Genomic DNA, 144179 nt, shown 5'->3' with positions numbered 1-144179 from the left:
CTTGGATCAAGCATCTCGGAGTAGGAGTGCTGATGTAGGATCAGGTCCACCATGTCCATACAATGTTATTCATTATGATTGATTGATTGATTGATTGATTCATTATGATGAGTATTTCACAGGGGTCTCATAATACTGAATACATGGAAGAAAAAACATTTGAAACTATGCTGGGCCAAAAAAAAGGCATTTCGTGAGATCGTTGAAAGAAAATGGTTAATGAGCTCACTAAATGCCTTTTTTAGCCCGCCATATTTTTTTGAAAAGTTTTAAGCGACTTCATAAAAACAGTTTAAATGCATACAATGCTGAAAATGCATCATAGGCAAGTCTACTGTAATTCCAAAGTAGATGCTGTTGGAATTTGAATCACACAAAGGATTATGTTCCGTTGTATGAAGTACATATTTTAGCTCATTCATGCAAACGTATTTAATAATTTTGGGAAAATTGGTCCTTGGTCCGGGCCATGTATGTTTTTACGTGAACATGAAGATCTACTTTAAGATGCTCACGTCAATGACGAGAACAACAATGATTGTTCCGCTATTGTAAAGTGGGCGTTATGTTAGTCAGCCTGCGGCCTTGGTCATGAAGGGTCAACAACACATCTATATTTGCCAGCCCAGTTATAATACAATAGATTTAGGTACAGGTAAAATATCCTGCTGCTTTGCTTCCTGTGCCAAATCTAATTTTGATCCCGTTCCAACTCTGGGACAGAAAAAGAGCCCGTGTCGAGGGTTATAAAACAACTAAATGCTTTTAAGCAGCTCCCAGGAAGTCAAAAAACCACGCTGGGTTCGGAGCCACAAAGAGGAAACGTGGGAAGTCAAGCAGGTGACTCCATGATGCATCATTTATCATTAGTCTCCCGAACAACGGCGTCCGCTGTTATCTTCTTCAAATATACATATAGCAGGCCAAGCCCGAGGACTGGATACCAAACAGAAGGGGGGTTTAGAGTGGATCCAAGCAAGCACTTCCCCATGGTTTGAAAAACAACGTCATTAATATTACCATTCATACGGTGCCTTCAGAAAGTATTCATACCCCTTGCTTTATTCCAAAATTGATTACAAAAAAAAATCCTCACCCATCTACACGCAATACCCCATAATGACAAAGTGGAAACATGTTTTTAGAAATGTTAGCAAATTTCTTGAAAATTAAATACAGAAATATCTAATTTACATATGTATTCAGACCTCTGAGTCAATACTTTGTAGAAGCACCTTTGGCAGTAATTACAGCTGTGAGCCTCTCTGGTTAATTCTCTAAGAGCTTTCTATTCCTTGATTGTGCAATATTTGCCCATTATTATTTTCAAAAGTATTCAAGCTCTGTCAAATTGGTTGTTGATCATTGCTAGACAACCATTTTCAGGTCTGACCATAGATTTTTAAGTAGATTTAAGTCAAAACTGCAACTTGGCCACTCTGGAACAGTCACTGTCTTCATGGTAAGCAACTACAGTGTAGATTTGGCCTTGTGTTTAGGTTATTGTCCTGCTGAAAGGAGAATTATTCTCCCAGTGACTGGTGGAAAGCAGACTAAACCCGATTAATGATTACAAGCATACACATAACATGATGCAGACACCGCTATGCTTAAAAGTATGGAGAGTGGTCCTTAGTAATGTGTTGCATTGGATTTGCCTCAAACATAACACTTTGTAATCAGGATAATACTTTAGTGCTTTGTTGCAAACAAGATGAATGTTTTGGAATATTTTAATTATAGACAGGCTTCCTTCTTTTCACTCTGTTAATTAGGTTAGTCATTTCTTTTTGATATTGTTGTAAAGCTAACTAAAAAAGCAGCATTCCCCAAGAGAGGATGGCTTTCACTTCAGCAGTAATAAATTCATGAACTTCTTTGAGGAAAAGATCATGATCATTAGAAAGCAAATTATGGACTCCTCTTTAAATCTGCGTATTCCTCCAAAGCTCAGCTGTCCTGAGTCTGCACAACTCTGCCAGGACCTAGGATCAAGGGAGACACTCAGGTTTTTTAGTACCTTGTCTCTTGACACAATGATGAAAATAATCATGGCCTCTAAACCTTCAAGGTGCATACTGGACCCTATTCTAACTAAACTACTGAAAGAGCTGCTTCCAGTGCTTGGCCCTCCTATGTTGAACATAATAAACGGCTCTCTATGCCCTGGATGTGTACCAAACTCACTAAAAGTGGCAGTAACAAAGCCTCTCTTGAAAAAGCCAAACCTTGACCCAGAAAATATAAAAACATTATCAGCCTATATCGAATCTTCCATTCCTCTCAATTCTTTTAGAAAAAGCTGTTGCGCAGCAACTCACTGCCTTCCTGAAGACAAACAATGTATACGAAATGCTTCAGTCTAGTTTTAGACCCCATCATAGCACTGAGACTGCACTTGTGAAGGTGGTAAATTACCTTTTAATGGCGTCAGACCGAGCCTCTGCATCTGTGCTCGTGCTCCTAGACCTTAGTGCTGCTTTTGATACCATCGATCGCCACATTCTTTTGGAGAGATTGGAAACCCAAATTGGTCTACACGGACAAGTTCTGGCCTGGTTTAGATCTTATCTGTAGGAAATATATCAATTTGTCTCTGTGAATGGTTTGTCCTCTGACAAATCAACTGTACATTTCGGTGTTCCTCAAGGTTCCGTTTTAGGACCACTATTGTTTTCACTATATATTTGACCTCTCGGGGATGTCATTCGAAAACATAATGTTAACTTTCACTGCTATGCGGATGACACACAGCTGTACATTTCAATGAAACATGGTGAAGCCCCCAAATTGCAATCACTAGAAGCCTGTGTTTCAGACATAAGGAAGTGGATGGATGCAAACTTTCTAGTTTTAAACTCGGACAAAACAGAGATGCTTGTTCTAGGTCCCAAGAAACAAAGAGATCTTCTGTTGAATCTGACAATTAATCTTGATGGCTGTACAGTCATCTCTATAACTGTGAAGGACCTCGGCGTTACTCTGGACCCTGATCTCTCTTTTGACGAACATATCAAGACTGTTTCAAGGACAGTTTTTTTCCATCTACGTAACATTGCAAAAATCAGAATCGTTCTGTCCAAAAATGATGCAGAAAAATTAATCCATGCTTTTGTTACTTCTAGGTTTGTCACAGGATTCTTCTGTTGAAGGAAAGGCGGACCAAAACGCGGCGTGGTTTGTGTTCATCTTGATATTTAATTAAAGAATGTACTGAACACTGAATACAAAAACAATAAACAAATAACGACCGTGAAGCTAAATGAGAACTGTGATGACACAAGCAATCAACATAGACAATCACCCACAAACAAACAGTGCAACCCAGGCTACCTAAGTATGATTCTCAATCAGAGACAACTAATGACACCTGCCTCTGATTGAGAACCATACTAGGCCAAAACATACAAATCCCCAAATCATAGAAAAACAAACATAGACTGCCCACCCAACTCACGCCCTGACCATACTAAATAAATACAAAACAAAGGAAATAAAGCTCAGAACGTGACAAGGTTAGACTACTGCAATGCTCTACTTTCCGGCTACCCAGATAAAGCATGAAATAAACGTCAATTAGTGCTAAATACGGCTGCTATAATCCTGACTAGAACCAAAAAATGTGATCATATTACTCCAGTGCTAGCCTAAACTGGCTTCCTGTTAAGGCAAGGGCTGATTTCAAGGTTTCACTGCTAACCTACAAAGCATTACATTGGCTTGCATTACGTACCTACACGTACGCTACGGTCACAAGACGCAGGCCTCCTAATTGTCCGTAGAATTTCTAAGCAAACAGCTGGAGGCCCTTTGGGTTGTGCTGTGGTGGAGCTCTTTGTGGGCTATACTCGGCCTTGTCGCAGGATGGTAAGTTGGTAGTTGAAGATATCCCTCTAGTGGTGTGGGGGCTGTGCTTTGGAAAAGTGGGTGGGGTTATATCCTGCCTGTTTGGCCCTGTCTGGGGGTATCATCGGATGGGTCCACAGTGTCTCCTGACCCCTCCTGTCTCAGCCTCCAGTAGTTTATGTGTTGGGGGCTAGGGTCAGTCTGTTATATCTGGAGTATTTCTCCTGTCTTATCCAGTGTCCTGTGTGAACTTAAGTATGCTCTCTCTAATTCTCTCTTTCTTTCTTTCTCTTTCTCGGAGGACCTGAGCCCTAGGACCATGCCTCAGGACTACCTGGCATGATGACACCTTGCTATCCCCAGTCCACCTGGCCGTGCTGCTGCTCTCAACTGTTCTGCCTGCTGCTATGGAACCCTGACCTGTTCACCGGACGTGCTACCTGTCCCAGACCTGCTGTTTTCAACTCTCTAGAGACAGCAGGAGCGGTAGAGATACACTCAATGATCGGCTATGAAAAGCCAACTGACATTTACTTCTGAGGTGCTGACTTGTTGCACCCTCGACAACTACTGTGATTATTATTTGACCATGCTGATCGTTTATGAACATCTGAACATCTCGGCCATGTTCTGTTATAATCTTCACCCTGCACAGCCAGAAGAGGACTGGCCACCCCTCATAGCCTGGTTCCTTTCTAGGTTTCTTCCTAGGTTTTGGCTTTTCTAGGGAGTTTTTCCTAGCCACCATGCTTCTACACCTGCATTGCTTGCTGTTTGGGGTTTTAGGCTGGGTTTCTGTACAGCACTTTGATATATCAGCTGATATAAGAAGGGCTATATAAATACATTTGATTTGATTAGATTCGTATTCTGGAGTAACTACAACATTGCTGTTGATCCATTCTCAGTTTTCTCATGTCACAGCCATACAACTCTTTAGCTGTTTTAAAGTCACCATTGGCCTCATGGGGAAATCTCTGAGCGATTTTCTTCTTCTCCGTAAGGAGAGTTAGGAAGGATGTTTGTATCTTTGTAGTGACTGTGTATTGATATACCATCCAAAGTATAATTACCATGCTCAAAGGAATATTCAATGTCTGCTTTTTTTTTACCCATCTACCAATAGGTGCCCTTTTTTGCGAGGCATTGGAAGACCTCCCTGGTCATTGTGGTTGAATCTGTGTTTGAAATGCACTGCTTGACTGAGAGACCATACAGATAATTGTGCTGTATGCGTGGGTACAGAGATGAGGTAGAAATTCCAAAATCATGTTAAACACTATTTTTGCAACTTATGTGACTCATTAAGCACATTTATAAACTGCGTGGTTCGAGCCCTGAATGCTGATTGGCTGACAGCCGTGGTATATCAGACCATATACCACAGGTATGACAAAACATGTATTTTTACTGCTCTAATTACATTGGTAACCAGTTTTTGATAGCAATAAGGCACCTCAGGGGTTTGTGACATATGGCCAATATATGACGGCTAAGGGGTGTGTCCATGCACTTCTGTTGTGCATAAGAACTGCCATAGCCGTGGTATATATGCCATATACTGCCTATATATGCCATATACCACACCCCCTCGTGCCTTATTGCTTAATTATACCCGTGAACTAACCATAACAAAGGGGTTGAATAGAGAGAGACTCAAAACCTTTCCACTTTTCATTAATTTGTCAAAATTTTTAAATACATAATTCTACTGAGACATTATGGGGTATTGTGTGTAGGCCAGTGACATAAAACTCTCAACGTAATCTATTTCAATTTTAACACAACAAAATGTGGAAAACGTTAAGGGGTGTGATAACTTTCTGAAGGCACTGTGTACAGTATATACTGCTCACAGTTGAAGTTGGAAGTTTACATACACTTATGTTGGAGTCATTAAAACTCTTTTTCAACCACTCCACAAATTTCTTGTTAACAAACTATAGTTTTGGCAAGTCGGTTAGGACATCTACTTTGTGCATGACACAAGTCATTTTTCCAACAATTGTTGACAGACAGATAATTTTACTTATAATTCACTGTATCACAATTCCAGTGGGTCAGAAGTTAACATACACTAAGTTGACTGTGCCTTTAAACCGCTTGGAAAATAAGTTGGGTAAATGTTGTCCCATTCCTCCTGACATAGCTGGTGTAACTGAGTTAGGTTTGTAGGCCTCCTTGCTCGCACACGCTTTTTCAGTTCTGCCCAAAACATTTCTATAGGATTGAGGTCAGGGCTTTGTGATGGCCACTCCAATACCTTGACTGTGTTGTCCTTAAGCCATTTTGCCACAACTTTGGAAGTATGCTTGGGGTCATTGTTCATTTGGAAGACCCATTTGCGACAAATTTTTTACTTCCTGACTGATGTCTTGAGATGTTGCTTCAATATATCCACATAATTTTCCTGCCTCATGATGCCATCTATTTTGTGAAGTGCACCAGTCCCTCCTCTAGCAAAGCACCCCCACAACATGATGCTGCCACCCCCGTGCTTCACGGTTGGGATGGTGTTCTTTGGCTTGCAAGCATCCCCCTTTTTCCTCCAAACATAACGATGGTCATTATGGCCAAACAGTTCTATTTTTGTTTCATCAGACCAGAGGACATTTCTCCAAAAAGTACGATCATTGTCCCCATGTGCAGTTGCAAACCATAATCTGGCTTTTTTTATAGCGGTTTTGGAGCAGTGGCTTCTTCCTTGCTGATCTGCTTTTCAAGTTATGTCGATATAGGACTAATTTTACTGTGGATATAGATACTCTTGTACCGGTTTCCTCCAGCCTCTTGGGATTGATTTGTACTTTTCATACCAAAGTACGTTCATCTCTAGAAGACAGAACGTGTCTCCTTCCTGAGTGTTATGACGGCTGCGTGGTCCCATGGTGTTTATACTTGCATATTATTGTTTCTACAGATGGACGTGGTACCTTCAGGCGTTTGGAAATTGCTCCCAAGGATGAACCAGACTTGTGGAGGTCTACAAGATGTCTTGGCTGATTTCTTTTGATTATCCCATGATGTCAAGCAAAGAGGCACTGAGTTTGCAGGGAGGCCTTGAAATACATCCACAGGTACACCTCCAATTGACTCAAATGATGTCAATTAGCCTATCAGAAGCTTCAGCCATGACAACATTTTCTGGAATTTTCCAAGCTGTTTAAAGGCACAGTCAACTTAGTGTTGGTAAACTTCTGACCCACTGGAATTGTGATACAGTGAATTATAAGTGAAATAATCTGTCTGTAAACAATTGTTGGAAAAATGACTTGTGTCATGCAGAAAGTAGATGTCCTAACCGACTTGCCAAAACTATAGTTTGTTAACAAGAAATTTGTGGAGTGGTTGAACAACGAGTTTTAATGACTCCAACCTAAGTGTATGTAAACTTCCGACTTCAACTGCATATTAATCCGACTGTTGAGCTTGAACTCTACAGTACAGTACATCAGCCTCTAACTACTTACACTACCATAAACAATTGGGAACTTTGTATTTTCTTGTAGTCACTTCTTTTCTTTTTTTAATGGCTAACCTGGCATCCAAACAATTCAAGAAAATACCTATTGCTAGGTCGATTTGAAAACAACTTGGCTTACATGATGAATAGTTCAAGGTCTGGCATTGCGCTTGTCTCTATGAATGTTAAATTGTTTCGTTAAATTGTTTTGTGACCGTGTACATGTTTGCGGATGTGTACATGAGTGTGCACCATCAATCGGTGTGTCTCTTGCGTCTGTAATGTCATCCATGAGCACACGTGTTTGAAAAGTTTTCAAAAAATATGTATTTGTTTATTTATATTTTGTTTAACCAGAGAAGTCAAATTGAGATTTATATATTTTTCAATTGAGCCCTAGCAAAGAAAGCAGCACGCATATAGTAACACATGCGTGATGAGTCACAATGCCTGTTTGCCTGTATTGTGTGTGTAGAGGTGTATACAGACCGCATCTGTGTGTTTGTGTGTGTGCGTGTTTGTGCGTGCGTGAACAAGTGGTTGACATTCACAAGGGAAATGTACACAGCAGTAAAATGACCTTGGTCTCCAAAGATGTGGGAAAAGAAATATGACCGCGCTTGGTAACCAAGGATATGTGTGCTCCACTCATCTTTAGAACAGTGATATCAGAATGTGCTTGAGCTGTGTTCTGTCCTATTCTCTCGTCTTTCGTGGCCGTCATGAAATCCTATCAAATAATTCACTCAAAAGGGATGGTTTCGTTACCCATTACAGCAAAAATGTTGACAGACAACATATTTCTGTTTGCTGCAGATGAAGCAACTTCTCAACTGCCTTACGTCAATAATATTAAATGATGTTGATATGGAAGGTTGCATATAAAAGGCAAAAGTGGGTGTGTTCGTTTTCAAGAGTCAACACCATACGCTTGTCTTTCCAATTTCCAGTATTCCCGTATGCTCGTCTTCCCACATGCTCGTCTTCCCACAGTCTTCCCACATGCTCGTCTTCCCACATGCTCGTCTTCCCACATGCTCGTCTTCCCACATGCTCATCTTCCCACATGCTCGTCTTCCCACATGCTCGTCTTCCCACTTGTCCAAACAATTTCCGGGAAATCCCATCAGCGGGTTGGAAATAAAATAAAAAATGGGGAGGGGTTTCAATTTACTGTTGAGAGTTAGAATAGTAAGGTGGTGGAATATCAACGTGGTTGTGCATCAGCAGTTTTCTTCTTCTTATATGTCACTCACTAGCTAGGTTTCCATGAACTTGTCCAGTGATTTTTTTGTAAACATTTTGAAAGTTCCAATAGAAAATAGATGTGGCATATGGTTTTGATATGGTTCGTTTCCATTTAACATTCTTGAGTCGATAAAAACAGCTGGACGCAAAGACGTCACACCTATAAAAAAAAAATGTTCTCGCAAAAACCTAAAGTGTTGAATAAAAATGTAGTGGTTGAAGTTTTTCCATTACCCATTTAGGCAAATTGCGCGTTAATAAATTGGTGACAGCCGTATGCCCTCCCCAGGCAGGTCACCCGTGATACAAGAGCGTATTTGACGTCACCCTTCCACCTATCTGTTTTATGTCTCAGGTAGCCCACAAAAGCCAGCATGAACAGAATGCAATAATTGACTCACAGTATTTGCCATATTCTAATAATTATCATGTGCCAACGTATCGCCAACATTCATGCCATGGTGAAAATTGCACTCCTGTAGAGCTGAAATAATTGGATGGTGAATCTTTGTCCTGCAAAAAAACATAATTTTTGTAGTTTAACTTTTTTGTTGTTGCAAGCAGTAGGCATTTAGCATTAAATGTGGAGTGGAGCTTTATAGTTATGTGGTGACATAACGGATAAAAATGTTGTGGATTTTTAGAAAATGTATCCTTTGTCTTTAGTTTCCATTACACGTCACAACGATTATTTTTGCGGCATTTGCATTTGACGAATAAACCTTGGTCAACAGAAACATGCCTACTGACAGTCACTCAATTAGCCCATGTCACTGACCGGTCATGTGTGACACGTGCCCAGGGGCCCTGACCTCCAGGTGGCCTCAATTGATTTTGTTAATCACTCTCCCTCAGATATCGTATCATCGTGACATAAGTAATGGCAAAATGTGTAGAATTGCAAGAAATTAGCTTTCAAACGACAAACACTTCTCCCCACTCCATGGCAAAATGTGCATAATTGGAGGAAATTAGCTATAAAACTGCAAAAAAAGATCTGCTAACATATCCCTCTGTATGTATTAAAATATTGTTTTTAATCCCGGTGCTGAGGTAATGTGAGTTAGTGTGTAGCGCCTAATTGTATATCTAATAGGCTATCCGTTTTTTGATCGACTGAAGTGAATGAAACTACAGCAATCAATGTGTGATAATGGCTGGGGCGATTTTTGCTAGTTTTTGCTCTTCTCAATAACAGCATTTTAAAGTTTTTAAATTGCATAGAAATGCCTTGGTAACCCACTGGCTCTGCAAACCATAGCCAAAGTGTTACGGGTGTGTACTGGAGGCGAAGTCAGGTGCATGAGAGCAGAGTGTAGTTAACAGGTGCACTTTTTATTCCGGTCCAAATGAAAGCACATAAGTACATAAATGTGCCCAAAACACGGAACATAAACAAAAGTCTGCCACATGACAAAACTCACATAACATAAAACAATTTCACACAAAGACATGGAGGGGAACAGAGGACTAAATACATGCAGTGTGATTAGGGAATGAAAACTAGGTGCGTATGGAACAAGACAAAACAAATGGAAATATGAAAAATGGAGCGGCGATGGCTAGAAAGCCAGTGACGTCGAACACCGAACGCCGCCTGAACAAGGAGAGGAGCCGACTTCGGCGGAAGTCGTGACACAAAGAACTGCAATGAAAAGGCTTTGTAAAAAAAACGAACAAAAAAGGTATATTTGATCACTGCTTCTCTGTTTGAGACATAGGCTATTCATTCTCAACAGTATTGTTTTGAATCTATATGGCAATCCCAAGGAAGCCTCCAAAGTGCCATATTGTATGTTACACCCAACCCAATGTCAGTAGCACACGCCTGAGGAAGACACATGATGATTGCAATCATAACACATTTAACTGAGAATTCCCCCATGACAACCTAACAGCAGACTAAAAACAAGTCACCCTCTCCCCCCAGTTGAAAAAGGACAGAGGAAAAAGAAGAACATCCCCCTCAATATTATTTATGGTAATGGTGGAAGTTCATTCTTAACTGCTGCTATGGTTACCTTCACACATGAATAAAGTTGTTGCTAATGCTTTGCTCTACTTTAAAACGCACAAGTTTCTCCCAACAGACTTAGTTCATTGCTGGAGGTGCTAAATGAGGAGGAGTCAAGGAGGGGGCGGGAGAAAGTATGACGTCAAAGAAATCACCATGTAACATAGCACGTCTTGGATGACGCCGTAGTGCTGTGCTGTAACTATTTACTCATGTCAATATCATGGTGTGTTAAAATCTAATGTATGCTACCTTGTTGTTTGCCTTTTCATTACTTCTACAGTAGGATATACTGTGGACCGTGGTCACCCACGCCTCTTTAGAAATACTTGTATACTTAATAATTAGTGAAAAATGCACTTATCAAACTAGCAATTCAGTACATCAACAATATACAGGTAACTGCAAATATAAAGGAAACACTTGAGTAAATGAGGAATATAAAGCATATTGACCAAATTGGATGCATGTGTTCAGACAGCAGTCATTTACTGACATGGCTATGCTAGTTGCCATAGTAACAACAGGTGTGTGCACTGTGGTGTTAGCTGATTGGTGGTGGTGCTCTTGCTTCCTATCACTCCTTGCCTGCCAATGATGTTTCCCAGTTGCTTTGGATGTTCAAAATCATAGTTAAGGAACCTTTTCAAAGCCTCAAAGGATAAGATGATCCAACTTTTTGGCTAGCCACAGCAGTGGTGTGGTCACTTAGCGAGCTAGCTAGGTAGCTGTTTAGCTTTCGGGCACATTCACTAATTTGTTTGTAAATGTAACAGTATAACTTTAAACCGTCCCCTCGCCCATACCCGGGCGCGAACCAGGGACCCTCTGCACACATCAACAACAGTCACCCACGAAGCAGAGCAAGGGGAACTACTACTTCAACCGATTGAAACGCTATTTCGCGCGCACCGCTAACTAAGCTAGCCGTTTCACATCCGTTACATAAACAATTAACAAGCTAGTTAGCTACCACATGTGCTTGTCAAACTGTAAACAGAGTAGCTAGCAAGCAGCAAGATATGCCAAATAACAGTCTAAAAACCACTTGAGGGAAAATACATCAGATTTGGCCATTCAGACAAGTTGCATGGCCAGGAATCAGATTTGTATCTGACTTCAAACCACCTACAAAGGTGGTTTGAAATGTGGCTTGACATATCTGATTCCATGTGCTTTTTGGCAGTTCAGACTTGGAGGTGTCAGTTCATTGTTCGCCGATAGGGGATCCTGCGTGTTCTGGGCGTTACCGACACTTATGGGAGATTCTGGAGCGCCACCTGAGACAGCGTTTTCCAGTACCATCAACAAAACACCAAATTATGGAATTTCTCTTGAAAGAATGGTGTCACATCCCTCCAATAGAGAGTTCCAGACACTTGTAGAATCTTGCAAAAAAAAATATCTGTAGGAAACAGTACGCGTGTAATGACAGAGATATGTCTAGCTTGTGGGAAGAGCGAAGTTTCATTTCAAATGCAAGTGTTTCCAAGATACTGGAGAATGTAAATGTAGATCTCAGCCAAAGACACAACCATTCACACACACACACAGAGAGAGAGAGAGAGAGAGAGAGAGAGAGAGAGAGAGAGAGAGAGAGAGAGAGAGAGAGAGAGAGAGAGATAAGGCAGTATAATAACGTGAGCCAGAGGCACATATATCATCCAGTATCTTGTTTGGAAAGGCCTGAGGAGTGGATTAATAATTTATTTAAAAAGCAGCGTTGACAAACAGAGCCAACCCTACTGGAGAAATAAAATGGTTGTTTGGATACCTAAGCCGGAAGCTAATGTTTCCAGCGGCATGCGTCAAGAATGTTAGTCTATGTGGCAGGGGCACAACTTTGGTTTAAGAAGTGGGGGGGGGAAATAACATTTTATTTTATTTCCAAACTGCCTACCCGACCGCTCGGAGGCGTCCACATGTTCCTAAAGCCCACCGTTGCCTTGTTTTGTATCACATTCCAATGATAAAACTGGGGGGGACCAAAATACAATTTCTGAATGTGGGGGGACATGAAAGTTGTGCCACTGCTATGTGGTGTCCATGACGTTAGAGAACCCCACTCTTCTCAATAATTTTGTGGGATCCACTCAACCATCACTCATTGCGTCAGAGGTTTTCACCCCCCAAGTGGAATATGGTAATTATTACATGACATGAGCCTATGAATTTGAAAAACGTGTTGTTTCATGAAGAGTACTTTGAAAGAGATGGGATTAATCGAGGAGTCTGGCGTCGGACAATAGTGAAGCGGTGCGCACACACTTATCAGTCGGCTCTCGCTCAGACTCTCCCCTGATAACGTCAGTTTGGGAAGTAGAGGCGCGCCGAGGCTCAGTGAAAGAAATGGTGCAAATCAAACAGCAGATCAAGACATCAGAGAAAACACGAGAATGCCCACTCAAGGTTGCCTAGGGAACGCTTTGCCAATTTGATTGGAGCTAATTAAAAATGGGACGACGCATCACATTATCTTCATCCAACATTATTGCTCCAATTTATGTTACGGTCATTCTGTAGAAGGGTATCATTTGATGTGTCATAAGCAAAAACACTCAAATGATGTTTGGGTTAAAGCTGCTTAGAGTTCATTCTCATACGTCATACACGAAAAATCAAAGAAGATACAAAGGTTCTGTCTACTAAAAAGCCAATATGGAACAGCGTTAATCGGTGCAAAATAACATTTCTCACAAATCATTTCTCAGGAATAACTGGGGATTCCATTCACTCACACCTGCCAGATACTCATTCCCACTTTGCATCCTTCTCTGGCAGTCCTTTCTGACAAGACAGAATGTTTCACTAATTTCAAGCATATGTTACTTCTCTGCTTATGACCTACTTTGATCATCAGATATCGAAGTTATCACATTAACTTATTGCTTGGATTTACACTATTAATTTCGAATTAAATGTAATTAAATTATTATTATTGTTGTTCAATACATGTGTTTTGGATTCATGTATTTAAGCATTTTTAGTAGGGCCAAGATGCGTAGGCCAATGTAAGACCAAGCATGTTCGTTAACTTTTTACAAAATATATATTCGGGCATTTTATTTTATCATGTAAATATTTCAAAAACAAAAAACTATGTTAAATGTGTTCTTGAAATCCTACTACTGAATTTGTCATATTTATTCTGGTATTGGTACAAAAAAAAATATATAATGAAAAGATAGGCCTATATCAAAACATAACAGTCCAATTCAGTTGATGGTCTTCAGGAGTGGTCAGCTGTGCTCCTGAATGTTTGTTACAACTCCAAGGTTTCTCCCCGATTCAAATAAATAATGTGAGGGGAGACCATTCTGCATCCTTGCTCTTTCAATGAGCTCCAATTACCAGGATGTAATCTTTAAATAAAGCTCATTGTGATTTCTCTATATTGAAGACTTCCTGTTTACACTACTTGACACAAAGAAAACATATGCGGTTATGACCATTCAAGAACCCTATTGAAAGTGCAACTCCTCGCAATTACCTATTGTAACCCAATAACCTCTATGAATGTGCTAGAACGTGTGTGATTATTGAGTTGCCAAGTTTCTGAAGCGAATGTTGAGTGGGCGTCAGAAAATAGAGAGGGGGAGGGAGAGAGGCGGTGACGGGCACGAGTGGGCTTATTTGCGCAATATTTATCTCCCATTGGTCACTTAATACAAGCTATTCTGATGTTCTTCAGTGACACGACGAAGATTCCGTCAATAAAAAGAAAGACGACAAGCCAGTCAAAAGAAAAATAACTGTTGGGGAAGAACATACACTGACTTGCATCATATGCGCTCCTGTTCCACCTGCACCTCTCCACGCCTGGGTTGAAACAATTATCCAACATTACTGCGGTATTTATATTTTATTTATTATTCTATTTTTGTCAGTCTGGTTATTATCGTGTTGTACTGGCGTTATAATATTTACAAATAATAACATTTGTTAGTTGTGGGATTGCAGCTGTACCTCGCAATTACTGTATTTTATAATCAGTAATGGACTTGCAAATGTCCTGTTTATTAATCGAAATGCTCCCGTGAAGAATTATACTAGCCTATTACAATTTGGTAAACTGTTGGCAGTTAACATCGTAGACTAATTGAATAGCGTGGTGGCCACACCATTACGCATGGTGCTTGATCAATGAAAAGAGAGAAAAGTTGTGCCACTAACATGGAATTGAAACAAAGACTAATCAAAGTTCAAAACAAATACATGCTTATTGTCGAGGGATATTTAAAAACAAATCTGTGAGTCTAAATCTCATAGGCAAGTGTTACATTTTCCCTGGCAAGTTGAACATGACATTTTCTTCGCGTTTTCTCCTTCATTTCAGGGATTTGGCAAAATGGAGTGGTATGTCCTGGTGTTGATACTTAGCTTGCCATCTTCGACCCAAGCAGACTGCTCTTCCCATTGTCTGCAATGCGCGCAACAAATCCTCAATACAGACATCCCAGTCAACAGTCTGGTAAGATTTGCTTTACATCATGACAAGATAACTTTGCTTTTATCCAATGGAAACAAACAGAAAGTGTTGTTTTACGTTGATGTGTGTTTATGTATCTATGATGGTGTAATTTTTGTTAATCAAAAATCGTAGAGCGTTGAGCTTGTTGTGGCAGTGCGCAAAGGCTCGTGGCCCATTTCAGCACCATGGAGAGCACCCGTGGATTGTGGAAGCGAGTGAGAATTGTCTTCAGACAAACTTGCCATTTTTCCCAAATGTGTTCTACAGAAGCCTGTGGGCAGAAATTAATGACAAACTCAGATTAAATGTTTTCTGTAGTAAATAAACAAAGACATAGAACTGAGTGTAGGTAAATATATTATTCTCGTTCTGCCTACTCTTTTTCTTTTCCAGCCTTCTCATAATGTGGTTAGTAAATTGGCCGATTTTTACTCACTGCTCTTTGCATTTTCCTTTCAGACTTGTACCTTGGAATGTGAGGGAACTCTACTGACCACGGCCGAGTTAGACAAATGCGGGAAGACTCAACAATCGCGCGCAGTGGGCTCGGAGTTCAGCGATGAAGATGCAGGTCCGCGGTCCACGCCAGAGAGGGAGGACGACCAAGACGCTTCAATTGCAAACGTGGTCAAGCGTTACGGTGGATTCATTAAACGAATTGACAAAAACAAAAACAAATTGTTAACCTCTCCGTGGCGCGAAAATGGCGTTTATAAAGGAGCATACGCGTTCCCTAAGAAATACCAGGACTTGCTTAGAAAATTTGGAGAGAGAGACCTCTCGGAGTTTTCGGAGGACTATCAGGGCGGAGATGTTGATTCTGAAAACGAGATGGGAATGTTCAATGATGATGAAGCTGCAGCAATAAACAAGGTCAAACGTTACGGAGGGTTCTTACGCAAATTTGGTCCAAAGACAAAGTCAAAGAGAAGTGACTCCAGGGAGCAAGGTAGTCGAGAGGAGTTACAAAAGCGATATGGAGGTTTCATGCGAAGGATTCGGCCAAAGTTGAACAACTTGAACACCTTGAAGTGGGACAATCAGAAGAGGTACGGTGGCTTTCTACGTCGCCACTACAAATTGTCCGTTCGTTCAGATGAGGAGCCTAGTTCATATGATGACTTTGGTCTATAGAAAAAACGAACTTCTTTCGCTAATTCACTTGAATTCTCACGATTATCCGTATGTGTGCTACCTAATAGCCTACTGCTTACCTGGTTGCACATTGTTGCGGCAGATTTCATATCTGTAAAGCAAAGGCCAATAGGCCTACCTGCTTGTGTCAGTCATGTTTAAACGCTTTCTGTGTTACGGACTTACCCGTGACGAACCAATTAATTTCTGTGTTATTAGTAAAATATTATTTATTACAATATATGATGCTTGTTTAATAAATCATTGAATAAATACTTTATTTGTCAAAGTCGTAAGTAAAACTTGTTTGTGTCGCTTGAATGAGAAAAAAAAATGTCTAGGCGAATTGATTATCAAACTCCAAAATGACTCATTGAACGCGAGCACACAACCATCCAGCCACCCACACGCACGCCTGATTTATGTACGTAGGCTACCATACAACCTACAAAATTGAAATCGACATCTTGCCATTCACCTTGTAGCGCCAAAGGTGACCAAACGCGTAAAGACGCAGACACATCCTTGGCCACCACCTGTTACCATTCGGAGAGAAAACAAATACATATACTAATGAGATAACTGTAATATTTCAACAAACATAAAGAATAACAACAGCAAAAACTAGGCCTACAGCATAGCGTACATAGAGGATGATATGGACCTTACATCAGTGGTCTCATTTTTAACATGAAAATACATTTCTTAATTAAAATCAATCACCCTAAATTGAGTCGTGAGGATGAGTGGAAGTGTACTAGCACCATCTTGTGGACGAGTAGCCGAAAAGTAGGCCTTCGTTGCCAAGAGGACAGCGCGGAACGTTGAGCATTGGGAGCGCCAATGCTGCAATGGAGTCCGCTCGAATGATTTACATTGAATAAAACATTGAATAAAATGTTGTAGCCTTTGAAGTTCACTGATTGCAATGGCTATTCTAAGAATCCATCAAACATTTTAAGTTGAAGCATAATATTTCCATCAACTTAAATCAATGACATGGATACAAGGACATATCAAACTCACCGTTGAGCGGTCAGCATTGAGTCCAGCAACTGTTATACAGGTTTGATGTCATCTGACTTCATATGCCGTAGTGCACCCAAAGCCAACGCACCTGCCGGCAGTCGCTGGCCAAACATGAATATACGGAGAAACAAAGTTAAGACTTTAGTGCCCCCTATCGGTAAATTCTGATATCAAGGTAAGGGGCTAGTGGAATAGCGACACGTCTGAAAACTTGTTTAGAAAACGTATAGGCAGGCTATTGTAACATCCCGGTGAAACAATATAACAGACTTCCAAGCAGGTAACGAAGTTAAAAAATAAATAATATTGACTGTGCTCAAACACGCCATATTTCAACATCAAAACGTAAAGCTTACCTATTTCATTGCACCACGACTAGCCGACGACATTTACGAGTCAAGTATACTAGCTTGCTTGAATGCTTGCCAATCAAGCTGGGGCATGATCGTTTGGTGAATTAGAGAAGACAAGTGATGAATTCTCGCACAAAACAGCTCTAAACCCTGTTTCTGGTCAGAAGAAAAATACAGTACCAGTCAAAAGTTTGAAAACGTTTGAAAACGCCTACTCATTCAAGGGTTTTTCTTTATTTGTACTATTTTCTACATTGAGGGAGACAATGCCATCCTGTCTGATGTTTAGACTCTGCTTGCAAATGTAAGATAATAAATCCATACTGCTCTGCCCACTTCACTGTTGCTCCAAGCAGAGGAAACTGCAGTTCTGAAATACATCAAAAAGCGTGAAGACTTCTGCCCGAAGCTCATACACGCTGCACAGTACATGTTGGACCCCAAGTATACTGGCAAGAGCATCCTGTCTGGTGCAGAGATCAACAAGGCCTATGGTGTCATCACTACCGTGTCTCGCCATCTTGGCCTGGATGAGGGCAAGGTTCTTGGGAGTCTGGTGAAGTACACTTCCAAGCAAGTCCTTTGGGATGGAGATGCAATATGGCAGTCGTGCCAACATATCTCATCAGCCACCTGGTGGAAGGGACTTTGTGGATCTGAGGCTCTTTCCCCTGTTGCCTCCATCATCCTCCAAATCCCACCAACATCAGCCGCCTCAGAGTGCAACTGGTCCTTGTTTGTGAACACACACACACCAAAGCACGCAACAGGCAGAGCAATACAAGGGTGGAAAAATTGGTGGCCATCGGGGCCAAATTTGAGGCTTTTTGAGCCTGACAATGAACCATCCTCAACAAGGTTGGAAAGTGACAGTGAAGATGAGGACTCTGAGTCTGATGTTCAAGAGGTGGACATTGAGGAGGTCCAGGGAGAAGACATGGAAGCCTGAGAGGAAGACAACCAACGCTTTGTTTTCTAGACTATCATTTTACATATAAATCATTAAAATCCAGAAGGAAAATATTTACACAAGAAGCAACCTAATATCACACAGTCAAACTCTGTAATTTAGTAAATTCACCATTCTGTGATTCTCACTGTTAAACATTGTGTTCAACACAATGCTCTTTATATCACCATTTGATCTGATCAGTCAATGCCATTTTTTTCTAAAGTAATCTGGTATCATTTCATTTCAACCCAATAAGCAAAAAAAAAACTGCACCAATCTTCATGTTAAACTACTTTTACAAATAAAAAACAGGAAGAAAAAACACTATATTTACATGAAACTCCCATATGACTTTGTCGAGTAATCTTCTGAATCGCCACAACAGAATGAATGAACTGTTTATGTTGAATGTTTATGTTTATGTATGTTGAAAATGTTTTTGGGAGATGCGATGGATCATTGGGGATCATTCAATATTCCCTTTCTTTTGTTGTTCAATGAAATTATCCCATGTGAAGAGTCAACTCATTTAATTAAAGTTCAATTTGTAACTAAATCGTTTTTTTTCTATTGGAAGGATTTAATAATGTGCAATTATGTCTACTTATGATAAGGTAAAAGGTTTATGTTTGTTCCATATGATATGGTAAATATATCCAATGCAAAAAACATCTACAGTGGGGCAAAAGACTATTTAGTCAGCCACCAATTGTGCAAGTTTTCCCACTTAAAAAGATGAGCGAGGCCTGTAATTTTCATCATAGGTACACTTCAACTATGACAGACAAAATGAGAAAAAAAAATCCAGAAAATCACATTGTAGGATTTTTAATGAATTTATTTGCAAATTATGGTGGAAAATAAGTATTTGGTCACCTACAAACAAGCAAGATTTCTGGCTCTCACAGACCTGTAACTTCTTCTTTAAGAGGCTCCTCTGTCCTCCACTCGTTACCTGTATTAATGGCACCTGTTTGAACTTGTTATCAGTATAAAAGACACCTGTCCACAACCTCAAACAGTCACACTCCAAACTCCACTATGGCCAAGACCAAGGAGCTGTCAAAGGACACCAGAAACAACATTGTAGACCTGCACCAGGCTGGGAAGACTGAATCTGCAATAGGTAAGCAGCTTGGTTTGAAGAAATCAACTGTGGGAGCAATTATTAGGAAATGGAAGACATTCAAGACCACTGATAATCTCCCTCGATCTGGGGCTCCACGCAAGACCCCGTGGGGTCAAAATGATCACAAGAACGGTGAGCAAAAATCCCAGAACCACACGGGGGGACCTAGTGAATGATCTGCAGAGAGCTGGGACCAAAGTAACAAAGCCTACCATCAGTAACACACTACGCCGCCAGGGACTCAAATCCTGCAGTGCCAGACGTGTCCCCCTGCTTAAGCCAGTACATGTCCAGGCCCGTCTGAAGTTTGCTAGAGAGCATTTGGATGATCCAGAAGAAGTTTGGGAGAATATCATATGGTCAGATGAAAAATAAAAGTAAAAACTCAACTCGTTGTGTTTGGAGGACAAAGAATGCTGAGTTGCATCCAAAGAACACCATACAATAATTTTGCACGCCCAATTTTTCAGTTTTTGATTTGTTAAAAAAAGTTTGAAATATCCAATAAATGTCGTTCCACTTCATGATTGTGTCCCACTTGTTGTTGATTCTTCACAAAAAAATACAGTTTTATATCTTTATGTTTGAAGCCTGAAATGTGGCAAAAGGTCGCAAAGTTCAAGGGGGCCGAATACTTTCGCAAGGCACTGTACCTACTGTGAAGCATGGGGGTGGAAACATCATGCTTTGGGGCTGTTTTTCTGCAAAGGGATCAGGACGACTGATCCGTGTAAAGGAAAGAATGAATGGGGCCATGTATCGTGAGATTTTGAGTGAAAACCTCCTTCCATCAACAAGAGCATTGAAGATGAAACGTGGCTGGGTCTTTCAGCATGACAATGGTCCCAAACACACCGCTCAGGCAACGAAGGGGTGGCTTCGTAAGAAGCATTTCAAGGTCCTGGCCTAGCCAGTCTCCAGATCTCAACCCCATAGAAAATCTTTGGAGGGAGTTGAAAGTCCGTGTTGCCCAGCAACAGCCCCAAAACATCACTGCTCTAGAGGAGATCTGCATGGAGGAATGGGCCAAAATACCAGCAACAGTGTGTGAAAACCTTGTGAAGACTTACAGAAAATGTTTGACCTCTGTCATTGCCAACAACGGGTATATAACAAAGTAATGAGATAAACTTTTGTTATTGACCAAATACTTATTTTCCACCATAATTTGCAAATAAATTCATAAAAAATCCTACAATGTGATTTTCTGGATTTTTTTTCTCATTTTGTCTGTCATAGTTGAAGTGTACCTATGATGAAAATTACAGGCCTCTCTCATCTTTTTAAGTGGGAGAACTTGCACAATTGGTGGCTGACTAAATACTTTTTTGCCCCACTGTACATTTAAATGTTATTAATTTGCATGTTAATTCCCACGGAAAGTTTCCACCTCTGAATATTCATATTCCCCGAAATGTGCAACCCTAGCCCTGAGTGAACCCGATCGAACATCTCTGGAGAGACCTGAAAATAGCTGTGCAGCAGACACTCCCTATCCAACCTGATAGAGCTTGAGAGGATCTGCAGAGAGGAATGAGAGAAACTCCCCAAATACAGGTGTGCCAAGCTTTCAGTGTAGCATTACATCCAAGAAGACTCGAGGATGTAATCACTGCCAAAGTTGCTTCAACAAAGTAAAGGGTCTGAATACTTATGCTGATGTTGAGTTCAGTTTTTTTATTTGGAATAAATTAGCAAATATTACTAAACCTGTTATTCTTTGTCATTATTGGGTATTGTGTGTAGATTGAGTAAAAAAAACGATTGAATCCATTTTGGAATAAGGCTGTAACGTAACAAAATGTGAAATAAGTGAAGAGGTCTGAATACTTTCCGAATGCACTGTAGACTTCAGTCATTTCAGAGCACACTACAGTGGAAAGACAACTAACATTGAACTGTTCTAATCGACAAAAACTCATAGCCCTAACAAATTACAAAGATTGAAGAATTTAGCAAATTTATTTACAAAGTGTACACTCTTACAAGTCCAACAAAACAACCAGTTTGTTCACTTTCAATTTGTTCAAAGCTTTAAAAAGTAGACTCAGCGATATGACATAGATGCATTAAGTAAACAGCATTGTGGGTCAATTTCCGCAACCACTAAGAGCGTTGAAGCACGAGGCTCAACTTCTCCTCTGTTTTGGTTCCCTGGCTGCTACGCTCTAACAGCCTGAGGCGAACCTGCGCACATGCGCTGATACTGTGTGTGAGCAAAGTCTTGCATCTCATTTTCAGAACCCAACATAATTAATATTGTAATATTCAACAAAAAGATATATACAGTTAATTCATCGCTGAAATGAAAAATAATTATGACATTGAAAGATGAGCATTTGTAGAATCTACATGTTTAGCATAATGTAAAGAAATAATGTGAACATGGCACGTACACCCCTGTGAAAATTGACACCTGAGAAGAGCTAAGATCATGACTTTTGAGCAGGGATGGCATCTACTTGCATGTTGGGAAAAAACATACACACACGTCCTGGTTCTTACGACTAAAACGGGCAGTGCATGTATACGTTGTTATACATTTTTTAAGTCATCTTTATAAAGTTTTACTGAGATGGGTGCTTCATAGTTCAACACCACTAGACCTACACTGGTTCCAGCACTTAAACCAGTGAGGACAAACAGGGCCTCAGTTCCTGCTGTGTGTGTAATAATATAGGAGTAGTACATCTCTCTAACTCTCCACCTCCACCGTCTCCTTGGCTTCCTGCACCTGAACGTCCACCTGTGTATCCAATGCCGTTACTGCTGCCATACCCTGCAGCGCGTTGTTACCCATGGGCATTGCCACCATGGTGGGGGTGCCCTGGAGCGTGCCCCCTGCAAAGCCCTGTAGCTGGGTTCCCAGCGCGGCAGGCAGCGTGATTAGCTGGTAGCCCGGGCTGACCATCTTGATGAAGGCCGTGGTGGCAGCGGCGCCCTCCTGAACGGCGGCGGCTGAAGAGAGTACCGTCAGATTGGAGGCATCTGGGCCCAACTCGCCCACGGGGGATGTCAGCACCGTGTAGGTCTGCTGGCCGGCACCAACCGCGCCACCCATCGAGAGAACTTTGCACCCAGCAGGCAGGCCCGTGAGCTGAGTGAGGGGCAGGGTGATCTGGGTGGGGGCGCTGGACATAACGGCGGGGCCTGAGACGGCGCGGGTGAGGCGGGGGCGTTTCGGCGTGGGTGGCGTGGCCACGGGGGTCAGGGTCATGAGGACATTGTTGAGGTGTTGGGATTTGCTTTTCAGCTCCTTGGCACGTTTCCTGTGCTCGTCACACTGCTGCTCCAGAGCTACGGCAAGAGAAAGCGGTCAAACTTAATACACACCTAGGCCAAACAGTAACATTTCCCATTATTTTCTCAAGGAGCTGCTTCTAAGCCAGTTGCAACAAAAATAATGATGTCTACAAAAAATAATGTAAAGACTGTCTAGAAAACACCATAAAAATACAAAACAAGGACTCAAAGACACAATAATGAAGAATGTTATTGTGAGCATTTAACTCACCGACAAGACTGCGTGAATACTGCTCCCTATATCGGTCCATCTGGCTCTTGTGACTGGCCAGCACCTTCTTAACCAGGTCGAGCATGCCAAAGTTCTGCACTATGTTGTTCAGCAGCACAGCGTCTGAGAAGTCAAGGTCCAACACAGAGAGTAGGGAGATGAAAAGACAGGATTGAAGTTAGAATGGCATTAGGATCAGCTCCCACTCCCATTAGCATCAGCTCCCCCATCAGCTCCCACATGACTATGTTCAATAAATGGGGGAAACATACAAGCTAGCATAGCAATATTACAGAGTGAAATACCGTAATTAATACATTTTATAAAAATATTTGAGTAAAATATCCCTAATGATCATCCAACAATATGAAACTGACCATTAACTTGCAGGGGAGGCTCAGTGATGCGCTCCTGCATGCCCTTTAGCACCTCCTGGATCTCCTTCTGGAAGTCCTCTACCACCTCCTCCAGCAGCCCTGCCTCCTTCAGACCCCTCCAGAACGTCACAGAGTCCTCTGGAAAAATGCAAACACACACCATGGAGTTGCTTCTATACAATCAACTATATAGTCTCAAATAGATATTCAAAGAGTTGGATAAAGCACTGTTTAAACCGGATTGCTAAATTTGTGAATTGCCAGTATATAGAGATTCAGTGTACAACATGGTCACAATTATTAACAGTCAATGGATCTAAGTGGATCACAGTGTCTCCTGACCCCTCCTGTCTCAGCCTCCAGTATTTATGCTGCAGTAGTTTATGTGTCGGGGGGCTAGGGTCAGTTTGTTATATCTGGAGTACTTCTCCTGTCCTATTCGGTGTCCTGTGTGAATCTAAGTGTGCGTTCTCTAATTCTCTCCTTCTCTCTTTCTTTCTCTCTCTCGGAGGACCTGAGCCCTAGGACCATGCCCCAGGACTACCTGACATGATGACTCCTTGCTGTCCCCAGTCCACCTGGCCGTGCTGCTGCTCCAGTTTCAACTGTTCTGCCTTATTATTATTCGACCATGCTGGTCATTTATGAACATTTGAACATCTTGGCCATGTTCTGTTATAATCTCCACCCGGCACAGCCAGAAGAGGACTGGCCACCCCACATAGCCTGGTTCCTCTCTAGGTTTCTTCCTAGGTTTTGGCCTTTCTAGGGAGTTTTTCCTAGCCACCGTGCTTCTACACCTACATTGCTTGCTGTTTGGGGTTTTAGGCTGGGTTTCTGTACAGCACTTTGAGATATCAGCTGATGTACGAAGGGCTATATAAATAAATTTGATTTGACTTTAGCACCATATCAGGTGATTAGACAAATAGTTGGTCCATTACCTGATTGCTTGTCTGATTATTGAACTTTGAGCAGTCACCTAGCCTCATTTCTAAGCATAGTGGTCAGTTGGAAGAAGAAGGCAGGCTAAAAACTTTTGAAATGATAACTCAGAGTTCAAACTCACCTCCTATGGCCGTGACCCATTCTGTGGTCTCGTCTGATGATACTTCTGTTGGAAACGTGGCCTGTGATCCGTTCACTAGAACAACAAAATCGTAAGCTTTGAATAACTTACAATTTTACACAAAAAATGCCACACATAAGAGGGTTTGAGGGAATCGAGGCGTGTGTGTGTGCTTACTGTCGGCTGAGGAGGGGGTGACAGGGACGTAGTCGGTGGACTGCTGGCTTCTGAGTGACACTCTGGTCCCCACTAGGTCAATCTTGGTACTGCGGCATGTGTTGGAGCACACTTTGGAGTGCTGGTAGAAATCCAGCTCGCCAGAGTCCATGATTTTCCTATGGGGAATTGTATTATACACCATTATTTAGCTGCAAGACAGCATCAGAGAAAGTATTTTTTCTCCAACAAAGTGCAGTGTCATGTTCATTAGGGAAGGGTTTTCCAAAGTCGGTCATGAGGCACCCCTCGGGTACACTTTTTGTTTTTTGCCCCAACACTACGACGCTGATGAAAAATAAAATAAAACTTGAAGATGAGTTGGTTATTCAATCAGCTGTGAAGTGCTAGGACAAAAACCAACACATGCAGCCAGGGGGGGGCCCAGGACAGATTTTTGAAACCCCTGCATTAGGGCACACAACGTTAAATGTTTTAAAAGGTTTTGCAATGGAAAGCGAAAATAAGCGTTTCATATTGGATAAGTCCAGGAAGCCCCTCCTCGTTTTAGTCCAATTTAAATGTTTTTCTTCAGTTTGGTGCCTAATGAACACTACCCAGGCCAGCCATACTGAACTAGTGCCCTAAAAATCACCTGATATCATATGTTATGTCATAGTGCCATCTTGTGGCACATTTGAGAATTGCACAATGATTACATGCGTAAAGGATCATGTTTTGGATAACTTGGGCATGAGTACTTGGAATGCTTCAACTTTTTGATCAACATTTCTACTTTGCTTAGCAGTGAGAACTACAAGATTTCTAAATTACTTGCATGGAGGACCATGTGATTCACATTATAAATGTATTGTGCAAACCCAAATATGCATCCTTTCGAAGCCACAGACCTGATCATTGTGCCGTTCACTCGGATGGCTCTCTTCCAGTCTTTCAGTGTAGATTTCCCAGCCATATAGACAAACTCCTTGGGACTGATGAGATGCTCATTGAACTGGAACACAGATAAACAGACAGATGTCATCAGAGTTGTTTTCATTAGTGCACATCGTAGCAAAAACGGTGTGCACTAAAAAAAATTAAAACAAGCATTTCTTATTGGATAAGTTCAGGTAGTGTCCTCCGTTTTGTCCCAAATGAACAGGAATAAGTACCTCCACAGGTTCCTTCCTTGGTGTGCATATCAAAGGAATAAGTAACCTCAAAATCATGATCCAATAGGACTGAGTTAAGTTTTAAAAAATTGCTAGAGTTAATCAGACTTACTTGGACACATTTGATGTTGATGCCTGGACAAACAAACTTCTTCCAGACCAGAGTGGCCTTCACGTCCCCACAGGTGACCGGGTAGACCACGTCAGCCTCCACATCCATCTCACCTGACAGCTTCACTGATAAGACAGACACATAACACTTCAATCCTTTTATTTGATTGTTTCAAAACACAAATACAGTACTGATGTGCGGGTCAGCTGTTTGTTCACACGCACCCACCAGCAATTGCTAATAACCCGTCCACAACTGCCCAAATGTGATAAATTGAAAATCTGAGACCTGCACCTGACCCTTACCTGCGATTTAAAAAAATGCACTGTACAGTTCCCATTTTTTTCTCTCTTGAACATTTATTGAACAATTAAGTTTTACTTCAACATTTCTTCCCTTATTTTGTTGAAGATTTAGGCGTATTTAACCGTAGCCTAATGTTTTTCTGAAACATAACAATTCTAACAATGACACCTTGTGCATGCTTTTGTCTTATTGAACTATACTCCGACATTGTCCTTTTTGCCTCAGTGGATCGACGTTAACTTCCCAAAAGCATTTGGTGTGTATTTGGAGTGACTACAGTTAGGCCTTAAAGCTTAGGCTTACGGTCTAATGCCAGATAAAGAATAATTCAAGAAAAACTCTACAATGTCATTGAAAGCTTTCCACAGGGCTGCTGGCCCATGTTGACTCCACTGCTTCCCACAGTTGTGTCATGTTGGGTGGTCGACCATTCTTGATACACACGGTAAACTGTTGAGCATGAAAAACCCAGCAGCATTGCAGTTCTTGACACAAACCGGTGCACCTGGTACCTACAAAAGGGATTGAGGGATTTAAGTGCTTTGAACAGGGTATGGTAGGCGCAACGGTTTGTGTCAAGAACTGCAACGATGCTGGGTTTTTCACACTCAAGAGTTTCCTGTGTATATCAAGAATGATCCATTATTTACAGTACATTCGTAAAGTATTCAGACCCTTACACTTTTTCCTCATTTTGTCACGTTACAAACTTTATTCTAAAAATGATTAAATAAATGTTTTCCTCAATCTACACACAATACCCTGTAATGACAAAGCGAAAACAGGTTTTTAGAAACGCTAGAAAATGTTTAAAAAAATAAAAAATCCTTATTTACATAAGCATTCAGACCCTTTGCTATGAGACTCAAAATTAAGCTCAGGTGCATCCTGTTTCCATTGATTATCCTTGAAATGTGTCCACAACTTGGAGTCCACCTGTGGTAAATTCAATTGATTAGACATGATTTGGAAAGGCACACGTCTATATAAGGTCCCACAGTTGACAGTGCATGTCAGGGCAAAATCCAAGCAATGAGGTCGAAGGAAATGGTCTTAGAGCTCAGAGACAGGATTGTGTCAAGGCACAGATCTGGGCAGGGGTACCAAAACATTTCTGCAGCATTGAAGGTCCCCAAGAACACAGTGGCCTCTATCATTCTTAAATGGAAATTTGGAACCACCAAGACTGGCCGCCCGGCCAAACTGAGCAATCGGGAGTGAAGGGCCTTGGTCAGAGAGGTGACCAAGAACCCGATTGTCACTCTAACAGAGCTCCAGAGTTCCTCTGTGGAAATTGGATAATCTTCCAGAAGGACAACCATCTCTGCAGCACTCAACCAATCAGGCCTTTATGGTAGCGTGGCCAGATGGAAGCCACTACTCAGTAAAAGGCAAATGACAACCAACTTGGAGTTTGCCAAAAGGCTCTTAAAGGAGAAACAAGATTCTCTGGTCTGTTGAAACCAAGATTGAACTCTTTGGCCTGAATGCCAAGTGTCACGTCTGGAGGAAACCTGGCACCATCCCTACGGTGAAGCATGGTGGCAGCATCATGCTGTGGGGATCTTTTTCAGCGGCAGAGACAGGCAGACTAGTCATGATCGAGGGAAAGATGAAGGGAGCAATGTACAGAGAGATCTTTGATGAAAAACTGCTCCAGAGCACTCAGGACCTCAGACTGGCGCAATGGTTAACCTTCCAACAGGCCAACGAGCCTAAGCACACAGCCAAGACAACGCAGAGTGGCTTTGGGACAAGTCTCTGAATGTCCTTGAGTGGCCCAGCCAGAGCGCGGATTTGAACCCGATCGAACATCTCTGGAGAGACCTGAAAATAGCTGTGCAGTGACACTCCCCATCCAACCTGACAGAGCTTGAGAGTATCTGTAGAAAAGAAATGAGAGAAACTCCCCAAATACAGGTGTGACAAGCTTGTAGGGTCATACCCAAGAAGACTTGAGTCTGTAATTGCTTCCAAAGGTGCTTCAACAAAGTACTGAGTAAAGGGTCTGAATATTTATGTAAATTTGGTATTTCAGTTTTTTTATTATACATTTTCAAAAATGTCTAAAAACCTGTTTTTGCTTTGTCATTATGGGGTATTGTGTGTAGATTAATGAGAGAAAAAAAACGAATACATTTTAGAATAAAGCTGTAACGTAACAGAATGTGGAAAAAGTCAGACTTTTTATTTTATTTTATTTTTTTACCTAAGATTGCCTCCTTTGTCAAAGTGGTGGTGGCATCGGTTTCAGACTCAATGCTTCCATCTGCAAGTTCCTCCCTGAATGGCATAGATAGAGAAACTCCAATGAGTCTACAAACCATAGACAAACTTCCGTGAGTGCTAAACCAACAACAATATGCAGCACCCCAGATGAGAGGGTACAATCAAGCGTACCACTACCAAAGACTAGTCTATAACCGTCTTTGGTAGTGGTACACTTGATTACAAACCTACTACCACTAGTAGGGTTGACCTTTTGAATATATGTAACCTGACTAGGAAGAACTCATCACTAAATAGTGTTATGTAACATAAGGTATCACTGACTCAAATGACTGAGGTGTGTGTATGGTAAACACACAATGAACTAATTCATTGTGTATCAGGCTCTAACACTTCCCTGGCTGGGCTGGAGAAGCGGTCATGGGAATTCACTGATCCTCATACATAGCTCTAGTGTGTCCACCACTCACCCCGGTTGGGTCAGCTCTGTAGCCACCAGCACAGTCTTCACTTCGGCAGCTGAGCCCTCCCCTGCTCCATCCGGCGTTGTCACGACTACCACCTCCTCCACATGAACATTGACCTCAGATGATGCCATGAGGGAGGTTGAGGTCTCACTAAGTGATACGAAGACACAGTTGTGTGCTAATGATAACATTTGTAATTCAAGAGCACATCTCCCTTCAATGTCTTCAAGGCTGGTTTAGCTTGCATGAGGTGGGCTATTGGCAATTAACAGAAGCTATTGGGCACTTCATTGTGGCTACCACCAACTGGCCTTACAGGGGTGATTATGGCGGTAGGGATCATAAGCTTGGCTTTAATAGGCCCGTTTCAATTGGCTACGTAGCTAAACTAGCGCAGTTAGTGATAAATGTTGTGGAGAGGGCCTGGCTAACTAATCAATATCACATCAATGCTATTATTGAGCGAGTTAGTTGTTACCTACACAGTTCTCATTGCAGCTTGTTCTGTGCTGTAGCTAGCAATAGCAATATTTATGGCGTAAGAAGTTTGCTAAGTAGCTAGCTAGCTAAGTGTTTAGCAAGCAAACTAGGCCCAAACAGGGCATGCCGATACAGATAGGGAGACGTATTCAGCTGGATATTTTACAACGTTAGATAAACCATACATTAGAAATTCCATTTCACAGGCTGTAGCTACGTTTTAGCTTGGCAGTTCACGTACAGACAGCGAACGCTACGTCGTGGTGATAAAATAACGTAATCTTTACCGAGCACGGCACGCACGTTACGACGACGGACATATTGAAGCATCCAGTGTTTACGGTCTGCTACTAGCTAGCTTGCATAGTGAGAAGCAGTGGGTTGCTTGTTAACTAGTCACAGAGGCACCTATCTGTCTGTTTTTATAGTAGCTAGCGAACGTGACACTTTTTGAATAGATTCTCGCCTTACCTTTTGTTTTCAGATTTCAGAAATGGCTGCTACTGTTGCAGTGCTCAAGAGTAAGGCTAGTTAGCTGCTTTCGCTAACGTTGACCTAACGAGATGTTTACGGGCGTCGGTTTTGCGCAGTCACGGACGGTGTTATCGCAGAGTTCCATAGTCGTGATAGAGAATTTGGCAATCGATTTGGAGTAATATAATTAATTCGATATTGACATTTCATATTTATTACATTATAATATCACAAGAAACACAATAAATTAAGCAAATATATTTGTCTTTGCCAGTATTGAATATTAACTGGTCTGTAAAATACCATTCAAGGAAATGCCCGTATTTAAGTAATTCATTCATAACAAACACCGTGTGTTAGTTACCACTTTCATGTTTAACTACATCTTTGACAATATCAATAACTATCTGACAAAGATGGACAGATGTGTCAGTTAGGACAATAGTCAATCATGATTGTTCCTGGTTACAGATTATTGAGCTATTGGCCTAGTTGGTTTATGGGTGCTGCTGGCCTGTCGAGTAACCTAGTCCATACAATGCATAATGTGTAGACACATTACTCCTCTGTATTGTTGGCTTACAGTGCATTCTGAAAGTATTCAGACCCCTTGACTTTTTCCACATTTTGTTATGTTACAGTCAGTGGTGTAAAGTGTTTCATTAAAAATACTTTAAAGTACTACTGTTGAAATTATTATGGATAATGAATAAACAATATCCCCATTTTAAATAGAATTGTAACTAAGTAAACGTATACACTGTTTTATAAGTGATTAACAATATGAGTTCATAAGAAGGGATTGTGTGACACGGACAAGGAGTAATAAAAAGTTAATGAACACCATTCCAACTAGGCAGAAACAAATGGGTTGTGGACTGTGTAAACACAGAAGGTCGTTAGCCTATGGTTGACCCTACTGAAACTTAGCTCTGGGGTTTTTAGATAAGGCAGTGAGTGCATTCCTAGGTTGTCTGTTAATTAAAACTGTCAGTTCAGTGGTGATCGATAATGTTGAGGGGTCAAAAGTTATCTGGGAGTGTGTTAGTAAGTTAGAATGAACTTTTCACCTTACTTTGTCCTGGTCGAGAGGAGGGGATTCTGTTAAAGCAGTGAAATGACGTCATGATCTGTATATAAACTGCTGCACGTGTTTAAGTGGTAGCGCTCCGAGAATAAATTCTATTACCTATTATTTAAAGACTGGTCTGCGTCTATTTTATGCAAACAAGAAATCTTACAAATTCTCATAAAATAGATTAAGGGCTTTCAATTGATGAAAGCACATTGGCATAATTAAAGTACAGTAACAACTACTTAATTTGTTTTTTGGGATATTTTTACTTCACTATTTATATTTGACAACTTTTACTTCACTATATTCCTAAAGAAAAAAATGTACTTTTTACTCCATACATTTTCCCTGACACCCAAAATTACTGATTGTATTTTGAATTGCTAGCAGGACAGGAAATTGTTAAATTCATGCACTTATCAAGAGAACATTCCTGGTCACCTCTATTGCCTCTAATCTGGTGGATTCACTAAACACAAATGCTTAGTTTATAAATTATGTCTGAGTGTTGGAGTGTGCCCCTGGCTATACTAAATAAAAACAAGAACATTGTGCTGTCTGGTTTGCTTAATATAGGCTATTTTAAATTATTTATACTTGTACTTTTGATACTTAAGTATATTTAAAACCAAAAACTTTTAGACTTTTACACAAGTAGTATTTTACTGGGTGACTTACACTTTTACTTGAGTAATTTTCTATTAAGGTATCTTTACTTTTACTCAAGTATGACATTTGGGTGCTTTTTCCACCACTGGTTACAGCCGTATTCTAAAATGTATTAAATAACTTTTTTTCCCTCATCAATCTACACACAATACCCCATAATGACAATGCAAAAAAAGTGTTTTAGAAATATAGACAGGCACGCACCTTTCTATATAAGGTCCCACAGTTGACAGTGCATTTCAGAGTAAAAACCAAGCCATGAGGTTGAAGGAATTGTCCGTAGAGCTCCGAGACAGGATTGTGTCAAGGCACAGATCTGGGGAAGGGTACCTACCAAAAAATGTCTGCAGCATTGAAGGTCCGCAAGAACACAGTGGCCTCCGTCGTTCTTAAATGGAAGAAGCTTGAAACCACCAAGACTCTCCCTAGAGCTGGACGCCCGGCCAAACTGAGCAATCAGGGGAAGGGTCTTGGTCAGGGAGGTGACCAAGAACCCGATGGTCACTCTGACAGAGTTCCTCTGTGGAGATGGGAGAACCTTCCAGAAGGACAACCATCTCTGCAGCCCTCCACCAATCAGTTCTTTATGGTAGAGTGGCTAGACGGAAACCACTTCTCAGTAAAAGGCACATGACAGCCCATTTGGAGTTTGCCAACAGACACCTAAAGGACTCTCAGACCATGAGAAACAAGATTCTCTGGTCTGATGAAACCAAGATTGAACTCTTTGGCCTGAATGCCAAGCGTCACGTCTGGAGGAAACCTGGCACCATCCCTACGGTGAAGCATGGTGGTGGCAGCATCATGCTGTGGGGATGTTTTTCAGCGGCAGGGACTGGTAGACTAGTCAGGATCGAGCAAAAGATGAACGGAGCAAAGCACAGAGAGATCCTTGATGAAAGCCTTCTTCAGAGCACTCAGGACCTCAGACTGGGGCAAAGATTCACCATCCAACAGGACAACAACCCTAAGCAGACAGCCAAGACAATGAAGATGTGGCTTTGGGACAAGTCTCTGAATGTCCTTGAGGGGCTCGGACTTGAACCCGATCAAACATCTCTGGAGAGACCTGAAAATAGCTGTGCAGCGACGCTCCATATCCATCCTGACGGAGTTTGATAGGATCTGCAGAGAAGAATGGGAGAAACTCCCAAAATACAGGTGATCCAAGCTTGTAGTGTCATACCCAAGAAGACTCAAGGCTGTAATCGCTGCCAGAGGTGCTTCAACAAAGTACAGAGTAAAGGGTCTGAAAACTTGTGATAATTAACTTTTATAATAAATTACCAAAAATGTTTAAAAATCTGTTTTTGCTTTGTCATTATGGGGTGTGTGTAGATTGATTAGGGGGGAAAAACGATTTAATACATTTTAGAATTAGGCTGTAAGATCAAAGGGTCTGTTAGGCTGTAAGATCAAATAATCAAGGGGTCAGACCACTTTCCGAATGCACTGCATGTGAAAGGAACATGAACAATGTATCATTATGGATAGGCTACATAGTTCTCTAAGGAAATTATGGATCCCATGAAATCATCATGGAATTGTTATTCAGTGTGTATTTATTCCTTGTGTCACTATTTCTATTTTAGGTAGGCCTATATCTATCTTTAATTCTGCATTGTTGGAAAAGGACCCGTAAGTAAGCGTTTTACTGTTAGTCAATTCCTGTTGTTATTCCTCTATGGGATCGGTGTCCCTAAACCGGGACAGTTGTTGCTAACGTGCGCTAATGTGACTAGAATGACGTAAGTAACAGCCAACTTTCCAGGACGTAGACATGTCTTATATGAAGATAAAGCTTAAATTTGTGTTAATCAGTGAAAAAATACCATGCTATTGTTTGAGGAGAGTGCACAGCAACAAAACACATCACGGCAACTGGTTTGATACATTCACCTCTAAAGGTAAATAATGTACTTACATTCAGTAATCTTGCTCTGATTTGTCATCCTGATGGCCCCAGAGATAAAATATAGAGTAGTTTTGTTTGATAAAATCAAATGTTATATTCAAATGTAGGAACTTGGTTCTACAGTTTGAACCCCTGCTGTCTCTGGAAAGAAAGAAAACACATGTTTTTTGGTTTGTATTATCATTTACCAGATCTAATGTGTCATGTTATCCGATGTTAATTTCACATTTCCACAAACTTCAATTAGTTTCCTTTCAAATAGTATCAAGAATATGCATATCCTTGCTTCAGGTCCTGAGCTACAGGCAGTTAGATTTGGTTATGTAATTTTACATGGAAATTGAAAGAAATGGTCCGATCCTTATTAAGAAGCATGTGACAAATAACATTTGATTTGATCTGTTTTTCCTCCCTCCATTATGGCATGTATTGTGTCATGCCTGACTGCATGTTTATGCCAAATTTAGCACCAAATTGAAAACAAAGACTAAATGTTGAGAATGTGACAGCAAAGATATTGATAACTAACCACAAATTATAACTATAAATAGGTTTCTCCTATTCATCTGGGGGTGACAGAAAAGTGCTCGCCGTCACTAACTAGGTTTACACAGGGTGGTGAAAGTGCAAGGGGATGAGCTTGATTCTCCTTTCCCACAGGGTGGTGAAAGTGCAAGGGGATGAGCTTGATTCTCCTTTCCCACAGGATGTTGAAAGTGCAAGGTGATGAGCTTGGTGCTCCTTTCCATTAAATATCTAGGGTCTTATTCTGGTGACATGATAATCAATGCTAAATTGCCGTTTGAAAAATGTCAGGGACAGATTATAATGTTTATGCATTATAATATGCATAAACATGCATATTATAATCTCATTATAGACTATAGGCTATGTGTGTTCTAGCGGTTGGCCAACAGTGCACAGATAACGCTGTTGTCTAGAGCGTACTTGCCGGTACCAGAGTGGGGACACACCAGAGTGTGGACACTTGCTATATAACGCAATATTGGATGGAAACCTAGCTTCTTTTTTTTGTGTGGCTATATTAGACTTTCAGCTGCATTAAAGTTATTCTATTAGCGGGTCATGTGGATAGAATAGGGTAATAGGGGGAAACTAGCTCCCTAGGGTAACTGCCATCCCCTGTAAATTCACAAAAACATACATTTAAAAAAAGTTGTAGATATATTCCAGTGAAGGTAGATCTATATATATATATTTGAATATACAAGTAGGAAAGCCTTAAGATAAATAATCCACTTGTTTAAAGAGAAACATTTAGATAACTGGTTATATGTTGGATGAGTGTGTTGGGGGTAACCTGCCCCAAGGGGCTAGTTACCCCTTTATGGTTATGAATGTTTTTCTACCTATCATTTAGACAATGACTATCTCAGTTAGCACTCGTTTATGCTAATTTACTAACTAGCAACTTCACAAGCAGTAAATGCTAGCCAGTTAGCTAGTTAGCATAAGCTGCTAGGAATACTAGCTAGCAAACTTAACGTAACTTAATTTCAGTTGTAAATGTTTCAACTAGTGACTGATAACTTTACAGTTAATTTAACTTTATAGCCTTTTAGCTATTTTACACAGCATTTTATGTCAAATAGCTAGATAGCTATCTACATTTTTAAGAGAGAGCTTTTCAATTGGCATCTCTCCCCATTCTCAGTCACAGGTGGGGGCTGGATTAGGTGTGAGCAGTGCAGAAGGTGGGCTCATGAGTTGTGCTCCAATTTTCCTGGGGATAGTTTCATTTGTGACCTACAGGCACAAATTAGAAGCATAAGAGAGTTGCCACATCAATGTTACACTGAGTTAATTAAGGTATTGTTATTACATTTTATATTCTAATGTTATTATTTCCATTCCATTCCAATATTATATTCCAATGAATTATTGTTTTTATTAATTAAAAACAACTATTGAAAACCTTTTGCTCCTTAATGTAATTTTAAAGACTGCTGTGATTTAAAATATTGCATTATTCCAAACATATTTAGTGCAATTGTACATAATGGATTGTATGGAAAAGTAACAAAGAAAATTAATGTGCAGGTGAGTTAAAAAGAGGGACTTTACATCAAATCTCCTCATAGTGCAGATATTAATAGTGACATGTGCAACACCATTTCCCTGCATATTATTTGACAACTAGACTTCGCTTTTAAGTATTACTTTCTAAAGAATTTGTAAATAAAACTGATTAAATTGATTTTAACACACTTGTGTGAAACCCCATGCCATAATCTTCTACCGGGGTAACTTCTAAAAACAACATTTCATGAAATAACTAAAAAAAGTGTAAACTGTAGCCATTTATTTCCCTTTATAGTTTATTTGCCTAAGCATGTCCTTCATCCACATAACAATTTCTTTCCAAACGTAGCTTTTTTTGTGTCAGCAATAAGACATTGTTCTTAGGGGAGAGGACTAGTTACCTTTCAGTACCTTATGTCTTACACCCAAAAGAACATTGACAACATCCAGTACACTCACATTTTATTAGTCTAATACACAGTTAGATCAAGACAGACTCCCCTTCAACAATCCATGCCATTTATGTAAAAAGCGATGCATGTCAGTGTTTGAGTTTATATGTGTGTGAATTGTATGTATGTTTGTGTCTGTGCATGTGTGTGTGGGCGTGCGCAGCACATTTGAAATTCCAGCCATTAGAATGTATTCCAACCATTTAGAAATGTTAATATCTACTGTTTGAAATGCTGGTGGTGTTGATGTTTTAGTGAGAAAAAAATGTCATACTGTAGGGATGTGTAGAGAGATGAAGAGCTATGATAGTTGTGATATCTTGCAGGTAAACTTGTTCCCTATTGAATGACAGATGAGATTGCAGGATGTAGAGCAGAATTATGATTTTTGACACAAAAATTCCTCGCTAAAAACACACTTCACATAAGCTGAGAAATGGGAATTCCTTTTAGTAAAGCCTCCTTATCCAGAAAGGTCTGCTTGCAGCTCCTTGTTCCGGCGCACTTCGGCTGCATGCATCTCCTAGGAAAAACCATTAACACCACAAAGAGTAAACTGTCAAGACACAGGTGACAGGTTATGTAGTCTACAGTCTAGAAATATGTCAGAGTACTTAGCTAGTTCTGTTCTGAGCATAGATCTTTATTTCTCTGACCAAGTAAAGGTGGGGCGTCAGACTTCGAAATAGAGAAAGAGAGAGGAGAGAAAACAAAACAGGCCCTCACCTTCTCACGGAGCCGCTGCTTCAGTGAGTTCAGGTATGCCTCCCGGTTCGCTTTCTTCGCCTCCATTTTGGAGTTGAGCTTCTCTTCCGCCATCTTGCTGAAGTTGTTGTTCTCTTCCATGGCCTTGTGCAGCACCTCCTTCTCATGCTCCCTCCGCTCAGCCAAATGCCTCAGCACCTGAGCCTCCTGGGACTAGGGAGCAGAGAGAAAAAGTGCACTCTTTTCATGCACAGATTTTGTTAGCAGTGTATATTTACTGAAAATGAATGTCAGTGTACGGCAGTAGTATGCTAACCCAATGCTAACTTTTATGATTTTCCGTAACCCTAACCCTAACCTCACTTAAATTAACCTAACCCTTGTCCCTTAACATAACCTTGACCCTAACCATAACCAATTGCTATCCCTATGCTAAAGTGTTTGTTTGCTGGTAAAATATCCAGTTCCTATTATGTTGTAGGAAAGACTGATGATAAAATAATTTCCCCAATATCAGGGAATTGAATCAAAATGTTACTGAGTAGCCTGATCATTTCTTGTCAAAGCATTCAACCAGATTTTTCAACTCCAATTTGGATTTCTGTTTTAACTGCTTGTCTCGCCCCCAGACTTCCACATACACATTTCCCTCCTCCCTACGGTATATTCCAGCAGCGATGACAGGCTCTCCCCATTCATTACTTTTCTTTCCCTCAGGGAACCTAGTGACAGGTCTGGCTGGGTCTGGCTGATACGCAGCGATTAAGCATTGAAGCAGTTCTCACCCAACAACGATAATTAGTCATCAGTTTTTCTATTTAAGTGGAAATGCAAGGTAGAAAAAGGCTCCCAGAAAACCCAGGAAATCCCCCTAACTGAACTAGGATAATGAAGCGATGGGTTGCTAGTTATTTATGTTTTCATGAAATGTCAGATATCTGTCTCTTTTTCAAGGTTGTGTTCATTAGGGCATGCGACAGAAAACGTTTTGAAAAGTTTAGCAATGGAAAAAGACAATAGGTATTTCTTATTGGACAAGTCCAGGTAATTTTTCTTCCATTTGTTGCCTAATGAACACAACCATGCTCATTCATGTGTGACAGCTCTGGCATTTCAGTAGAGAGCCTGGATGTCTAGAGAGAGACTGGTATTTGTTTCCCCATCTCATTTATCTTTCCTTCTTCACCTCCTTCTCCCCATTGAGTGATGATCTTTTCCTCATTTCACTTAATCTCCTGTTTACGTCTCTTCTTCCGTCTCTCCTCAGCAAAGTCAATAGCCCTTTACCTCACCAGCTTTTTGTCTCTCTCCTCCTCCTTTTCGTCCCTCCTTTCTCTCCCTCTGTCTTCCTTGCCTTGCCTTCCCTTATCTTACCTTAAAAATGTATATAGTTCTGCCTTGAGCTGTTCTTGTCTATTGATCTTCTGTATTATGTTTCATATTTTGTGTGGACCACAGGAAGAGTAGCTGCTGCTTTTGCAACAGCTAATGGGGATCCTAATAAAATACTCAAAACATACCTCTCAGCAAACTAAATTAACATACTTCACATGTTTCTCTCCCCTCCTCCCTGCCTTCCTTCATACGCTTGCATCTGTCATCCTCTCTTACCATCCTACTCTCCTCAACAACATCCATGAACTCTATGAACCTGAAATGCTTTTTCCCTCCTCACCCCCCCATCCTCACTTCCTTCTCTTGCACTCACCTTCCCCTCTGTTCCCATCTCTTACCTTCCGCCTGTCCTCAGCAACCTCCATGAACTTCTTACTCTCTCCCTATCCTCCCTTTTCTTACTCCCTCCCTCATTCCCCTCCATCCCCTTGTCTTACCTTCCTCCTCTCCTCAGCGGCCTCCAGCCTCCCCTGCAGCTCATCCAGGGAGATGTCCCTCTTGGGGGGCGAGGTCAGGGCGGGGGGAGAGGCAAGGGGACTGGGCCTGTCCGGGGACAGGTCGGTGGGGGACTTCAGGATCACCTCAAAGGACTGGCCCGACAGTCGCTTGTTGATGGGCTTCACCTCCAGGTCTATTGAGAGAGACAAGACAAATAAGACACAAAATGGCTGTTGTGCATTACCCTAGATGGGTGGATGCTACACATTGGTGGTAGATAGGATGAATTACCGGCCATACAATGTAAAGTGTTTTGAGACTAAGAACGAATTTAAAGCCAAAATACATTACATTAATACAATACACATTAAAAAACAAAGTACACTTTGGGCTGACCTCCAAATTGGTAGTTGGTGGTGGGGTATGATGTCTGGGGGTATAGGCAGGAGCAGATGAGAGACATCATGGACATTTCCTTGATCTTCTCTGTGTAGGCTTTAAGGAACAAAGAAACAACGAGACGTGGTAAGACAGGGTAAAAGAATCGTCCTATTTTTATATATTTATTTGCCATATTCCTTTGTGACCATGGCAACCATGGCCCCAGGTTTTTAGGAGGAAATGTTGTTAAGAAGGCTAGTATTTATTACAAGGCTGTATACAGTGCAGCTGGGATGACATTGAAGGTGTGTCTGCTATAAAAACGTGAGAGTGCAGTAATGGCACTTTCACATCAGATTGAGTTAGAGACTATTGCATTACCTGCCAACTGGACTAGTTTTTAAATTTCAGCACTTTGGCAGAGTCATGTGGGTGGGTGTGTGTGTGCGAGAGAGAGAGAGAGAGAGAGAGAGAATGAGTGTGCCTGGTGCTACCCATACTGTAATTACAATGCTAGAGATACTTCTAATCTACTTTTACCACTATGCATGGTTATGCAAATCCAATAACTAGGGTTGGATTACCGAACGGACACGCAGGGATACGTGTGTCGTCTCCCGGTAGCATATGATAGCAAAATGTGTAGAATAGCAGGAAATTTGCTTTAAAAGGGCAAAATTCTGTCTCAGCCTCAATGCAAAATTGTGCATTCGGAGAGTATTCAGACCCGTTGACTTTTTCCACATTTTGTTACATTACAGGCTTTTGATAAAATGTATAAAATTGTTTGTTTTCCTCATCAATCTACACGCAATACTCCATAAGGTTTTTAGAAATGTTTTTGCAAATGTATTACAAATAAAAAACTGAAATATCACTTATACATAAGTTCAGACAATTTACTCAGTACTTTGTTGAAGCACCTTTGGCAGCGATTACAGCTTTGAGTCTTGGGTATGACGCTACAAGCTTGGCACACCAGTATATCTGGAGTTTCTGCCATACTTCTCTGCAGATCCTTTCAAGCTCTGTCAGGTTGGATGGGGCACGTTGCTGCACAGCTATTTTCAGGTCTCTCCAGAGATGTTCGATCGGGTTCAAATCAAATCCAGGCTCTGGCTGGGCCACTCAAGGACATTCAGAGACTTGTCCCGAAGCCACTCCTGCATTGTCTTGGCTGTGTGCTTAGTGTCGTTGTCCTGTTGCAAGGTGAACCTTCGCCCCCAGTCGGAGGTCCTGAGTGCTCTGGAGCAGGTTTTCATCAAGGATGAAAACATCACCACAGTATGATGCTGCCACCACCATGCTTCACCGTAGGGATGGTGCCAGGTTTCCTCCAGACGTGACGCTTGGTAATAAGGATAAAGAGTTAAATTATGTTTACCAAAAGAAGGCAGTATTGACTCAATACAGGGTTTGCTTTCTGCTCTCCGTAGCCGTTTAAATGTCTGTCCACATAACCATGCTCGGAAAAAGTCTCAGGTAGCTTACGCCAAGTGCATTCCTGTAATGTTATTCTAGGTTCAAATGAAATACTAAAACGTACTTACGTGTCCGGTGTCATGAATCAAAGAAGCATTCTAAGATACTACAGTATCCTTCCCCAGATCTGTGCCTCGACACAGTTCTGTCTTGGAGCTCTACAGACAATTCCTTCAACTTCATGGCTTGGTTCATGGCTTGGTTTTTGCTCTAACATGCACTGTCAACTGTGGGACCTTATAGACAGGTGTGTGCCTTTCCAAATCATGTCCAATAAATTGAATTTACCACAGGTGGACTCCAAACAAGTTGTAGAAACATCTCAAGGTGATCAATGGAAACAGGATGCTCCTGAGCTCAATTTCAAGTATCATAGCAAAGGGTCTGAATATTTAGGTAAATAAGGTATTTCATTTTTAGTAAACATTTCTACAAACCTGTTTTCACTGTTTTCACTGTTTTCATTATGGGGTACTGTTTGTAGATAGATGAGGGAAAAGTGTATCCACTTTAGAATAAGGCTGTAACATAACAAAATATAGAAAAAGTCAAGGGGTCTGAATACATTCCGAATGCACTGTATAGAATAGCAGGAAATTAGCTTTAAACTGAAACATTTTCTCTCAGCCTCATGACAAAATGTGAACAATAGCATGAGATGAGCTATAAAACAGCAAATGTTTCTCTCTGACCCATGGCAAAAAGTATAGAATTGCAGAAAATTGGCTTTTAAACTGCAACCTTTTCTCTTTGCCTCAAGACAAAATGTGTACAAGAGCATTATAAAACTGCAAAAAAAAATTGCGGTGCTGAAGGTCAGTTCCCCAGGACCCCAAATGCGGTAGTCCAGCCCTGTCAATAACTCTGGTAAGACCAAGCCCAAAGTTAACCCACCAAAGCTTAAGATGGCTAGCTATGATAATAGACAGTATTTGTGTTCATGAGGCACCAAACAGAGAAAGAAAAACAGACCGAAACAGCGAGGGACTTTTGTTCTAGATTACTGAATGTTTTACAGTCTTTTCCCTTGCCCCCTGTGTGACACAAAGCAACTGTTTAGCATTCTGTCCCTCTGGGTAATGAAGCTCTGTCTAAGGTTCACACCCAGATCAGTCAGCAGAGGCGAGGGAGAAGACGCAGCCTACAGATCACAGTTACACTTAATCAATACAGGTCTAATTACTATTGTGTTTGTTAAAGGTCAGTGTTCTCATTATCTATGGTCTAAGATATGATCAGCAATGTGGGGGACATGTAGCTTTTAGGCTTGTTTGTCAGGGGAATTTAATTTACGATTTCTAGGCTGAAGGCAGGGTTTGTCTGGAGGTCGCTGATAGGACACATGAAGGGATTAGCCAAGTGCCAGGATGTACTGTAGTCAGGGTTTGCGGAGTGAACTGGGGCTGAATGGTTTTAATACCATTGAGGTAGAAGGTTTGGTAACACTTTACTTAATGTAGCTTCTTATGAAGTGTTATTTTGCCATATGGACATTCACAACACCTTATAGATGCAGTCAAGATTATGAAACTGTATAACAAAGCAAACAGGTATGAGAGGCCGTGATATGTTGTGAATATATCACAGCTAAGAGGCCCCTCCTGTAGTTTTATTATCCCGTTCATCTTTAAGGTGTTATATGAATGTTTATAAGGCAATGTATAGTAACACCTCATCAGAAGCCACTTCAAGGAAAGTATGACAGTTTTTACTTTCACATATTAAAAGGAAAAGATCACCTGCACTCTCCGTAGCACACCAAACACAGGGAAAGACCCACTAATATGGGAGTGCAACCTAGTATGGAAATATCCACTAACTATCAATCAAATCAACTAATAGAAGACTGGTGACCTTTCACCATTTGAATTGCCTTATTGTGTGACTACGCCACCTTCTCTTCTGATGATGAAGATACTGTACTTTACAGCTGAGTATGTTCCCCTTCCTGTCACTGCTCCACAGCAGCACAGAGACTTAACATGTAATATTAATCTCATCCAAAGCAGTACCCCCGCCCCCTCAACCCCTAAGTTTTCACATGGTTCCTCCCTAGCTCCTGTAGGAACCATGCCACTGAATGCAACCACTGAACAAGTATGGGTTACGTAAGTAGCGTGTGCTCCGCAGTCTGTGTTCAGTGGTGTGCATTCTGCAGTGTGACTTGTTTTATGCTTGGCAGCGTGTGTGAGCCATTGTGATTTCACCAGCACCTGTCTCAAAGTACTGCTCAGTTGTGGTGCTTTAAGAAACTCATGCCAACCTACATATTGTATATGAAAGACACCATCTGCTGTAGTATGTCACACCAGTGGTTCAAAACCTGGGGTACGTTTACCCCTAAGAGCAAGGAGAGATAATTGGGACGCGCCCCATGACTGCCTGTGTGTTGGTCCTGTCTGAAGTCAGTCTTCCTTTAATGCTAATGAGGCAGGAGCCTGAGCATGTCTAGACGATTAGCCCCCAGAAATACTACTTCCTCTTAAAGATCAATGCCTTTTAAGGTGGCTTGCTGCTGCTGAATAGATAAGCAGGCTGTGGCCCTCATTGTTGGAGCAGATATACCAACCTGCTCTAACTCTCATGGGTACATGAGGAAAGTGGGCACAGCACGCACCCTGGAGTTTAAAAAAAAGGATCCTTTATTTAAACATTTTTCAAAGTGCCGTTAATGTTTCAGCTATGTTAGCCTTGCAAACCCATGTAAGGCCCCTGTCCATCGCAGTCGTGTAACACAGTGTCGCAGATGATCAGATCCATAAATCATACTGATGGGCTTCCTGCCATGTTAAACACTGCTTCCACATTTGCAGAGATCTGCTACGAATCTGATTTGTCTCAGATCTCTACTAATTACAACTGGGTGTGATGGATTTCAATGCAAGAGATAATTAAGCATGTGTCTCTAATGTATGTGTGTAGGTGGACAGCACCGTGATGCTGAAAGGGCTTAAGCCCGAATATAGAATCTGTGCAGGATAGAAATATTATCCAAATGTGAGAGTCAGCAACTGCGCAACTTTTTCCAATGCTCATTAAATTGTGTAACATTTACAGTGTAAATGGCAAAGCAAGAGGGGTCAGAGCATTGTCAAATCTGAAAAGGGAAAGATTCTGTGTTATATCTTTGCTGTCATCCCGGCTCTCTCGCATAAATTGCTATGTTCTGTGAATATTTTGTAAACATTCTTCCAATGTCATCTCAAAGACAGTGTGCAGTACCTTAGAGCAACTGCACATTTGATGTATTTTGTATCTATTGTATTGTGTTTACCCCCATTGTGAAACTGACTGTATAAATAAAAAAAATGGAGAGAGAGAATGAGAGAAGGAAAAGGGTCTGCAGGTGCAAGTGCCCCCAGACATATTTTACTTGGCAGTTCTATTCAGGAAGAAAACTGCATCCTGCATTGAGCAGCAGACATCTTATTATCAGCAGGAAGCCTCCATCCTCCCTTTAAAGTTTAAAGTTGCACTGTAAAAGTATAGGATCAGTTTGCCCTCCCCAAATGCTAGCCTTGTGCATTAGTAGAGGAAATGCAAAAAGAACCCCAGACCAGTGTCTAGGGGAAACTTCATCCTACTCCTTATAGAACGCAGGGGCTTAGCTGCTTCTTGAATCATGCCAGGAAACAGCAGAGGATTGTGGCTGCTACTCACACCTTTACGATGCACTCTTAAAGGGGCAGAGCACTCAAAAATGTGATTTTTCCGTGTTTTATATATATTTCTACACTATAAAGTTCGAATGATACTGTGAAATTGTGAAAATTATGATAATGCACTTTTAGTGTAAGTGCTGTTTGAAAAGACCACATGACATTTTTGCTTGTTTGGCTGGGTGGGATTTTTAGAATGCCTGGTTAATAGACCAATAAGAAAGATAGTTTGCCCTCCTGTCTCCCAATAACAGCTCGTTTTCAGGTTACATATACCTCCCATTAGGCTTCTCCAATTAGGCCCCTCTCTCAGACAACTCCCGGACGGACAGTTCCAGCAAAATTCTTGCTTGAGAAATTGCATTTTGCTAAGAATATTTTTTTATATATTTTTTTTACCATTTTAATTTTAAACAATCACAGTAAGGTAATTAATTGTTACCTAAAAATGATTTGATATTGAGAAGAAAATGACTGCATTGGACCTTTAAAGAGAAGGCACATTTTCGACAACGAGGCTGGGTCGCTAGGGTAATCTCAGTGGCTGTTTTTTGCCTGGTCATGTGCTGAATTATTGAGGAGTGATGTCAACTTCCATCCTCCTCTTCCTCCATCCATTTGCGTGTGCGCGCACATCACACAGATATACACACACACAGCTAAAGCCTCACACAGATACATGCACACCACACAGACACACAAAGCTAAAACTACATATACACACACATCAGTATACGCACACCTAACACACACCTTTAACGCACGCACATATAGTATGCACACACACACACACACGCAAGCCTCCCTCCTGCTGTGCACACACACGGTCTTCCATGCTGGTGGGCATGCATTGTAAATTATTCAAATGCTCTTTTTTTAGAAAGGTATCCTTGCTTGGTTTTCTTCTGAATAATAATCCCTGTGGACCCCCCAAAAACCATCAGTCTACTCCTGCAGTGGAGAGCCAACAAACCCTTAGACCCCCATAACATGGCTGACGTTGCAGAGGCTGAGAGTTCATCTCTACAGCAGTGCCAGAGCCCTAAGTGCCTCAGTAGGAAAGGTAGGTTCATCAGAGAAAGTAAGGAACTCCTGATATTTACCAAGGTGCTGAATATGTCTATGGAGTGTGGCGCTTATTCCAACAGCTCCATGAAGGGGTTCAATGGAAGCAAAAAAGTCAGTGCTCTATGATCTACTACATGAGCCCCCCCAATCACACACACGCGCGCACACACACACACACACACACACGATCACACAAAATAAGTCTATGATGCATAAACGATTGGATTAATCAACCATTTTCACTGTAACCTAGGAGAAAACTAAATCAGACTTTTAGTGGCACAATTTCAGGAAATCCTATTAAATCCTATTTATTTCACTATATGCCCAATCCACAAAAAAACAAACCACAAAATATTCCCAATCCACAAAATACTGTGCCAAAAGCCCCCCTTCTACAGTAATAGAATAGTATCTCCTCCAATAACACTGCCTGACTAACTCGGTGTCGCTTGGGAAATTAAGTAGTTTGAGGCCCTCACATATTTCATGTGCATGCTTCCAGTTGAAACCTTAATATGATTTCTCCTTTGGCTCAGCAGCACCCCTCCTCCCTCTCTCTCTCTCTCTCTCTCTCCTTACCTTAAGCTCTTGTTACCCTGGCAGCCTCTGCAGATTTGTTTATCACTCTATTTCCAGATCTCTCCATCCTACTATATTTTCTCTCTCTTCTTTGTAAACACTTGCCTTTCTTGTCTTGATCTATTCACGGCTACAAAATATTTATTTTCAGTCTCTCTTTTCAGTCTCTCCTCACAGGAGACTAGGTACAACTTCAAAAGAACAGACTTTGATCAAAAAAGAGCTAGCATGTAACGACATACCACTGGTGGGAACCCAGCAGACACAGAACACTCAGAAGCAAAGAACACCATAGGGGGTTCACCTACTTTCGAGACCACTTAAGAAACAGATACAGATACACAAGCTGTGATACCTCCCCAAAACATTCCAAGGGAAGGTTCCAATAAAATACCTTGTTCCCTTCCCATCAACATTATGTATCCCTTTGTTATAGATCTCAAACTTTCTGGATAGGCAGATTATGTTGGGTGTAAGCAAACATATGATTATAGCTCCACATAGGCCAGCTAGTTGGCTATATTGCTTAACCCTATTTGATACTTTTAGATCCCCGAAGGAGAATCAACCAGGACAGAAGGGAAGGGGGTGAATAATCAGAATGGAATTGGGCCATTGATTGGAACAGAGCGCAACGGTCAAAGCAGTTACATTTTGACAGGAACTGCGAGCTTGTTCTTTAACCTCCCTCTTTTGATTCGCTCAATTCTCTTACAGCCGGACAGAGACAATGGCAGGGACAACAAATAAGGACTGACTCTAGCTAGTCTTGGGTTAGGTTTGAATGTGCATTATCTCTATCTGTCCACCAAAAGTGCAACAGTAAAACCATTGTACAAATGTATATACATTAAGTACTACATTTGAGAGTATCATCTTTATAGTAGGCTTTCAGTGAAAAATGGGCATAAAGCATATGTTTAGCTGAGGAGTTAGCTAATTCTTTATTATTATAAGATAATACACTGTACAGAACAAATAACCTGTATTCCTGTATTACAACTGAACACATGGACTGCTGTCGTATACCCCCCTGATTCTCTGTCGCTAAGGGTGTGGCCGCTACTGCTCAGCACTGAGCTATTGATCCACAGCAAGACACACACACACACACACACACACACACACACACACACACACACACACACACACACACACACACACATACATGATATAGGCCAGCTCTACCAGGAAGAGTGGTGACAAAGTGTTTAAGCTGCAGAATTTAGATATCACACTGGTGTCCAGGTGTCTTTCCTTGAGGCTTTTTATATTAGCTCCAGTTCTCTCTCTGTCTCTCCCCACTGACTAGGGTGGAGGCCTTAGAGGCTTCTCACTCTCCAATCTTTCTCTCTCTCTGTTTACCAGCTGAGGTCTAGTGAGCAGGGTGCTACTGCTGGCCCTAGTGGCTAATGTCTGGTGTCGGTCTGCAGTCAATACACATGTGACATTGGCTAATTAGGACTAGGCCAGGCACAACACGCCTGACAACCTTTTACATGACATAGACATAAACCATCCAGATTTCAAACCATTTAAGAATGTAAGAAAGGTTTTCTTTGTTTATCTAGTGTGTGTGTGTGTGTGTGTGGTTAACCAATATTACTGCTGAAGACTAAAGATGTAGTGGTTTGGTTCCTGTTTTGTTCTATGAAAACCAGACTACTCCTGTGTGTCCTTTAGAGGACAGTTTGTTTGGGTTACTACAATAACGTTGGTATATGTATAATAGCAATACCAGCTAATCTACAAATTTGATGAATTACTTGCCATTTGTTGCATAGCTGTCTCCTAGTGACTTATCCTTCTGAAGAAGATAATCCTTTATATAATTAAATCTCTCTCACACACACACACACACACACACACACACACACACACACACACACACACACACACACACACACACACACACACACACACACACACACACACACACACAATACAATCATAATAAGACATGTTCAAACTTTGGATGAACATTTACACTCGTTTTTGAGTAAGTTGCAAACAAGAAAACCGATGACCAAAATGTTACCTCCCCACATCAGTAGCCTATTCAGCAATTGTATTGCCACAATTGGCCAAATCTATATCATTGCACGTTTTTATTATCTATGACTCCTTTGCTTACTTTTTTTATTTAACTGGATAAACATTTCAGTTCTGAGCTTTGATTGGTGCCCATGGGATGCATGCATCATAGTCTATTCATTTCCTCAAATTAATATTGATCAGAAATTGCTTACTGTATGTCATATTGGGGATCTTACATTATTTGAAATGACGCAAGTTGTGCTGTAAAACATAACTCGCGCTAAGCGACAATGTGACAAAAGGAGTGGTCTCATCTGCATCAGGACCAGTAACCTTTCGTCAATATCACAAAGACTGTCGTTTATACAACGTTTGAAATATTCCATCAAAGGCTTTACTGTTTGAGTGTATATTTAGCGTAATCTAGCCTAATGTTTAGTCGATAGGTAGGCTAGGTGACTCTATATGGTAGCCTCGTCTGTAACATGAAGTGAGTGCATCCACACGGGTTGCTACTAGTCACCCAGACAGGTCGCACGTCGAGACATCACCAAATCTACAGTAACGCAGCCGACTTTGCTTGAAATAACAAAGCTTTTCCCCGACTCTTACCTGATACTGTGCTCGCCATGGTAACTGACGGGAAAGGCGATGAGGGAGAAGAAATGGTTGTGTATCCGTGTGAGGGTGGAAGCTGTCCGCTGCTGCGTTAATGGACAATGCACAACGCACTTTAGTCAGATCTAACGGGCTGCGGTCTGTCAAGAGGAGGGGTTGAGGAAAAGAGGCGGAGGAGTGAGCGCTTGAAGACACACACACATGCACGCACACACAGGATAAGGGTGGCTTTTAGGATGGACAGAGGCAGATGGATGGGTGTATAGGATTATTATCTAAAACTAACAGAAAATGGTAGCCTTCACTTTTGGCACCTTAAGAGGCATGGGCATAGGTGTGGATTAAGGACACCCCTTTCAGCACCACTGGCAGTGCACGACCACCAACCGATTTGTAGTCTATTTTCGTGTATTCAAATGGCGAGTTGTTTGCAACTGCTTGTACATCTATAGCCAATAGTAAAGTCAGTAAAATGTCTTTGTCTCTAAGTTCACACTCCTAAAAGCTGTCTTTCTCTTCCCACAAACCAAGTTGCATAACCCAAACAATCTATGCCATACTGTATCTATCTACTCTATATGGGCAAAAGAATGTGGACACCTGCTCGTCGAATGTCTCATTCCAAATTCATGGGCATTAATATGGAGTTGGCCAACCCTTTGCTACTATAACAGCCTCCGCTCTTCTGGGAAGGCTTTCCACTAGATGTTGGAACATTGCTGCAGGGACTTGCTTCCATTCAGCCGCAAGAGCATTAATGAGGTCGTGCACTGATGTTGAGCAATCAGGCCCGCAGTCGGCATTCTAATTCATCCCAAACTTTGGGGCTGAGGTCAGGGCTCTGTGCAGGCCAGTCAAGATATTCTACACCGATCTTCACAAACCGTTTCTGTATGGACCTCACTTTGTGCACGGGGGCATTATCAGGCTGAAACAGGAAAGGGCTTTCCCCAAACTGTTGCCACAAAGTTGGAAGAACAGAATCATCTAGAATGTCATTGTATGCTGTAGCGTTAAGATTTCCCTTCACTGGAACTAAGGGGCCTAGCCCGAACCATGAAAAACAGCACCAGACCATTATTCCTTCTCCACCAAACTTTACAGTAGGCACTATGCATTCGGGCAGGTACCTTTCGCCTGGCATTTGCCAAACCCAGATTCGTCCGTTGGAATGCCAGATGGTGAAGCGTGATTCATCACTCCAGAGAACATGTTTCCACTGATCCAGAGTCCAATGGTGGCAAGCTTAACACCAGTCCAGCCAACGCTTGGCATTGCGTATGGTAATCTTAGGCTGGTGTTCGGTTACTCGGCCATGAAAACCCATTTTCATGAATCTCATGACGAACTGGTTGTGTGCTGACATTGCTTCCAGAGGCCGTTTGGAACTCGGTAGTGAGTGTTGCAACCGAGGACCAACCATTTTTAAGCACTACATGCTACAGCACTCAGGTGTCCCGTACTGTGAGCTTGTCTGGCCTACCACTTTGTGGCTGAGCCGTTGTTGCTCCTAGACCTTTTCACTTCACAATAACAACACTTACAGTTGACAGGAGCAGCTCCAACTGAAAGGTGGCATCCTATGATGGTGCCACGTTGAAAGTCACTGACCTCTTCAATACGGCCCATTCTACTACCAATGTTCATCTTCGGAGATTGCATGGCTTTGTGCTCGATTTTATACACCTGTCAGCAACGGGTGTGGCTGAAATAGAAGAATGCACTTGAAGGGGTGACCACATACTTTTGTAGTGTATCTATCTTTCTATCTACAGACAAATTACCTGTGTCATGCGCAAAGTAGATGTCCTAACCGACTTGCCAAAATATAGTTTGTTAACAAGAAATTTGTGGAGTGGTTGAAACATGAGTTTTAATGACCCCAACCTAAGTGTATGTAAACTTTTGACTTCAACTGTATCTACAGTGAATTCGGAAAGTATTCAGACCCCTTGACATTGGTCAGATGACCACAATCACCCGACTTCAACCCAATTGAGATGGTTTGGGATGAGTTGGACCGCAGAGTGAAGGAAAAGCATCCAACAAGTGCTCAGCATATGTGGGAACTCCTTCTGTTGGAAAAGGATGTTGGACAATCATTACAGGTGAAGCTGGTTTAGAGAATGCCAAGAGTATGCAAAACTGTCATCAAGGCAAAGGGTGGCTACTTTAAAGAATTAAAAATATAAAATATATACAGTGAGGGAAAAAAGTATTGGATCCCACTGACAAAGAATGCCCACTGACAAAGAAATGATCAATCTATAATTTTAATGGTAGGTTTATTTGAACAGTGAGAGACAGAATAACAATTATTATCTACTTCTGTCTGGCTTTTTGAGATCAACTTCTACAACGAATACATTATGTCTAATTAAGCAATAAGGACCAAGGACTTGTGGTACTGTCTATGGCCAATATACCATTGCGTACACATGACACAATGCAGAGTAAGTACCTGGATGCAGCCATTAGCCTTGGTATGTTGGCCATATACCACAAATCCCGGAGGTGCCTTATTGCTATTATAAACTGTTTACCAAAGTAATTAGAACAATAAAAGTATTGTTTTGTCATACCCGTGCTATAACACTGTTTCAGACAATCAGCATTCAGGGCTCGAACCACCCGGTTTATAAAGCGCTTTTGTTCTTTTCTGAGTGCTCTGCTAATTTACCAGAGAGAAAGTGAGCATACCTCCTAGCATGTTTGTCTGTCTATGAGTGTGGTTGTGTAGTCTGCACGTGTGTGTGTGCGCAAAATGTCTTTGATTTCATATCAATGACACTGCCGGGACAATATCACAGACATTATGTTGTGAATAAAGACTATAAACATTTGCCACTATACAAATTCAATTCAAGCAAACACATCAACAGTCAGAGCACATAATAATCTAATGTCCATCGAGTTAGTAGATGAGCCTATCAAGAGGCAGCAAAGAGCCATGCCTTTGCTTGTAATCTTTGCGCATGTGTGAAAGCAGTGAGTTCGCGCCAAGCATGAAAGTTGAACCGCATTGACTGTCTTTAATTCCGGTAATTTGAATTCGGGGAGATACATCTTTCATACAGCTTTAGTTATGTTTCAGGTGCTGACCAGTTCTGTCTGTGGCTTGACAGCCGGTACTTGTTAGGTTGCTTTAGCTAAAGAGCTCGTTTACTAATCTGCTAATGTAGCCAGCTAGCAAGCTGCGCGAGCCTGCTGAAAAACAATGCCTCCCCTGACTTTGAAAGGGATAAATGTGGATTTCCCTTTCACCCCATACGAATGTCAGAAGGATTATATGAGCAAGGTGATTGAGTGTCTACAAAACGTAAGTGTGCTTTATGGACCCTCAAACATGCCCATCTTGCTATCAAAGTTAGCAAGCTATCCAGGAAGTGCATTTTTTGTGAAATGTCATTGGCAGTCGGGTCAGATTGAGGTGGGTCAACATGTTCAGATAAATTAGCTAGCTATCAACCTGAATTAATACATGTAGGAATTAATACAAATTAATAATTTTTAAAAGTCTAATGTAAACAACCTAGCGACAGTGGACATGTAAACTCTTAATCCCCATGTATGGACAGTGGCCGCTACACAAACCAACAGATTTTCAGCAGTGCAAGGGGAACGCTATTGAAACTTTTTGGTTAAAACACATTTTAATAAGTGTATTTCAGAAGGTAAATGGGGTTCTGGAGAGTCCGACAGGCACGGGCAAAACCCTATGCCTTCTGTGTGCCACCCTTGCCTGGAAGGACTACTTCAAAGACACAATTTCTGCCAGGAAGATAGCAGAAAAAATGGGAGGAGCAGAGCTTTTCCCCAACACACCATTGGCATCGTGGGGGACCGCTGCAACAGATGGAGACACAACAAGTATGGGCACCACACACATGGCATCTGTTCTGCATGAAAAACGGCTAATCTATCATATAACTGCCATCCCGATGTTGCTGATTGCAAAACTAGGCTAATTCAGCAAAATATGCAGTCCAGTTCACATAGTTTGTATCAGTATTGATCAGAATATGTTGTTTCTCTTAACACGGTTTATACATACTACATTTCGTTTTCTTTAGTAGATCACCATGCTTTTATATTTACACCTGTATGTTAATACATTTTTTAATCCCTTTTATGATGTCTTTGTCCCTTGTAGCTTATTATACTGATATTCCAAAGATCATTTATGCATCCAGGACACATTCTCAGCTGACCCAGGTCATTAATGAGTTAAAGAACACTTCCTACAGGTAAGGGCCTTCTTGTTAATCCTAGAAGACTCACACCCTTGTGTACGTTGCAATTATCGTCAGTGTTAAAATGGTGTTGTTTTCTGACTTTCAGGCCCAAAGTGTGCGTGTTAGGATCCAGGGAGCAGCTTTGTATTAACCCGGAGGTGATGCGTCAGGAGAGCAACCACCTTAAGGTACAGAAAGGATAGGAATAAAGTTGGAGAGGTCAACACAGCTTGTGATGAATCAACCATATTAGGGTGGACAGTAGAGGTGCAGTGAGCTTCTGTCAATGTGCAATTAGTAGATGTCAAGTCAGAATGTGTGAGGCATCAAATTAGTTTGTGTTCTGTCTTTACCAAATCAGTCTATACCCTGTTCTAATCACTTTACCAAATCCATATGTTTTGCTTCTACAATACATGATTTACAGTTTTCAATCTTTATGGTATAAATAACACATTCTGTCCTTTACAACTTGTTTTTATCCAGAAATATACATGTTAGACATTATTTTTGGGATTTCAGAGCCTCAGTTGATATATCCTGAATCTGACTGACATGGTATCCTCTTCCTAGGTTCACATGTGTAGGCAAAAGATATCCACCAGGTCTTGCGTCTTCTACAACAATGTTGAAGGTATGTGTGTAAAGAGATTGAGAGAGGATGGCTCATACCACAGAATTAAATAGAACACTACTATAATATATTAAACTAGTAATATGTGTATCTTTATGCCTGGTACTGTCTTTAAGCACTGACTTTTATTATCCTCTATGATTGACGGCATCGACAAAATCTAGTAAAAACAGAAGTTCATAAGCTGTTGTGTACAGCTGTCTCACCCCCCCCCAACATAGTAATTGTCATTGACCAATAGTTTAATTAATTAAAATCCCTGCAATTAATTGTGAAATCGGATCTTTGATTTTCTCCCATCTCCAGAGAAGAGCATGGATAAAGACCTGGTGAACTCCATTTTGGATGTTGAAGATCTGGTGAAAGCTGGCAACAAGCAAAGGTATGCAGTCTCCCATTCCACCTCTTCTTGTACTATTCCACCCCTTCTTCCAAACCCCTAGCCTCACCAGCTAGGTTACAAACCGGTATCATTAGTCTTGTTTGTGGAGGGCATATTGGAATATTAATGTCTCTGGCGCATTTAAGCTACGAAGGCTGTTTCAGGGGATGCCGGTTGCCAGATATGAAGGCTTTCAGTTATAGCTGGAGCCATCAGTTAGAGTATGGCAGCCTACTGGATTCCCTCTGATGTGCCACCCCCACTGGCAACTAATAGAAACCTGGGAAACAGGAGGATGTATTTTGAGGCATTATGTTTTGTAATTAATTTGTCTTGCAATTCAGATAGGCAGGGGGTGTAAGGACTAGAGGCAAACTTTTGGATGTAGCTATATGGGATTTGTAATTATTCACTCAACTACAGTTTTGCCAGGGAGGTTTAGTTTGAGACTTGTGTTTTTACAAGGTCAATTCTTTTCATACTTATTAATGAAGATTCATTGAATTCAGTCTTTAACCTGTGCCTATCATCTTCATTCCAAATCACACTGAACTCATCTGTTTTTTTCTCTCTGCCATACTCTTTCTTCATGCAATCATTGACTTATTTCTGGAGATGACTTTTTAATATCCCTATTTTTAAGATGTATTGGTTTCCTGGAGCATCCCTTTTTCTTTGTCTCACAGTTGCCTTGTTTCCATAGGGTCTGCCCATACTACCTCTCACGTTCCTTGAAACAGCAGGCAGAAATCATATTCATGCCTTACAACTATCTCCTGGATCCAAAGGTGAGCCAAGTGTTCCTCTGTGATTCTGAGAATGCGAGGCCATATGGGTTGTATTTATTAGTGCACACTGTAGCAAATTGTTTTGCACAAAAACAAAGGTTTCTTATTGGATAAGTTAGTCCCTCTCTTTCCAAGTCTGTTGTCCTCTGTTTGGTGCCAAGTGAATACGACCCTGATGTATGAGAAGGCACAATCATTTCTCCCTGTAAATGGTCTTGACCGTTCTTTAGCTTTATAGTACTAGCAAGTCATTTACTTAATCAAACAAGAATTCACAGAGGATCAAACAGTATATCCAATGCTACCAAGTAAGATTTGTTGACCTGTCAGTTGACTGGCTTTGTTGAATCAAATGTAACTGCTCGTTATGATGTACAGTGCCTTGCGAAAGTATTCGGCCCCCTTGAACTTTGATCTTTTGCCACATTTCAGGCTTCAAACATAAAGATATAAAACTGTATTTTTTTGTGAAGAATCAACAACAAGTGGGACACAGTCATGAAGTGGAACGACATTTATTGGATATTTCAAACTTTTTTAACAAATCAAAAACTGAAAAATTGGGCGTGCAAAATTATTCAGCCCCCTTAAGTTAATACTTTGTAGCGCCACCTTTTGCTGCGATTACAGCTGTAAGTCGCTTGGGGTATGTCTATCAGTTTTGCACATCGAGAGACTGAAATTTTTTCCCATTCCTCCTTGCAAAACAGCTCGAGCTCAGTGAGGTTGGATGGAGAGCATTTGTGAACAGCAGTTTTCAGTTCTTTCCACAGATTCTCGATTGGATTCAGGTCTGGACTTTGACTTGGCCATTCTAACACCTGGATATGTTTATTTTTGAACCATTCCATTGTAGATTTTGCTTTATGTTTTGGATCATTGTCTTGTTGGAAGACAAATGTCTTGTTGGAAGACAAATCAATTTTAACCATCTTCCCTGTCCCAGTCTCAGGTCTTTTGCAGACTCCATCAGGTTTTCTTCCAGAATGGTCCTGTATTTGGCTCCATCCATCTTCCCATCAATTTTAACCATCTTCCCACCAAGTGTCCCTGCTGAAGAAAAAAATACTGCAGGCCCAAACCATGATGCTGCCACCACCATGTTTGACAGTGGGGATGGTATGTTCAGGGACTGATGAGCTGTGTTGCTTTTACGCCAAACATAACGTTTTGCATTGTTGCCAAAAAGTTCAATTTTGGTTTCATCTGACCAGAGCACCTTCTTCCACATGTTTGGTGTGTCTCCCAGGTGGCTTGTGGCAAACTTTAAACAACACTTTTTATGGTTATCTTTAAGAAATGGCTTTCTTCTTGCCACTCTTCCATAAAGGCCAGATTTGTGCAATATACGACTGATTGTTGTCCTATGGACAGAGTCTCCCACCTCAGCTGTAGATCTCTGCAGTTCATCCAGAGTGATCATGGGCCTCTTGGCTGCATCTCTGATCAGTCTTCTCCTTGTATGAGCTGAAAGTTTAGAGGGACGGCCAGGTCTTGGTAGATTTGCAGTGGTCTGATACTCCTTCCATTTCAATATTATCGCTTGCACAGTGCTCCTTGGGATGTTTAAAGCTTGGGAAATCTTTTTGTATCCAAATCCGGCTTTAAACTTCTTCACAACAGTATCTCGGACCTGCCTGGTGTGTTCCTTGTTCTTCATGATGCTCTCTGCGCTTTTAACGGACCTCTGAGACTATCACAGTGCAGGTGCATTTATACGGAGACTTGATTACACACAGGTGGATTGTATTTATCATCATTAGTCATTTAGTTCAACATTGGATCATTCAGAGATCCTCACTGAACTTCTGGAGAGAGTTTGCTGCACTGAAAGTAAAGGGGCTGAATAATTTTGCACGCCCAATTTTTCAGTTTTTAATTTGTTAAAAAAGTTTGAAATATCCAATAAATGTCGTTCCACTTCATGATTGTGTCCCACTTGTTGTTGATTCTTCACAAAAAAATACAGTTTTATATCTTTATGTTTGAAGCCTGAAATGTGGCAAAAGGTCGCAAAGTTCAAAGGGGCCGAATACTTTCGCAAGGCACTGTATCATTGTCTCTTTTCTCTCTCTGCAAAGTTATAATGCAATATTTTAGATTTCAGTTAGTTGCTTAATAGTAATACAAATGTAGGCTTTGTTAGAAACTGCTGTGTCATGCTTGCCTTGAAAGGGTCTGTAAGTGCTGCTTTTAGGTACTTGGTCAATCTTACTTACAGCACAGGTTTCTCATGTGCTAGCCATTAAACCCCTGTCAGGCTTATTTTAGTCTGCTATATTAGCATGTTTTAGTCATGACATGGATGCATACAGACTACATATGGGCTTTTAAAATCTTGTAAAGTAGATTTTCACAAAATTGTGCTCTTCACAATTAATTTTACATTTCTTCCTCATTGCTTGACAGAGTCGCAGAGCGCACAACATCGAGTTGAAAGGGGCAGTGGTCATTTTCGACGAAGCGCATAACGTGGTAAGTTGGACTGCAGGTCTCCTTGGTTTATTCATGAGCAATGGAGGTCATTGATAATTGATGATCCCCTTCTTCACCCAACACCATTTTGAAACATCTAAGTTCCATGAAGATATAAAGCATTCTGCCTCTCTTAATAAAGGAAAATGTTAATACAATTTTAAGGTAGTCGATTATCCAAAGCACTTTTTTGGGGCTAAATGCCTTCATTGGGGCACAATAGGAAGATACACTTTTTTACAAGAGGATGTTGATGGGGCACATTGCCACTTGTGCACACAGTTCTGCAAAAAATATATGTAAAACTGCAAGTTGCAAAAAATACCACCAACACATTTCATCAATATACACTCCCCTATGCATTTATTTGGAAAGTAAAGCTAAATATTTTAATTTGTCTCTTTACTTCAGCATATTGGATTTGAGATCAAATGCTTCGTGAATCAACTATACAGAATGTCACCTTTTTTATTTGAGGGTATTTTAATACTTCTCTGTTTTATCCCAGTTATTTTCTATCCTCTACCTTCAGGGTTGTGTTCACTAAAGCACACTGTAAAACATGAAAATCAAAAAAGTATTACTGGACAAATTCAGGTAGTACCTTGCCTTTTTACAACCTTTTCTTCCTACTGAACAACACTATCCTGGTGTGTCCTATTAAACCGCCTCCAGCCAGAGCCAGTGTGGCAGCCTTCCGTGAGAGAGCCTGAGAACAACCTGCTCTCCTCTGGGTGTTATGCAATCTGGCCACTGCCTGATCACACACACCGCACTGCAGTCAGTGTACAGCCTCCCTGCCTGCCTTTTTAGACCTCAACCAGATCGGAGTGGGGTACGGAATAGAACATAGGGAGGCGATGTGCAAGTCACGCAAGGCTGTTGTTGCCCAGCCTCCCAGCACTAATAGGAGCCTCTGACTTTGCAATAATAACCCGGCAGTCATATGCTCCAAAACCAACTCCTCATGGCTACCAAGAACAAACATCGCACAGCACTATAACATTGTGGAACATGGTCATGAATAGAGTCAGAGAGGCATATTTGTTATAAATAGTACATTTCTATCCACAATGTTTGCCTACTGAACGTGGCCCTGATTGGCTTCACCCCTGTGAGAAAAATGTCCATTATCATCATTATAGCCCTCGTCACACTGTTGGCTTTCCTTTACAACTATTGTTTTTCACTGTGTGGATAGAGAGTTGAGCTATATTTATTTCAGTAAGGCATCAGCAGCAGTAGCTGTAGTCTGCTTTTGTGAAACTAAAGAGCAGCCATAAAATGACTGCCAGACAAACAGAAACTGCCGAGCACGAGCATGACTAAGCCAAATAATCGAGATCTGCATCCATAGTGTGTCGACACTGCCACCCCTAGTCCCCCCAAGCCCCAACTTCAATCCATTTTATAGGTTGGAAGAAAAAACGAGAACCAGCCACATTGATTTATTTATTATGTCTCCATTTTAATTTCAGGCAAAACCGGTTTGCTTTCAGTGGCAGCCTCCTGTCTCTCTGTGTCTTCCTCCAACCCCCTGCCCCGTCCAGGAGTTTGGAGTTATTACAACTTTGAGAACAATCTGGAAGGCTGCCAAGTGGTTGGCTGCTGGCTGTTGTCTCTACATTCTCCCAACTCTGATTGCCTACTGCAGTACTATACAGTGCATTTGGAAAGTATTCAGACCCCTTCACTTTTTCCACATTTTGTTACGTTACAGCCTTATTCTAAAATGGATTAAATAAAACATTTTCCTCATCAATCAACACACACAAACCCATAATGATTAAGCGAAAACAGTTTAAAAAAAATATTGTTGCCAATTTATTTAAAAAATATATATATTTTTTTTACATAAGTATTCAGACCTTTTTGCTATGAGACTTTCATTGATCATCATTGAGATGTTTGTACAACTTGATTGGAGTCCACCTATGGTAAATTCAAGTTGACAGTGCATGTCCGAGCAATAACCAAGCCATGAGGTCAAAAGAATTGTCTGTAGAGCTCCGAGACAGGATTGTGTATAAAAACATGTCTGCAGCATTGAAGGTCCCCAGTAACATGGTGGCCTCTACCATTCTTAAATGGAAGAAGTTTGGAACCACCAAGACTCTTCCTAGAGCTGGCAATCGGGGAGAAGGGCCTTGGTCAGGGAGGTGACCAAGAACCCGATGGTCAACCTGACAGAGCTCCAGAGTTCCTCTGTGAAGATGGTTGTCCTTCTGGAAGGTTCTCCCATCTCCACAGCTCTCCACCAATAAGGCCTTTATTGTGGAGTGGCCAGACGGAAGCCACTCCTCAGTCAAAGACACATGACAGCCTGCTTGGAGTTTGCCAAAAGGAAGGTTCGCCTTCCAACAGGACAACAACCGTTAGCACACAGCCAAGATGTGGCTTCGGCTGCAGGAGTGGCTTTGGGACCAATCTCTGAATGTCCTTGAGTGGCCCAGCCAGAGCCCGGACTTGAACATGATCTAACATCTTTGGAGAGACCTGAAAATAGCTGTAAAGCGATGCTCCCCATCCAACCTGACAGAGCTTGAGAGTATCTGCAGAAATTATTCACCAACATCCTAATATATTCCTCCATTAAAGGTTTAAGCATGGCGGATTACGGTTCAACCATTACCAGGTATAACGAGACAATTTTTCAGGTATTTAGCACTTTGTGCAAAACTCATGAACAGGAAAATATCCATTAGGCACTAAACGGAAGAAAACTGACAAACAGGGATGGACTACCTGGATGTTTTGAAAACAAAGTAGTCCTTTTCATTTGCAAAACAAAGGAAACTGTTTCTGTTGTTTACCCTTATGAACATGAACCACTGTAAATTTTTCCTCTGACTGCTCTGACCACTTAAAAATGCCCACAGGAAAAGATGTGTGAGGAGTCCACATCCTTTGACCTCACGCCCTACGACCTGGCATCAGCTATCGATGCTGTGGACAAGCTGCTAGCGGAGCAGGCCAAAGAGGCCGGGCGAGGAGACGTCTCAGAGGACTTCAATATGGAATCCATAAATGGGGGTCAGAATAATTATTGTCCACACAATTTGCAAACTCATTGTAGGACAAGCATTCATGATTTCTCCCCCCCTATATTCATATGCAGAGATCAATGAAGTAATGTCCTCCTGGTTCCATTGATTGAGTAACGTGTGAATTGTATTATGACAATAATTTTACTACATTGTTCAATTTGAAACGGAAACAGTTTTTTTTAAATTTGAAAGTGCCACCTTTAATAATTCTTTCATTCCAGGTTTGAAATTGGACATAACCACCGTTGCTAAAATAAAACGTAAGTTATTTTATCCTGTTTGTCATGCAACCATCATACACTCTTCTCTTAAAAGAAGCATTCAGCAGTTGCTACATCCATTTTTGGACTTATAAATGAATTATATGTACCCAATGATTCATGAAGAATTGAACTTATAAATGCCTTATGAGCTTAGTCGTACCCTATCAGAACCCAAAATATAAGCTTGTTTTATGCCAATGGTTGTAAACAAATAACATTTTAAACAAAAACTATAATTTTTTTAAAACGTTAACCTTTATTTATCTAGGCAAGTCAGTTAAGAACAAATTCTTATTTACAATGACGGCCTACCAGGGAATCATGCCTTTGTTCAGGGGGCATAATGACAGATTTTTACCTTGTCTGCATGGGGATGCGATCCAGCAACCTTTCGGTTACTGGCCCAACTCTCTAACCACTAGGCTACCTGCCGCCCCCTATATAGCTTCAACACATGGTTAAAACTATCATTTTGATATGGATGGTCAGTTCTTGCATCTCTAGCCCTATGCATTTGAGAGTGGTTACATTTCTCCAGCCCCATCCCTCAGGTTTTTACCAAACCAGGGCAAGGGAGACTGCTTTGTTATTGTTTCTACTGCTGATTGCTGCTTTAAGAAGAATGGGATTTCACCAATGAATGTGTCTAATGGTTTAAATGTGTAATATCGTAGAGATTGTACTGCACAACTCCCTTCTTACATAAATGTTTTTTGCAGAGATACTTCTGGATCTGGAGGCGGCCATTGATTCTTACGACGTGCCGGACAAGGGGATCACCAAACCTGGAAGGTGTGTGCTTCTGGGTTTTGCAGAGGGTATACGTGATATTAATATTGAGATGTTTTTGATTATGGCTGTCATCACCGCCCAAAAGAGAATTAAAGATAAAGTCGGTGCATTTATTTTGGAACTCACCTCATAGCACCATTGCAAAAGCACTTGACAGGCTATGCATTTGGTTACTGCTGTCATCTCCAAAGATAATGAAGGGTAAAGCACATTTTACACTTCATGCACATTAGTGTATTTTTTTTGTAATGCCCTTCAAAGCATCATGCTTGCATTTACAGTGCCTTCAGAAAATATTCACACCCCTTCACTTTTTCCATATTTTGTTGTATTAGAGGCTGAATTTAATATGGATTAAATTGAGAGATTATGTAACTGGCCTACACGCCATAATATCAAAGTGGAATTATGTTAAAAATGAAAAGGTGAAATGTCTTGAGTCAATAAGTATTCAACCCTTTTCTTTATTTTTTTTCTGTAGCAAGCCTAAATACAGTGCATTGGGAAAGTATTCCAACCCCTTGACTTTTTCCACATTTTGATACGTTAGTCTTATTCTAAAACTGATGAGAGAATGTTTTTATTTAATCCATTTACACACACTACCACATAATGGCAAAACGAAAACAAGTTTTTAGAAATGTTTGCGACTATAATTTAAAAACAGAAATAACTTACATAACTATTCAAACACTGCCAAGTCTGTGCAGAGCTGTCATCAAGATAAAGGGTGGCTACATTGAAGAATCTCAAATATAGAATATATTTTGATTTAACACTTTTGGTTACTACACGATTCCATATGTGTTATTTCATAGTTTTAATGTCTTCAATATTATTCTACAATGTAGAAAATAGTTTTAAAAAAGAATGAAAACCCTTGCATGAGTAGGTGTGTCAACTTTTGACTGGCACTGTATACACAGTGCCTTTGGAAAGTATTCAGACCCATTGACTTTTTTCACATTTTGTTACATTACAGGCTTATTCTATAATGGATTAAACAAATATAAATTTTTGCAAATATATTAACATTAAAAAACAAATGCCTTATTTACATATGTATTCAGACCCTTTGCTATGAGACTCGAAATTGCATCTTGTTTTCATTGATCATCCTTGAGATGTTTCTACAACTTGATTGCAGTTCACCTGTGGTAAATTAAATTGATTGGACATGATTTGGAAAGGCACACACCTTTTTAGAATAAGGCTGTAACAATGTGGAAAACTTTCCGAATGCACTGAACAATTATCTGTGAGTTCCCTCAGTCGAGCAGTGAATGTCAAACACAGATTCAACCACAAATGCCTTGCAAAGAAGGGCACCTATTGGTGGGGGGGGGGGGGCAGACATTGAATAACCCTTTGAGCATGGTGAGGTTATTAACCACACTGGATGGTGTATCAATACACCGTCACTACAAAGATACAGGCGTCCTTCATAACTCATTTGCCGGAATGAAGGAAACTACCCAGTGATTTCACCATGAGCCAATGGTGACTTTAAAACAATTAGAGTTTAATGGCTGTGATAGAAAACTGAGGATGGATCAACATTGTAGTTACTCCACAAGCTAGCTAAATAACAGAGTGAAAATAACTACAGAATATGAACAGAATATTCTAAAACATACATCCTGTTTGCAATAAGGCACTAAAGTAAAACTTCAAAAAATGTGGCAAAGAAATGAACATTATGTCTTGAATACTAAGCTCAGGCAAAATCCTAGAGGAAAACCTGGTTCAGTGTGCTTTCCAATAGACTCTGGGAGACAAAATCAGCTTTCAGCAGGACAAAAACCTAAAACACAAAGCCAAATATACACTGGAGTTGCTTACCAAGATGACATTGAATGTTCCTGAGTGGCCTAGTTACAGTTTTGACTTGAAAATGGGTGTCTAGTAATTGCCAACAACCAACTTGGCAGAGCTTGATGAATGTGCAAATGTTGTACATTCCAGTTGTGCAAAGCTCTTAGAGACTTACCCAGAAAGACTCACAGCTGAAATCTCTGCCAAAGGGGATTCTATCATCTATTGACTCAGGGGTGTGAATACTTAATGTAAATGAAATATTTCTCTTTCTTTTTCAATACATTTGCAAACATTTCAAAAAGCATGTTTTCACTTTGTCATGATGGGTTATTGGGTGAGGATTAATTAATTAATCTGTTTAGAATTCAGGCTGTAACACAACAAAATGTTGAATAAGTCAAGGGGTATGAATCGTAGAAAGCGCTCATCCACATTCTGTACACTTTAAACCATCCCTCTCAGCTTCATCTACGAGTTGTTCCAGACGGCTCACCTCACATTTGACACAAGGACGCCCATCTTTGAAGCCCTGGAGCAGATCACTGGATATCTGGCTGGAAGTGAGTCTCTGTTCATATGGCTTCCCCTTTATTCAGCCATTCTGATGTGATATCAAGTTCAAATCTAAAATAACATTTTGAAAGCTAATTCAATAAATTCTAAAACGTTATTATTGAGCTATTGTATGTCCACTTGTCTGAAGTCCTGAGTCATTGTAGTTTTAGGATTTAAGTTACGCCTTCCATTATTTGCTTTCACTTTTCACTGCCTTTTCTAGTGCTGTACCTTACATTGTCATTTGAATGCGGAGTGTCTGAACATAGTTAGTGATGGAGGTGATACTATAAGTGTTTATTTCTTTTAACAGAACCAGGCATATTCATGAACACAACTGGATTACAGAAATTGGCGGACATAATTCAGGTTTGGTGCACTTTTAAAGCGTTGTTTTTTTTTCTTTCATGTATTTGTTTTTTATAAAAATTTTACACTAAATATGCAGATGTAAAAACTGCATTGGAATTGAAAGATGTTGAGCACTTCTCAGACCTAATGATTTTCAGAGCGTTTCCTGTCCTACAGATGGGACAGAGGGAAGTAAAGAAACTGGATCAGGGATAGAAAGAAGAGGGGGATGATATAGTGATATAGAGGGATTAGAGAAGGGAGATGTGGTTGAAATAAAGCAAAATACAAAGCATTGGAACAGGACCAATGTCCTTGTTTTAAGTCTATCAATGTATGTCCAATGTGAATACTGAATCATGTTCTTTCTCTTCTTTTATCTCACTAGCTGGTGTTCTGCGTTGATACACAAGAGGGCAACAAAGGTGCAAACATGCCGCTCAACATGCAATCCAGCACCACTAAATTTAAGGTGTGTAATAGTCACTATTTCATCTGTATCTGGAAATACAAATGCCAATCAGAATTGTAAATTTGAACCATGGTTTTAATACTGTTTTGGCACATATCCTCTGTCACAGGTCCATATCCATAAAGACACCAGCCATCATAAGAAAAAACAAAATACTGATGTGTGGTCTTCATCTTCCTCCAAAAAACAAGGTAACAGTCTGTGTCAGTATTTGTTGAACAAATACATTTCTTCAAAAATAGAGAAGAGAGATTTCATTTTTCACTTTCGCTTACTTGGCGAATGCAGCTAGCTAGTTTAGCCTACACAAACACCCGGCTCAGAGAGAGATGCTATGTTCGCTACCTGGCTATGGCTATCCAAAACTGAAACTCTTCTAAGTCAAGCTGAGCTTTTGGTTTTCTTAATTTATTGCCACAGGCCCGCCGGTGTAAATGCTAAACTGTTTGCCGACTGTACACTCTACTGCATGATTGTAAGGGTTTACTAATGCGTCAGTTCTATCAGCTATGCTAACTATGACGTTAGCTAGCTAATATGTTGACAACGATGTAGGCTGTGTAGCAGTTATGATATGAATGTTCGACTTGGAACGTTTTTTTGTTGTTGCCTGGTCACAGACCACTAATGTGTTGTGCACTGAAGTCCACAAGCGAAGGGAAAATGTGAGAGAGGAGGATAGCGCATAGATGTGAGAAGGAATTGCAATGAGCAAAGTGATCATGCTGTTTGTATGTGGCTGCAATGAAAGTGAACTGTTTGCATGTGATCAGGGGTGTATTCATTCCGACCGATTCTGTAGAAAAACATTTCTTAAACGGAAGAAACCCGAACGAAACAGCCATAAACATACCAGAATTTGTCCAAATGAAACTCCAATGATTAGACTAATGATTACAACTTAGATCAGCAAAAGTGTGCAAGGCAATATAATGTGTCGCTGTCTGTCACCTTGATTACTAAAATGTTTATCTCAACCTGTGCACCTACATTGTAAACTTTCATTCATAGGCTAGGTTGTAGCAACCTCATGATGGCTATAGGGAATATTTGAGTCTCATGTAGTAGCCCAAACATATCGATGTTACATTGAGCTGGGTGAATGGAATATGAATGATATGCTAGAAATAAGGTCATGCTCATAAAAAAAATACGAATAATTGTCCTCATCTTAAATGGTACCGACCACCACAAGTAGATATTTCCTTCATTATAACAAAATATTCTTCAAACATAAAGGTAAGTATTTTTATATACATACTTTTTTATTTTTCAAAATAATTAACAGGCCTTTTCATAAACTGCTCTAACAGTAGCACTTTGAACACTGATCTCAAGTTGCCTAGACAAATGGGTTAATACTCCGTAGAACTACAGTATATAGCACTACGCAGTGGTGAATTAGAGATACATCAATGTGAGGTGGCCTCTTGAGGACTCCATTGTAACTTTTGATTGGTAGCCTCCAATCATGATTTACAGTGCATTCAGAAAGTATTCATACCCCTTCACTTATTCCACATTTTGTTGTTACAGCCTGAATTCAAAATGGATAAAGTATAAAAACCCATCTACACATAATGACGCAGTGAAAACATGTTAATTAGCTAATTTATTGAAAATGAAATGGAGAAATACTACATAGGTATTCACACCTCTTTGCAAATTGAGCTCAGGTGCATCCAATTTCCTTTGATCATCCTTGATGTCACTATAACTTGGGAGTCACTCTGTGGCAAATTCAATTATTTGGACATGATTTTGAAAGAAACACACATGTCTTTATAAGGTCCCACAGTTGACAGTGTGTGTCAGAGCAAAATCTATACCATACCAAGGAACTGTTCATAGGTCTCCGAGAGATAATTGTTCTGAGTCATATATCTGGGGAAGGGAATAAATCATTTCTAGTGTTGAAAGTTTCCAAGCGTACCATTCCATTGGGAAATGAAAAAAATATGGATCTACCCAGACTCTGCCTAGAGCTGGTCAGGGAGGTGACCAAGAATCCAATGACAGAACTACAAAAGTTCTTTGGCTGAGATGGGAGAACCTGCCAAAAGGACAACTGTCTCTGATTAGAGAAATGTTACACTTTGGCCAGAATACAAAGCACTTTGTCTAGAGAAAACCAGGCACAGCTCCATGCTATGGATGCTTTTTAGAGGCAGGGACTGGGAGACTGAAAAGGATAGAGGGAACAATGAATGTAATCAAATGCAGGCAAATCCTTGATGAGAACCTGCTTCAGAGTGCAAACAACCTTAGACTGGAGTGAAGATTCAGAACAAGAATTTGAATGTCCTTGAGTGGCCCAGCCAAAGCCCAGACTTGAGTCCTATTGAAAATCTGTGGGAAGACTTGAAGATTGCTGTTCACCACCACTCCCTATCTAATTTAACCGAGCTTGAGAAAATCTGCTAGGAAGATTGGGAGAAAGTCCCCCAATCCAGTTGTGCAAAGCTGATACAGACGTACACATACAAGATGACTCAAAGCTGTAATCGCCGCCAAAGGTGCTTCTACAAAGTATTTCATTTAAAATAAATGTTTCTAACATTTCTAAAAACATGTTTTCCCTTTGTCATTATGGGGTATTGTGTGTAGATGGGTGAGAATGTAATCCATTTTGAAAGCAGGCTGTAACAATAGAACAAAATGTGGAATAAGTCAACGGGTATGAATACTTTTTGAAAGCACTGGCATTGGGCGATGTTACGATACAATATCGCCCAACCCTTTGAGACACACCGTCGATGGTAACGACATTGTGATGTATATATTAGATTTTTTTTTACAGAAGATATTTTAACCTATTTGTACATGACTGGCACTGCTGGAGTCGGGCAGTGCACAATTCTGACCCAGCCGGGTGACACGCCAATTCACCTTCCTATTCCCATTTGCCATTGCATTTTTCAATAAATATATATATATATATATATAGGTAGACTTAGCCTACTATTAACATAATGCAAGAGTAGGCCTACAATGTATGTAGATGGAGCGGAGAGTGCCAAAAGCTGTGCAAAATGTCAGATGACATTTCTCGCTCACCTCCAATGTCGGATGATCATGGGCCTTTTGCAGCAGACACTCCTTTTTAATCTGGCTTGTTTTAAAACACTTCATTTCCCATTTTTGTACCAATCGCCATTCTGTTTGAATGTGACATGTTGGTCTATGCATATTTTTCATGATTAACTTTAAAATGGACATAGGAGGCCAATACAGAGTTAGAAAGTTATGTTTGTGAATAAACACATGATATGGTAATGAGAGCGAGCGAGACAACCAACAATTGCAATATAGAATAATTAAATGGGAAGTTTAGACAAACCTTATAAGTTTCTGGCTTCCACCTGACAAGTTGTGTGCCGCAGGAAAATCCTTGCAAAACAACAGCCAATAATATAGGCCTGCACTAAATATAAATTGTATTTAATAAAGTTTGCAGTTAACGTTACATGTACAAGTTAAACTTCTAAACAGATATTTATATTATTGTGGAAGTGTTTATTCATATCCCTGAATTGCGCAACAGGTGTTATGTAAGTTCTCACAGCAGCACTTTTAATAACCAGGAACAAAAAATGTATGTCGCCTATAAAAAGAATAACCCACATTTGGATAGGCTACAAATTAAGCTAATTAGCTCTCCCAAGAAGACTGCCCAGTGATTGTCTTCTATGGTGAACATGTGCTCTCAGTTGAAATCGTCCGAAATCACCATTTGAAAGGGTCTCGTGTCACATCGTAGGCCTACAATGTTGGGTTCCAAATCACCATTCAAAGTTATCGGTTCCACATATCACAATATGATTTGGTTTATATTTATTCATTTGCACACAAGAAAATACAATATTGGTAAGATGATTTCCACATTGTAGTCTAATGATTAGACTTTCATCGGTGGTTTGTGCCTGACACAGGCTGCATTACAGATCGTTTCCTGCATTGCTAGGCAACGCAACGACGCGCCCCAGGTCAAAAATAAATAGATACAATCACATACAGTGATGTCTGGACAGGTTGATGGGACAATGTGTCATGCCAGACAGCGCCCAACCCTAGGAGGCACTGTATCTAATGGAAATGGGATGTTTCATGTATGTATTTTGAACACTGAGATCTCAGTCTGTATTCACAAAGCGTGTCAGTGTAGGAGTGCTGATTTTAGGATCAGTTTGGCCTTTTCGATCATAATGAATAAAATTTATATTGACGGGGGACCTGGGGCTTTATGTACCAAGCGTCTCAGTGATCAGCACTCCTACTCTGAGGCGATTTGAGAATAAAGGCCCTTGTACTACAGGTTGACATTGAGATCCCTGTACATTATAGAAGAGAAGTCCACTGCTCTCCTCGAAGAAAATCTGAATCAACCGGTCACTTTAGATCTAGCTACAGGCAGTGTTGCTTGGCCATTCTCCATCCAAATTCTGTCTGCAGTTAACTGAGCTAGACAGAGTGTATTATGGACATCTGCGCTCATGTTTGGACCGAGTTCCCCGGTTGAATGATGTACCATGGTGTTTTACGATTTTAAGAAACCAGTGGGGATGTGGTTTATTCCAGGAAATGTTCTGAGTTACTGGTGCTTCTCGCCTGGGTTCAGCATGCAGGAGCTGGTGAGGCAGGGCGTGCGCAGCATCATCCTCACCAGTGGGACCCTCTCCCCTCTGTCCTCGTTCACTTCCGAAATGCAAATGTGAGTGTGTCATTTGTCAACCACACACACACACACATGGGAAAAAAGCTATAGCAGGATATTAGCCATCAACTTTGTTACTTACCCACTTGTCTTGTCATTCACATGTTGGTCATTTAGCAGATGCTCTTGTCCATGACATAAGAGACAGTTCCGGTTTTTGTGTTTTTTCTACTGACCTTGGGTTTCCTTTTTTGGGTTTCACTTCTCTTGACCCCTTGCCTCCCCCCACAGTCCCTTTCCAGTATGCCTGGAGAACCCCCATGTGATTCAACATGATCAGATCTTTGTCAGCATAATTGACCGCGGTCCAGACAGCGTGCAGCTCAGCTCAGCATTTGACCGCAGGTGGGCACCTCCACCGCTGTGACTACCCTCTCTGGGGGGGATATACAGTGCCTTTGGAAAGTATTCATACGCCCTTGACCTTTTCCACATTTTGTTACATTACATCCTTTTTCTAAAATGTATAAAGAAAAATCACTCATCAATCTACACACAATACCCGATAATGACAAAGCAAAAACAGGTTTTTAGAAATGTAAGAATTTATCAAAAATAAAAACGTAAATTTCACAAACGTATTCAGACCCTTTACTCAGTACTTTGTTGAAGCACTTTTGGTGGCGATTACAGCATCAAGTCTTCTTGGGTATGAAGCTACAAGCTTGGCACACCTGTATTTGGGAAGTTTCTCCCATTCTTCTCTGCAGATCCTCTCAAGCTCTGTCAGGTTGGATGGGGAGCATTGTTGCACTGCTATTTTCAGGTCTCTCCAGAGATGTTCGATCAGGTTCAAGTCCTGGCTCTGGCTGGGCCACTCAAGGACATTCAGAGACTTGTCCTGAAGCCACTCCTGCGCTGTCTTGGCTGTGTGCTTAGGGTCGTTGTCCTGTTAGCAGGTGAACCTTCGCCCCAGTCTGAGGTCCTAACCTGCTCCACAGTGCTTTTCATCAAGGATCTTTGCTCATCTTTGCCTCAATCCTGACTCGTCTCCCAGTCCCCGCCGCTGGAAAAACCCAAGCGGGCTGTCATGTGCCTTTTACTGAGGAGTGACTTCCATCTGGCCTGAGTGCTGCAGAGATGTTTGTCCTTCTGGAAGGTTCTCCCATCTCCACAGAGGAACTCTAGAGCTCTGTCAGTGAGCATCGGGTTCTTGGTCACCTCCCTGACCAAGGCCTGTTCTACCGATTTCTGAGTTTGGCCAGACGGCCAGCTCTGGGAAGAGTCGTGGTGGTTCCAAACTTTTTCCATTTAAGAATGATCTAGATCACTGTGTTCTTGGGGACCTTCAATGCTACAGAAATATTTTGATACCCTTCCCCAGACAATTCCTTCGAACTCATGGTTTTTGATCGAACATGCACTTTCAAATGTGGGACCTTCTATTGACCGGTATGTGCCTTTCCAAATCATGTCCAATCAATTGAATTTACTGCAGGTGGACTCCAAGTTGTAGAAACATCTCAAGGATGATCAATGGAAACAGTATGCACTTCAGCTCAATTTCAAGTCTCATAGCAAAGGGTCTGAATACTTAAGTAAATAAGCTATTTCTGGGTTTAAAAAAAATAATTTTGTAACAATTTCTAAAAACCTGTTTTCGCTTTGTCATTATGGATTATTGTGTATATTTTTTTTAATCCACTTTAGAATAAGGCTTTAAACGTAACAAAATGTGAACGTCAAGGGGTCTGAATACTTTCAGAAGGCACTGTATACATGATAATATCATTCTAGTTTAATTAACACACACTCACTATTTGTTTCAAAGGTTTGTCCCTGAAAACATGGCATCTTTAGGGAACACTGTTGGTAAGATGAATATATCCTACAAATTAATATCTGTGCGTTCTTGATTTGCGGTGGCATTTGTGTATCTTGCCTTTGCAACCTTGAGAGAAACTAAGTTACACATCATAGATGTTTTTGAATATATTGCAATGTTTATCAATGTTAAACATAATGCTAGTCCTTTTTATACTGCAAAACGTTATTTGTGCATTGTTTAAAGTACTTGGGGTAATCAAAATGACTTGTCCCAGTAGTGATGTGTAGAGTTGTAGTGAGATGTTTTGGGGATTTAGAGGGATCTTCCAATTTTTTTTCAATGATCCAAAGTGAACAAAAGTATTTAATGTATTGATTAATAACAACAAAGGCTATTCAAATATATATGTTTTACTAGTGTAATGTGTATCCTTAAATTTTATTTCATTTGGTGTAAACACCTTGAAAATCACTCATTACAGAGATATACAAGGACCTTGAGAATGACCTCCAGTGGCAAATTGTTATCGGGGGAGGGGTATATTATAGGGATACTACGGAATTTTAGCAATGATGCCCGTTATCTACTTCCCCTGAGTCAGATGAACTCGTGGATACCACTTGTATCTCTGTGTCCAGTATGAAGGCAGTTAAAGGTAGTTTCACTAGACTTCCGTCCATTGCTCTAATGCTAGAGAGCATTGGCTCGAGAAACATACTGGAGACAACCCATTCTACTAAATTACCTAAATTCTCATTATTTCTCCTTTTTCTTTCTGCAGTGAATCTGGGCCGCGTTGTCCCTCACGGTTTGCTGGTGTTCTTCCCCTCTTACCCTGTGATGGACAAGACTCTGGAGTTCTGGAGGGTGAGTGCAGCTCAGGGATCCCTCAGAAAAAAGGTTGTCACCATTTGAACACCATCAATTCAGCAACTTTTTTGAAATTCCACCCATACGTTGATAACTTTTTCTATTGAAAGTACTTTTCAGGTTAGGATTTGAATATCAATCCATTTCCTGCAGCGAATGAGTTTGTGTTTAATTGACCCAAGGCCTGATGTAGAGGTAGCCTTGTATGTGTACAGTATGTGCTAATGCCGACTCTACACTTCTATGGCTACCAACACATGGCAACAGTCGTTGCCATGTGTTGGTAACTGTGTGGATGCAAGGTCTGGACAATGACGTCACCATAATGCAGAAATTCAACGCTGGAGCAGGCATAGGACCAGATCCAAAGCAGTGTATGTTGCCTAGACGGCTGAGGACAAGCGGTGTTATAAATCATAAATTAAAGACCTTATCCAGTGCCTTCTGAAAGTATTCAGACCCCTTCACTTATTCCACATTTTGTTACGTTATAGCCTTATTCTAAAATGGAAGAAATAAAAAAAATCCTCAGCAATATACACACAATAGCCAATAATGACAATTTTTTTTGCTAATTTATAAAAAATAAAATGGGGACCTTATTTACATAAGTATTCAGACCCTTTGCCATGAGACTTGAAATTGAGCTTGGGTGCATCCTATTTCCATTGATCATCCTTGAGATGTTTCTACAACTTGATTGGAGTCCACCTGTGGTATATTCAATTGATTGTACATGATTTGGAAAGGCGCACACACGTCTATATGCTGTCCCACAGTTGAAAATACATTTCAGAGCAAAAACCAAGCCATGAGGTTGAAGGAATTGTCCGTAGAGTTCCGAGACAGGATTGTGTCAAGGCACAGATCTGGGCAAGGGTACTAAAACATGTCTGCAGGTTTGAAGGCCCCCAAGAACACAGTGGCCTTCATCATTCTTAAATGGATGAAGTTTGCAACCACCAAGACTCTTCCTAGAGCTGTCCGCCTGGCCAAACTGAGCAATCAGTTGAGAAGGGCCTTGGTCAGGGAGGTGACCAAGAACCCGATGGTCACTCTGACCAAGCTCTGGAGTTCCTCTGTGGAGATGCGAGAACAACCCTAAGCACACAGCCAAGAGCAATGTTTCCCTGTGCAGCAATGTTTCCAACCTGACACTGCTTGACAGCCAAGACAAAGTGCTTCAACAAAGTGCTGAGTAAAGGATCAACATTAAAAAAGAAATAAACCATTAATTTTTTTGTGTTGTCATGGGCTATTGTGAGTAGATTGAGGGGGGCAATTGACCAATTTTAGAATAAGGCTGTAACGTAACAAAATGTGGGAAAAGTAAAGGGGTCTGAACGCTTTCCGAAGGCACTGTGTGTGTAGGGGATCCTCCTGCTTCATTATTAATGCTGAGCCTGTGATGAGAATCCTTTGGTCTTACTTAATATAATAACATGCTCTTCTATGCCTGCTTTTTCCCCAGGCAAACGGGCATGCCGACCGCATTGAAAACATAAAGCCCATGTTTGTGGAGCCCAGGGGAAAGGGGACGTTCACGGAGGTCAGTGCTGCAGACATTCCCATTTAAAACGCTGCATGTACTCTGTCACTACCTGCAGTTTCGTGACCGTAACAGTAAATGACTGTTAGTGCAGTAGAAACATTCCCATGATATCTTTAGTACAGCAAAGCAAACTTAACCCATACCATTTCCTTTTTGTCTAGATAATTGATGGTTATTATGACAAAGTCAATGACTCGAAATCTAAAGGGGGCAGCTTCTTTGCGGTCTGTCGGGGAAAGGTAAGACCTGTTTGTTTGTTATGGTTAGTCTGTCTTCCCCATATCCTTGCCTGAAGTACTTCCTCTGCTCTGATGGCTTTATAGCACTTACTGGTTCAGATAGTCACCCACACACATACTGTAAATCACTTCTACCAAAAGGTCACTGTTTACCCTCCATGACCTAACATCGTCATGTTAGGGAAACATAGCATGCTACCTCATTTTGAATGTCAACACAGCAGTTCCTGATTTGGCAAAGCAGAATGTCACCAGGCCTCATTGGAAAAACAGCACACTATTATACGAGACCAAATTAACACATTCTACAGAACAACGACAGAGTCATTTTCTGGGAATGCTTTAAAGTCCAAAAGTTGTGGGCAGAGTTAGAAGTTGGCTGTCGGAAGTATTACAATCTAAATTTACTTTCAATCTTTCTGTCTGTATATTTCAAGACATTCCATATAAGGGTGCAGCAATGGCGTGCATTCATGGATGTCAAGGGAAGCCAGGCTTCCTGAAAAAAAGAAAATCATTATTTAATGTCTTTCGTCTGTGTTTCATAATTTACCCTTTAATTTGCAAGAGGCTAAATGTATCTTGGCAGGAGAAAGCATCCGAGCAAGCGAAACAGCGCCTCTATCTGTTTCTGTCTGGTCAAAAAGAGTAAAATTGTTGCTGCAATGGAAGCCAGCGAGCATTTGGCCTCCCTTGATAATAAAATGAAATGAGAGCCAATCAACTAAACGAGCTCAACTGTGAATGGTCCTGGCACACCCCAAAAAAGTTTAGGGAAGCCAGTTTCGATTTGTCATTGCCACACCAATCACAACAAAAACCAAATGTCATTGACAGAATTGTTTTTTGAATTTTCACTTCTGAGCTCTGGTGGCTGGCTACCTAGCTAAAATTGGCCCTTTCCTAAATTAGGCCTGAATGGAGATAGGGGTTTGGACTTGTGGTTTTAGTTCATTCTCCGTGCTGGCCAATCGATGATTATTACGCCGATTCTGAACTAACCATACATTCATACATAGTGCCCCTTGCCGGAAGTTCAATATGTAGCTAAATGTAGTAGGCTATTGTTGCCTCTGAAAGGAAGTTAGGCTAGGTAGCAAGAATTTAAGCCAGGTAGCCTAGGACAACAAAAACTAAGAGTGTAGGTTACTGTATGACTGATTCATATACCATTTTGGCAACATGAAAGAAGAGGATGGCGTTGGTGGTTATCTACAGGTAGGGTGAGTCAATATGTTTCTTTCTACTTGCAAGCACCCTAACACACACAAATATTAACGCAACATGTAAAGTGTTGGCCCCATGTTTCATGAGCTGAAATAAAATACCCCAAACATTTTCCATATGCACCAAAAGCTTCTTTCTCTAAAATGTGTCTTATATTCCTGTTTATGAGCATTTCTCCTTTGCCAAGATAATCCAAACACCTTACAGGTGTTGCATTGCAATTGGCATGATGACTGCAGGAATGTCCACCAGAGCTCTTGTCATAAGCCGCCACCAACATCGTTCAACCATCCTCACAGCCGCAGACCACGTGTAATCATGCCAGCCCAGGATCTCCACATCCGGCTTCTTCACCAGTGGGATCGTCTGAGACCAGCCACCAGGACAGCTGATGAAACTGGGTTTGCACAATCAAAGAATTTCTGCACAAACTGTTATAAACCATCTCAGGGAAGCTCATGTGCGTGCTTGTCGTCCTGACCAGGGTCTTGACCATACTGCAGTTTGGTGTCGTAACGGACTTCAGTGAGCAAATGCTCACCTTCAATGGCCACTGGCACGCTGGAGAAGTGTGCTCTTCATGGAAAGGCATAAGCTACGGTCAATGAACACAATTGCATTTTATCGATGACAATTTGAATACACAGATACCGTGATGAGATCCTGAGGCCTATTGTTGTGCCATTCATCCGCCGCCATCACCACATGTTTCGGCATGATAATGCACAGCCCCACGTCGGAAAGATCTATAAACAATTCCTGGAAGCTGAAATGTCACAGTTCTTCCATGGCCTGCATACTCACCAGACATGTCACCCATTGAGCATGTTTGGGATGCACTGGGTTGACCAGTATGGCAGCGTGTTCCAGTTACCGCAAATATCCAGCAACTTCACATAGCCGTTGAAGAGTGGGACAACATTCCACAGGTCACAATCAACAGCCTGATGAACTCTATGCTAAGGAGATGTCACACTGCATGAGGCAAATGGTGGTCACACAAGATACTGACTGGTTTTCTCTTCCACGCCCCCACCTTATTTTGAAAGTGTCTCTGACCAACACATGCATATCTGTATTCCCAGTCATGTAAAATCCATAGATTAGGGCCTAAGGAATTTATTTAAATTGACTGATTCCTTTATAGGAACTGTAACTCTGTAAAATATTTAGAAATTGGTTGCATGTTGTTTTTTTTTTCAATGTATTTAGCTTATGTTGATTGTACTGGATTGTTTTTGGTATCTTTTAGTTGTCACTGTATTAGACTAAGCATAGGTGATTTTGATTATATTGAAATGTTAAAGCTGGAACAGTATAGGCAGCTCGTGTTTTCTTAGCGACTTGTGGTAGCCTAACTGCATGGTTCTAAATCAATAGTAGTTTAGTAGTCCAAAAATGTCTTAAACAGTAACTTGTTTGTTACATGCAATATGCTTTGTGGACTTAACAGGACAGATGTTGCTCTCCAGTTTTGTGATGAAACACAGGTGTGGTTGAATTTATTCTGCCACTCTGTCTTCTTATTGTCTCGGCCTTGGGCCTATATATATATATATATATATATATTATATATATTATGTGGTTGAATTTATTATATAATATATAATATAATATATATATCAACGCAAGGCTTGAACTAACAGGTTATAGGCAAACAACGATTTTAAAAATAAATTTTAAAAATCTTCCCAAACTCCACTACTGGGGTGTAGTAAGATATCTGATGGGCTGGATGACACTGTTCTCGTCAATTATCTATAAAAAAATTTAAAAAGTATACTTAAACTGGAAATCAACCAATCCTCCATTGTTAAGACAATGGAAAAATCATATACTTCATTATGTCAATATTGAAAGGGCGCGTGCGATGGAGAAGAACAAAGTAATGCAATTTGAGAATGTAGCAGAGACAGGTGAGAAAATGTGTCTGGGCGGGTATGATGTCGTTGATGTTTGTACCTCAGTATGTTGTCTGATTGTGTAAAAAAAAAGAGGGGAAACCTGCACACATGCCTCCGAGTCCTAGGCATTGCTCATACCTGAAAAATACTACATTGTTTGAGAACCATTTCCCAGTAGAGAGATATATTTGAAATGGTGTCAATACAACCAGAAACTGGTTGATACAGTATGACCTCATTATGACTTAATTTCAGCCAGTTTTGCCCATTGCATCCTCTCAAGCACTGGCTGCTGTTATTATGATTTTTAATTAAAACAAATAATGTACTTGCATTTGTTTCTGGAGTGTGTCCCGTCGTAATCATTTCGAGTTTCACAATGTTGGAAGATGTTGTCCCCTTTTTGTTCAGTCTCAGTGGAGGGAGGGAGCTGCTCTCTACCTCCCTCCGCTGAGACTGACCATTAGATTCAAGCACCTGTCAGACCAGTGGAGAATTGTTTTGGGCTGATAATATATTTTCAATCGTAAATTTTATGCTCACTCAGCTGTGCTTCAACAACTGCTCTATTACTGGTGTGATCATACCTCAAGTTTTGAAATATTATTTTGAAATGGTCTGAGAAGAACAACATTGGCAGGGCAATTCAAGCATATCCAATATGCAGTAATGTATTGGGCTAAACCTACTGTGTGCCTTGATTGGTTTATTTGTACCTCTGCCAGGCCAGCGAGGGCCTGGATTTTGCTGACACGTATGGCCGAGGGGTCATAATCACTGGCCTCCCGTTCCCACCCCGCATGGACCCCCGGGTCATTCTGAAGATGCAGTACCTGGATGAGATGTGCAGGAAGAAGACCCCCGGGGTGCAGGTATGGAGGAAGCCCCTTCGCTGAACCTCTGACTGATAAATCCTGTAATATATTAGGACTTCACTAATAGCTACCCTTACAGAAGTGAAGTTCATGTAAATTGTCAATTCACAACTTTTTTCACTAAAAGCAAAACAAAACATACTTTAAAACATGTTTTTGGCAAAGATGTTCATGCACTAAGGACATCTAGTTAATATTTGTGTTTCTCTGGCTTTCTGTGTGTGTCGGTAGTACCTGTCGGGGCAGAACTGGTATAGACAGCAGGCGTCCAGGGCAGTGAACCAAGCTATTGGAAGAGTCATTCGCCACCGTGATGACTACGGGGCTATCTTCTTGTGTGACCACAGGTCAGTATTGTAAGCTGGTCATTTCAGGTGATCATCAGGGGTGCATGCTGGTCATTTCAGGTGATCATCGGGAACAGTTGAAGTCGGAAGTTTACATACACTTAGGCTGGAGTCATTTAAAACCTTGTTTTTCAACCACTCAATAAACCACTCAATAAATTTTGCACACGCTTTTTCAGTTCTGCCCAAAAATGTTCTATAGGATTGAGGTCAGGGCTTTGTGATGGCCACTCCAATAACTTGACTTTGTTGTTCATAAGCCATTTTGCCACAACTTTGGAAGTATGCTTGGGATCATTGTCCATTTGGAAGACCCATTTGCGACCAAGCTTCAACTTCCTGACGGATGTCTTGAGATGTTGCTTCCATATATCCACATCATTTTCCTGCCTCATGATGCCATCCAATTTTTGAAGCTGCCACCCCCGTGCTTCACGGTTGGGATGGTGTTCCTCGGCTTGCAAGCCTCCCCCTTTTTCCTCCAAACATAACGATGGTCATTATGGCCAAACAGTTCTATTTTTGTTTCATCAGACCAGAGGACATTTCTCCAAAAAGTACGATCGTTGTACCCATGTGCAGTTTCAAACCGTAGTCTGGATTTTTTTATGCCAGTTTTGGAGCAGTGGCTTCTTCCTTGCTTGGGAAGTGCTTGGGTTGCATTTCAGGTTATGTCGATATAGAACTAATTTTGCTGTGGATATAGATACTTTTGTACCCGTTCCCTCCAGCATCTTCAAATTGTAGACCTCCACAAGTCTGGTGGTCCTTTGCTGCTGTTCTCGGGTTGATTTGAACTTTTCACACCAAAGTACGTTAATCTCTAGGAGACAGAACGCGTCTCCTTCCTTAGCGGTATGACTGCTGCATGGTCCCATGGTGTTTATACTTGCGTACTATTGTTTGTACAGATCAACATGGTACCTTCAGGCATTTGGAAATCGCTCCCAAGGATGAACCAGACTTGTGAAGGTCTCCAATTTGTTTTCTGAGGTCTTGGTTGATTTCTTTTGATTTTCCCATGATGTCAAGCAAAGAGCCACTGAGTTTGAAGGTAGGCCTTGAAATACATCCACAGGTACACCTCCAATTGACTCAAAGGTTGTCATTTAGCCTATCAGAAGCTTGTAAAGCCATGAAATCATTTTCTGAAATTTTCCAAGCTGTTTAAAGACACAGTCAACTTAGTGTATGTACACTTCTGACCCACTGGAATTGTGATACAGTGAATTATAAGTGAAATAATCTTTCTGTAAACAAGTGTTGGGAAAATTACTTGTGTCATGCACAAAGTAGATGTCCTAAACCGACTTGCAAAACTATAGTTTGTTAACAACAAATTTATGGAGTGGTTGAAAAACAAGTGTTAATGACTCCAACCCAAGTGTATGTTAACTTCTGACATCAACTGTATATTCAAGTAGGAGCAGATCAGCCTATATTCTTCAGGCAGTGTTGGTGACGGAACATGACGTGCCTCTAGAAATAGTGGTTGACATTGTAAACATCACATGACCGGGACATCAACTAGATTGTCCCATAGGATTCTAGTCATCATCCTTTGCCTGATAACTCCTACAGTACCAGTCAAACGTTTGGACACACCAACTCATTCCAGGGTTTTCCCTTTTTACTGTTTTCTACATTTTAGAATAATAGTGAAGATATAAAAACTATGAAGTAACACATGGAATCATGTAGTAACCAAAAAAGTGTTATAAAATGTATTTGTTTATTTGAGATTCTTTGAAGTAGCACCCTTTTCATTGATGACAGCTTTGCACAACTGGAATGCATTTCAATTAACAGGTCTGCCTTGTTAATTTGTTGAATTTCTTTCCTTAATGCGTTTGAGTCAATCAGTTGTGTTGTGACAAGGTAGGGTTGGTATACAGAAGATGGCCCTATTTGGTAAAAGTTTAAGTCCATATTATGGCAAGAACAGCTCATATACTCAGAGAAACAACAGTCCATCATTACTTTAAGACATGGTCAGTCAATCTTTGTGAGACGAAGCTTAGGTGAACGGATGATATCCACATTTGTGGTTCAAACCGTGAAGCATGGAGGAGGTGGTGTAATGGTGCTTTGCTGTTGACACTGTCAGTGATTTATTTTGAATTCAAGGCACGCTTAACCAGCATTGCTACCACAGCATCCTGCAGCGATTCGCCATCCTGTCTGGTTTAGACTTAGTGGGACTATCATTTGTTTTTCAACAGAACAATGACCCAACACACCACCAGGCTGTGTAAGGGCTATGTGACCAACAAGTAGAGTGATGGAGTGCTCCATCAGATGGCCTGGCCTCCACAATCACCTGACCTCAACCCAATTGAGATGAAGAGTGAAGGAAAAGCAGCCAACAAGTGCTCAGCATCTGTGGCAACTCCTTCAAGACCGTTGCAAAAGCATTCCAGGTGAAGCTGGTTGAGAGAATGCCAGGAGTGTGCAAAGCTGTCAAGGCAAAGGGTGCTACTTCAAAGAATCTCAAATATAACATATTTTGATTTGTTTAAAACTTTTTCAGTTACTACATGATTCCATATGTTATTTCATAGTTTTGATGTCTTCCCTATTATTGTACAATGTAGAAAATAGTAATAACTAAATTTAAACCCTTGAATGAGTAGGTGTGTCCAAACTTTTGACTGGTACTGTATAGTATGTGCAAGTCATCACTTTACACCATCAATATAAAATATTAATGCTTTTGTGATTTTAGGAATCACCAGCTATTATGTGGAAGTTGAAAACATCAGCTATCTCACCTATGTATGGGTAAGGTAGTGTTAGGTTCCAATTTTGAGTAAGTAACTCACGGACACTAGCGAAGCTTAACCAAGTTTAATTCTTCCCAAAGGGTCAGTATCGTCAGACCGACTCTTGAACAGTTTTGGTAACACTTTCTAATAACAGTCAGTAATAAACCAATTATAAGGCATTTAAGGTTTGCTCACCATTTCTCCCATTTGTAAATGTTAGTTTACAAGCTAGTTATTCACAACTTTTATTCATAAATAATTCATAAGATGTTTAATATAGGTCCTTTAAACTGTTTACTAATCATTAGTTAAGTGGTTTTGTGGTTCCTAATATAAAGTGAGGGCTATCTAGGCTATACTTTATAAATGTTTTGAGTGACCCGTGTAATTTCTCACAAAAAGATGGACATTGGTAGACATTCCAGCAGTGCCTGATGCTCTTTTAAGGTGTCAAAAGTGGCTTAAATCATATCAATGATAAAGAATAAGCAGTAGCTTACCAACCTTTTCCAATGTGGTAGTAATGAGTTATAAATGGTGAACAAACTGTTTGTAAATGCCTTAAATTATTTATTACTGAACGTTAGTGTTACCAGAGTTTTTCCTATCATGCAACTCTATAGTGTCCGTTGGCTATTTCCTCCAGGTTCAAAAGCACAGACGCACGTGCCCAGCTACCCTCATGGATAAGGCCCTACGTGCGCACTTACGACAACTTTGGAAATGTGGTCCGTGACGTGGCGCAGTTCTTCAGAGTTGCACAGAAACATGTAAGTGGGTTAAGCAGAAGAGTACATCTTGAGTGACTTTCTGACTGCTTGAGAGAGAAGCATTAAATTATACATTTGGAATGTACTGTAATAATAACCCTTAAAGGAAAGGTTCACCCATTTTGAATGGTTTTGTTTTTGTGCATCTGAGTAATGTTATATCAATGCCCTGGGTCATTTAAAAAACAACATGTATTTCACCTTTTTTTAATCAGGTAGGCTAGTTGAGAACAAGTTCTCATTTACAACTGCGACCTGGCCAAGATAAAGCAAAGCAGTGTGACACAAACAACAACACAGAGTTACACATAGAATAAACAAACACAGTCAATAATACAATAGAGAAAGTCTATATACAGTGTGTGCAAATGAGGTAGGATAAGGGGGGTGAGGCAATAAATAGGCCATAGTGGCAAAATTATTACAGTATGGCAAATTAAACACTGGGGTGATAGATGTGCAAAAGATGTGTGTGCAAGTGGCGGTACTGGGGTGCAAAGGAGCAAAATAAATAGCAATATGGTGATGAGGTAGTTGGATGGGCTATTTAGTAGTTTTTGATCTCAGCCCCTATTGAATACACAGTGAGATATGGGTTATTATGCACTTCCTAAGGCTTCCACTAGATGTCACCCGTCTTTAGAACGTTGTTTCAGGCTTCTACAGTGAAGGGGGGCCGGATGAGAGCTGTTTGACTAAGGGGTCTGGCAGCAGCCTCGTTCTCAGTCACGCGCATTTCACATGAGGTAGCTCTCGTTCCATTGCTTTTCTACAGACAATGGAATTGTCCGTTTGGAACATTATTCAACATTTATGATAAAAACATCCTAAAGATTGATTCTATACTTAGTTTGACAAGTTTCTTCGACCTGTAATATAACTTTTTGAACTTTTCGTCCGACTGGACCAAACGCCCTAACAAAAGAAGCTATTTGGACATAAATGATGGACAAAACAAACATTTATTGTGGAACTGCGATTCCTGGGAGTGCATTCTGATGAAGATCATCAAAGGTAAGTGAATATTTACAATGCTATTTTTGACTAATGTTGACTGCGCAACATGGCGGATATTTCTTTTGGCTGGTTTGAGCTCTGAGCGCGGTACTCAGATGATTCAGATTTTTTTTTAAAAATCTGACACAACATTAAGGAGAAGTGTATCTAAAGTTCTATGCATAACACTTGAATTTTCATCAACATTTATAATTAATATTTCTGTGAATTCATGTGGCTCTGCACTATCACCGCATGTTTTTAGAACTACTGAACTTAACGCGCCAGTGTAAAATTAGATTTTTTGAAATAAATATTCACTTTATCGAACAAAACATACATGTATTGTGTAACATGATGTCCTATGAGTGTCATCTGATGAAGATCATCAAAGATTAGTGATTAATTTGATCTCTTTGTGCTTTTTGTGACTCCTCTCTTCGGCTGGTAAAAAGGCTGGGTTTTTCTGTGGCTTAACATAATTGTTTGGAGCTTTCACTGTAAAGCATTTTTCAAATCAGACACTGGCTGGATTAACGAGAATTTTATCTTTAAGATGATGTAAAATACTTGTCTGTTTGAGAAATTAGATTTATGACATTTCTGTTGATTTGTATTTGGCGCCCTGCAATTTCATTGGCTGTTGGCGAGGGGTTCCGCTAGCGGAACGGGGTTCCCAGTCCTAGAAAGGTTAGTGTGAGTCTGGAAGGAGAGTTTACAGTCTAACCAGACACCTAGGTATTTTTAGTTGTCCACATATTCTAAGTCCCAACCGTCCAGAGTAGTGATGCTGGACGGGTGGGTAGGTGTGGGCAGCGGTCGGTTGAACAGCATGCATTTAGTTTTGCTTGCATTTAAGAGCAGTTGGAGGCCACGGAAGGAGAGTTGTATGGCATTGAAGCTCGTCTGGAGTTTAGTTAAGTGTCCAAAGAAGGGCCAGAAGTATACAGAATGGTGTCGTCTGCGTAGAGGTGGATCAGAGAATCACCAGCAGCGAGAGCGACATTATTGATGTATACAGAGAAGGAGTCGACCTGAGGATTGAACCCTGTTGGCACCCCAATAGAGACTGCCAGAGGTCCAGACAACAGGATTTGACACACTGAACTCTGTCAGAAAAGTAGTTGATGAACCAGGCTAGGCATTAATTTGAGAAACCAAGGCTGTTGAGTCTGCCGATAAAAATATGGTGATTGACCGAGTCGAAAGCCTTGGCCAGGTCGATGAATACAGCTGCACAGTATTGTCTCTATTCGATGGCGGTTATATCGTTTAGGACCTTGAGCATGGCTGAGGGGTGCACCCGTGAACAGCTTGGAAACCAGATTGCATAGTGGAGAAGGTACGGTGGGATTCTAAATGGTCGGTGATCTGTTTAGCTTGGCTTTCGAAGACCTTTAGAAAGGCAGGATAAGATAGATATAGGTCTGTAGCAGTTTGGGTCTAGAGTGTCTCCTCCTTTTGAAGAGGGGGATGACCACGCCAGCTTTCCAATCTTTGGGGATCTGACGATACGAAAGAGAGGTTGAACAAGCTAGTAATGGGGGTTGCAACAATTTCTCCATATAGGTTTAGGAAGAGAGGGTCCAGATTGTCTACCCCTGCTGATTTGTAGGGGTCCAGATTTTGCAGCTCTTTCAGAACATCAGCTATCTGGATTTGGGTGAAGGAGAAATGGGGGAGGCTTGGGCAAGTTGCAGTGAGGGGTGCAGGGCTGTTGACCGGGGTCGGGGTAGCCAGGTAGAAAGCACGGCCAGCCGTAGAAAAATGCTTATTGAAATGCTCAATTATCGCAGATTTATCGGTGGTGAGTGTTTCCTAGTTTAAAGCCATGGACTTTACTGTGTCCCAGAACTTTTTGGAGTTAGTGTTACAGGATGCAAATTTCTGCTTTGAAAAAGCTAGCTTTGCTTTCCTGACTGCCTGTGTATGTTGGTCCTAACTTCCCTGAAAATGTGCATATCGCGGGGGCTATTCGATGCTAATGCAGAACGCCACAGGATGTTTTTGTGTTGGTTAAGGGCAGTCAGGTCTGGAGTGATCCAAGGGCTATATCTGTTCCTGGTTCTACATTTTTTGAATGAGGCATGCTTATATACTTGCAGGCTTGTTTTCGAGTTGCTGTGCGTTTTGTTGCCAACCTATTTTGCTACCTGACAACTTTACGGTTTTCACTTTTTAATTACCGTTCATATATTTATAAATTTTTTCCTCAACTTTTTCACTCCGGACGCTTTATCTGGACACGATTCGTTGCCTAACGAGACGCAATCGTTAGGCAAGGGTAATTTCAGTGTAGGAAAAGATGAAACAGCGTCTGTGCCACCAGTAAGTACAGATGGTAGTATAAATCCCCTGGCACAGTCCCCGCAGCCGGACAACTTTCTCACGGTTTATGGAAGGAAATGCTGTAGGAACGCTCAACCGGTGTCGCTCATTCAGCCGACAGAAACTTTCAACCGGTTTTCCCCATTAACCTCTTAAGCCCACCCGACACGCAGACGTCTCATCTAGCCATCAGCAAATGCAAATGCGCTACGCCAAATGCTAATAGCACTCGTTAAAACTCAAACATTCATTAAAACAAACATGCAGGGTACTGAATTAAAGCTACACTCGTTGTGAATCTAGCCAACAAGTCAGATTATTAAAATGCTTTTCGGCGAAAGCATGAGAAGCTATTATCTGATAGCGTGCAACACCCCGAAATGCCTGAAGGCGACGTAAACAAAATAATTAGCGTAGCCGGCGCTACACAAATAGCAGAAATAAAATATAAAACATTCATTACCTTTGACGAGCTTCTTTGTTGGCACTCCTATATGTCCCATAAACATCACTATTGGGTCTTTTTTTCGATTAAATCGGTCCATATATACCCAAAATATCCATCTATGGAAACTGTGATTCAGAAAAAAAAACGCAATGTCATTTTTTAAAATTAAAAACGTTGACGATAAACTTTCACAAAACACTTCGAAATACTTTTGTAATCCAACTTTAGGTATTAGTAAACGTTAATAATCTATGAAATTGATCACGGGGCGATGTGTATTCAATAGCTCCACGTCTTCAAATCATGTTCGGAAATCTCTCTTCCAAAAAATGGGCTCTCTCTAACTCGTTTGACCAAGAAACAACGTCCAGGCAATTGACAAGACTGGCGACATCGTGTGGAAGCTGTAGGACTTGCAATCTCAGCCCCATTTAATTTGGTGTCCCATAGACAATACATGCAAGTGGCGCATTGATATTTTTTCCAGTTTTCAGTGATCAGTTTTTCTTGCGCTTTTCGATGAAACACACGCTCTGTTATAGTCACAGCGGTGATTTAACCAGTTTTAGAAACGTGAGAGTGTTTTCTATCCACACATACTAATCATATGCATATACTATATTCCTGGCATGAGTAGCAGGACGCTGAAATGTTGCGCGATTTTTAACAGAATGTTCGAAAAAGTAGGGGGTAGGCTTAACAGGTTTTAAGCAGCGGGTCGGCGTCAGAGGCCGAGTCTTCTCTGGTCTCTACTCCTCCCGTTACGGGGTATGAGACGCCGAAGCTTCCCACCATTTAGCTCTGACAAATTGAAAACTCCAGTCATTGGCGACTCCATTACCCGCAGTATTAGACTTAAAACGAATCATCCAGCGATCATACACTGTTTACCAGGGGGCAGGGCTACCGGCGTTAAGGCTAATCTGAAGATGGTGCTGGCTAAAGCTAAAACTGGCGAGTGTAGAGAGTATAGGGAATTGTTATAAATTCACAGACAACACAAAGATTCCTTGATGTCCATCCAGATTCCCTCTGTCTACCCAAGGACACCAGAGGACAAAAATCAGTTAACCACCTAACTGAGGAACTCAATTTAACCTTGCGCAATACCCTAGATGCAGTTGCACCCCTAAAAACTAAAAACATTTCTCATAAGAAACTAGCTCCCTGGTACACAGAAAATACCCAAGCTCTGAAGCAAGCTTCCAGAAAATTGGAACGGAAATGGCGCCACACCAAACTGGAAGTCTTCCGACTAGCTTGGAAAGACAGTACCGTGCAGTACCGAAGAGCCCTTACTGCTGCTCGATCATCCTATTTTTCTAACTTAATTGTGGAAAATAAGAACAATCCGAAATTCCTTTATGATACTGTCGCAAAGCTAACTAAAAAGCAGCAATCCCCAAGAGAGGATGTCTTTCACTTTAGTAGTGATAAATTCATGAACTTCTTTGAGGAAAAGATTATGATTATTAGAAAGCAAATTACGGACTCCTCTTTAAATCTGCGTATTCCTCCAAACCTCAGTTGTCCTGAGTCTGCACAACTCTGCCAGGACCTAGGATCAAGAGAGACGCTCAAGTGTTTTAGTAATATATCTCTTGACACAATGATGAAAATAATCATGGCCTCTAAACCTTCAAGCTGCATACTGGACCCTATTCCTACTGAAAGAGCTGCTTCCTGTGCTTGGCCCTCCTATGTTGAACATAATAAACGTCTCTCTATCCACCGGATGTGTACCAAACTCACTAAAAGTGGCAGTAATAAAGCCTCTCTTGAAAAAGCCAAACCTTGACCCAGAAAATATAAAAAACTATCGGCCTATATCGAATCTTCCATTCCTCTCAAAATTTTTAGAGAAGGCTGTTGCGCAGCAACTCACTGCCTTCCTGAAGACAAACAATGTATACGAAATGCTTCAGTCTGGTTTTAGACCCCATCATAGCACTGAGACGGCACTTGTGAAGGTGGTAAATGACATTTTAATGGCATCGGACCGAGGCTCTGCATCTGTCCTCGTGCTCCTAGACCTTAGTGCTGCTTTTGATACCATCGATCACCACATTCTTTTGGAGAGATTGGAAACCCAAATTGGTCTACACGGACAAGTTCTGGCCTGGTTTAGATCTTATCTGTCAAAGATATCAGTTTGTCTCTGTGAATGGTTTGTCCTCTGACAAATCAACTGTAAATTTCGGTGTTCCTCAAGGTTCCGTTTTAGGACAACTATTGTTTTCACTATATTTTACCTCTTGGGGATGTTATTCGAAAACATAATGTTAACTTTCACTGCTATGCGGATGACACACAGCTGTACATTTCAATGAAACATGGTGAAGCCCCAAAATTGCCCTCGCTAGAAGCATGCGTTTCAGACATAAGGAAGTGGATGGCTGCAAACTTTCTACTATTAAACTCGGACAAAACAGAGATGCTTGTTCTAGGTCCCAAGAAACAAAGAGATCTTCTGTTGAATCTGACAATTAATCTTAATGGTTGTACAGTCGTCTCAAATAAAACTGTGAAGGACCTCGGCGTTACTCTGGACCCTGATCTCTCTTTTGAAGAACATATCAAGACCATTTCAAGGACAGCTTTTTTCCATCTACGTAACATTGCAAAAATCAAACTTTCTGTCCAAAAATGATGCAGAAAAATTAATCCATGCTTTTGTCACTTCTAGGTTAGACTACTGCAATGCTCTACTTTCTGGCTACCCGGATAAAGCACTAAATAAACTTCAGTTAGTGCTAAATACGGCTGCTAGAATCTTGACTAGAACCCAAAAATTTGATCATATTACTCCAGTGCTAGCCTCTCTACACTGGCTTCCTGTCAAAGCAAGGGCTGATTTCAAGGTTTTACTGCTAACCTACAAAGCATTACATGGGCTTGCTCCTACCTATCTCTCTGATTTGGTCCTGCCGTACATACCTACACGTACGCTACGGTCACAAGACGCAGGCCTCCTAATTGTCCCTAGAATTTCTAAGCAAACAGCTGGAGGCAGGGCTTTCTCCTATAGAGCTCCATTTTTATGGAACGGTCTGCCTACCCATGTCAGAGACGCAAACTTGGTCTCAACCTTTAAGTCTTTACTGAAGACTCTTCAGTGGGTCATATGATTGAGTGTAGTCTGGCCCAGGAGTGGGAAGGTGAACGAAAAGGCTCTGGAGCAACGAACCGCCCTTGCTGTCTCTGCCTTGCCGGTTCCCCTCTTTCCACTGGGATTCTCTGCATCTAACCCTATTACAGGGGCTGAGTCACTGGCTTACTGGGGCTCTCTCATGCCGTCCCTGGAAGGGGTGCGTCACCTGAGTGGGTTGATTCACTGTTGTGGTCATCCTGTCTGGGTTGGCGCCCCCCCATTGGGTTGTGCCGTGGCGGAGATCTTTGTGGGCTATACTCAGCCTTGTCTCAGGATGGTAAGTTGGTGGTTGAAGATATCCCTCTAGTGGTGTGGGGGCTGTGCTTTGGCAAAGTGGGTGGGGTTATATCCTTCCTGTTTGGCCCTGTCCGGGGGTGTCCTCGGATGGGGCCACAGTGACTCCTGACCCCTCCTGTCTCAGCCTCCAGTATTTATGCTGCAGTAGTTTATGTGTCGGGGGCTAGGGTCAGTTTGTTATATCTGGAGTACTTCTCCTGTCCTATTCGGTGTCCTGTGTGAATCTAAGTGTGCGTTCTCTAATTCTCTCCTTCTCTCTTTCTTTCACTCTCTCGGAGGACCTGAGCCCTAGGACCATGCCCCAGGACTACCTGACATGATGACTCCTTGCTGTCCCCAGTCCACCTGGCCATGCTGCTGCTCCAGTTTCAACTGTTCTGCCTTATTATTATTTGACCACGCTGGTCATTTATGAACATTTGAACATCTTGGCCATGTTCTGTTATAATCTCCACCCAGCACAGCCAGAAGAGGACTGGCCACCCCACATAGCCTGGTTCCTCTCTAGGTTTCTTCCTAGGTTTTGGCCTTTCTAGGGAGTTTTTCCTAGCCACCGTGCTTCTACACCTGCATTGCTTGCTGTTTGGGGTTTTAGGCTGGGTTTCTGTACAGCACTTTGAGATATCAGCTGATGTACGAAGGGCTATATAAATAAATACATTTGATTTGATTTATTTAAGATGGTGAGGAAAGCACTTTTAAAGAACAACCAGGCGTCCTCTACTGACAGAATGAGGTCAAAATCCTTCCAGGATACCCGGGCCAGGTCGATTAGAAAGGCCTGCTCGCTGAAGGGTTTTAGGGAGTGTTTGACAGTGATGAGGGGTGGTCGCTTGAAGGCAGACCCAGGCAATGAGGCAGTGATCGCTGAGATCCTGGTTGAAGACAGCAGAGGTGTATTTAGAGGGCAGGTTGGTTAGGATGATATCTATGATGGTGCCTGTGTTTACGGATTTGGGGTTGTACCTGGTGAGTTCATTTGTAATTTGTGTGAGATTGAGAGCATCAAGTTTAGATTGTAGGCTGGCCGGGGTGTTAAGCATGTCCCAGTTTTGGTCACCTAGCAGCACGAGCTCTGAAGATGGATGGAGGGCAATCAATTCGCATATGGTGTCCAGGGCACATCTGGAGGCAGATGATGTTCTATAGCAAGCGGCAATGGTAAGAGACTTGTTTCTGGAGAGGTGGATTTTTAAAAGTAGAAGCTCAAATTGTTTGGGCACAGACCTGGATAGTAAGACAGAACTCTGCAGGTTATCCCTGCAGTAGTTTGCAACTCCGCCCCCTTTGGCAGTTCTATCTTGTTCGAAAATGTTATAGTTAGGGATGGAAATTTCAGAGTTTTTGGTGGTCTTCCTAAGCCAGGATTCAGACATGGCTAGAACATCCGGGTTGGCAGAGTGTTCTAGGGCAGTGAATAAAACAAACATTAGAGGAGGCCTCTAATGTTAACATGCATGAAACCAAGGCTTTTACAGTTGCAGAACTCAACAAATGAGAGCGCCTGGGGAATGGGAGTGGAACTAGGCACTGCAGGGCCTGGATTAACCTCCACATCACCAGAGGAGGAGGAGTAGGATCAGGGTACGGCTAAACACTAAAAGAAGTGAACCTCTAGTACGTTAAGAACAGAGTAAAAGGAGTAGATTTCTGGGCACAGTGGAACGGATTCAAGGGATAATATACAGTCAAGGCTATGGTAGGATGTGAATACAGTGGGGCTAAACCTGTGCATAGAGTGACGATGAAAGAGAGTCTCTAGGAATATAATTTAAACCAGGTGATGTCAGTGCAAGTGTGGGAGGTGGAACTAAAGTGTTAACTAAGGCGTATTGAGCAGAGCTAGAGGCTCTACAGTGAAATAAGGCAATATTTACTAACCAAAACAGCAATGGACAAGGCATATTGACGTTAGGGAGAGGCATGCGTAGCAGAGTGATCATAGGAGTCCAGTGCGTGGCTTCAGGCAGCTAGCGGGCCGGGGCTAGCAAGCTAGCAGAAGGGCCTTTTAGGGACGTCGCGACAGAAGAAAGTCTGTTGTGGCCCCCTCGTGCTGTTACGTCGGCAGACCAGGTCCAATGGGCTTCTTAAGCTAACAGTCCAATGTGCTCTAGACAGCTAGCAGGCTTACGGATAGGCGGGACGTCGCAACGGAGGAGCCAGTTGAGAGACCCCCTCGGGCGAATCACGTCAGTAGTCCAGTCGTGATGGGTCGGTGGGGGTCCAGGCCAGTCGGCAAAATAGGTATTGAAGCCCAAGGAGTGGCTGATGGGCCTAGCAGATGAGCATAGCAAGGCTAGCTCCAGGCCAATTGATTCTTGCTTCGGGACAGAGACGTTAGCCAGGAGTGGCCACTCAGATAGCAGCTTCCTAGCTGCGATGATCCAGGGGGGAACCATTTCATGTTTTCATGTGTATCTGAGTTATTGGCGTTCAAGCAGCAGCACTGTGATAGTTGCTCTCATTACACTGGAAATGAATAGGAATACGACTTATAGATCGCGAAATTTCTTTCATACATGTTAGATTTCAGTACTGGCCGACATTGCAACTCGGGAGGATGTCTTCTCTCTTACGATATTCCTTCCTTAAGAAATGTGTAATTTAACGGAGGGTCTAGCACATTTTTCCTATTTGTCTGCCTTTTTAGTCCAGGGTACGTTGCATGGTGCCGTTGCCAGATATATTATAGAAAGGAGATATGAATCCAATGAATGGAGGAACGTACAGTGCATTTGTAAAGTATTTAGACCCCTTGACTTTCTCCACATTTTGTCACTCTACAGCCTTATTCTAAAATGGATTAAATTGTTTTTCCCCCTCATTAATCTGCGCACACTATCCCATAATGGAATTTTGCACATTTTATTAAAAATAAAAACCTGAAATATCACATTTACATAAGTATTCAGACTCTTTACTCAGTGCTTTGTTGAAGTACCTTTGGCAAAGATTATAGCCTCGAGCCTTGGCATGATTGATGGAGTGCTGCGGAGATGGTTGTCCTTCTGAAAGGTTCTCCGGTTCTCCACAGAGGAGGTCTGTCAGAGTGGTCATTGGGTTCTTGGTCTCCTCCCTGACCAAGGCCCTTCTCCCCCGATTGCCCCATTTGGCCGGGTGGCCAGCTCTAGGAAGAGTCTTGGTGGTTCCAAACTTCTTCCATTTAAGTATGATGGAGGCCACTGTGTTCTTGGACTTTCAATGCTGCAGAAATGTGATGTACCCTTCCCCAGAAATAAACCATTTAATTCATTTTAGGATAAGGCTGTAACAAAATTTGGAATAAGTCAAGGGGTCTGAATACTTTCCGAATGCACTGCATAACGTCCCACCCAGCAGACTGTCGAACAATTGCGCTCACGTTGTCATACTGCGTCATGTGGTTGCTAAGCTAATCGTCACACAATCCCTTTAAGTCTGTGTATATTTCGAGAAACGTGCCTATTTCCCTTTTAAGTACGTATTGTCATGATTCCAAAGCTATAACATTAACATATTACAAGTTAATTTGTTTTAAAGATTTGTAACATTGTACTTCTTGTTGATGAAATTCGTGCTAATGTTAAGTTTTTGAGCTAGTGCCCAATAGACTCTTTGAAGGAGAGTGCTCCATGTCCCAGAATCATCCAGAATGCGCTGCGCAACCCATTGACGCAGCATGGGCAACATTAAACTGCAGATACTTGTATGCAAATAAAAAATTGCACTGTAAAGTAGGAGTTGTGTTCTGATATTATGGGGGGGTTCCTGATTAATTTGCCATCTCAACAGGGGTCCCAGACACAAACTGGTTTGGGAACCCCTGGCTGAATGTTTTGGCACTTATTTCTTCTAAAAAATTGTTGAAATTGAAACATTTCTTTTGGTCTCCACACACAATTTGAACCATTTTTAGTTTTTGGTCAAAATTCTGAAAAGAAAAACAAATGGCATGGACAAAATGATTAGCACAGAAGAGCTTTGCACGGTCTTTGGTTTGTACGGTCTTTGGCCAAGATACCTGACATGCTTTTCGTAGCCATCAGCTTGCTGCACCTTCTACTGGTGGTTTTGCTAGGCCAATCAGTGTTTTGCTAGGCCTCTCAGTGTTTATTCTTGAACCATTCCTGTGTGCTTTTTGATGTTTGCGGTCGTTGTCCTGCTGCAAGACCCACCACCTTCAAGGGATGCCCTGTTTTTGGAGACTGGGTTGAATAGTGGACTCAAACACCTTGATAATCTGCTGATTTCATGACGCCTTGCACATGTTAAAGGCCTCCGGTGCTGGCGGCAAAGCAACCCCACAGCATTATCAAACCTCCCCCATGTTTCTTGAATCTTGTTTTCTAAATTAAAATTGTAAACTTAAAGTTTCAAAAACAAAAATGTTTCTGCAATGTTGAGAATCCACATAACTCTGTGTGTGTGTGTGTTATTTTAAAAATGTGCAAGGGTGCCAATACATTTGGCTGGAAATGTACATCTTTCCTCAGAACTATAACCAAGATTTTTCGTCAGAACTGAAGCCTACATGTAGCCTTTCCTCAGAACAGGGAGTCAATCTCCCTCGATTACACTGTGGGTAGTGTCAATGGGTGATTCAGAGTTGCACAACTGGGGATGAAACTTATTTTTCTCCATTTGGTTTTGTTTTTTCACTGCAGATGTGAGAATTCTGACCTTAATCTTGACCTCTGAACTCTTTGACTGTTCCAATGTCCCAGAGGCCTCCTCCAGAGAAGAAGCCTGCAAAGGGGAGTTGTGGTGGGGCGGTACACTCTGCAGATGCCCAGTGTGTCAGCGCTGGACCCTGCCACTCCTCCGAGAGCTCCACCAAGGGAGGTTTCGCCCAGAAGGCCAAAGTTCTGGACTCCCACGTGCCCAGTCTGAAGAGGCGACGGCTGAGTGAGTATCTACACCGCACATACAGTGGCACCAAGCATGGTTTAAGTGAACGTTTTAGTTGCTTAAAAATATGTCTCCTTAGGCTTTTGCTTCTCATCAGTTCTCTGTCTTGTGCAGATCTGCGTTAAATACCTATAAAGTACTATTTGAGGTGTACTTAACGCTTCCTGCGGCTGGGGTACAGGTTAGTCATGGTAATTTGTCCATGTAGTCACTTTAGCCCTACCTACATGTACAAATTACCACAACTAACCTGTACCCCTGCACGTTGACTTGGTACTGGTACCCCCTTCATATAGCCTCGTTATTATTTTGTGTTTGAATTTTTTTCTTTCGTTTAATTAGTAAATATTTTAACTTTCTTGAACTGCATTGTTGGTTAATAGCTTGTAAGTAAGCATTTCACGGTAAGGTCTATATATAACATCCGGCGCCGACATAGATGGCCACCTCGCTTCGCATTCTCAGGAAACTATGCAGTATTTAGTTTTTTTATGTATTATTTCTTACATTGTTACCTCAGGAAATCTAAAGTTTTATTACATACAGCCGGGAGGAACTATTGGATATAAGAGCAACGTCAACTTACCAACATTACGACTAGGAATACGACTTTCCCGAAGCAGATCCTCTGTTTGGGCCACCACCCAGGAAAATGGATCGGATCCCAGCCAGCAACCCAAAATTACGGCGCCGCAGGAGGGGCAGAAGAAGCGGTCTTCTGGTCAGGCTCCGTAGACAGACACATCGCGCACTGCTTCCGAGTTTACTACTCGCCAACGTCCAGTCTCTTGACAACAAGGTAGAAGAAATCCGAGCAAGGGTTGCCTTCCAGAGAGACATCAGAGATTGTAACTTTCTTTGTTTCACGGAAATGTGGCTCACTCGAGACACGCTATTGGAGTCGGTACAGCCACCTGGTTTCTTCACGCATCGCACCAACAGAAACAAACATCTCTCTGGTAAGAAGAAGGGCGGGGGTATGCCTTATGATTAACGAGACGTGTTGTGATCATAACAACATACAGGAACTCAAGTCCTTTTGCTCACCTGACCTAGAATTCCTTACAATCAAATGTCGACCGCATTATCTTCCAAGAGAATTCTCTTCGATTATAATAAAATCCGTATATATCCCCCCCAAGCAGACACATCAATGGCCCTGAATGAACTTCATTGGACACTATGTAAACTGGAAACCACATATCCTGAGGCTGCATTCATTGTAGCTGGGGATTTTAACGAGGCTAATCTGAAAACAAGACTCTAAATTTTATCTGCATATCGAATGCGCTACCCGGGCGGAAAAAATCCTGGACCATTGTTACTCAAACTTCCGCGATGCATACAAAGCCCTGCTCCGCCCTCCTTTCGGAAAATCTGACCACTACTCAATTTTGTTGCTCCTAGCCTATAGACAGAAACTAAAACAGGAAACGCCCGTGCTCAGGTCTGTTCAATGCTGGTCCGACCAATCTGATTCCACCCTTCAAGATTGTTTCGATCACGTGGACTTGATGAATTGATTGATGGATCAGAATACTCTGATTCGGTGAGCGAGTTTATTAGCAAGTGCATCGGTGATGTTGTACACACAGCAACTATTAAAACCTTCCCCAACCAGAAACCGTGGATTGATGGCAGCATTCGTGCAAAACTGAAAGCGCGAACCACTGCTTTTAATCAAGGCAAGTCGACCGGAAACCTGACCGAATACAAACAATGTAGCTATTCCCTCCGCAAGGCAATCAAACAAGCTAAGCGTCTAGAGTATAGAGACAAAGTAGAGTTGAAATTCAAGGGCTCAGACACGAGAGCTATGTGGCAGGGTCTACAGTCAATCACGGACTACAAACAGAAAACCAGCCCCGTCGCGGACCACGATGTCCTGCTCCCAGACAAACTAAAAAACTTCTTTGCTTGCTTTGAGGACAATACAGTGCCAACGACACGGCCCGCTACCAGAAACCTGCCGACTCTCCTTCACCGCAGCCAACTTAGAAAGCTAAGGTAACTGAGCTAAGGTAACTGAGGTAAATGACTATCGCCCCATAGCACTCACCTCCATCATCATGAAGTGCTTTGAGAGACTAGTCAAGGATCATATCACCACCCTACCTGATACCCTAGACCCACTCCAATTTACTTACCGCCCCAATAGGTCCACTGACGACGCAATCACACCGCACACTGCCCTAACCCATCTGAACAAGAGGAATAGCATTGTAAGAATGCTGATCATTGACTACAGCTCAGCATTTAACACCATAGTACCCTCCAAACTTGTCATTAAGCTTGAGACTCTGGGTCTCGACCCCGCCCTGTGCAACTGGGTCCTGGACTTCCTGACGGGCCGCCCCCAGGTGGTGAGGGTAGGAAACATCTCCACCACTCTGATCCTCAACACTGGGGCCCCACAAGGCTGCATTCTCAGCCCTCTCCTGTACTCCCTGTTCACCCATGACTGCGTGGCCATGCACGCCTCCAACTCAATTATCAAGTTTGCAGATGACACTACAGTGGTATGCTTGATTACCAACAATGACGAGATGGCCTACAGGGAGGAGGTGAGGGCCCTCGGAGTATGGTGTCAGGAAAATAACCTCACACTCAACGTCAACAAAACAAAGGAGATGATCGTGGACTTCAGAAAACAGCAGAGGCAGCGCCCCCCTATCCACATTGACGGGACAGTAGTGGAGAAGGTGTAAAGTTTTTAAGTTCCTCAGCGTACACATCACGGACAAACTGAAATGGTCCACCCACACAGACAGTGTGGTGAAGAACCAACCTCAGAAGGCTGAAGAAATTTGGCTTGTCACCAAAAGCACTCAAACTTTTACAGATGCACAATTGAGAGCATCCTGTCGGGCTGTATCACCGCTTGGTGCGGCAACTGCTCCGCCCACAACCGCAAGGCTCTCCAGAGGGTAGTGAGGTCTGCACAACACATCACCCACCGGGGGAAAACTACCTGCTCTCCAGGACACCTACACCACCCGATGTCACAGGAAGGCCGAAAAGATAATCAAGGACAACAACCACCCGAGCCATTGCCTGTTCCACCCGCTATCATCCAGAAGGCGAGGTCAGTACAGGTGCATCAAAGCTGGGACCGAGAGACTGAAAAACAGCTTCTATCTCAAGGCCATCAGACTGTTAAACAGCCATCACTAACATTGAGTGGCTGCTGCCAACATACTGACTTAATCTCTAGCCACTTTAATAATTAAAAATTGGATGTAATAAATGTATCACTAGTCACTTTAAACTATGCCACTTTATATAATGTTTACATACCCTACACTACTCATCTCATATGTATATACTGTACTCTGTACCATCTACTGCATCTTGACTATGCCGTTTGGCCATCGCTCATCCATATATATATTTTTATGTACATATTCTTATTCATTCCTTTACACTTGTGTGTGCATGGTCGGAACTAGAAGCACAAGCATTTCACTACACTCGCATTAACATCTGCTAACCATGTGTTCCATTGTACTGGGTGGGCAAACTAAATCAAGCACATCTGTAATATATGAAAGTCTTTATTTAACCAGGTTAGTCTTGTTGATGATACAAAATCTCTTTTTCAGGAGAGACCTGAACCATTTGCCACAGGTCTGGTCATATTTGTGGGTCTGGAAGTGACTCGTCTCATCACCTCTTATCACATGTCTCATGACCTGTCTCCTGTTTCTGTTCTCAGATGAGCATGGCGGCAGTGAGGGGAACGGCATGGCTAGGCTGTGCATCGAGTACGAAACGGAGATGGAGGCGAGCCGGAGGAGGCCTGCCGGCCTGCTAGACGCCCTGGAGCACAGCGACAGCCGCTATGGAGATGAAGACGAGGCCCTAGGGGGCGAGGAGAGGGTACACTTGGCTTTACTACAGAAACCTCTGTCTGAACAGATGAGTTGGAGGATGGTGGTCCTTCGAAATAATATCAAGGAATGTTTTACTGAACATGTCTGGTTAAACTGATGCAGAAGGAGAAATGCATGTTGCACTGCTTTGATGCAACTGCCAATATCGTTTTACCAGATCAAGCTGAGTCCTTGACTCACTTAGGGAAACCGTCCTTAAGTGATGAAATAAGGAAACTGATTGATAAACGCTAGGAACCCACAGCATTGAGCAAAAAACGTGTTTTAGTTGACTAAATATGAGCTAGCATACAGTTGAAGTCAGAAGTTTACATACACTTAGGTTGGAGTCATTAAAACTTGTTTTTCAACCACTCCACAATTTTTTTGTTAACAAACTATAGTCTTGGCATGTCAGTTAGGACCTCTACTTTGTGCATGACACAAGTAATTTTTTGAACAAATGTTTACAGACAGATTATTTCACTTAATTCACTGTATCACAATTCCAGTGGGTCAGAAGTGTTTATACACTAAGTTGACTGCCTTTTAAACAGCTTGGAAAATTCAATTTAGAAGCTTCTGATAGGCTAATTGACATCATTTGAGTCAATTGGAGGGTGTACCTGTGGATGCATTTCAAGGCCTACCTTCAAACTCAGTGCCTCTTTGCTTGACATCATGGGAAAATCAAAAGAAATTAGCCAAGACCTCAGAAAAAAAAGACCTCCAAGTCTGTTTCATCCTTGGGAGCAATTTCCAAACGCCTGAAGGTACCACGTTCATCTGTACAAACAATAGTAGGCAAGTTTAAACACCATGGGACCACGAGGCTGTCATCCCGCACAGGAAGGAGAAGCATTCTGTCTCCTAGAGATGAATGTTCTCTGGTGCGAAAAGTGCAAATCAATCCCAGATCTACAGCAAAGGACCTTGTGAAGATGCTGGAGGAAATGGTTACAAAAGTATCTATATCCACAGAAAAACGAGTCCTATATCGACATAACCTGAAAGGCCGCTCAGCAAGGAAGAAGCCACTGCTCCAAAAAAGCCAGACTACGTTGTGCAACTGCACATGGGGACAAAGATCGTACTTTTTGGAGAAATATCCTCTGGTCTGATGAAACAAAAATATAGAACTGTTTGGCCATAATGACCATTGTTATGTTTGGAGGAAAAAGGGGGAGGCTTGCAAGCCGAAGAACAGCATCCCAACCGTGAAGCATGGGGGTGGCAGCATCATGTTGTGGTGGTGCTTTGCTGCAGGAGGGACTGGTGCACTTCACAAAATAGCATCATGAGGAAGGGAAATTATCTGTGGATATATTGAAGCAACATCTCAAGACATCAGTCAGGGAGTTAAAGATTGGTTGCAAATGGGTCTTCCAAATGGACAATGACCCCAAGCATACTTCCACAGTTGTGGCAAAATGGCTTAAGGGCAACAAAGTCAAGGTATTGGAGTGGCCATCACAAAGCCCTGACCTCAATCCTATAGAACATTTGTTGGCAGAACTGAAAAAGTGTGTGTGAACAAGGAGGCCTACAAACCTGACTCAGTTACACCAGCTCTGTCAGGAGGAATGGGCCAAAATTCACCCAACTTATTGTGGGAAGGTGGTGGAAGGCTACCCAAAATGTTTGACCCAAGTTAAACAATTTTAAAGGCAATGCTACCAAATACTAATTGTGTGTATGTAAACTTCTGACCTACTGGGAATGTGATGAAAGAAATACTTCTCTCTACTATCATTCTGACATTTCACATTCTTAAAATTAAGTGGTGATTCTAACTGACCTAAGACAGGTAACTTTTACTAGGATTAAATGTCAGGAATTGTGAATACTTTATTAGATAATATTTCAATGGTAATATAAGCTCTATCTATTTCTGTTACTCCCCTCATCCAATTGTCTACAAAATACTTATACTGTTTTTCTTAGATTTGATTATTTCAATGTAACATTATTAAATCAAACGGATTAAATCAAATATAATTTTATACTTGTAATCAATGAAAATGAAACATCATGCTATTGTTTCCCTTATCGCTAGCAAGTATGTGGCGCTTGCTAAGCACTACATACAGTTTCCAGTAATCCGCTCACTAATATTTTGTAAAGCCATACAGTCATTTTGTATCAGCACAATTAAAAGGTCACACATTTAATTACAGGGCTTATGTTACCCTTCGGATGACAGATTCACAGTGGTTGAGCACCTTTTTATAATGACCAATTGTTTACACTTTTTTTCTAAATGCCATTTCCCACTTAACGCTGAGCGAACGAACAAAGGATGTGTGTTTATGGTTCGAACAAAACGCTCTCCGGTTACCGTTTCCAAAAGCCATGTGGAGGCGGTGGTTGTCTCAATACACATGTTCAGTAAGTTAGGAAATAATAGATACCTGCAAGCTTAGGCTAGTTATTGGATGTGGTAACACTACTTTTGAAGTTAGTCAGTCATGCACTATAGACTTTGTTCCTTCAAATATCTTAGCATGCGACTTAGAATGAGCCAAAGTATTGGGCATGTATTCAAAGTGGTGTAGTATGGAGATTGTAACGTAACCATATGATATCTTTGAGTTGAGGGGGGGAAAACACATCTCGTCTTTTCTTTCACTCAATAGTTTCCTGAAATATCAATGTCCTAAAGTATTTTATTTATTTTAAAATAATTTTTCCTTGGTCACGATGGATCAATCAATAGACCATGATGAGAAGATAATATAATAAGCTCATGTAAGGTTCTGTTTTTATTATCCAGGGACGCTATGAGCTGAGGTAGTGTAAGGTAACGGCTGTTTACAGCAGATTTAGGAGGACCATACAGTAGGTGATCATAGCAAAAGTGTATGTTTTTAGTATAAATGTAGTACTGAATAAAACTGCTGATGATGCTAACGGTTCCATTCTGTTTAGGCTAATCGCATATCCACGCTGTCTCTTCAGTACGACAAGCGCGTGGATGACGTATTGCGTGGTGGAAAACGAAAAATCAAAGTGGTCCAAGAACGGGTATGTGAAAAACTGCATGTCTAAACACAACTGCTGTTAAAAGCTCTATAAGCACTAAGTTTGAGGCCTGTGTGTAACTCATCCTCACGCTTCCCCCCAACTCATAGCTGCTTGGTCACAGAGGAATGACGGCACTAACAATTATTTCAGAAATACCCTATAAGGCTAACGCTAAGACTAGCCCCCAGTTCCAACACACTGTCTTCATACCACAGTCACAAGAGCCTCTCACTCCATTGTTTATGTGTCACCCGCATTGTTGATCCCTATCATCATTGGCACAAGGATGCGTTGGCTGGGGTTTGTGGAACAAAATACATTGAGCGGGAGTTCCATTATTTACTCTGGCACAGAGATTTCTGTGTGTGATACTGACTCACGGAAAATCGTGCTGTGCATACCTATTGTTGAGTCTTGTCTGTTTGGCCAACCGTGAACATCCTCATGCTTTGTATTAATATTACCTAGGTACAATGAAATGGCACTGTCATGTTGTGGAAATTAACTTGTGACGCAATATAAGTTTTGAATCTGTGAAGAAAACTCATTGAGACACATTCAAATTGATAAAATTGGCTAAATAGTAGGTTTTCAAGAGAATTTCAGGTCACAGAATGGACTATGAAAAATGTGCAGTTTAATTTTGTCCAGATAGTTTTATCAAATATACTACTGTAAAACTTAAATTAATAGCCTGCGCATTTATTTGCTTCAGTCACTGAACACAATCGCCGCTTATTAGCGTCAGGCTTCTATATGAGCCAGGCGTCTCTGACTGAGAACTCAATACACTTAAGGATTTTGTCAAGCCAGCCTGCACTAGCAGTGAAATCAGAGGCCCCACTGTCACTCAGTCTCGTAGATCTCCTTTGTGGTCATGACCAGGGCGGTGTCTATTGTAACCTTGTAAACAATTAATTTAGACCCAACAGTTATTTGAAACATACATTTATTTGCTGAAATGTGTGCCAATGCCCAACTTAAAAGTCTTAAGTGTTAATTTTTTAAAAGTTTTTACGGTAAGTTGTAGGTTTATTTCACACTATGGTGAATCAATCCTGTGGTATGGTGGTTCTTTGAATTGCGGTGGCATTGATTTGGGCAAAGCATTTAGGAAATAATTTACTTAATTTTGAGGGGATTTTTAAATTTAATTTGTTTCGATCTTACTATTCTAAATCATCTAAATATTTTAAATAACTTGTACCATTGTGATAACATTGTGACACCACTAGGAGTAGTAACACCACTGACACATTTTAGGTCATTGAGGATTTTCTTAAATGGAGGCCACAGATGCATAAAATGAACGATTATTAACCTGTTTAAAAGAACATTTACTAAAGTGATATGATTAATATTTTTGTTCACAATGTAATTAGCCTTCATTTAAATGGAGTAACACCAATGACACTTTGTATTTAGACGCACTACATGAGCAATGGAATCCTCATATTTTACATACTAAAAGGTTAATTCTTTTAATATAGACACCTCCCACAGTAATAGTTTGCTATTGGAGGGAATGCTCAAAGTCCTTGTATATCTTAGTAATTAATTATTTAACACCAAGGACACAACTATTGACATAAAACCATTTTGTCACAAATGCGCTGACGGAGGGAAGTTTGTCAACACAGGCTTGATTGAACTACACTGAAAAAAATATAAACGCAACATGTAAAGTGTTGATCCCATGCTTCATGAGCTGAAATATAAGATCCCTGTTTTTGTGCGCTACTTTGTTTGACAAGATAATCCATCCACCTGACAGGTGTGGCATATCAAGAACCTGATTAAACAGCATGATCATTACACATGTGCACCTTGTGCTGGGTATAATAAAAGGCCACTCTAAAATGTGCAGTTCTGTCACACAACACAATGCTACAGATGTCTGAGGGAGCATGCAATTGGCATGCTGACTGCAGGAATGTTCACCAGAGCTGTTGCCAGAGAATTTGTTTATGTTAAATTCTCTACCATAAAACGCCTGCAACATCGTTTTAGAGAATTTGACCGTAAGTCCAAACAGCCTTAAAACCGCAGACCACGTGTATGGCTTTGTGTGGCAGAGCGGTTTGCTGATGTCAACGTGAACAGAGTGCCCCACGGTGGAGGTGGGGTTATGGTATGGGCAGGCATAAGCTACGGACAACAAACACAATCTAATTTTGTCGATGGCTATTTGAATGCACAGAGATACCGTAACGAGATCCTGAGGCCCATTGTCGTGCCATTCATCCGCCGCCATCACATCATGTTTCAGCATAATGCACAGCCCCATGCCGCAAGGATCTGTACACTATTCCTGGAAGCTGCCAGTTCTTCCATGGCCTGCATACTCACCAGACATGTCACCCATTGCGCATGGTTGCAATGCTCTGGACCGACGTGTACGACAGCATGTTCCAGTTTCCACAAATATCCAGCAAATTCGCGCAGCCGTTGAAGAGGAGTGGGACAACATTCCACAGGCCACAATCAACAGCCTGATCAACTCTATGCCAAGGAGATGAGTCACGCTGAATGAGGCACGTGGTGGTCACACCAGATACTGACTGGTTTTCGGAAACACGCCCATACTTTTGTTTTGTAAAGGTGTCAGTGACTAACAGATGCATATTTGTATTCCCAGTCATGTGAAATCCATAGATGGGCGGACTTCCTTATGATCTGTAACTCAGTCAAATCTTTGAAATTGTGGCATGTTATTTTTGTTACTTTTACTGCATAAGAAAACTTAAGGTGTTTGGTTAAAATTGTGTGACACCTCAGAATTTCTAAATCCTGGAGGGACTGCAAAGTATGGAGTAGATTTTGCTCTCTCTTTTGTCCCCTTGTTTTGAATGTTTTCCACAGTACACTCCATGGTGATGACCTTGTACAATTCCAAGCAATCTTCCTTCCACCTCGTTTAGGCCCCCTCAAACTGCTCTCATTCAAATGTCATGTATATGTTATGGAGTGGAACTGTATGAGTGGAGGGAGAGACAGAAGTACAGTGCCTTCAGAAAGTATTCAGACCCCTTGAATTTTTCCATTTTGTTAGGTTACAGGATTATTCTAAATCATTTTTTATTTATTCTAATAATAAAAAATCTACACGCAATGCCCCATAATGCAGAAACAGGTTGACATTTCTGCTAATTAATACAACAACAAAAAAACTATCACATTTACATAAGTATTCAGACCCTTTACTCAGTACTTTGTTGAAGCAGCAATTACAGCCTCGAGTCTCAATGGGCATGACACTACAAGCTTGGAACATCTGTATTTGGGGAGTTTCTCCCATTCTTCTCTGCAGATCCTCTCAAGCTCTGTCAGGTTGGATGGGGATTGTTGCTGCACAACTATTTTCAGGTCTCTCCAGAGATATTCAATCAGGTTCAAGCCCGGGCTCTGGCTTGGACACTCAAGGATATTCAGAGACTTGTCCCGAAGCCACTCCTGCATCGTCTTGGCTGTGTGCTTAGGTTTCCTGTCCTGTTGGAAGGTGGACCTTTGCCCCAGTGTGAGGTCCTGAGTGCTCTGGAGCAGGTTTTCATCAAGGCGCTCTCTGTACTTTGCTCCGTTCATCTTTCGCTCGATCCTGCCTAGTCTCCCAGTCCCTGCCTTTGAAAAACATCCCCACAGCATGATGCTGCCACCACTATTGTTCACTGTAGGGATGGTGCCAGGTTTCCTTAAGATGTGACGCTTGGCATTCAGGCCAAAGAGTTCAATCTTGGTTTCATCAGCCAGAGAATCTTGTTTCTCATGGTCTGAGAGTCTTTCAGTGCCTTTTGGAAAACTCCAAGTGGGCTGTCGTGCCTTTTTTACTGAGGAGTGGCTTCCGTCTGGCCACTATACCATAAAGGCCAGATTGGTGGAGTGCTGGAGACATAGTCGTCCTTCTGGAATGTTCTCCCATCTCCACAGATTAACTCTGGGACTCTGTCTGTGATCATCGGGTTCTTGGTCACCTCCCTGACCAATGTCCCTTCTCCCTCGATTGCTCAGTTTGGCCGGGCGGCCAGCTCTAGGAAGAGTCTTGGTGGTTCTAAACCTTTTCCATTTAAGAATGATAGAGGCCACTACATTCTTGGGGACCTTCAATGCTGCATTAATACTTTGGTACCCTTCCCCAGATCTGTGCCTCGACACAATCCTGTCTTGGAGCTCTACGGGCAATTCCTTCGACCTCATGGCTTGGTTTTTGCTCTGACATGCACTGTCAACTGTGGGCCTTTTATATAGGCAGGTGTGCCTTTCCAAATCATGTCCAATCAAGTTGTAGAAACTTCTCAAGTATGATCAATGGAAACGGGATGCATCTGAGCTCAATTTGGAGTCTCATAGCAAAAGGTCTGAATACTTATGTAAATAAGGCATTTCTTTTATTTTTAATACATTTGTAAACATAAAAAATAAAAATAAACTGTTTTTGCCTTGTCATTATGGTGTATTTTGTGTCAATATTTTTAGAATAAGGCAGTAACGTAACAAAGTGGAAAAGTCAAAGGGTCTGAACTTTCCGAAGGTACTGTATAGGGACTTCTATAGTTTTGGGGGGCATACAGTTATCACACGCTAACTCATCATTTCTTGTGACAGTTTTATATGTGCTTCAGCATAAATGCCTTACAGGCACATCTCCCCACAGCGTTGTTCAAATAACTTAAAATAATAGGTATCATTCCATTCGCCAACCAAATGAACACAGTGAAATACCCTTGCATCTGTCATGGCTAGACACACTAAGATATATGACACACTAACAAACCATTATCTCTCCCACCTCCCATAGAAAATCCCTCTGTCTCCTAATGTGTCAGAGGAGGGCAAAGCGGGGAAAGCCAAGTCGTTCCTGGCGGAAATGAAAAAGTCGCTGAGTCAGGTGAATTTTCAGCGAATAATGGCGGCCCTGCAGACGTACAAACAGATGGATGACCTTGACGAACTGCTGGCCGAGGCAGCCGACCTCTTCACCGGGGACACCAACACCTACAACCTGCTCCGAGGTGTGTGTGTGCTTGTGGGTTCAGCTTGTATAGTAATGGATCTCGGCCTTGTGTGTTCACTGCTGGGCTCATCGGAGTCATCAGGTCACTCTGACTCAGCTAGAGAAAATGGATCCTACTCAATGGTACATTCTAATGTTAAAGGAAAACATTTGCTGCATGTGCCTGACGTGTGTGTGTGTGTGTGTGTGTGTGCACAGCCTGTCCAGGAGTAGGGGAGGGCATGATTGAAGCGTAGGGAAAAAAATAACTAGCAATCAGAAGTCTCATCGCTTGAAGTCGCACCCCTCTTGTATACATTGACCCCGGATGACAACGATGGCTGTCATTTAGGCTTGTCCAACCTAGAGTTCTCATCTGGCTTGAAAATGAGGCTGGTCTTAACCAAGCCCGGTGAGCTGAAGGTCCAACATCACAGAAATGTAATGAGTCCAACCCCCCCCAAAAAAACTTTTCTGGAATACAGTACATTGATTTAAACTGGTGTTAAGAACAAAGCGGCGGAGTTGGGAGGGAGTGGAGTGAGGAGATGAGGAAACAGCCCTTGTCTTAGAAAAGAGAAGAGCTGAAAACTCACCTTTTTGTTATGATAAACTGGATGGCAAATATTGGATAAAGTCAGCAAATGCAATTGAAGTGTGTTATTTCTCTCTTGACTCGCATATAGGCTATAGTACCCTTATAATCTATCGAGCTGTTAGTGCGTCCTGTTTTCTGTCTTAAGTAATTTAGCCTACTTAAATATACAGTATCTCAATCAAACATTCATTCATTTCATTACACAGCATACAAGTAATTTATGCCTTTTTTAAAGCTGAAATTCTTAATGGTGAAACTGCCATGTCCGTTTGCAATATTATAACATAGAAGTTACTGCAAATGACAGACACCGTCTCTTTCCCTTGGACATCATTGCACTCGCAATTTGGAATATAAAAAATCTATTTCAATTAAATGTTTTATTTAACTAGGTAAGTCCGTTAAGAACAAATTCTTATTTACAATGACGGCCTACTCCGGCAAAACCTGGACGACACTGGGCCAATTGTGCGCCGCCCTATGGGGAAAACGGCCAGATGTGATACAGCCTGTATTCGAACCAGGGACTGTAGTGATGCCTCTTGCACTGAGATGCAGTGCCACTCGGGAGCCCAATATATACTGCAATTTCACTTCCACCCTGTCAACAACAACAAAACAAAAATATTACGGCCTTGACGCTGTTTGCCCCTACTGTGTATTTAATCTTTAAATACAACAAGCATTTTATTTTTTAAATAAAATTCTTATTCAAATTCTTAAGAGCCTTTAAATATTTTCTGCCATACATCCATTTGAATAATCGCTCAAAATCCCTGTTTTGAATGCATAGTTTATTCCGAAATAACTGCATTAAGCCTATGCCTGATTAGGAAAACATTTTGATAAATTATGGGTCTACTTTAAATAGTTTTCAAGGTATTTTATTTGAATGTGTCGCGTTAACAGATGCCATTGGAATAATGTGGCTGCTGAGACACCGCAGTAGTAAAAGCTGCTAAGACACGTATACTTTTTCTTCTTCTCAAACACAGCGTGGCAAGGCCGCAACCCGCCTGACCTGAATCAATTCTTGGAATTTGAGGTCGACCTGGTATAAGACCATCGGGTTCGGGCTGAGAATGAGAACTGAAGTCCAAACATGAGCCACTCCTGTGTGACAGTCAAAAGATTTTCCTGGTTCTGTAATGTCTACTGTTTTTGGTCATTACTGTCAGTTTTCAAATAACTTCAAGAGAATTACATTAATCAACATTTTGACTGTAACAGGACTTTGAAATCATTGTCACCAGAGAATCCATTAGAAGCGGGATGTTAAGTAGTCATGGACAGTCATAGCCAGCACATGAGTAATGCAGTTGATGGTATAATGTAAGTTATGCAGGAAAAAGGAAGTTAGTTACACAAGTTCTCTTTTGTGGTGAGTCATGAATTAAGTCACATGTACACAAACGTTACACAAACTTTAGTGTAGTGTAGATCTTATCTCTGATACAAGATTCCAAGGAAATTGTGTCAACTATGAACTGGCAAACTGTAGTATTGTATTCCTGTTTTTAGGAAATGTATCAATTTTCAAGATATACATTGCAAATATCACAGGTTTGTTCATACAGATATGCACTGGGGTTTGACCTCAAACCTTACTGTATTTCAGGATTCTACCAGTTCATACGACCCCACCACAAGAAGAGATTTGATGAGAAGTGTGTGGAGCTGACTGGCCAGGGCTGTGGCTACAAACCTGATCACTCGCTCTCCAAGGAGGAGAAAGAAACGCTGATGCAGAACGGGGGTGTGCAGTCAATTCTTAGTTTCTGACACTGACCACTAGGATGCATTTAGTAACACTGTATTTTCCAGACATGTCAAGAGACTGGATAGAGTGTGATTGTACATGTGATGCATGAGTCATTTCACATTTAAGCAAGGATACCTTTGTGCAACAAGATGACACCCACCCAGTGTCTTGGCTTAATCATACCAGTTCGTGACTCCTGAATCATTACATTCTGACTAGCCCAATCAGGGCCAGCCCTAGCCTTTTGGGGGCCCTAAGCGAGATTTGGTTGGGAGGCCCCACACCTCATGGATAAAACATTTTAGTGGCCCCCTCTTCACTACGGCAAGAGAGAAAAAAAATTTAAAGTGAATTTCCTGCAATTCTACACATTTTTGCCATGGGGAGTGGAGAAAATGTTCCAGTTTTAAAGCAAGCTTTCTGCAATTCTAGACATTTTGCCATGGTGTGGGGGAGAAGTTTTAGAAATTATATAAAAAAATATATAATGTAATTCTACACATTTTACCAAGACTTATGACATGTTAATGATAGCCTTATCTAAATGAGTGACTAACAAAATCAATGGGGGCCCCCTGGAGGTGATATGCCCTGCATGCCCGGTCGGTATTCGGCTATGATTTATATATCGGGCTAGACGTTACCAATCTAAAATTTTTTATCTGACATAGCTAATTGAGTGACTGTCAGTGACTGACATAACAAGAGACTCACAGCCAAATGTAGAAATTGCACCTTGTTTTTTCTACTATGCTAATAACTCTCCCAGGGGCCCTAAGTGACCGATTATGTCGCATATGCCTGGAGCCGGCCCTGAGCCTAATTGACAGACAATTATGACCATCTTTGCAGCAAGGCTTCAAAAATGCAACTTAGTGTTTTTGTATTTCACCCCCTGAACAACCCAGTAACCTTGATTTGCTTTTGTTTTAAAGCCAAGCCGGGAAAGCTGACGAGTGTTGCTGTTGCTTCTGATTCAAGCTCCTCCTGCAGTCAGCTCAACGCCAGTCTGCTGCTTAATAAAGGTGGCCATCACCTTGGAATCCACGGATTGACTACAGAGGAGCATTTGCCAAAGAATAAAGTGCTTACAGGTACAGCTAGATACCTGGAGTGTATTCCGTGAGATGGAATGTTCATAACGTTTCAGATAGAAATGTTACAAATTAAGCTGACACAATTCCCTACGTTTCATCTGCACAACATCTGTTCTACATAATATATTTATATCTGAATGTTCCATAAAGTTGTGCCTTCCTGAACAGGCCTAGTTGAAAATTATATTTTTTGGGGGGGAGGAGGGGAGTCTTTAATTGAATCTTTGTTTTTGAACCAAGGATTCCCCTCTACATTCAGTTACAAGCATGCAGTTACAGAGTAATTTGTATGAGCTTCAGCATAGATACCTTACAGGCAAATCTCCCCACAACGTTGTTCAAACTTTCGCCATGACAGATGTGGTGTTATTGTTCCAATCTTTCTCCAACCAAGTTACGCCATGAAATACCACCACATCTTTCATGGCTATGTATGAGCATGACACAAAGATATGGGAGGCCACATTCACGCATATACTGTATAAAAGTTAACATGCTTTGTTTTTTTACTGGTTTGGCCAAATCCTGACAGGATTGGATGTGTTTGTCTTGTTCTGTGCTCACCAGTTGATGATCCTAAATGCGAAGGCCAAGCACCAGTCCAGTCTGCTCAGAAGAGTCAAATCTACGCCAGTTTCATAGCGGATGTGAAAAAATCCATTGGACTTGAGAAGTCCAACCAACTGTTCTCAGCTATTCAGAGCTATAAGAAGACTGACAACTATGATAGCCTGGTGGGCACAGTAGTGGGTTTGTTAACTGAGAAAAACGAAGACTTTAACCTCCTTAGCAGTAAGTTCTTACCTATTAGAGTTGAGCGTCTTGGCAAGCACAGTTCTTTGCATTCTCACTTACATCTGAAATTCAATTAAATCAAATCGTAACATTTGAACAAACATCGATGAACCATGAAAGGCTATGGCATAGATCCATATGATTTTTGTCATCCTTTGTGTCCCTAGCATTTGCCCTGTTCATTCGGCCTCACCATAAGAAACAGTACAAAGAGATGCTGGATGCCTTGATAGGTGACTCCACAGGCTCAAGTGCTTCCTCTGGGATTTCAGGCCAACTAATAAAAGGTGAATGTACAATTCGCAAGTGCCTTCAAGAGAGAATAACTTGTAGCAATTCAGGAGAAGTCCTTGTATTGTCAGCACTATTGTAACTACAGTGAGCATAAAGTCTATATAAGTAATTATTGAACCCATTATTTTTGTTTAACAGGTGTTGTTAATTAACACTTTGGTAGTGTTAAACAGCTGGTTTGCAATAATGACCATTTTAATTTAATAATGTAGTAATGTGATTAAATGTAATTTAACAACGTTAGAGTTGAAAAAGACATAAGCATATAAAAGATGTGAACACATTAACAGAATTTTACAGTGTCAACCATTTTTCAATGCACTTTTGGGTCTCTTTCAGTTTCAACGCCTGGGAAAGCACAAAGGAAGATCTCCTCTTTCTTTCCCAGCAGCCAAAGGAAATGAAAGCTGTTGGAAATGGAGCCTCTAAGAAGAATCCCCCTACTCTGATGCTGCTAGCTTTTTATTGTATGGAAAATGTGGTAAAAAGTGAGGGTTTTGTGGTGTTGTAATAAATGTATGCAGATTATGGTAATATTTTCCCAACATATTTTATAACTTTTTTTATTAAACAAATGTTCATGTGATTGTTTCTTTTGTTATTATATCATGTAAGATATTGATCCAAATATTAGGTTATTTACCACACACAGCTTTCTTATCAGAAAGGCTTTGATGGGTGCTAAGAGCTGCTTTGTCAACCTTTACACATAATCAACTGAAATATGACAGTATTGAAACTGTTAGAGAAGTAGTGAACTGTTAAATTAACTGTTAGACATAACACTCTAATTTCTCCTGAAGTATACACCACTTATTCACACGTGAGCACATCAGGATGGGATAAATTATTGGTATGCAAACAACCTATGGTCTTGAACATATGTTGCATTTCGTATGGTATATATTAATTTGTGGATGTCCATCGTCCATTAAGTATGATATGTTACGACTTTGCAAAACGTACAATGTTACGAAATCGCGAAAATATTGCCCGATTTCCAATTTATTGTGACTGAGGTTAGCTAGCTGGGGGGAGGGTTCGCATAAACTGTTAAGGGAAGGATTAGCTAACATGCTATGGAGTTGAAAAGTAGTAAATAGTTGCAACGGTTGTCACTGATGAGATTCGAACACAACTTTTGGGTTGCTAGACTTTCGCTCTATACACCCGACCAAATACCCGCCTTTCGTTTTTGCCTTAAGTAACCTGACTTATTTAACCATACCAAACGTAACATATATTAATTTGAGTGTCCCGGATTTATGTTTAATATGTTACGTCTAGTTTATGTAACACCAAAGACAAAACTGATGTTGCGGAAGCGGTAATTTTGCTCTTGTCATTGGAAAGGGCTTCCCCGAGTATTAGTCATCAGCGATGTAGGCCCTATAAATTCAAAAGACGAACATGTTAACATCAGTTGCTAGCTGACTAGAGAGAAAAATGCATCCGGTGAGTATTATTTCTCTGCTCAAACATAGCGAGCTCTTCAGTGCCTATGGGAAATAAATGGATATTAGGCTATGGTGTAGGCAAGGCTATTTAACTCTTGAAGCTGAACGCCTCAAATTAAATAGTAATTTGATGGATTTGGACAGTCATATTGAGAGACGTAGACCACACAAAAGTTATGATTGATTCTAAATTATAACATTACTCTTTCTTCCAATAGCTGACAAATTGTTTTCTGCCTCTCCTGGTATTTGCGCTCTGTGGTGGCAGCGTGCCAGTGTCAGGCGCTCACACGCCGACTTATATCTGGAGAGATGACGCGACAGGGGATTCCCTTACGTGCGACCTATGCGCTCCTGGAACATACTTACTGAAGCATTGCACAAAGGACCGCAAGAGCGACTGCGGACCTTGCCCAAAGTCCCACTACACAGAGATCTGGAACTACATCGAGCGGTGTAAATACTGCAATCGTTTTTGCACGGCTGATGAGATTGAAAGCGTACGGTGCACCCAACTGCACAACCGACAGTGCGAGTGCAAGGACGGGTTCTACATGACACATGGGTCATGTTCAAGGCATAGAAGCTGTCCACCCGGGGAAGGGGTCATCTCTAATGGTAGGTTAAGTGATATGTTTGGCTACCTTTCATAATGAATACACCTTTTCCACTGCTATGTTTCCAGTTGGCTCTGCAAACCACTGCAATCTGTTTACAGATTAAATACACTTTGTATGATCAATATGCTTATTTTCCAGGAACCGCACACACTGATGTGAAGTGTGAACCTTGCCCAGTGGGCTTCTTCTCTGCAGTGTCCTCCAGTAGGAAAACCTGTCAGAAGTTTTCTGTGTGTGCCCCAGGTCGCACCACTATACCTGGCAATGACATGAATGATGTTTACTGCTCAGCATGTACGAATGGTTCAGGAACACATGAAGGTGAGAATATTTTGTCAGTTCTGTTTAGTCTTTTGTAGGCATAGGGAAAAACATTTATTCATGATAATTGTTTTATGTTTTCTTATCTACCAGAACTGAAAATGAAAAGCCTTAATTGTGTGTCACAAAAGGTGGAATCATTTATTGTGATGCAGTCAATTAATATGGTCTTGGTTTCTCTCCTTTTCTCTTTCTCTCTCACTCTCTCAACCACTCAGGTGAAGCTATCTGTGATGGGGAGTTGATGGAATTCCTGGCACTGCAGATCCTCACACCAAGAAAGGACAAAAGACTGGTGGCTGTGCTCAGGAGGAGTGCTGGTAAAGCCACAACCAATAATGCAACTGTACTAGACCTCCTCAAAACTATTAAAAACAAAGCTGGCAAACATTTTGCTATTCAAATGCGTGATATCCTGAACACAGACAGGCTGCTCCATTTAAGAAATAAAGTCAACAAATGGTTTCCTCATATGAATTTATAGGGCTAATAGAAATCACCACATATTGTAAACAGTTTATTTTCTTCACGTTTTTGTTTTGTATTCATGATCTTATTTTATTCTTATTTATTGTTGTTTATACACCTTGTGGGTGGGGGCAATGTTTTTTTTTTTTTAAATAGGAGAAGACTAGTGTTTTGTCATTGAATTCCTCATTGTGCAGTATATCAGAATATATCACTATGTTGCCAAAAAAGGTCAAGACTTATTTTTTCCTTTCAATAAAATAATGCATTCAAAACGACTAACTATTTCTGCTACTTTCTTAGGCTAAACAAATGTATGTTTACACCTATGCAGTACCTTTAGCAATAATAATAATAAACCTCTACTTTAGTGAAGAAAACAATTATGACAGGTGTGTTGTAATTAAAACGAGTGGTGTCCACTGATTAAATGCAGTCTTTATGCATTATAAAGAGGGAAAACCCAGATATTCACAATGTTTGTGATGTTTCTTCATGCAAAATAGATTTGTGGTTTAAAATTAGATTAAGCTGCTTTATTTTAGAGGTTTAGTGAAGGCGGGTCATGTTTTAACCTTAGGACAAGGGCAGTATACAGAATGTCAAGACTACACAAGGGTTAATGTTTCAGAAACACAACCAGTCATGTTTTCATCTGATTGTCAAACAAAGGCGCTCCTGTAAACTACCCTCGCACATTTGTTCATTCACAAAATCATTTCAGCATCCAGACTGTGCACCAGCAATTTGATGAATGGAGAAACATCCCTTACAAAACACCTACGTGTATTTTCATTAGGCCTACACTTGTAGCCTGAATTGATTCATCCACTGTTGTCCACGCGCTCCTCGGTCTCGGCCACTCATCTCTGCCTTGTCCTCAAGCGTCTCGACCACTCATCTCCGTCTTGACAAAATGTAAGTGTTCTTCTCATATCACAATTTGGAGCGAAAACCACCCGGTTTCTAGTCAATTAGCTAATTTGTCATGCGGCTGACATGCAGTAATGTTAATTAATGGTGTAAAAGCTTGGGCATGTTGTATTAATTGTGATAGGCTCACATTTTTACCGGTACGGCTTACCACCACCATTTATTTTGCTTGGACCCCGTACTGGCCTGTAACGCCTTAGTTTCAAGTTTTTAATGTGACATGCACAATTACAGTGAAATTACTTTTTTGCAAACTCAAAACCCAACAATGCAATAATCAATAACAATGTATTACTAGAAAAAAACATGAGAAATAACAATAGGAAATTTGAAGTACACAATTAAATATGTACAGTGGGGCAAATAGGTATTTAGTCAGCCACCAATTGTGCAAGTTCTCCCACTTAAAAAGATGAGAGGCCTGTAATTTTCATCATAGGTACACTTCAACAATTGTTGGAAAAATTACTTGTGTCATGCAGAAAGTAGAAAGTCCTAACCAACTTGCCAAAACTATAGTTTGTTAACAAGGAATTTGTGAGTGGTTGAAAAACGAGTTTTAATGACTCCAACCTAAGTGTATGTAAACTCCCGAGTTCAACTGTAGTTGCGCACGCGTCAGTGTTGTAGCTAAACAACCAACCCGTATATAATCTTTATACAGTTATCTATGCTGATTTATACAACGGGCGGGTCTAGTCCTGAATGCTGATGGGTTAAAACCACATTCCATTCGGTGTCTATTCCATAAGTTACCACTGGCTAAAGCTCTGATGTTGAAATGCCTATTTACTCTGTTCCATCTAACAGTCTAATCAGCCCAGCCAGGCAATTTATGAACTTGATCTCCACTATAAAAATCAATTAGACATTATCTCACATTTCTTTTAGACTAGCATTTAGTTTTCAACCGTGGAGATTTGTATAAACCTTGCCTGTCTGTCTCTCTGACATTTGCAACATTGTTTCAATGTACAAATTCGTGTTGTGTTCTTAAATGTTCACTTACAACTGAATCTACTCCTTCCACAACTGAATCTACTCCTTACTCAACATCTCTTACCCTCTCAGGCAACCCTAGCTCAATCACTGGCTGAGAAAGAAACCAAGGTGGGATAGTAGGAATAACCACAGATGAGCTAAACTCCCTCCCAAACAACCCCATCTCTCTCGCAATGCCATTGCCTATCTTAGGGATAGGGAATGTCAAGTCATTCTAGGGATAGGGAATGTCAAGTCATTCTAGGGATAGGGAATGTCAAGTCATTCTAGGGATAGGGAATGTCAAGTCATTCTAGGGATAGGGAATGTCAAGTCATTCTAGGGATAGGGAATGTCAAGTCATTCTAGGGATAGGGAATGTCAAGTCATTCTAGGGATAGGGAATGTCAACTTCCAAACTTCTTTATCATGTATTTTATTGTGGACAGACATTGACAAATGTCCCTTCTAATTCCGTAGGCAAAAATGTCCTGCACGGGGGGAAAACCATGAGACTATTCATTAATGACAGCTAAGTAGTAGGTTACCTTTGGCGAAGACTCCTTTCCTAATGTTTTCATAATGGCCAAAACTGAAATTATTTTTATTTGACATGATAAAGAATGTCATTTCTTTCTGTGTAATGGTACAACATAGTCTTGACACTAGAGGGCAGACACAGACAGGGAGCTAGAGATATCTATGCAGCCATTCTACAGAAATTCCCTTTAACAATGGTGCATTTTCTTGTTTCATACAAGAAAACGTATATTAAATATAGATATGATAAATAAACAGTAATGTCCAACATGTGTGACTATATTAAGCATTTAGACCTGAGTTGAAGTTGGTGAAATATACCTCCCCCTCACGTGAGCGACAGTTGGAAAGCCAATCTCTGAACCATTATTTAATCAGACAAATCAAAGAAACTCTACTCCATGTCTCCATCTAGGGAGACAAACAAAGCATCACACAGTCTGATGCACTACTTTTGAGTCCTTTTTCTTACAGTAAACCATTTTCTCATGGTTGATGATCACACACATTAGTTAAACCTTTCCATTATGTTGGAAGAGGTCAAGACTGTTTAATATACAGCCTTCCTCTTCATGAAAATGGATGTAAGAAATTCATGTATTCTTAGTGCTTTGGACCCCGGCACACATGTACAGTCTAGGCTACCGGAGTCGGCATGGGTTTGAATCAGACCCATGCCATTCTGACTCGCAAACTCCCCTACCCTTCCGTTCTCCTCTTCACTGCCCTACCTCAATAAAATAAAATAATTTTAAAAATATATAAAAAGAATACATGTATAACTGTCCAGTAAGCAAGCATTCCATAACTGAAAATGGCAGTGTTGCCATCCTTTACTTTATACCTGTTCAAACAACACACTCTAGATGGCAGTATGTATCCTTTCAGTTTGTTTGCTAACTCATAGAACTTGTAGAAGAAGACAATTGACTACTTCAAAATGTAGATGATCTCAATGGCACTGCCCGTGCGTTCACATATATACAGTAAAGATTATAGCTTTATTCTCTCTGTTTACCACACACGACTGGGAAAAATCTATTTGAACGGCCCTCCAACTGGTAATTACTCGTGGGAAACTTTACCTGTTGTGAAGTCGCAAATACCAGTTGGATGCCTTCACATGCTTTGAACTCATTGAGAAACGCCCAATTGGCTAATGGTCAAAAATGGTTATCAAGCTTGTAAACCAATTATAGTGTTGAAAAAAAAACATTAACAGATTACTTTAAAAAAAATAATGTTTTGTAGTTGCATTTAACTGCCGAAAATGTGGTTATCGAGGTAATTTCCTTAATAGGTGACAACAGAGGTCAGCATATGGGAGCCCTCATGAAAAAGTACTACTGAATTGCAAAGGGATTGTATAGTGCAGTGGTTCCCAAACTTTTTATAGTCACGTGCCCCTTCAAACATTCAACCTCCAGCTGCATACCCCCTCTAGCACCAGGGTCAGCGCACTCTCAAATGTTGTTTTTTGCCATCATTGTAAGTCTGCCACACACACACTATACGATACATTTATTAAACATAAGAACGAGTGTGAGTTTTTGTCACAACCTAGCTCGTGGAAAGTGACAAAGAGCTCTTATAGGACCAGGGCACAGATAATAATACAATAATAATCAATAATTTTGCTCTTTATTTAACCATCTTACATATAAAACCTTATTTGTTAATTGAAAATTGTGAGTAACTCACCACAGATTAATGAGAAGGGTGTGCTTGAAAGGATGCACATAAGTTTGCAGTGTTGGGTTCTATTGGAGAGAGTCTCAGTCTTAAATCATTTTCCACACTCAGTCTGTGCCTGTATTTAGTTTTCAAGCTAATGATGGCCGAGAATCCACTCTCAAATAGGTACATGGTTGCAAAGGGCATCAGTGTCTTAACAGCACGATTTGCCAAGGCAGAATACTCTGAGCGCAGCTCAATCCAGAAATCTGGCAGTGGCTTCTGATTAAATTACATTTTCACAGAACCGCTTGTTGCAATTTCGATAAGGCTTGTTCAGATATCGGTAAGTGGACTGGAGGCAGGGCATGAAAGGGATAACGAATCCAGCTGTTTGTGTCATCCGTTTCGGGAAAGTATGTGTGTTATTGTGCACCCAACTCACTCAGGTGCTTTGCTATATCCCAATTGACATTGTCCTTAAACTTGAGTTCATTTGCACACAAAAAATCACACAATGATGGAAAGACCTGTGTGGTGTCCTTGTTAATGCAGACAGAGAAGAGCGCCAACTTCTTAATCATACTCTTAATTTTGTCCCGCACATTGAATATAGTTGCGGAGAGTCCCTGTAATCCTAGATTCAGATCATTCAGGTGAGAAAAAAAATCCCCCAGATAGACCAGTCGTGTGACAAACTTGTCATCATGCAAGCGGTCAGACAAGTGAAAACTCTGGTCAGTAAAGAAAACTTTAAGCTCATCTCTCAATTTAAAAAAAACGTGTCTATACTTTGCCCCTAGATAACCAGCGTAATTCTGTATGTTGTAGAAGCGTTACATGGTCGCTGCTCATATCATTGCATATTGCTGGGGCCTTGCTCAAAGGTAACCATTTTCACTGTAGTGTCCAAAACGTCTTTCAAGCTGTCAGGCGTTCCCTTGGCAGGAAGAGCCTCTCGGTGGATGTTTCAGTATACCCAAGTCGCGTCGGGTGCAACTGCTTGCTCAAAGTTAACAATTTTCACTGTAGTGTCCAAAACGTCTTTCAAGCTGTCAGGCGTTCCCTATATCTCCCTGTCATGGCTTTTGCGCCATCAGTACAGATACCAACATGAATTCCCGCGAGAGAGTAACGGTTAATGTGATTGGTTGTTCATTATTTGACTAGGCTGCCTGTATTTGACATTGCTGTTATTTTGCTGAACAGTAGATGGTTTAATTTTATTTTGGGCAGTGAAACGAGGTTACTCATGAGAGAAAAAAAACTCACCCAAATGTATTGCCCCGTTGGAAAATATACATGGAGTGTTATAAAATGTGATTTTTTTAAATCTGGTGTACTCCCCAGTGGCATTGCGTTCTTCTATTGAGTTCCTCTGTCCAGTGTCTGTATTCTTTTGCCCATCTTAATCTTTTCTTTTTATTGGCCAGTCTGAGATATGGCTTTTTCTTTGCAACTCTGCCTAGAAGTCCAGCATCCCGGAGTCGGCTCTTCACTGTTGACGTTGAGACTGGTGTTTTTCGGGTACTATTTAATGAAGCTGCCAGTTGACGACTTGTGAGGCGTCTGTTTCTCAAACTAGACACTCTAATGTACTTGTCCACTTGCTCAGTTGTGCACGGGGGCCTCCCACTCCTCTTTCTATTCTGGTTAGGGCCAGTTTGCATTGTTCTGTGAAGGGAGAAGTACACAGACTTGTATGAGATCTTCAAGTTTCTTGGCAATTTCTCACATGGAAAAGCCTTCATGTTATTTCTCCTGTCTTATCCGGTGTCCTGAATTTAAGTATGCTCTCTCTAATTCTCTCTTTCTCTCTCTAGGAGGACCTGAGCCCTAGGACCATGCCTCAGGACTACCTGGCATGATGACTCCTAGCTGTCCCCAGTCCACCTGGCAGTGCTGCTGCTCCAGTTTCAACTGTTCTGCCTGCGGCTATGGAACCCTGAGCTGTTCACCGGACGTGCTACCTGTCCCAGACCTGCTGTTTTCAATTCTCTAGAGACAGCAGGAGCGGTAGAGATACTCTCAATGATCGGCTATGAAAAGCAAACTGACATTTACTCCTGAGGTGCTGACTTGCTGCACCCTCGACAACTATTGTGATTATTATTATTTGACCATGCTGGTCATTTATGAACATTTGAACATCTTGGCAATGTTCTGTTATTATCTCCACCCGGCACACCCAGAAGAGGACTGGCCACCCCTCATAGCCTGGTTCCTCTCTGTTTCTTCCTAGGTTTTGGCCTTTCTAGGGAGTTGTTCTAGCCACCGTGCTTCTACACCTGCATTGCTTGCTGTTTGGGGTTTTAGGCTGGGTATCTGTACAGCACTTTGAGATATCAGCTGATGTAAGAAGGGCTATATACATTTTTTAAATTTGATTTGATTAATTTCTCAGCAAATGTGCTTTTCTTTCAAAAACAAGGACATTTCTAAGTGACCCCAAACTTTTGAATGGTGGTGTATATACAGTGCATTCTTAAATTATTCAGACACCTTGACTTTTTCCACATTTTGTTATGTTACAGCCTTATTCTGAAATTGATACAATCTCACACACAATACCCCATCCACACACAATACCCCAACTTCTTCCATTTAAGAATGATGGAGGCCACTCTGTTCTTGGGGACCTTCAATGCTGCAGAAATGTTTGGGTACCCTTTCCCAGATCTGTGCCTCGACACAATCCTGTCTCAGAGCTCTACGGACAATTCCTTTGAGCTCATAGCGTGGTTTTTGCTCTGACATGCGCTGTGAACTGTGGGACCATATATAGACATATATATAGGTGTGTGTGTGCCTTTCCAAATCATGTCCAATCAATTGAATTCCCCCCAGGTGGACTCCAATCAAGTTGTAGAAACATTTCAAGGATAATCAATGGAAACAGGATGCAACTGAGCTCAATTTCAAGTCTCATAGCAAGGGGTCTGAATACTCATGTGAATAAGGTATTTCTGTTTTGTAATTGTAATACATTTGCAGAAATGTCTAAACCTTGTTTTCGCTTTGTCATTATGGGGTATTGTGTGTAGATTAAGGAGGTCATTTTTTAATTGTAACTCTTTTATAAGGCTGCAATGTAACAACATGTAAAAAAAAAAGTCAAGGGGTCTGAATACTTTCCGAATGCACTGTGTAGAGGCTGGTGGCACCTTAATTGGTGAGCACGGGCTCGTGGTATTGGCTGAAGCGGAATGGTATCAAATGCATCACGTGTGTGTGTACATGCATACGTACATACATACATACATACATATACACACACACACACACACACACACACACACACATATATATACGTACACACATACAGTTGAAGTCGGAAGTTTACATACTCCTTAGCCAAATACATTTAAACTCAGTTTTTCACAATTCCTGTTAAAATTCCCTGTCTTAGGTCAGTTAGGATCACCACTTTATTTTAAGAATGTGAAATGTCAGAATAATAGTAGAGAATTATTTATTTCAGCTTTTTTTTTTTCATCATATTCCCAGTGGGTCAGAAGTTTACATACACTCAATTAGTATTTGGTAGCATTGCTTTTAAATTGTTTACCTTGGGTAAAACCTTTCGGGAAGCCTTCCACAAATTTCCCACAATAAGTTGGGTGAATTTTGGCCCATTCCTCCTGACAGATCTGGTGTAACTGAGTCAGGTTTTTAGGCCTCCTTGCTCGCACACGCTTTTTCAGTTCTGCCCACAAATGTTCTATAGGATTGAGGTCAGGGCTTTGTGATGGCCACTCCAATACCTTGACTTTGTTGTCCTTAAGCCATTTTGCCACAAATTTGGAAGTATGCTTGGGGTAATTGTCCATTTGGAAGACCCATTTGCGACCAAGCTTTACCTTCCTGACTGATGTCTTGAGATGTTGCTTCAATATATCCACATACATTTCCTGCCTCAGGACGCCATCTATTTTGTGAAGTGCACCAGTCCCTCCTGCAGCAAAGCACCCCCACAACATGATGCTGCCACCCCTGTGCTTCACGGTTGGGATGGTGTTCTTTTGCTTGCAAGCATCCCCATTTTTCCTCCCAACATAATGGTCATTATGGCCAAGCAGTTCTATTTTTGTTTCATCAGACCAGAGGACATTTCTCCAAAAAGTATGATCTTTGTACCTATGTGCAGTTGCAAACCGTAGTCTGGCTTTTTTATGGTGGTTTTGGAGCAGTGGCTTCTTCCTTGCTGAGCACCTTTCAGGTTATGTCGATATAGGACTCGTTTTACTGTGGATATAGATACTTTTGTACCTGTTTCCTCCAGCAACTTCACAAGGTCCTTTGCTGTTATTCCGGGATTGATTTGCACTTTTCACACCAAAGTACATTCATCTCTAGGGGACAGAATGCATCTCCTTCCTGTGCGGTATGACGGCTTCTTGATCCAATGGTATTTATAGTTGCGTACTATTGTTTGTACAGATGAATGTGGTACTTTCAGGCATTTGGAAATTGCTGCCAAGGATGAACCAGACTTGTGGAGGTCTACACATTTTTTTCTGAGGTCTTGGCTGATTTCTTTTGATTTTCCCATGATGTCAAGCGAAGAGGTAGGTAGGCCTTGAAATACATCCACAGGTACATCTCCAATTGACTCAAAGGTTGTCATTTAGCCTATCAGAAGCTTCTAAAGCCATGACATCCTTTTTCTGGAATTTTCCAAGCTGTTTAAAGGCACAGTCAACTTAGTGTATGTAAACGTCTGACCGACTAGAATTGTGAGGCAGTGAATTATAAGTGAAATAATCTTTCTGTAAACAATTCGAAAAAGTTCGAAAAATTACTTGTGTCATGCGCTAAGTAGATGTCCTAACGGACTTGCCAAAACTATAGTTTGTTAACAAGACATTTGTGGAGTGGTTGAAAAACAAGTGTTAATGACTCCAACCTAAGTGTATGTAAACTTCCGTCTTCAACTGTATATATATATATATATATAAATGGAGTTTGCGAGTGTACAATGATTTATATATGTATATATAATTTAGAAATAATATGAGTGTACAATTATTTATATATATATATATATATATATATATATATATATATATATATATATATATAAATATATATATATATATATATATATAAATAATTGTACACTCGCATGCTCCATTTAAAACGAGGGCTGAGAGGCTTACGTTGCAAACTTCCCTTGCTTGGCTAATCATTTGGACCGACAACAAATATGGCTGCGGGGATTCCCCCAAGGGCATAAGGCGAGGGTAAGTGTACGAAATGTAGCCCTCTTCTTTCCTAGACATTAAAAAAACTATCTAGCTTGTTTAGAAAACAATGTAAATAGGACAAAGTCTCAGTTCAGTAGACGTTCGTTTCAAGTAAATTATACACACTTTATGCCTGTGCACAGTGCTTCTAAAAATGAATATTTCACTCAGCTCTTCACGTGTGCACAACCCCCAGCCCAAGCAGTGTTGCAGCGCGAGGTGGAATAGGCTTTATAGAATTCGTAATTATTTGACTTTGTGCGATTAATTTACCAGCTATGAAACAAACAGGAGAAATACTTTGAAAACGGCTACTGCAGCATTTATTTTACTATAGATGTGTTCATACTTGACTATTTTTTTTATTCACAAATGCGAGTGAAATGCTCGCACTGTGGAGCTCTGACCAACCACCAACATGACTCGTGAAATAGACATCTTACCCACCAATGCCAAAATCTACCAGCAGGTGGCAATGCTAATTTTAGGCCCTGGTGGTGAACATGCGCCGGGATTGCCCTGTTAGGGTGAAAGAGACAGAGGTATATATTTTTCTATAGTTTACCATGGCGGCATGCACCTCTAACAATTGTTTGCAGATCCCCATAATACCAAACCCAAACTGACTGCAAAATACATTGAGTCAAGTGCAGGAGAGAAAAATATGTTATGCGTCTGAATGCCCTGAGCAGTCGATGGATAGTGAACTGGAAATTGATCCTGACAAAAGTGAGGAGAAAGAACCTGTGTCGTCAGGTGAGGTGAAGGCTTACGAGCCTAACCCTAAAGATAAGGATCATCTCAGAGAAGACTCTGGCCCAGTGGGAGTACGATTTGTGGAGAAAGTGGATCCATGATTTTTGGCCAATCCATTTGTGGTATCAGCCTGGGTAAAGGAGTTGGGTTCTGTCAATTCGGTCAAAGTATCCAGAGGTGGACTTGTGTCGATTTTATTTATTTATTTATTATAATTATTTTTTGTGTGTGTCTGCTGCTCAGAGGGGTAGGGCGTTTCGAGACTCGGAACGAAAGCAGTGGCCTACTTTGCTCTCTGGAGCAGAGCGCAGCTGAAAGGAGTGATACTTGGGGTGGGTTTAAGTGTTAAGGTGGATCAACTGAAGTTGGGGATCCCCGGTGTCTGTGATTCACACCGTTTGGTGCGACGCAGACCCGGTGGTGTGTGTGAGACTAAGGAGACCCTGTCTGTTTTGAGTTTTGATGAAGAGTGTTTGCCGGACAAAGTAATGCTAGGGTATATGTTATCCCGTGAGAGCTTTTGTTCTGAATCCACTATGGTGTTTCGGATTGCAAGTTTATGACCATGCTGCAGCAGTATGTAGGAGGGAGATTCTGAGGTGTAAGAAGTGTGCAGGAGGGCACGGGACAAAAGAGTGTGTGGTTTCGGTGGAAAAAGTGGAGTGTTTCAATTGTGGGCGTGGCCATGTTGCTGGGGATCAGAAATGTCCTGTGCAAGTGAGACCGATGAAAGTTTCCAGGGTGAGAGCAGTGCAGAAAGTGTCATATGCTGAGGCAGTGAGGAAAGTAGAGGATGGTGGGAAAAGAATGAGGATCCCTGTGAGTAGTAGGCCAGTACAGAATGACCCGAACAGTTTGTACTTTAGTAAGGTTGACTTCGTGGCGTTTGTTGCTATGGTTATTAAATTGTACCATTCACGTGGAAAGGAAATCCCAGAATATTGAATTGATGGTAGTAGCAGCAGCAGGTACGTTTTTGGGTATAAGAGATTTTACGTTCAGAAGAACTACAGGGGGTTTTGAGAGAAGGGGTCCGCCTGGAGTAGGTTATGTTGGGGGTCAGAGTAAAGGCCAAAGTAGCCTGTTCTAATAGACTAGGAAAAATATAAATCCGCAACACTCAAAATTAGTATTACACTTTGTTACGTTTGCTATGGTTGCATAAGACCGAAAGTTACTGAAAGGAAAAGAGGGTGGTTGGCTGAGTTGGATTGGTGGGCGTATAACGCGAAGTCTACTCGAATCTAATCATGGACAACTTTATCATTTTTTCTAATTAGCAACTTTTCAACTACTTACTACTTTTGAACTATTTTGCAACTACTTAGCATGTTAGCTAACCCTTCCCCTAACCCTTTTAGTTAACCCTTCCACTAACCCTTTTACCTATTCTTAACCACTATCCACAACAAGTTGGAATTTGTAACATATTTATCACAGCAAAGTGGCCAAAAACAAAGATGGGCAGCAGTCTTGCCACAAGAAGAGAACCAGAAAGGCCCGATCATGCAACCCTGGGGGTGGCACAATGTCTTTGACTTTCTGAACCGCAAGCTGGGAAGTGGGGAAGTCAACCCTAAGGCAGGGGGTACTGGTGGCTTACAAGGAGGGAGGAGCACCAAGAGGAGCCTAAGCGTGAAGCTGTTCCAGGCGTTGGAGATCCAGAGGCTAACTAATAATATAACTGAAAACAGAAATATCTAATTTACATAAGTATTTACACCCCTGAGTCAATACTTTGTAGATGCATCTTTGCAGCAATAACAGCTGTGAGTCTCTTTTGGGGTAAGTCTCTAAGAGTGTTCCACACCTGGATTATCCAATATTTGCCCATTTGTATTATTTTCAAAATTATTCAAGCTCTGTCAAATTGGTTGATGATCATTGCTAGACAACCATTTTCAGTTCTTGCCATTGACTTTCAAGTGGATTTAAGTCAAAACTGGAACTCGGTCACTCAGGAACATTCACTGTCTTCTTGTTAGCAACTCCAGTGTAGATTTGGCCTTGTGTTTTAGGTTATTGTCCTGCTGAAAGGTGAATTCACCCCCCAGTGTCTGGTAGAAAGCAGACTGAAGCAGGTTTTAATATAGGATTTTGCCTGTGTTTAGCTTTATTACATAAAAAATGTTATACTGAAAAACGACCTTGTCCTTAACGATTACAAGCATACCCATAACATGATGCAGCAACCACTATGCTTGTAAATATAGAAAGGTAATCCATAATGTATTGGATTTCCCTAAACGTAGCACTTGACTTTGTAAAGTGGGGCAAAAAAGTATTTAGTCAGCCACCAATTGTGCAAGTTCTCCCACTTAAAAATATGAGAGGCCTGTAATTTTCATCATAGGTACACTTCAACTATGACAGACAAAATGAGAAGAAAAAAAATCCAGAAAATCACATTGTAGGATTTTTAATGAATTTATTTGCAAATTATGGTGGAAAATAAGTATTTGGTCACCTACAAACAAGCAAGATTTCTGGCTCTCACAGACCTGTAACTTCTTCTTTAAGAGGCTCCTCTGTCCTCCACTCGTTACCTGTATTAATGGCACCTGTTTGAACTTGTTATCAGTATAAAAGACACCTGTCCACAACCTCAAACAGTCATACTCCAAACTCCACTATGGCCAAGACCAAAGAGCTGTCAAAGGACACCAGAAACAACATTGTAGACCTGCACCAGGCTGGGAAGACTGAATCTGCAATAGTGTAAGCAGCTTGGTTTGAAGAAATCAACTTTGGGAGCAATTATTAGGAAATGGAAGACATACAGTGGGGCAAAAAAAGTATTTAGTCAGCCACCAATTGTGCATGTTCTCCCACTTAAAAAGATGAGAGAGGCCTGTAATTTTCATCATAGGTACACTTCAACTATGACAGACAAAATGAGGGGGAAAAAATCCAGAGAAGATTTTTAATGAATTTATTTGCAAATTATGGTGGAAAATAAGTATTTGGTCAATAACAAAAGTTTATCTCATTACTTTGTTATATACCCATGTGTTATTTCATAGTTTTGATGTGTAAAATATTAAGAACATCTCTTGAATAAGTAAGTGTGTCCAAACTTTTGACTGATACTGTATATTTTGCAATGTTTTCAGAAATGATTGTACATTTTTAATTCTTTGTAAATATAAACCTCATGCACAACAAAAATTGAAGTGTACTGGAAATAATGTTTTTTGCTCAAGAAAGTCTTTGTTTTCATATTTGTTTTTCTTACGAAGATTTTGACAGAAGAAATTGGAATAGTTTTGACCAGATGTGGCTGCCAGCTTTGATGGGCTCTCGCCCACCTCAAATGTGATTTTTATTCACTTGGGGATTGAAACCTTGGGAGTTCAGAGACCTTTTGGGAGTTTTGAAGTGAAGCCCTTCCCTTCACCCCGCCTCCCGCCTTCCTCATACTCAGCCTCTTTGAAGCTACTGCTATTGTCTCTTTTTATTAAATAATGAAATTGGAGAATGAGTTCTTCTCCGCTTACACAGACATTGTCTGAAGCAGCCGTGTGATGGGGGTGTGGTGATTGAATCTACTGATCCAGACGGACATTTTTTAGCAATCTCACTCTTGGTCTTTCAATTATTTTATTAAAAGGTTGAAATCGTGATTCAGAATATAAGGTGACTTCACGCTTTTGAGAAAGTAGTGTACTCATGGCTGCTTTGGTACAGATGATTTTGCTATCATCTATGAACACTTTCTATTTGAAGGTGACCTATGAATAAAAATGGATGCTATTGTTTCGAATAATAATGGGTTGGACAAGTCTCCACTGTGCCGCAGACAGCTGTATTGGTCCACTAATATAGGATTATTAAAGTCCCAGTGCGCTACTTTTGTGAAATGATATATGTATATATATATATTACGGGTATATCATCTCTGTATACCCGTCGCAAGACACACTGGTCGATGCTTATTTATAAAACCCTCTTAGGTCTCACTCCCCCCTATCTGAGATATCTACTGCAGCCCTCATCCTCCACATGCAAAACCCGTTCTGCCAGTCACATTCTGTTAAAGGTACCCAAAGCACACACATCCCTGTGTCGTCATTGTAAATAAGAATTTGTTCTTAACTGACTTGCCTAGTTAAATAAAGATTCAATAAATAAATATATAGATTTACTTTTATTCTGATTTTTCAGGGGGTCTCACAAAGACACATGCTAGTGTGGCGTTAAAGTAGAAGTGGAGACAACTTCAACATCGAAGTCAAATTATTCAAAGATTGCAATACTATAAAGACAATGTATGTAACATCGTAAAAATCAACCCTGTCCAGAGACTATTTGGATAAATGCGTTGCGCCGTTCGGAGATGCGCTATTCATAGCCTACTCTGTAACTTAACCCTTTTCTGTTTCTACTGTGTGCATTAGTGCCTAAGTGTCATTTTATTTATACTGTACATGAATTGTATTTTGTACACACATCAAGATACTCAGCTCGTCCATCAGTGACCCAGAGAGAGAATGTGTTTGTATGTATGTGAGCATGCGTGAATGTGTATGTGTTTCACACATATTTCTTGGGCCTCATGCTCTAGATTCATTAGCTGTTGGGTTTCCAATGTTGTTCGCCTGATGTATTTAGACTGATTGGCCTTTTTAAGAGGTCTTCCCTGCTAAATGGCACTCATCCCAGCTAGGCTTATGTGATTAAGGAGATGTGATTGGAGAATTGATTGGGTGGTTCTTTGACAGATGTTTTACATAGGGATTGCATATAACCTTTCCACTACAGGACAGCCAGGCTACAAGCTAATTGGAATGACTGAGCCTCTGCGTACTCGCTGCGGTGCTCATCTTAACTCTAGAATGTATCGTATCTTCCTTGTCCCCTTGTGTATCTGTTACTTCTGATTCATACACAATAATATCCCATGCCAATTTTGGCCATTAATTGTTGCAGCATTTTATTTTAGGGATCCAATAAATACTTTCTTATGGAATTGATTATCCACCAATTCCATTAACCTTTAAGCTATAGGCATTTCAAAGATTTATTGGCTAATCAATTGGAAAATGGGTATCAGAAACCAATGACTTTCATATCCCACTGCAGTGCATTATCATTTTAGGTGGACCTGTTGAAAGACAGGGAAAATGCATCCTTCCTCCTTTCTGTCCTTCCTCATCCCTTCCTTCTTGCTGTCCTTGCTCATCACTTCCTTCTTTCCGTCCTTACTTGTCACTTTCTTCTGTTGGTCCTTCCTCAGCCCTTCTTTCTGTCCCTACTCATCCCTTCTGTCTCTCCTCATTCCTTCCATCGATCTGTCCTTTCTCATACCATATCTCGTCATTCTCACCCTGTCTTCCTCATCCCTTCCGGCCATAGCCCTATATAGAGATTGTCTATATATAAATCTGGTGACAATATATTTGACTGGATTGAATAGGTTGAAGGTGATGCATGAGAACATGGCTGTAAGAAACCAAGCAGATCATTGACTGCCACATAGCACAATGGATTTTTTTCAGATATTTGAAGGTTGACTGTTGCACTGGTTTCGCTCTTGTACCCAGTGTCTATTTGCAGTATCTGTTTGCCTAATCAGATTTGACTCATTAAACTCAAACTATGCTGATATTCTCCATTTTTAATCGGTTATCAAAGGGTTTGAAAATCAAGCTGGAAAAAAAATCACAAAGATAATTAAAGGTCCTTTTCTCAAAGATGAATTGAATAACCTGATATTTTGTGCTAATTATTAAGTTAAATTAGTTCCATGGCCTTTTGTCTCCAACTATTTAAATATTGCAAATGGTGCAAACCAACAAAGAGAAGATTGATATTAGTATACTACAATATGTCATTAACTACTTGAGTTTGCACAGTATGTCCATTTGCCATTGCAATAATGCAGACCATAGTCTTACTCAAAGTCTTGTGTCTTATCCAGACCAGCATTATTCCATCAAGTAATCTAATTTTCTACCCACTATTGTGTATCAATGGGAAACTAAAATGTTGTTTTTGTTTTCTTAATTTCCATTTTAATTTGATTATTTCATTGAGCACAAGTACCCTGAAAGATTCGGACAATGTGGTATTCTCAACTTATTCTAGAGTGTAACGTAAAGGGCATACTTTCAAATTAATACAATCTAAGTTAACTTTTATTTTGCATTTGCTGAAGTCAGTGAACACTGCAAGTATTTCACCTTTTTAAAAGTGCTGTGCTTCCATATCGTGCCTAATGGCAATTTCTTTCTGTCTGTGTTTTTCTATACACAGATCAATGCTAGTTCCTGTGCTGAGGCAGTGGAAATACAATCATTGGACTTGAGGTCAGGACTAAGGACATCTGTCTGAGCCTTCAGGTGAAACATTAGATACTTTCATTGAGGCTAAACAGCAGTGTGCATTGAGCTGTGAGACCGAAGAAAAAGAAAATATAACTTATTTGCCATTGTGTCTCAAGATTAATTTCAGTATTTAAGAGGTGATCAGTGTGCTTTACACCACTCAAAGGTTAGGAATGGAAGAGGGGTTTATCCAAAAGTCAAGATTCTGAAAGTTTCAATCAAGTTTTTCATATGTTTCTGGAAGTTTTTTCTTACTGATGTACAGTACCAGTCAAAAGTTTTTCTTTATTTTTTACTATTTTCTACATTGTATAATAATAGTGAAGACATCCAGACTATGAAATAACACATGGAATCATGTAGAAACCAAAAAAGTGTTAAACTAACCCAAATATGTTATATTTTAGATTCTTCAAAGTAGCCACCCTTTGCCTTGACTTGATGACAGCTTTGCACACTCTTTGAATTTTCTCAACCAGCTTCACCTGGAATGCATTTCCAGCAGTCTTGAAGGATTTACCACATATGCTGAGCACTTGTTGGCTAATTTTCCTTCACTCTGTGGTCCAACTCATCCCAAACCATCTCAATTGAGTTGAGGCCGGTGGTGATTGTGGAGGCCAGGTCATCTGATGCAGCACTCCATCACTCTCCTTCTTGGTCAAATAGGCCTTACAAAGCCTGGAGGTGTGTTGGGTCATTGTCCTGTGGACTAACAAAAGGTAGTCCCACTGAGCGCAAACCAGATGGGATGGAGTTTAGCTGCAGAGTGTTGTGGTAGTCATTCTGGTTAAGTGTGCCTTGACTTCTTAATAAATCACTGACAGTGTCACTAGCAAAGCACCCCCACACCATCACACCTCCTCCATACTTCACAGTGGGAACCACACATGTGGATATCATCTGATCACCTACTCTGCGTCTCACAAAGACACAGCGTTTGGAACCAAAATCTCACATTTGGACTCATCAGACCAAAGGACAGATTTCCACCGGTCTAATGTCCATTGCTCATGTTTCTTGGCCCAAGCACGTCTCTTCATCTTATTGGTGTCCTTTAGTAGTGGTTTATTTGCAGCAATTTGATCATGAAGGCCTGATTCTCCTCTGAACAGTTGATGTTGAGATGTCTGTTACTTGAACTCTGTAAAGCATTTATTTGGGCTGCAATCTGAGGCTGGTAACTCTAATGAACTTATCCTCTGCAGCAGAGGTAACTCTGGGCCTTCCTTTCCTGTGGCGGTCCTCATAAGAGCCAGTTTCATCAAAGCGCTTGAGGTTTTTGCGACTGCACTTGAAACTTTCAAAGTTCTTGACATTTTCCGGATTGACTGAACTTCATGTCTTACAGTACTGATGGACTGCTGTTTCTCTTTGCTTATTTGAGCTGTTCTTGCCATAATATGGACTTAGCCCTATTTGGTAAAATACCATCTTCTGCATACCACCCCTACCTTATCACAACACAACTGATTGGCTCAAATGCATTAAGAAGGAAAGACATTCCACAAATTCCCTTTTAACAAGGCACACCTGTTAATTGAAATGCATTCCAGGTGACTACCTCATGAAGCTGGTTGAGAGAATGCCAAGCGTGTGCAAAGCTATCATCAAAGCAAAGGATGGATATTTGAAGAATCTCAAATGTAATATATATTTTGATTTGTTTAACACTTTTTTGGTTACTAAACTCGACAACAAACGTCAACTCACTGTCAACTGTGTTTATTTTCAGCAAACTTAACATGTGTAAATATTTTTATGAACATAAAGATTCAACAACTGAGACAGAAACTTAACAAGTTCCACAGACATGTGACTAACATAAATGTAATAATGTGTCCCTGAAGAAAGGGGGGGGTCAAAATCAAAAGTAACAGTCAGTATCTGGTGTGGCCACCAGCTGCATTAAGTACTGCAGTGCATCTCCTCCTCATGGACTGCACCAGATTTGCCAGTTCTTGCTGTGAGATGTTACCCCACTATTCCACCAAGGCACCTGCAAGTTCCCAGACATTTCTGGGGGGAATGGCCCTAGCCCTCACCCTCTGATCCAACAGGTCCAAGACGTGCTCAATGGGATTGAGATTCGAGCTCTTCGCTGGCCATGGTAGAACACTGACATTCCTGTCTTGCAGGAAATCACACACAGAACGAGCAGTATAACTGGTGGCATTGTCATGCTGGAGGGTCGTGTCAGTATGAGCCTGCAGGAAGGGTACCACATGAATGAGGAGGATGTCTTCCCTGTAACGCACAGCGTTGAGATTGCCTGCAATAACAAGCTCAATCCGATGATGCTGTGACACACCGCCCCAGACCATGACAGACTCTTCACCTCCAAATCGATCCCGCTCCAGAGTACAAGCCTCAGTGTAACGCACATTCCTTTGACGAAAAACCCAAATCCAATCATCACCCCTGGTGAGACAAAACCTCGACTCATCAGGGAAGAGCACTTTTTGCCAGTCCTGTCTGGTCCAGCGACGGTGGGTTTGTGCCATAGGCGACGTTGTTGCCGGTGATGTCTGGTGAGGACCTGCCTTACAACAGGCCTACAATCCCTCAATCCAGCCTCTCTCAGCCTATTGCAGACAGTCTGAGCACTGATGGAGGGATTGTGCTTTCATACTGTAACTCGGGCATTTGCTGTTGCCATCCTGTGCCTGCCCCGCAGGTGTGATGTTCGGATATACCGATCCTGTGCAGGTGTTGTTACACGTGGTCTGCCACTACGAGGATGATCAGCTGTCCGTCCCGTCTCCCTGTAGCACTGTCTTAGGCGTCTCACAATACGGACATTGGAATGTCTTGCCCTGGCCACATCTGCAGTTCTCATGCCTCCTTGCAGCATGCATAAGGCATGTTCACGCAGATGAGCAGGGACCCTGGGCATCTTTATTTTCACGTTTTTCAGAGTCAGTAGAAAGGCCTCTTTAGTGTCCTTAGTTTTCATAACTGTGACCTTAATTGCCTACCGTCTGTAAGCTGTTAGTGTCTTAACTACCATTCCACAGGTTTATGTTCATGAATTGTTTATGGTTCATTGAACAAGCATGGGAAACAGTGTTTAAAACCTTTACAATGAAGATCTGTGATATTATTTGGATTTTTACGAATTATCTTTGAAAGACAGGGTCCTGAAAACGGGACATTTCTTTTTTTTGCTGAGTATGTTTTTAAAAAGTCAGTAAATGAGTCTGAATGAACTGTTTCGCTGCCAGACAAGGCTCTGCTTTTAGCCAGGTCAGTTTCTTTTTTTTGCTGAGTTTATATGAGTTCACATGTGTTATTTCATTGTTTTGATGTCTTCACTATTATTCCACAATGTAGAAAAATAGTAAAATTAAGAAAACCCCTTGAATGAGTAGGTGTGTTTAAACTTTTGACTGGTGCTGTCTATGGACTGCTTGGACTGAAATAAACACACATTGGCAACTTTCAAACAAATACTTTATTTTTTTTAAAATAGAAGTCTAATAAATCCCGCTGGTTAAGGGTTGAATAGAAACTACATTCTGGAATGATAAGGAAGACAATATCATGTGACATATCAGCCATCAATGAAAACACTAAACAAGCATATGGATGAATACAAATCTAAATGCTCTCCAGTTATGCAATTTGTTGTTTTGTGGATTAACACTTGAACTCCAAAATGAACTCTTTTGCATATGTCTTAAATTTCACACCATCTATATTACATGAACAGATGCAGTCACTGCACTGGCACACTGTATTACATTGACTTGTGTTTCAACATCATATAGTTCGTCTATCACTGTCTTTTGTTTGACAGAACTATGGACCCACAGTCTTTGATGAGGCTACTGGTAACCAGTAATGTGTTCATCAAATCCATAGTGGTTTCAAATCCGAATGTAACAACTCAGAAGTTATTCAATAGAGATACATTTGAATAGCAGTGTTACAAGAGAAATACAAAATCATACAGTGAACAACATTTAACCAAGATTTGAACAATAAAACTATTGTCCATGTTTAATTAAAAAAATAGACGTTGTGCTCTTTTCATTGACAAGTTACCTTTGTTCCATCATCAAAATCAATATCTAACAGCTGAGACTGCAAATATGGTTAATTAAAATCGTGCTCCTGAAACAAATTGAGAATCAATTTCACTCATCACCCAAACACAGGTAATCAACATTGTGTTGATTCATCAGGTTGTAAAATACATTTGTGAACTTTATTATGATCTGTGAGTCCCTATTGCTGATTATTATAATTGTCTTAGGATGGTGAACATACTTTTGGTAATGTAGTGTACGTGGACACCTGCTCGTCAAACATTTCATTCCATAATCATGGGCATTAATATGGAGTTGGTCCCCCCCTTTGCTGCTATAAAAGCCTCCACTTTTCTGGGAAGGCTTTCCACTAGATGTTGGAACATTGTTGCGGGAAATTGCTTCCATTCAGCCACAGCAGCATTAGTGAGGTCGGGCACTGATCTTAGGCGATTAGGCCTGGCTCGCCGTTGGCATTCCAATTCATCCCAAACGTGTTCGATGTGGGTTGAGGTCAGGGCTCTGTTCAGGCCAGTCAAGTTCTTCCACACCGATCTCGACAAACCATTTCTGTATGGACCTCGCTTCATGCACGGAGGCATTGTCATGCTGAAACAGGAAAGGTCATTCCCCAAATTGTTGCCAAAAAGTTGTAAGCACAGAATTGTCTAAAATTTCATTCATTGTATGCTGTAGCGTTAATATTCCCCTTCACTGGAACTAATGGGCCGAGTCCAAACCATGGAAAAGAGCCCCAGACCATTATTCTTTCTCCACCAAATTTTACAGTTGGCACTATACATTCGGGCAGGGAGTGTTGTTCTGGCATCTGCCAAACCCAGATTTGTCCATTGGACTGCCAGCTGGTGAAGCGTGATTCATCACTCCAGAGAGCGCATTTCCACTGCTCCAGAGTCTAATGACGGTGAGTATTACTGTCCTGTGAAGATCCGAATGGGTCAGATCAGATCAGCTTGGCAATGGATGACAGTATCCAGACCCTCTCTCACCCACAGAAGGGACGAGGGAGCTGGTGGGGGGTTGACCGCTGTCATAAATTAAAGGAGAGGAGATCCAGAGAACATCCCTCTCCAAATTAACACCTTTGTCTCCAGAGATTTTTCCCGCTGAAACTCTAACATGTTCTAAAGCGAATACTGGAAAAATATTCCTAACACGGGGAGAGGTCTAGAGGTGAGCTAAAGAATAATAATTTCACATGGTTTGTTATTTTGTGATGTCATTAAGTGTTAAAGGATTTTTGTCACTTTAAAAGTATATACACTACATGTACGAAGTCTCCATCCTTTACGTTGTATATGAACTATGAAAAATGCTGAACGCATTTTTGTTAATATAGGAATGTGAGTTTAGGAGCCACGCAATAATTTGTCTCCTATAATTTTTGCACAGTAAGTAGCCACACCCCGAGTGAGGTCAGAGAGCGTGTCAGCCTGATCGAACCGTCCATTTGGACCAGAGTGTATAAAAGGGATGAACCAGAACATCGCCAGGCTGCAGCTGTAGGTGTAAAGTGGTTTGAACCCTGAATACCAACACAAGGTGGAGAAGAGAACTCCCCTCAGGACAGCTTGTCTGATTGTCTAAGAAAGTAACTAGAAAAGCTCCTTTAAGTGGGACCATTCTACTACTCTTCAAACCATCCTATTCTACTACTCTTCTCAAATCACCTTATTCTACTAATCATCACCGATGTGAACCGTCGACATGGCTGGCTAGCCCATCTTCCAAGGAGCATCTTCCAGAGTGAACAACAGTAGAAGAAAGGGGAGGGGAGACCCCTTTTGGACAATCAGAACCTTACAAGCGTCCCGCTGAAAGGCCCAACACCCTTCCTAAGGAGGGCTGGTTCCGACAGAGATCCACAGCATACGAAGGCATATAAAAGTAAATACATTCATGATTTCTTACTCCAAACTGCTGGCGGATTATGTGCAAAGTATATGGTTAGAGTAGTTCCTAAAATGTATCAACGATAAGTGTCTCTTTCTCTCCCTCTCCATGTTGTTGTGTAAGAAGCAGCCATATGTTGTGTCAGTCTGCTAGGGACCTTTTCCTAATGTATTATGTGTGTATGTTTATCCTGTGTTATCATTTAGTTAGCTAGTAAATACATAATTAAACCAATTTGTGCAGTACTGAATCATAAGTAAGGCTGTTTTTTTTTGGAGATGCAGGAGGTTACGACTGTTCAGAATGATGATATGATACAAGGTTATGATTAATACGTTGACTGTTTTATGGATGTGATAGGTAAAGTTTAAATTGGGAGATGGTAACTCTTTCAACAACCGCTCTCGTGGTGCCCCAAATTCCTAATGAGTAAATTGTTACGTGATTCATTTAATAAGGTAACAATTAAACATAGTTAGTTGATTAGATAAATAACAGTCATCAGATTAATGAGAGTAAAGTCACGACACACCACTCCAGCCAAAGCTTGGCATTGCGCATGGTGATCTTGGGTTTGAGTGAGGCTGCTCGGCCATGGAAACCCATTTCATGAAGATCCCATTGCTTCCAGAGGCAGTTTGGAACTCAGTAGTGAGTGTTGCAATTGATGACAGATTATATTTATGTGCTTCAGCAGTTTCCACTTCATAATAACAGCACTTACAGTTGAGCGAGGCAGCTCTAGCAGGGCAGAAACTTGCCGAACTGACTTGTTGGAAAGGTGGCATCCTATGATGATGCCACGTTGAAAGTCACTGAGCTCTTCAGTAAGGCCATTCTACTGCCAGTGATTGTCAATGGAGATTGCATGGCTGTGTGCTCAATTGTATACACCTGTCAGCAACTGGAGTAGCTGAATCTACTAATTTGAAAGGGTGTCCACATACTTTTGTATATATAATTTATGTCATCAGGCAAAACTAAATATCAGATAAACAAACTGATAGGGTGTGATTTTTCCTGATGAACCACAAATTCCTGTTTTTTTTTACATTACCCTCCATTTAATTGAAACAGATTAATTTAAGTCTCAGCATTTCAAGCTAATGAATCAGAAACCTTCCATGTCACCTCTGAGGTAGGTAGGTGTGTGTGTGTGTGTGTGTGTGTGCGCAGTAATTCGTAATACATTGGTGAGGACTTGGGCTACGCAGCTCAATGTCAAAATGGAATTTTGAAGGATGTTTTCACTGTCAGCCTTTTGGCCTCATAAAGAATTCATATGCTCTGTGGAGTCAATGAAAGACACACCCCCTCCATGTCTTAGTGAATAACCTCATGATAACCTGTGCGCAATGGCAACCACAAAGACAGTGGCTTACACGTTCAATCTAAAAATCAACAAAAAGGCATAAAATACCATAAATCAACCACTATTAGAAAACCTAGAAATATATTGGCCTAGAGAGACTCACAGGTAACTTTGCATTGTAACTCTGTGACGCTTGTCTTTAATCACTCTCGGAATCGGACTTCCACACGGTTTCACTGTGTCTGGAATATAGGTTTCTAGATCATTCCAGCCAGCCAAGGAGGAAGGAATAGTCCCAGTGTTCCCAGTATACACACTAGTACAAACATCCACAGAAATATCCTGTCAATGACCATGGCCACATACTTCCAGTCCTCCTTTACCTGATGGAGAAGAAAAGAGATGAGATGGTCATTTCAAATATCCACACCACACCACACATACATTTTACAGGCTGTCAATTTCTGCCCTTGATTGATTTCTCGCGAATGGATGATTTTTTTCAGTACAAGTGGAAGCTATCCCTTCAATGTCAGTCATTCCCAGCTTGCTTATGAAATATTCAGGACAACATTGTAAAGCCTTATTTGTTTCAAAGCGAAGTATACACTGGCTAGAGCTCCTGGCCATATACTTTAGCTACATTGTGCTACTATCTTTTGCAGAGACCACCAATCTTTGCCTGGGAATTGACCTGGCCTGTTTATTCAGCAGCTTCTCTTCACAGTAGAAACAATCCTCAATTGCTAATCAAAGCTTGTCTGTGTCACACCTGTTGACTCTCATCTATCGATATATCTTTACCAAAGACTTCAAAGTGGTTTGCTGCCTATTGGTTTTCTGCTTGCAATACCACAACCCTTCAAAAGAAAACACAGGAACTTTATCTCAAGGACACCTGGAAAGACTTGTATTGTCAAATTTAGGGGAGCGGCCATCCATTAAATATGAAGGAATGGATTTGGCAAGGTAGTGAGAAAAGTCTCAAATGTCATTTTTTTCTGAATACCCCAGAGCTAAACCTTACTTTTACCGAAAGCCTTTTCATGTGGATCATGACTACAATATACAGTATATCAGGGGTCTCCAACCTTTTCTAGCATTACTTTAAAAAAATGAAACGTGTTGCGAGCGACTTTTTTGCTAGTTTTCAAATAGGTACATTCTTCTCCTCTCCCCTGCAACTCTTCCCCGGGTCTATAGTGTACAAGATAAAGTAGTGCACTGTTTTCTATACCTTGTAGAATAATGGTTAATAAACAACTCTTAAGGGGGGCCCCATAAAATCTGTTTTATATTTTCCCAAATTTCTGCCCTTGATTGAATTATTATTATTTTTACTCTCAAAATTACAATTGTTCCTGGAGAAACAACGAAATTGGATGTTCTGAGTCCTTGTCAATGCTTAAATCACATAAGACAATTTCTTTTGAAAACTAACAAATAGATTTTTGAGTGTAATTTCCCTTAAATTGTGCATCTAACCCTATTACAGGGGCTGAGTCACTGGCTTACTTGGGCTCTTCCATGCCGTTCCTAGGGGTGGGTTGAGTCACTGACGTGATATTCCTGTCCGGATTGGCGCACCCCTTGGGTTGTGCCGTGGAGGAGATCTTCGTGGGCTATACTCGGCCTTGTCTCAGGATGGTAAGTTAGTGGTTGAAGATATCCCTCTAGTGGTGTGGGGGCTGTGCTTTGGCATAGTGGGTGGGTTTATATCCTGCCTGTTTGGCCCTGTCCGGGGGGTATCGTCGGACGGGGCCACAGTGTCTCCCGACCCATCCTGTCTCAGCCTCTAGTATTTACGCTGCAGTAGTTTGTGTCGGGGGGCTAGGGTCAGTCTGTTATATCTGGAGTATTTCTCCTGTCTTATCCGGTGTCCTGTGTGAATTTAAGTATGCTCCCTCTAATTCTTTCTTTCTTTCCTCTCTCTCGGAGGACCTGAGCCCTAGGACCATGCCTCAGGGCTACCTGGCCTGATGACTACTTGCTGTCCCCAGTCCACCTGGTCATGCTGCTGCTCCAGATTCAACTGTTCTGCCTGCGGCTATGGAACCCTGACCTGTTCACCGGATGTGCTACCTGTCCCAGTCTTGCTGTTTTCACCTCTCTAGAGACAGCAGGAGCAGTAGAGAGACTCTGAATGATTGGCTATGAAAAGCCAACTGACATTTACTCCTGAGGTGCTGACCTGACCTGTTGCACCCTCGACAACCACTGTGATTATTATTATTTGACCCTGCTGGTTTTAGGCTAGGTTTCTGTACAGCATTTTGTGATATCAGCTGATGTAAGAAGGGCTTCATAAATAAATTTGATTGATTGATCATGCGTGTGAGGAATGTGCCGGTCTAGCAATGGTTCTGTACTGCTGCTGCTCATTTCATGGCAAAGTTTGCAAATAATAGATACAAATGACGTACTTACTCATGAAATACTTCTGCCAGGCAAGTGTACTTTGGAGTTAACATTTAATTGAGACGGTTTTGTGGAAAGTATGCCTGTCAACCCACAAGGCAGTTATCAAATCAACTACACACGTAGTGATAGACAAATGCACGCACCACAATATTGCTGAAAATGTATTGGATGATATTGTGTTAGGTTTGGCTTTTTAAGCCAATAGTGGCAAACCAGGGGTGGGAGAATGTCAATGTTTTGTTGATTTGATAGTAGCTGGGAGCTTGCGGTGTCTGATACTTGAGATTTGTTTGACAGTTTGCAATGGAAAGCGTGACAATTGCATGTATTTTCAGAATTGTTTGGCGAGCTACTCATATGTGGGCTGCAAGGTACAGTACTAGTAGCTTGCGATCGACCTGTTGGAGACCCCTGCAGTATATCAAGTCATAGGGCTACCTTGCAACAAGATCTTCGTAGAAGACAATGCTACTTTCAACATTGAGAGAATGTTATAAAAAACATTTATGGTTCATAAGGAAATTAAGGACCTCTGACAGAAAAGGTAATGTCAACAAACTCACTGAGAAGTCGGCGTCCTCTGCCCTGAGGTGGTCAGCGATGTACTGCACACCCTCTATGGCCCTTCTCATCGACGGGGATATTCTGTGGACCATGGTTTCCCGGATCACTAGGTCAACAGTGGGCTCTGTGGAGGAGGCTCTAGCTAGTTGGTCTAGCAGGACCTGCCTCTTTAGCCTTCCTTCACCTACAGCCTCTCGGCCCTTGCCACCACCAGCAACCCCACCCCCTTCCTCATGCAGGCAGCAGTACTGGAAGCTGTGGGAGCGGCAGCGGTGCCCGACCCTTTGGGGGGGCTCCCAGTTAGACTCCCTCTGGTGGTCAAATATGTGCTCTACACTGTGGCTCCGCCCGTTGGGGGACAGTATTTGTGGCTCGTCCCGGGGAAGAGAGTGGACTGGACCCAGGGGACCCAGCGGCAGAGACGGGGGGGAAGAGCATGGAGTGGAGGAGTGGGTTGAGCAGGACAAAGGGGAGGCGGTGTTCCCGAGCTTGCCAGGCTCCTCAAGGAGGATGGAGTACTGGCTGGAGGGGGAGCGGCAGAAGAGCTGGGGGGCCTTGATGGGGTGCTCCTCCAAGGGCAGACCCTGGGTAGGAGAGGGAGATTGTGAAGGGGAAAGGGCCAGGATGTTGGAGCTGTCAGAGGGGGTGGCAGGCATTGTGTGTCCCAGCTGTCCAAGCTGTCCTAGCCCCGTTTCCACCCCGGCCCAGAAAGACTGCGACTGACTGGCTGCTGTCGAGGAGCTGGTCCGGTGCATCATCTCAATCAGCTTCCGGCAGTTCTGCTTGGCGGTGGCCGGTGGCCGCTTCATGAAAAGCACACGAGGCACCAGGTCCAGGAAGACCCGGCGCACCCAGTGCGGCATGCCGTGGGTGCGCGGCGAGCGGTGGTGGACGTTGAGCACAAAGACGGTGATGATGATAGATAGGGTGACAAAGATCATTGTGAAGAGGAGGTACTCGCCGATGAGCGGGATGACCAGAGAGGTGGACGGGATGATCTCGGTAATGAGCAAGAGGAAGACGGTGAGAGACAGCAACACAGAGATACACAGGGTGATCTTCTCGCCACACTGGGAGGGCAGATAGAAGACCAAGACAGTCAGACAGGAGATCAACAGACATGGTATAATCAGGTTGATGGTGTAGAAGAGCGGCAGCCTGCGGATGATGAAGTAATAGGTGATGTCGGGGTAGATCTCGGTGCAGCACTCGTACTTCTTGGTGTTGTACTTGCCCACAGCGTTGATGATCACCCACTCGCCGCTCTCCCAGTAGTCCATCTGGTCCACATCACTGGCTATGCTGATCAAGTCGATCTTGGCACGGTCGTAAGTCCACGAGCCAAACTTCATCTTGCAGTTCTGCTGGTCGAAGGGGAAGAAGGTGACGTCAATGCTGCAGGAGGACTTGTAGATGGCAGGCGGCATCCACTTGATGCGTCCGTCGTAGAACAGGTGGGCCTTGGTCAGGTGGGTCACCGCGAAGTCACCATCAGCGCTACAGAGGAAATACATTAGAGAAGTAGCAACCCCTTAAATGTGTTATTCATGCAATATCATCATTGGAAACATGGCAGTTACTTTAAGGATTTCTTAAGTGAGCATTGGTTTCCAGACTTATATTAGCACCAAGCATTTGTGAAGAATTTAACAGATCAAAACCCAGTGTTATTCATGAACAATTTTACACAATATAACATTATCACTGACTGCATGTTCGGGTACAATAAGGAACACACCAACAAACACAATTTTTGAGCAACAACTGCCATTTAACTACAAAATGCATGAACTCATGTACTGAGTTTGCAAAATTCCCCAATGCATTTTGCCTGCCTGCTGCCAACAGTAAATGTAATTTGTGTACTACTAATAATTGACTGAGCTTTGAACTCATGCTTCCATGTTTGCTTGGACTATTTTCACATTAGACCACACATGTTCATTTGTTGATTTCATGAAACTAAAAGTCTGGATGCAATAAACTGTGAAAGGTGATGATGTTTCATTGTGACATCCAATCATTCACAAATGTCTGTATGGTTTACCGAGCCACCAGCCCAGTTATGAAAACCCAGCTGCAGGTTAGAAATCCAATCTAGCTATCCTTATCAGCTTACTGTCCTTTTACAGGATGTAAAATGTGTCCACCAGTGGGTACCCGTCAAAGGGATACATGTTGTCTTTGACCTCCCAAAGCACATCCAATCACATTTTGTCCCCTATTCCCCTCCTAGTGTATTGCATTGTGCAATGGAATACATCAAATACGTTTTGTTTATGACCAGGCCCATTTTGAGTGACTTCTCTCGGATCTATTTTAGCCAAATTAAGTAATGACAAAGGACGAAAGATTTGGCTCGATGCTTAAATGCTTCCAGCTGTTCTTAAACTCATCCCATTTGTTGTGAAGGGATTTCCCCAACCGCAATCGTTACTCATCAACACAAATCAAATCAAATCAAATTTTATTTGTCACATACACATGGTTAGCAGATGTTAATGCGAGTGTAGCGAAATGCTTGTGCTTCTAGTTCCGACAATGCAGTAATAACGAACAAGTAATCTAACTAACAATTCCAAAAAAACTTCTGTCTTATACACAGTGTAAGGGGATAAAGAATATGTACATAAGGATATATGAATGAGTGATGGTACAGAGCAGCATAGGCAAGATACAGTAGATGATATCGAGTACAGTATATACATATGAGATAAGTATGTAAACCAAGTGGCATAGTTAAAGTGGCTAGTGATACATGTATTACATAAGGATGCAGTCGATGATATAGAGTACAGTATCAACGTATGCATATGAGATGAATAATGTAGGGTAAGTAACATTATATAAGGTAGCATTGTTTAAAGTGGCTAGTGATATATTTACATCATTTCCCATCAATTCCCATGATTAAAGTGGCTGGAGTAGAGTCAGTGTCATTGACAGTGTGTTGGCAGTAGCCACTCAATGTTAGTGGTGGCTGTTTAACAGTCTGATGGCCTTGAGATAGAAGCTGTTTTTCAGTCTCTCGGTCCCAGCTTTGATGCACCTGTACTGACCTCGCCTTCTGGATGACAGCGGGGTGAACAGGCAGTGGCTCGGTGGTTGATGTCCTTGATGATCTTTATGGCCTTCCTGTAGCATCGGGTGGTGTAGGTGTCCTGGAGGGCAGGTAGTTTGCCCCCGGTGATGCGTTGTGCAGACCTCACTACCCTCTGGAGAGCCTTACGGTTGAGGGCGGTGCAGTTGCCATACCAGGCGGTGATACAGCCCGCCAGGATGCTCTCGATTGTGCATCTGTAGAAGTTTGTGAGTGCTTTTGGTGACAAGCCGAATTTCTTCAGCCTCCTGAGGTTGAAGAGGCGCTGCTGCGCCTTCTTCACGATGCTGTCTGTGTGAGTGGACCAATTCAGTTTGTCTGTGATGTGTATGCCGAGGAACTTAAAACTTGCTACCCTCTCCACTACTGTTCCATCGATGTGGATGGGGGTGTTCCCTCTGCTGTTTCCTGAAGTCCACAATCATCTCCTTAGTTTTGTTGACGTTGAGTGTGAGGTTATTTTCCTGACACCACACTCCGAGGGCCCTCACCTCCTCCCTGTAGGCCGTCTCGTCGTTGTTGGTAATCAAGCCTACCACTGTTGTGTCGTCCGCAAACTTGATGATTGAGTTGGAGGCGTGCATGGCCACGCAGTCGTGGGTGAACAGGGAGTACAGGAGAGGGCTCAGAACGCACCCTTGTGGGGCCCCAGTGTTGAGGATCAGCGGGGAGGAGATGTTGTTGCCTACCCTCACCACCTGGGGCGGCCCGTCAGGAAGTCCAGTACCCAGTTGCACAGGGCGGGGTCGAGACCCAGGGTCTCGAGCTTGATGACGAGCTTGGAGGGTACTATGGTGTTGAATGCCGAGCTGTAGTCGATGAACAGCATTCTCACATAGGTATTCCTCTTGTCCAGATGGGTTAGGGCAGTGTGCAGTGTGGTTGAGATTGCATCGTCTGTGGACCTATTTGGGCGGTAAGCAAATTGGAGTGGGTCAAGGGTGTCAGGTAGGGTGGAGGTGATATGGTCCTTGACTAGTCTCTCAAAGCACTTCATGATGACGGATGTGAGTGCTACGGGCGGTAGTCGTTTAGCTCAGTTACCTTAGCTTTCTTGGGAACAGGAACAATGGTGGCCCTCTTGAAGCATGTGGGAACAGCAGACTGGTATAGGGATTGATTGAATATGTCCGTAAACACACCGGCCAGCTGGTCTGCGCATGCTCTGAGGGCGCGGCTGGGGATGCCGTCTGGGCCTGCAGCCTTGCGAGGGTTAACACGTTTAAATGTCTTACTCACTTCGGCTGCAGTGAAGGAGAGACCGCATGTTTCCGTTGCAGGCCGTGTCAGTGGCACTGTATTGTCCTCAAAGCGGGCAAAAAGTTATTTAGTCTGCCTGGGAGCAAGACATCCTGGTCCGTGACTGGGCTGGGTTTCTTCCTGTAGTCCGTGATTGACTGTAGACCCTGTCACATGCCTCTTGTGTCTGAGCCGTTGAATTGAGATTCTACTTTGTCTCTGTACTGGCGCTTAGCTTGTTTGATAGCCTTGCGGAGGGAATAGCTGCACTGTTTGTATTCAGTCATGTTACCAGACACCTTGCCCTGATTAAAAGCAGTGGTTCGTGCCTTCAGTTTCACACGAATGCTGCCATCAATCCACGGTTTCTGGTTAGGGAA

General features: G+C 41.4%; 6 protein-coding genes and 1 long non-coding RNA gene across 11 annotated transcripts; 4 read left to right on the top strand and 3 right to left on the bottom strand.

Annotated features, from left to right (window-relative positions):
• Positions 1-14242: 14242 nt before the first annotated feature.
• pdyn (prodynorphin) lies at positions 14243-16471 on the top strand. Its single transcript, XM_024376575.2, has 3 exons — positions 14243-14422; positions 14908-15042; positions 15502-16471. Exons 2-3 carry the CDS (start codon positions 14920-14922, stop codon positions 16174-16176), a joined length of 798 nt encoding a protein of 265 aa, XP_024232343.1. The 5' UTR covers positions 14243-14422; positions 14908-14919; the 3' UTR covers positions 16177-16471.
• Positions 16472-21582: 5111 nt separating this feature from the next.
• Positions 21583-30154, bottom strand: LOC112215938 (glucocorticoid modulatory element-binding protein 2). 2 transcript variants are annotated; one of them, XM_024375447.2, is made up of 10 exons: positions 29996-30154; positions 29048-29194; positions 28558-28631; positions 26043-26167; positions 25667-25770; positions 24777-24934; positions 24600-24674; positions 23531-23668; positions 23154-23276; positions 21583-22936 (listed from the first exon to the last, which is right to left on the bottom strand). In XM_024375447.2, the coding sequence occupies exons 2-10, from the start codon at positions 29173-29175 to the stop codon at positions 22335-22337; spliced, it is 1527 nt and encodes a 508-aa protein (XP_024231215.1). In that variant the 5' UTR covers positions 29176-29194; positions 29996-30154; the 3' UTR covers positions 21583-22334. The 2 variants fall into 2 exon arrangements, with proteins under 2 accessions (XP_024231215.1, XP_024231214.1); XM_024375446.2 differs by lacking the exon at positions 29996-30154 and having other exon boundaries at positions 29048-29983.
• A 5828-nt stretch (positions 30155-35982) lies between these two features.
• On the bottom strand, positions 35983-48690 carry LOC112215937 (stathmin-3). Its single transcript, XM_024375445.2, has 5 exons — positions 48512-48690; positions 39087-39185; positions 38690-38883; positions 36879-37070; positions 35983-36675 (listed from the first exon to the last, which is right to left on the bottom strand). The coding sequence occupies exons 1-5, from the start codon at positions 48528-48530 to the stop codon at positions 36616-36618; spliced, it is 564 nt and encodes a 187-aa protein (XP_024231213.1). The 5' UTR covers positions 48531-48690; the 3' UTR covers positions 35983-36615.
• Positions 48691-51483: 2793 nt separating this feature from the next.
• rtel1 (regulator of telomere elongation helicase 1) lies at positions 51484-110482 on the top strand. 4 transcript variants are annotated; one of them, XM_024375441.2, is made up of 33 exons: positions 51487-51836; positions 52189-52387; positions 52671-52764; positions 52859-52940; positions 53326-53386; positions 53693-53768; positions 54472-54556; positions 56966-57031; positions 59911-60064; positions 60300-60338; positions 61061-61133; positions 63414-63511; positions 63820-63875; positions 64246-64329; positions 64439-64520; positions 68908-69040; positions 69275-69388; positions 70815-70855; positions 71593-71678; positions 73153-73230; positions 73395-73472; positions 77329-77475; positions 77710-77825; positions 81237-81360; positions 93284-93464; positions 97183-97346; positions 100268-100363; positions 105156-105369; positions 107567-107704; positions 108646-108804; positions 109375-109599; positions 109770-109889; positions 110236-110482. In XM_024375441.2, the coding sequence occupies exons 1-33, from the start codon at positions 51735-51737 to the stop codon at positions 110298-110300; spliced, it is 3630 nt and encodes a 1209-aa protein (XP_024231209.1). In that variant the 5' UTR covers positions 51487-51734; the 3' UTR covers positions 110301-110482. The 4 variants fall into 4 exon arrangements, 3 of the variants coding, with proteins under 3 accessions (XP_024231209.1, XP_024231211.1, XP_042155302.1); XM_042299368.1 differs by having other exon boundaries at positions 51488-51836; positions 52179-52387; XR_006079078.1 differs by lacking the exons at positions 108646-108804; positions 109375-109599; positions 109770-109889; positions 110236-110482 and adding an exon at positions 106944-107093 and having other exon boundaries at positions 51484-51836; positions 107567-107665.
• A 712-nt stretch (positions 110483-111194) lies between these two features.
• On the top strand, positions 111195-113040 carry LOC112215936 (tumor necrosis factor receptor superfamily member 6B). The gene is made up of 4 exons (XM_024375444.2): positions 111195-111351; positions 111572-111971; positions 112112-112294; positions 112513-113040. The coding sequence occupies exons 1-4, from the start codon at positions 111343-111345 to the stop codon at positions 112776-112778; spliced, it is 858 nt and encodes a 285-aa protein (XP_024231212.1). The 5' UTR covers positions 111195-111342; the 3' UTR covers positions 112779-113040.
• A 9052-nt stretch (positions 113041-122092) lies between these two features.
• LOC112215934 lies at positions 122093-138473 on the top strand. The gene is made up of 4 exons (XR_002948267.2): positions 122093-122133; positions 129148-129233; positions 137971-138122; positions 138414-138473. It is a non-coding gene; the product is annotated as an uncharacterized LOC112215934 (long non-coding RNA).
• On the bottom strand, positions 136066-141453 carry LOC112215933 (neuronal acetylcholine receptor subunit alpha-4-like). Its single transcript, XM_024375440.1, has 2 exons — positions 139460-141453; positions 136066-136858 (listed from the first exon to the last, which is right to left on the bottom strand). Exons 1-2 carry the CDS (start codon positions 140972-140974, stop codon positions 136733-136735), a joined length of 1641 nt encoding a protein of 546 aa, XP_024231208.1. The 5' UTR covers positions 140975-141453; the 3' UTR covers positions 136066-136732.
• Positions 141454-144179: the final 2726 nt, after the last annotated feature.

This window comes from Oncorhynchus tshawytscha, linkage group LG16, assembly GCF_018296145.1.
Source record: "Oncorhynchus tshawytscha isolate Ot180627B linkage group LG16, Otsh_v2.0, whole genome shotgun sequence".
NCBI lineage: Eukaryota > Metazoa > Chordata > Actinopteri > Salmoniformes > Salmonidae > Oncorhynchus > Oncorhynchus tshawytscha.
The sequence above is the reverse complement of the archived record's forward strand: the minus strand, read 5'-3'. Positions and strand labels throughout refer to the sequence as shown.

Bases quoted from the DNA above. Each gene is read 5' to 3' on its own strand.
- LOC112215937 (XM_024375445.2), bottom strand. The intron at 37,071-38,689 runs GTAAGACAAGGG...TCTGCTCCCTAG, and splicing joins CCGCTGAGGAGAGGAGGAAG to TCCCAGGAGGCTCAGGTGCT. The intron at 36,676-36,878 runs GTGAGGGCCTGT...GGTTTTTCCTAG, and splicing joins AGCAGCGGCTCCGTGAGAAG to GAGATGCATGCAGCCGAAGT.
- LOC112215938 (XM_024375446.2), bottom strand. From the start codon at position 29,235: ATGTTATCATTAGCACACAACTGTGTCTTCGTATCACTTAGTGAGACC. The intron at 25,771-26,042 runs GTAAGTCTGATT...TCTGTGTTCCAG, and splicing joins TCAACATCAAATGTGTCCAA to TTCAATGAGCATCTCATCAG. The intron at 24,935-25,666 runs GTCTGTGGCTTC...AATTCCCCATAG, and splicing joins GTGAACGGCACAATGATCAG to GAAAATCATGGACTCTGGCG.
- LOC112215933 (XM_024375440.1), bottom strand. From the start codon at position 140,974: ATGTATTTCCTCTGTAGCGCTGATGGTGACTTCGCGGTGACCCACCTG. The intron at 136,859-139,459 runs GTGAGTTTGTTG...CTTCTCCATCAG, and splicing joins CAGAGGACGCCGACTTCTCA to GTAAAGGAGGACTGGAAGTA.
- pdyn (XM_024376575.2), top strand. From the start codon at position 14,920: ATGGAGTGGTATGTCCTGGTGTTGATACTTAGCTTGCCATCTTCGACC. The intron at 15,043-15,501 runs GTAAGATTTGCT...TTTTCCTTTCAG, and splicing joins ACATCCCAGTCAACAGTCTG to ACTTGTACCTTGGAATGTGA.
- LOC112215936 (XM_024375444.2), top strand. The intron at 111,972-112,111 runs GTAGGTTAAGTG...CTTATTTTCCAG, and splicing joins GGAAGGGGTCATCTCTAATG to GAACCGCACACACTGATGTG. The intron at 112,295-112,512 runs GTGAGAATATTT...TCAACCACTCAG, and splicing joins TGGTTCAGGAACACATGAAG to GTGAAGCTATCTGTGATGGG.
- rtel1 (XM_024375441.2), top strand. From the start codon at position 51,735: ATGCCTCCCCTGACTTTGAAAGGGATAAATGTGGATTTCCCTTTCACC. The intron at 52,765-52,858 runs GTAAGGGCCTTC...TCTGACTTTCAG, and splicing joins TTAAAGAACACTTCCTACAG to GCCCAAAGTGTGCGTGTTAG. The intron at 109,890-110,235 runs GTGAATGTACAA...GGTCTCTTTCAG, and splicing joins TTCAGGCCAACTAATAAAAG to TTTCAACGCCTGGGAAAGCA.